Source organism: Oreochromis niloticus, linkage group LG13, assembly GCF_001858045.2.
Source record: "Oreochromis niloticus isolate F11D_XX linkage group LG13, O_niloticus_UMD_NMBU, whole genome shotgun sequence".
NCBI lineage: Eukaryota > Metazoa > Chordata > Actinopteri > Cichliformes > Cichlidae > Oreochromis > Oreochromis niloticus.
Genome location: NC_031978.2, coordinates 8,463,010 through 8,567,665, shown reverse-complemented (window position 1 = coordinate 8,567,665; position 104,656 = coordinate 8,463,010). Strand labels below are relative to the sequence as shown.

At 39.9% G+C, this 104,656-nt stretch overlaps 4 protein-coding genes and 2 long non-coding RNA genes across 18 annotated transcripts; 2 read left to right on the top strand and 4 right to left on the bottom strand.

Moving 5' to 3' along the window:
* Positions 1 to 3,210: 3,210 nt before the first annotated feature.
* Positions 3,211 to 14,068, bottom strand: LOC102079907 (aftiphilin). Of its 4 annotated transcripts, none has more exons than XM_005473654.4 (10): positions 13,783 to 14,068; positions 11,191 to 12,686; positions 10,829 to 10,971; positions 9,751 to 9,877; positions 9,569 to 9,625; positions 9,234 to 9,356; positions 9,078 to 9,138; positions 4,374 to 4,460; positions 3,782 to 3,905; positions 3,211 to 3,683 (listed from the first exon to the last, which is right to left on the bottom strand). In XM_005473654.4, the coding sequence occupies exons 2-10, from the start codon at positions 12,649 to 12,651 to the stop codon at positions 3,530 to 3,532; spliced, it is 2,337 nt and encodes a 778-aa protein (XP_005473711.1). In that variant the 5' UTR covers positions 12,652 to 12,686; positions 13,783 to 14,068; the 3' UTR covers positions 3,211 to 3,529. The 4 variants fall into 4 exon arrangements, with proteins under 4 accessions (XP_005473711.1, XP_013123927.1, XP_019222592.1 ...); XM_013268473.3 differs by having other exon boundaries at positions 3,214 to 3,683; positions 10,829 to 10,995; positions 13,783 to 14,067; XM_019367047.2 differs by lacking the exons at positions 3,211 to 3,683; positions 3,782 to 3,905; positions 4,374 to 4,460 and adding an exon at positions 7,016 to 8,242 and having other exon boundaries at positions 10,829 to 10,995; positions 13,783 to 14,065.
* A 17,362-nt stretch (positions 14,069 to 31,430) lies between these two features.
* lgalslb (lectin, galactoside-binding-like b) lies at positions 31,431 to 37,019 on the bottom strand. The gene is made up of 5 exons (XM_013268462.3): positions 36,552 to 37,019; positions 35,928 to 36,011; positions 35,750 to 35,838; positions 34,792 to 34,978; positions 31,431 to 32,509 (listed from the first exon to the last, which is right to left on the bottom strand). The coding sequence occupies exons 1-5, from the start codon at positions 36,582 to 36,584 to the stop codon at positions 32,366 to 32,368; spliced, it is 537 nt and encodes a 178-aa protein (XP_013123916.1). The 5' UTR covers positions 36,585 to 37,019; the 3' UTR covers positions 31,431 to 32,365.
* Positions 35,931 to 75,968, top strand: LOC100709572 (ABC transporter G family member 20). Of its 9 annotated transcripts, none has more exons than XM_025897783.1 (22): positions 35,931 to 36,068; positions 40,510 to 40,615; positions 41,602 to 41,652; positions 43,281 to 43,429; positions 45,061 to 45,220; positions 46,082 to 46,236; positions 50,012 to 50,119; positions 51,639 to 51,732; positions 56,066 to 56,140; positions 56,392 to 56,572; positions 56,847 to 56,943; positions 57,028 to 57,196; positions 57,662 to 57,762; positions 62,941 to 63,011; positions 63,758 to 63,807; positions 64,584 to 64,640; positions 64,763 to 64,833; positions 65,001 to 65,089; positions 66,008 to 66,111; positions 69,766 to 69,925; positions 71,134 to 71,238; positions 73,093 to 75,968. In XM_025897783.1, the coding sequence occupies exons 1-22, from the start codon at positions 35,962 to 35,964 to the stop codon at positions 73,197 to 73,199; spliced, it is 2,367 nt and encodes a 788-aa protein (XP_025753568.1). In that variant the 5' UTR covers positions 35,931 to 35,961; the 3' UTR covers positions 73,200 to 75,968. The 9 variants fall into 9 exon arrangements, with proteins under 9 accessions (XP_025753568.1, XP_025753569.1, XP_019222128.1 ...); XM_025897786.1 differs by lacking the exon at positions 35,931 to 36,068 and adding an exon at positions 38,572 to 38,779; XM_025897785.1 differs by lacking the exon at positions 35,931 to 36,068 and adding an exon at positions 40,172 to 40,291.
* Positions 75,969 to 85,513: 9,545 nt separating this feature from the next.
* LOC109204791 (uncharacterized) lies at positions 85,514 to 86,679 on the top strand. Of its 2 annotated transcripts, none has more exons than XR_003213611.1 (2): positions 85,514 to 85,816; positions 86,078 to 86,679. It is a non-coding gene; the product is annotated as an uncharacterized LOC109204791 (long non-coding RNA). The 2 variants fall into 2 exon arrangements; XR_002064288.1 differs by having other exon boundaries at positions 85,889 to 86,679.
* A 1,275-nt stretch (positions 86,680 to 87,954) lies between these two features.
* On the bottom strand, positions 87,955 to 95,825 carry LOC102082902 (major histocompatibility complex class I-related gene protein). The gene is made up of 6 exons (XM_025897782.1): positions 95,798 to 95,825; positions 93,682 to 93,951; positions 92,115 to 92,444; positions 89,986 to 90,078; positions 88,812 to 88,829; positions 87,955 to 88,684 (listed from the first exon to the last, which is right to left on the bottom strand). Exons 2-6 carry the CDS (start codon positions 93,893 to 93,895, stop codon positions 88,602 to 88,604), a joined length of 738 nt encoding a protein of 245 aa, XP_025753567.1. The 5' UTR covers positions 93,896 to 93,951; positions 95,798 to 95,825; the 3' UTR covers positions 87,955 to 88,601.
* A 2,939-nt stretch (positions 95,826 to 98,764) lies between these two features.
* On the bottom strand, positions 98,765 to 99,330 carry LOC112842035 (uncharacterized). The gene is made up of 2 exons (XR_003213610.1): positions 99,272 to 99,330; positions 98,765 to 98,936 (listed from the first exon to the last, which is right to left on the bottom strand). It is a non-coding gene; the product is annotated as an uncharacterized LOC112842035 (long non-coding RNA).
* Positions 99,331 to 104,656: the final 5,326 nt, after the last annotated feature.

Here is a 104,656-nt window from a genome sequence, read left to right as displayed (position 1 = left end):
CAGCTGTGTGGCTATCTAGCTTCTGTCTAACTACTGCTACTATCTTTGCAAGAATTTTGAGGTGATCCTCCTCCTTCATTATTCCATCCACTTTCTGCAATGTACCAGAATTGCTGACAGCAAAATAGTGCCAGAGAATGATGCTAGCACCATCATGCTTAAGAGCTGGTACAGTGTTCTTAGGTTTGAAAGTATCATCTTTGCCCCTCCACACATACCCTCTGTTATTGTGACCAAATAGCTCAGTTTCTGACACTGGTCTTCCAGCAGTTTCCAGTTCGTGGCAGGCTTGAGAACCAGGTGGTTCTTGGGTTGTTCGTGTAAACCCTAAACAATTTTTTGTCATCACACAGTGACAATTGGCATCTTCTCCCAGACCTTGGAAAAGTGGTGGTACATAAGATAAGAATAATTTGTACTTGTACTTGTTTGAACTGATGATCTTGTAATCTGCAACTGTTTAAAACTTACTCCAATAGATTCCCAACTTGAGTAAATCTGCAGTCTTAATTAGACTTCACTGAGTTCCTTGGAATTTCTCATTGTTTTGAGTGTTGGCCAATCCAATGAGTGCTGTCAAACAAATTCTTTTTATGCTGGCAAAGAGAAACTACAGTCATAGTCAATCATAATCAATCAAGTTAGTAGGCCTTATCAAGTTAAATGAAATTGCAGAACCTTAACTTTTAAAATATTTGAGTGTATATATATAGTTGAGCATGCATGTGCACTTGTGATCTTGTGTGGATTAGAGAAAATCCCAAATAAATTCAGATTTATGTTTTTTGAACAAAGAAAGATGTATGCTGTACAATCGTTCCATCCTGGGAAATGAACAGTTCAAATAAATCATAACAAAACAAGTCTAAAATTACCAAGAAATTCAGGCCCATGATGAGCGTCCCACTTCTGACCACAATTATATTTATAAATGGCTGCACACAATCCATGTATCTTATACAAACTTATTAATTTAGAATTACCCTCTCACACTTCCAGACATATTTTTATTTAGTAAAGGAAAAAGGAGAGAACAAATTCCTTTTAGCTTATATAATTAGTTTCCGATAATACTTTCCATCCCTCTTTTCACATTATAATAATGGCAAAAAGAAAGTACACCGTCTTTCAATTCTCAGGTTTTATAAATCAGGACATAATAAAAGTAATCTGATCCTTAGGAGGCCTTAAAATTAGGAAAATTAAACCTCTGACAATCAACTAAATGACAAATATGACACATATTGCTAAATGACACATATTACAATGTGTCATTTAGCAAAAACTAAGGCAAAAGCAGAAGCAGTGTGTGTAGGTGTTATGATTTGGATTTGCTTTGCAGCGACAGGCTCTGGGCTTCTTGCAGTTACTGAGTCGACCATGAACTCCTCTGCATACCAAATTATTCTAGAGTTAAATGTAAGGCCATCTGTCTCATAGATAAAGCTTGGTCCAAACTGGTTCATACAACAGGACAGGACCTTATTATAACATGAATCTCAATGGGGTGAAGCAACACTGTAAAGGAGAGTAGGGTAAAATCCCTCTGCAAGAGACTTACAAAGTCATACAGAAAATCATTACTTTAAGTTATTGATGCTAAAGGCGGCTCCATAAACTACTGATTTATGGGATGTAGTTAATTTTTCATAAACTGCTTCTGAAAGAGATGTAAATAGACTCTTCATTAGACAGAACCTATGCAAAACAGCTTGAGCAAACTTGTGTACTTCAGCTGATATCTTCAATACCTCGCTGAAGAAATGTGCCAGCCTGCTTTAAGGCCTCCACCATTTTTCTGTTTCCCCAAAACAATTAAAATTTGCCTTGATGACTACAGTCCTGTTTCTTTGACCTCATTAGTAATGAAAATGTTTGAGGATGTTGTGTCGTCCCATTTCAAACCCATCATCGACCCCCTCCTGGATCCCTTGCACTAAAGTTATGCTTTCAACACCATCATCCCAGCTCTACGTCCCACGCTCCCACCTGCATTGGGATTAGCGACTTCCTGTTTGACAGAAGGCTGCTTGTGAGATCAGGCAGGCCCATTTCAGATTCAAAGAAGGTGTTCTTTCTTTGACTGTCATGACTGTACATAAACCCTTCATTTTATTGTAAAGCAACTACAGGAAGCAGCTGTTTGTTTCTCAGGAATGTGCACAAGTGGACAACAAGCTGGTCACAGCAGTATTTCAGGACAATGTTTTTATACTCCAAAGCACCTCAGTAACATAAAACCATGGGAAACAAACAAATGAACAAAAATAATGCTAAATATTTTCTAAAATAGTCAGGAACATGTAGCCTATTAGTTTGTGGGCATCATAAAACATAAAAACAAAAAATCAGCCAGGAGCAGGAAACAGAAAAAAAATGTTATCATCAAAGAAACCTCAAATACTTTCGTGACTTTTATATGGAAACACATGTATGGCATCCTAATACTAAAACAGACCATAACAGAATACTGTAACTGGCATGAAGCAAAACTTTGTAATAGAGGAAGAAAAAAGAAAAAGTGAAAACAAAGGTGATTTCGCTAAAGCTGAAATTAAACAAACAAAGAAATTGTTTTAAATTTATATTTCTTTAAAAAGGCCACTTTACATAATCACATTCTTTCTGTCTTTTATATGATTTGTCTGTTATAGCCTTACATTAAAATAACCTTGTGTGTCGTTTTTAGGTAGAAATAACAACATACATATAAAAATATCCATTTGGACTGACGTGTTTCCTGTAACAGACTAAATAAATGTGGGTGAAAGGAACGTTAAACCAAACTAAATCACAACACTGCACATTGAGGAGAATAATACTTCTACACACTGTACTGTTGCTGCTGATCTTCCGCAGTGCAGTTTGCAGTTTCGTATGCTTTGAAATTTGAATATCCTTATATATGAGGATATTTTTTTACTCACAACTTTCACCCTAAAAGCAGAGGATAGCCAGCAGGTGGAGTATTTTTACTAAAGCAGGAAAATCAACCTCGTTTCCCAATAAGTCTTTATACCTATGGAGTATTCAAATCCCACAAGGAGGCTTTTCAGTCACTGTGTATACTATGATTTCATGTGACCTCACATGTAGTAGTATACCTATTCCATACCTCTTTAAACAGCCCATGTTGAATCAGCTACATACATGGGAAAGCAGGCCAAGGCCAAGGCCAAGTGAGAGATTAAAGGGTTTTCTCTTTTCTCTAATTTGTGCCTTCTCATGTCGCCTGTTCTTCATCCTGTCTCAGTTCCTAAAATGGATCTGCAGGTCTTGCTACAAGAAGCTACAATCAAGAATGCACAGGTGTGTCCTTTGTCCTCTTTTATACACTGAAGTGTTTCACCTGCAGCGTATAAAAGAGGTTTGCAGTCAGCTGGAATAAACAGTGGAAGGAGAACTCAGAATGTGTTTAAAATGATCAGTTGTGTTATCAAATGTTCTGAACTCTTCCATTTGTGTGTGTTTAACAAAAATATCTCATATTTTCACAATGCAGTTTGTTGTAAATATAAATAATGTGTTGTCATTTTGGAGAACAGCGTGCTTTGGGTAGGAGTATGCTTGGGAACATGAGGACCTTGGCCTTCATGAAAGACAGGTTAGGAAGCACAGCGATCACCCTGGAAGCCTCTTCACTCCTCAGCTCTTCACTCAGCTCTTCACTCGGCAGGAATTTTCTGTCAGAGAGCGCACACAACCAAACAGTAACAGTTAAACTGGCTTTGAATTATTTCAATTTAAAACAAAAAACCGATCATATATCAGATTCACTGACCTCACTGAAATGCTCGTCTTCTCTGCAGAGGACATCAGGCGATTCAAAGTGTCCTCTGGGTGGCTGCTGTTAGTGTTGATTTCCAGCTTGCTGATGGTCAACTCATACAGCTCTGGATCGATTCCTTTACACAAAAGTGTTTCGTTATAACAAGACATACAACATAAGCAGCATTGAAGGCAGGGGTGGGCGATTAATTTTCCCAAGTTTCCAAATGAAACTGGGATTGTTGTGGGTGGATGCATTAAAAAGCTTATAAAGAGATGAGCCCTCCCCCAACCAGTCATGGCAGATGGCTACCCCTCTTTGTGTCTGGTTCTGCTGAAGGTTTCTTCCTGTTAAAATGACATTTTTCCTTTCCACTGTCACTAAAGCGCTTGCTGATAGCATGTCTAATTGTTGGGGTTTCTCCGTATTATTGTAGGGGCTTTACCTTATAACATTTAGCGTTACAAGGAGACTGTTGTTGTGATTTGGCATTATATAAATAAAATTGAATTAAATAAATAAGATTGGTTTGTCCACCCCAGATCTATGCTCATTTCTGTATTGCTCCAAGGTAGTATCACAATTGAGAGGTGTAGTTATTTACCTGGGGTGGGATTCTGGCTTTGTGTGAAACTGCTGGACCTGCTGTCATCCTCAGGACCAAAGTAATCCAGGTTGAGAGCACAACAGTCTGTGCTAGCATAAGGGAGAAAGAAGAAGAGGTCTGAAGCTTTGTCTTTTTATCAGGACAGTCAAAGGAAATGGCTACAATCATTAAGGTAAATAAAAGAACCTTAATGACATGTGGTGTCAGCAGTTTTGTTTGTTAGATGTTATCCACGTGTACACTTGGAAGGCAAGTATATGTATATTAGTATGTTAGTTTTAAAGAGGACTCTTATACCAAAGTGTAAAATAAGTGTTTTGTAGCCTGCTGTGGTGGAAGTCTTCACTTCTGAGAACACCCAGTGGTGTTGTGTACTGTAGTGAAACCTTTTTCACAGAAGACATACTGTGACTTGTCACAACAGGAATGTAACAAGGGCTTAGTTACCGTAAGTCACATTAAATCATGTGCCACAAGAAATCCTCCAGCTTTATACTTGATACTTAATGTGTCCATGATGGTTTATTAGATTTTTCGTGTAAATAAAGAGCAGTGTGTTTTTGGACACACTAAGTTATATGTTAGAGCCATGTTACCAGATGAAGAATAAATATAACCAGCAGTGAAAATTAGAATTTAGACTCAAATTGAGGCATTATTGTTCGGTCATGCTGTCATTTGTAATGCTTGTTAATGTTACAGTAAAACTGTACTGACAAAACCAGTCACAACCAGGAGGCTGCCGCTTCACTGCAATGAAGAAGGTTAAACAGTAGAGGTCAGTAGAAACACACCGCTAAAGTTGGGTTTTATTTTAGTGCGTTTCTCTTTTAAGTTTTATATGTGATTATTGTGTGTAATACTAGTGAATGGTAATGCTAACAGGTTCTACCTTAAAGATGAAATAGAATAATCCAATCAAACTAGTTGTCTTGTGTACTAATTGATGAGGATTGCCTCCTCCTGGAGACTCTGGTGGATTTGTCCTTATAAGGTCATGAAATAAAATCTTGTCATTTGTAGTTCAAAAAAATGTTTGGCCCCATGTTCTGATTTTTTTTCCTTTTTTGTGTGCAACTGAAGTAGTCTTAAAGGTCAATTAATACCAACTGACCTTGTGTAAACACACACACACACACACACACACACAGCTGGACTAGACAACCACACCTACTACCAGTCCTAACTAAAAATAACAGAGATTTTCAGAAGCGCAGAGTCAGTTAAATGACCTTCCAGCAATACAGTAATCCTAAATCCAAAGAAATTCTGAAGAACCTAAGAAGAAAGTGATAAATACATCAGTCTGGGATGGGTTACAAAGCTATTTTTGAGGCCAGTTCATGTAAACCCTTGCAGACACATGGCCTCCAGATCCACAATGAGACATTACCAATAAATAAAGGCTTGAAAAAGTAGTCCCCCTTTCCAGGACGGCTCATCCTGGAAGTCATTAAAAAAAAAATAGAGGTCAGCAGAAACACACATCTAAAGAGAAATGTGTAAGAAACTGTGCACAGTGGGCAAAAATGAGATCCATGGAAGAGTGTAGATGTTATAGCATCTTTTGAGGAAGACTAAGGCTTATACAGACTCTGCTAAAACATACTCTAATGGCCTCAGACATTTTGGGTCAATGTTTTAAAGAATGATTAGAATGAACTTTTTAGTAAAAGAGGATCCTGTCACACCTGGTATAAACCAGACTCAGAATTCCACAAATTGGATGTTTTACGAAGAATCAAGGATGGAAGTGTAGGTGGAATGCTGTTGGAGCCAGCTGGCAGAGAGAAACTTGATATTGACCAAAAATCTTGTAGAACAAAAAGTAGTTGCGGCTGCTCCTAAAGGGTCCCCACAGCAGGTGGATCTGCTTGGATTCTCCTAACGCACACCTCCCATTTATCTGGGTTTAAAACCAGATCGATGATTATGCTAGCATGCCTGGGGGCTCGTGTCAAAAATCCCAGAACCCAGTTTTGGGTGCAAGGGCAACCCTGGTGAGACAATGATCTAAACATAACAATAAACAAAACACTTCCAAGAAGTTCACTTCTAAATGGCTCATAAATTGACTAAAATTCAATTTTAGCATGAGCTAGTTTGAGGTTGGACTAGAACCCCACTGAGATGCCGTGGGAAGATCTGAAAAGAACCATTAGGCCTCAAAACCAGCCCCTAAATGTGGCTGCACCAAAGCACAAAGCATTTGGTTGTACATGTTCTAAAGGTGGCACAATTAGCTATTAAATTTAGAGATGCGATTTCTTATTACTTATAACTAAGTAATAAGAAATCACGTCTCTGAATTATTACAGAATCACAGAATCATTCCCCAAAAGACTCAACACAATCATTTAGTGTTAACTGAATGTTTTTATGTAAAATCTTGTTTGACTATCTGACAGTTTGGAACAGAAAAATGACACAAAATTTAAATTAGATGGGGGTTTAAAAAAGTCTCTGCTCTTTGGACTTTTACATTTGTTGTCTTGCAAAAAATAAATAAATAAACAGAAAAGCCATGCAAATGGTTAAGCTTTGAGTATTGTAACTATAGTCAACCACTGAGAAAAGTGGTTTTATCACAAAGTGATAAAAGAGTGAAAACTTGAAGACAAGAAAAGACAAACCAAGCAGAAAGGATCAACCGATTTATTTCAGTATTTACAACTATTTCCCTCTACTCTGATAGCAGTGCATTAATTCTCAATTTGAGCAGTAAATCTGAATAAATTAAGAGGAAAAAATGGTTTTTGTCACTGTAGGTCCAAACATTATTTCACCATTTGGGAGAGAAAAAAAAAGCACTCATTAGAAAATGCTTAGCAAAAAAGGCACAACTCATTATTTTAAAAAAAAGAAAAAAAAAAAGAAAGAAAAGTGTGGGGTTTTACAGAAATAGTGCAGAAACATGTCTGATTGATAATGAAACACTGAAAAGCACTCAAAACCTGTTTTCTCAAAATAAAGCGAATTGGAATCAAACACTGCCACACTCAGCACGATCATATCTAGAATCAAGTGCAAAAAAAACTAAAAGAAAAACAAAGGATTAAGTATTAACTGACAACATAAAAATCACACCTGCAAGCTTTAACTGTGACTCCTCCTTTGCAGTTGTAATTATGAAAGCTTGCCTTCTATTAGGACAGTAATCCCACAAATTAAATTAACCCCCAAATTGGCTTCATATCTAACAGAAATAAATAAATAATAAATTACAGAACACAGTTACATAAAATGATGTACAATAATAAGATTGCATCCTGCATCCTCTTAGATTTGTTCCTGTAAACTAGTAATGTGTTTTGACTTTCTTTCTGCAATCAGCACCACTTACACCCTGCACACTGCCCTCTGCTGTGCAAGCTTCATTATTACAACTTTATTCTTTGTTCTGCCCTAAGTTTTGTCTTCTATGTGTTGCTGATCTAAAAATAAAATAAAAAATTACAAATAAATAAAAACCATCCTTCGTTATATACGTGTATATCAATAAACACCATCAAAAAAGATGCTACGTTTCATGCTACAAATTAAAAATGGATTTTATATTTTAGTAGTCACAATTCAGATTTTTAAGTTAGTAAGCTATGCTTTCAGCCACGCTGCATGTCAGACATGGAAAACAAACTCTTTGTTAGTTATAATTATTTAGTACACTTTATTTTAGCTTCACCCTCTTAAACATATGCAGCAGCAAAATGAGTTTCGGTATGACTGTTCACAGCTGTTTTCCAGCACTGACACAGCTATATCTTTTTTAGTGTGTTGGTTTGAATCCCTGTCGCATTAAGTTATGAAAGAACCAGATGGGATTTTCCTACCTGCCCTTTTTTTGTTTGCGGTGTCATCAAAAAGTTCTGCAATTCAATTGACAAAAGGCAAATTAACAAAAAACAACACCCCCCCCCAAAAAAAACCCAACAAAAAAACCAAACAAAAACAAACAAACAAAAAAAAACAAAAAAACAACTGTACCCCACCAACACTTGGCTGAAGTCCCCTTCAAGATCATCTCCTTGACCTTTGCTTTCCAAAAGTTTGATGTTCATCATGAAATTAGGCAGTTATGCTTGAAGTGATCCAGATGTACACAGGCGAGATTACACTGAAGGGGAGATTGGCCATATTTTAATCTAATTTGCGTTTTTCTGTGGAGTCTTGGAACATTTTTTTATTTAGAGTGCACGTTATTTTCATGCTCAGTGAGTCAACCACAAAACAGAAAAGAAACAGGTTAGTATGCACATCATGTCTTCAATAGGCTTCTTACACATCAGGTGTGAGTTCATTAGAAATTGTCCATAAATAAATTAGACTGATAAATACTGAGATAAATGTTTTCTCAACAGGACAACAGGTAAATACAACAGGTGAAGAAAAAGAGCAAAAAGGGAGGTCAGCACAGTGTTTCCCCTGTTTTTGGTCATAATTTCAAATTACTGGATGATTGTTATTCTTGAGAGGAAATTATTATTAAAGGAAAATATTATATTTTGAGACATGTTGTGATCCCGTATTACTGCAAAGTGCCTTAAGGGGAAACACAGTAAATTCAAGGAGAAAAAGCACATGCTGTGAAGATAGTGAGAAGCCCATAGTTAAATCTTAACAAAAGGTTTGGTTTGATAATAGAAGCCATGACTGGTAGTCTACTTCCGACCCCAGAAATGTGGGCTCGGCGAGGGGACGTACCGTCCTGAGAGCTGCTAAGGCCACGACCGCTCCAGTCCAGCTGGCTGGAAGGGAGCTCCTCCTGCCACGACACAAAATTGACCTTCTTTAGTGGTATTTTAAGTTATTCCATTCATGTGTAATGCTTTGTGAGTCAAATCAAACAGACAAGTTTACCTGCGCTGAATGTGTTGAGGGGCCCGGTATATCCCGGGGCCCTGGAGGTGCTTGTGCTGTAACAGCTGTGCGTTCTGAAGAGCAGGCAGCTGGCACAGCATCTTTGGTGGGCTCAAGCATTCCCTGAAAGTGACAGAAACTGATATTCCAGCTGGGAAACACTGAATAAAGATACATAAAGAGCAACCGGTCCCACAGGGAAGCGACAAAGCCCAGTATGCTTTAGTACTGCTAAATCTGTCCTCGATTCAGAGACAATCAGTCAAGACACAGTTGGTCTGATCTCCTACCACACAACAGTGAAATTCATTCACATTTACTGCAGCAAGACTCACCAGACTGGATGCAAAAGCAGGCACAGTCACAAACTGCTTATTCCTCCCAGTGAACACCTTGGAATTGGGAATGAGCAAGTGTTAGCAACACTATAACATTGGAAGATACCAACAGAATTTTTGGTCCATTTTAGCAGCAGTTTAAGCCGTGTAAGGGGAAATTCTACTGATGCCTAACTCACAACGTTCCTTGTGTCCACGCCAAGGCAACTGAGCAGAGTCCTGTTAGTATGGGAGCCACCCCACTGAAACTGGAGCCCAACTGCACTGTGGACATCCTGATGTGGCCTCAACATCTCCTGCTGAATCCTGGAAGGTCAGAAGAAAATTACAAAGCAGCAAAGATTTTGAGAAGTTATTACTTTATCTGCTATATCAAGGAATGAAATTCTAAAATGTTAAGGATAACAACAACAAACTGGATATATATGTCCTTAACAGTGCAAACTAATCCTATAGGGTACATCTTCAGACCAGATTTATATTAACCCTTTCATGCATGAATTATGACAACCTCAAACAGGATTTGTATTTTTATTCATCTTTAGGCAAAAAAAAAAAAAAAAAGATTTTTGAACTTCATTTTTTAAACTATTTTTCAAATAGTTTTTTGCATGTCCACTTAGGTGGACAACATCACCTTTGGAGTGGGTGGCAGGGTATGGAGTGACACATCAATGTCCAATGTAGTGGTTTATGTGCAAGTACACCATCAACACTGACACAAACAAGCAAACAGTCTCTGAATAGCTGTCCACTGTAGTGACCACTACGCGTGAAAGGGTTAAAGGAAAACATAAGTTTTAATAAATGATTGTTTAAAACAGAAAAAACTAACCAAAGTAGAAGATGACTGTTTAGTAGAAAAGTGTTAGACATTCAAGAGATTCTCACTCATAATAACTTCTTTCATAATGTAAACTAGGACATGTAGAAAACTTAGTGACAGGATAGGATCATATTTAGTGAAAGATATTTATTAACACTATCTAATTACCAGCAAACTTTTCTGAGTGTTACTGAATGTTTGTAGGCAGTGGGATCTTGGTGGTTGCCTGCATTCTTTGGAATAATCCAAGTATGTAAAATAAATATCACAGGAGAGATTATGAGACCACAAACACTGACAAGGTCCAGTTCACAGACACCGGCTTAGCAGAGATGCAGCTGACGTATGTCAGTATCCACCTGTCACAAAGAGCAAGACTAGCTGATGGCTTTCCAGATTGGTTAAGCCATAGTTCAGGAGGTTCTCCTCACCACTGAGCACTGCTGGTGACTGGTACCTCCTCCCCACCCTCAGAGAGATGCTCAGCTTGAAGCAAAGCACTGAGGCCAATCAGCTCCTTCTCATCTTCCACAGCTGGAACCACTACCTTCGGGAAACTGGCCTGAAGGATTTCCTGGACACGACAGGGCAGTGAATCCTGGTCAGACAGGAATATAAGACTGTTCATTTATAAACTAGAAGTTCAGAAATATGCATTTATATTTTTAAAACATGACCATGCCTATAAATAGCTTACATTCTTCCTAAAAAAAATTGGTAACATTTAATAATAAAAACATACAACTGACAATGTAAGCAGCGGTTTAGGTTTTTAAATAAAATTAACTTCTACCTGAGAGCTGTTCCTTCTTGTTCCTTCCACTCTGTCCTGCTTATTCTTTTCCTCATCATCTACATCAGTCTGCTGGCTGCTGACTGGCACTCTGAACTGTCTCCAACTTTTTCCATCCTCTGCACTCTGGTCACTGAATTCTGCCCACGACACCTCTTCATCCTCCTGCGTGGGCGCTGAGCAGAAATCTGCAAAGCTGTCACTCAGTGGGAGATTTCCCAGGATCTGCACCCCTGCATCAGCTTTTTGAAGATCTTCTTGAGGTCTGTGATGCTCAAAACTGCTGTCAGTAAAGTCAGCAAATCTGTCTTGCAAATTTGTTCCAGATTGTGACTGTTTGGAGGTAGCAGAATTTTCCTGAGTCGGATATTCGCAGTGATGAACGCCCCTCTCTGACTCAATTTGGTTGAGGTTCGTCACATTGCTGTTTCCAAAAGAGTCAGAACGTCTGCAGTTTCCCAGGTCTTCATCCTCTTCATCAAACTGGTCCCAATCTGTTTGATCATCTTGAGAAGCAAGGGATGAAACATTTGGTTCCAAATCTGCAGAAGCAACCTCAAACGACAAATCATCACTGAAGGATGCCAAGTCCTCTGACATAGGCTCATACATACTACATGTTTGAAAGATTTCTTCTGCATCTCCATCATCCTGTACCTCAGAGGTTTGAGGAGAATTAAAGCTATTCCTCCTTTCCCTCTGACTATCCCAAGGCTTATCTAGCTCCTTCTCTTCCGATGGAAAATTCAAATTTCCTGCAGCTTCCTGAGGCTGATGATGGACCTGAGATGGTTGCACAAGTGCTTTATCTCTTTTCTCACTGTCCCTGATCTCAGTGCAGATGTTTTGTTTTTCCTTGTGTGCACAGTGAGATCTGGGCTCAGATTCCATAATACAATCCTCTCCTGATTCATGCATTTGTTCACTAAAGCTGCTGTTTGTCCCTCTTACTCTCGCATCCTTCTGCTCTGCGTTAGCCATTGGAGAGAAGCCACAACACCAGGGGTGTCCCATCTGCTTTGTAAACACAGTGAAATCAGCAAACCCCATTTCCTCCACAGGAGACCGACCACCCGCTACAGAAGAAGTATGGGCCCCAGAGTTATGTTCACTTTCAGCAAATCCATTTGTGAGGTGCAAATAAGGTTCAGCATTAGAATCCTGCTGTCCTACATCCGTCTGAGCCTTACCAGACTCCAGCTTCACTTTGGATGTAGGCTGGGATTGTTCACCTGCGCACTTAGAGCTGCAACTGGGTTGATGAGTGGCTGGTTCTGAGGTTGGAGAAGGAGGTCTGAAACTAGAAGGTGACTCAGTTGCATCAGCAAAATTAAGAGAGGAGCAGGGCATCCCGACAGAAAAGTCCTTAAACTCATCCTCCTCTGATGCCACCTCCCCATCACCATCATCATCCATCAGAGGCAGGGAGGAGGAGTGCAAGGGTATGATGTCGGGTTCCATGGGTTCTCCTTGCAGGACCCAAAGGACTCATGCACCTGGTAGAAGAAAGTGCAAACAATCAGAAAAGAAGGATAAAAAAACAACAGCTTCTGGGAATAATTTCAGTGTTAAAGGTATTTGCTCAATAATTTGGGAGGTTATTGCATTTATTCCTCACTCGGCTCTTTACACCTTGGCCCCTGTGACAATAATCACCCACACCTGGACAACCAAACCACAAACCTTCTGTTGGTGAGGAGCTGCCAATCAGATGAAAAGAAGGGATCTAAAGCGGTTTGTTTTAGACAGCTTGGATTCAGGACAGACACCCGCTCTACTTTTAAGATTATACTTTAAGGTTCCTTTTGGATACAGCTTATAGTTTAGGCTAGATCAGGTGACCCTGAACCCTCCCAGGCCACGTCCCATTTAAATATGAATATTTTTACTTTAAATTTTTTATTTTATTTTATTGTATTAGCCTGGCTCACCTGAGATCAAAATAGCAGGCAGGTGGAACAAAAGACCAACTGAAATAAATTTGGCACAGCCCTGTGATCATTGATTTCCACACTTGTGTGCATGGGACTGCTGGCATTCTGCAGAGTTAAATAATGAGGAACTTGCACATAATGTACACAATGAGCAATCTGATTTCCTCATTTCAAATATCACCTTCTTCTTTCATTTGATCTATAAAACCACCTGCATGACTCGCCACCTGGTTCTGATCCTAAGGTGCAAGAGAGGCCAGCGCTGGCCCCGGACAGTAAGCCGATACGGGAAACAATATCCGCAGCTTTGTGCTACTTAGATAAACAGCACAAACCCGAAGTCTTAGCCTACAGGGTCACAGATAAGCTCTTAACGCAAAAAACAAATGAACTGGAGTCTATTCTGGTTGATTCTATTTAACAAAATGTGATCATGTGAACCCTGTGCTTGTTTCTGTGTTAAACAAGTTAACGCACGCCTTTTGTGGGCGAAAACAAGCACCGCCGTCCTGCCATTTTCTCCAGCCTCTTCATCCTGGACAGACAGACAGGTGTCATCGTGGCATGACGTGAACAGCTGAATGTAGAGTCACGTAAACGCAAACTGTTCACGAAACTCGCTAATGAGGTAGCACTGATGCAAAGAGAGCTTACTCACCAATAAATAATGGGGTTAAAATAAGGTAGTTCCCAAATGGCATTCCGCTGTCCTGTTACCGACACAGAAGCTGATTAGCTGACATGGCCAGCGGCTAGCTCATGTAGCCGCTGTCTGATGCTAGCTGTCCGTCAGAATCAGCCAGACAGTGACAGGCCGTTTAACGAGCAATCCCAGCTCTTTATTTATCACCTCTCGTTCACTTCGCCTGTCTGTCAACGGTGCAGCCCTTCTCCATCCTCTCGCGGTCTCCGTAGGCGTCACCTGGGATGCTAAAAGTACTAAGATGTCACACTCTGCTCCATCCACAGTGAAGGGAGTAACTCAAGGTCAGCGTCACAGACGGGGAAAGTGATGCCTCTTCAAAATAGACGATCTTCGTCGAAGGGCCTGAGGAAGAATATCGCCTCCTACTGGAGGAAATTTATCCCTACACTGCCTTTTTTAACCTCCACTTTGTTACTGTCACTGTAAACAAACGAATAAACAAAACTATGTTTCATGGATCTAAGTTAGCATCCTCAGGTTTGCAACTGTGGGAAATGTATTCTTCCTGGTTTTTATCATGTTTTTTCACCTGTATTCAAGGATTCGAGGAGCTTTATTTCAGAGGTGTGGACTCGAGTCACATGACTTGGACTCGAGTCAGACTCGAGTCATTAATTTTATGACTTTAGACTTGACTTGAAAAAAGGTTGTAAGACTTGTGACTTGACTTGGACTTTTACACCAGTGACTTGGGACTTGAATTGGACTTGAACCTGTTTACTTGAAAAGACTTGATATTTTACCCAAATCTAAAATTTAACATACATATTATATAAAAAGTGCGGACCATTAATTCACTTTATTCATTCATTCATTCTTACCACACTCCGTATGTATGTGGGCTGGGCTGTAGCACAGCCAATCAAATTAACCAGATTTGAAAAAAACAAGAACAAAAACGCTCGAGCCAAAAATGCTTCCAAGAGTAATTTCTTTCGGGTACATAAACTACGAAGTAGTCAACAAAAAACGAAATGCAATATGCAAAACATGCAAGAAGAGAATCACAGACGGAGATGGAACAACTTCCAACTTTGTCCGACATTTGAAGTTGCATAAAGAACGGTAGGTGGTGCTTTTTTTTTCTTTTCTTTTTTTTTTGCTACGATGAGACAGCTGACTTAGCTAACTTCATCTTATTAGCAAATGTTCTTCGGGCTACGTTGATGATACTGTTTGGCTTTAACAGGTATGATATGTTTGTCATGCTATTTTAAATCCGGTCCTGCAAGCGCATCCAAGAATAACATGCAACTTGTTAGCTCAGAATTGTCGGTGAATGGTGAGCAGGGTCCGTTTCAGAAAGTGGGTTCTGTAGCTGTACTCAGTCTCTCTCCGTCTCCTCCCCATCATTAACCCCGTAGATTTAACCCAGTTTAGACTGACAAATATTTATTTTACCATCACATCACAATTCAAAATCACTGTGTTTAATTTGCAATTAGTGTATGGTCGTGTTTAACTTTTGCATGTCTGAGCCAGGGAAAAAAATTTTTTTTGGTTAGAAAATCTGGCCCACCTTAGTGTGTAATTGAGTAGTCCTGCTATACATGGCCTTTTTCTTCTGTCATTTATGTCAATACATCAAATAAAATACTTTGATCTTATATTATTAGCTGTTGTTTATTTGCAAAGGTTATTCTCAACAGGGATGCTAGACAAAAACGGCGTTTTCTACAGACAGCCTAGCATACGCTCTCCACTTGCGAGTGAAAAAAGAAAAAGAAAAAACACCCCTTCCCTATTGGTGTTAGAGTTTACCATGTCAGCCAATCAAAAAAATGATAAGGCAACATGTGACATTTGGTTGTTTAGGGAGAAGGGGAAGTTTTTAGGAGTGACACCCGCGACGGAGAGCGGGCGAGCGAAAGAAAGAGAGAGAGAGAGTTTTCATATGTGAGACATTAGTGACGTTTAGCGTGTTTGGAGGCTATAGTTAGTTTGTTGTGTAGTTATTGTTTTGTATTGTGTGTCGGTTAGACTGCTGAATTTCATATTTGATCTAAAAAAGCTGTCAAAGGCAGATTCCAGTGTAAACGCTGTCTCCACATAGAAAACTGGACTGTTGCACCTCCAGTTGTCAGACCTGCAGGGTTTAGGCCTGTGGTGTTCTCCTCTGTCTTATACTGAACACAAACTACATTTTTTGGACTGGCACAAATAATTTGTGTGCCTTCTTATTTGATGCAGCACACCTGATTGTTCTGTAAATAGATTTAAATGGTTATATAAAAAACGCCTGAGGCCTTGGCTGCATTTTTAGGTAAATAGTACCATATAACTTTGTTGTTTGCAAAACTTGTGCATAATTTTTAGAAATGTACAATTTCTATTTGCATTTCAAGTTATGAAAATGATTCGTTAAACATGTAAAAAAATATAACTTTTTTCTACTCGGATTCTGAATTTTTTGTCTGAATTTAGATCAACTGTGCTAATATAGTATACCAAAATGAAAAAAATAACTCAAATTTCAGATATTTGAGGTTCTGCTGTAAATAATGATACCAAACAAGGCAAGAAAAACATATTTTAAAAGTGAAATATAGAAGTAAAATCAAAAGTAGTCAAGAACGGCCAATTATACCCGGGACCCCAGAGGGTTAAAAAAAAGACTTGAAAGGACTTGAAATTCAAAGTTTCGGACTTGGGACTTGACTTGAAAGTTGTCTGTCTTGACTTGCGACTTGACTCTGACTTGCTTGACTTTACTTGAGACTTGACTTGTGACTTGAGGATAAAGACTTGGGACTTACTTGAGACTTGCAAAACAATGACTTGGTCCCACCTCTGCTTTATTTGTCATTCGCATCACATGTTAACATGAAGTGGAACGAAATTATGTACACACGGTCCGGAGTGAAAAGAAAGCCAAATAATGAGGAAACAGAATTTTTTCCTTAAAGTTATAATAAATAGTTGGGTTTTTTAACAAACAGAAATGACAAGTAATAAGACAATACAGTAAATAATACTATAACTAGAGTGCAACAACCTGAGTACCAGTATGGAGTATGGGTATGGAGTGTGGGTATAAATATAGGTGTAAATAAATACTTTAGCAGCAAAGGGCATGATGACCAGCACTGATAAAGTGACAGTGTCAGTAAGTGTCAAGTAGCGGTTAAGGTGCTACAATAACAGTTCTTGTCCATTTATGCACTGAGAAGTCTCACAGCTTCTGGAATGAAGCTGTTTCTCAGTCTGGTGGTTTTGCATTTAATGCTCCTCAGCCTCCTTCCTGAGGGGAGCGGGACAAAGAGTGTGTGTGCTGGGTGAGTGGGGTCCTTCATGTTACAGGTGGCTCTCTTCCTGCATCTGGAGGTATATATGTCTGTGACGGTTGGGAGGCAGCCTTTACTACCCTCTGTAGAGCTTTCCTCTCTGCCACAGTGCAGTTTCCGGGCCACACGTTGATGCCAGAGCACAGAACACTCTCCACCGCACATCTGTAGAAGGAGATGAGGACTGAGCTCTCCATTCCCACACGCTTCAACTTCCTCAGGAAGTAGAGCCTCTGGTGAGCCTTCCTGATCAGGCTGGAAGTGTTGTTTTTCCAGGTGAGGTTGCTATCCAGGTACGTACCCAGGTACTCGTAGCTGGGTAGTACTTTGACTGCAGATCCTCCAACGTGCAGGGGTGTGTGTGTGTCTTCCCCTCCTGAAGTCCACAATCATCTCCTTAGTCTTCTTCTCATTTAAGCAGTGATCGTTTTGCCTGCACCAGTCCTCCAAGTGTTCCACCTCCTTCCTGTAGCCGGTCTCATCATTGTTTGTGATGCAACCAACCGCAGCTGTGTCGTCCGCAAACTTCACAATATGACAGCCTGGATGGTTGGGTGAGCAGTCATATGTAAGCAGCGTGAACAGAAGGGGACTTAGCACACAGCCCTGGGGGGAGCCAGTGCTGAGGACTATGGAAGATGAGGAGACGTTGTGGATCCTCACAGACTGCGGTCTGTTGGTCAGGAAGTCCAGGACCCAGTTACAAAGAGAGGAGCTCAGTCCCAGGGTCAGTAATTTGTCAACCAGTGTCTGCGGGATAATTGTATTGAAAGCGGATGAGAAGTCCACAAAGAGCAAACGGACATAGGAATTCTTCTGCTCCAGGTGGGTGAGGGTGGTGTGAACCTCTCAAAGCATTTCGTGACGATCGGTGTGAGGGCTAGTGGCCGATGTGGCCGATAGTCATTTAGACCTGTCACAGCAGAACTCTTGGGGACTGGGATGATGGTGGCAGTCTTCATACAGGTATCAGGTTATCTGTCCAGAAGGCAGAACCTGCCCTTACCTCATATCCTACAGTACAAAGGCTTAGATAATTTATGGAAATGTGTGCTTTATCACTGTCTATAATTATTCTTTTTTTCTGTGCAAACATTTAAAGCAAACACATAAAATATCAGAAAATAAACAATAAAACTGGGTCGAACTGTGTGAAGATTGGGCTGACTTTTTCTTTTTTTACTTACTACTTTTTGTTCCTTTTCCTCTTTGCAGTTAGTGTGCCATCATGAGTATTACCTCTATTTGTTTTCAACTCTGTTCAATCTGTCATGTGTGGATGTGTCTTGCTTCTCCCCAAGTAAGCTCATCTGTTTCCTCACCTCTTCTTCCCTGAGTTCCTTCTCGCTTGTGTTTTGAGTGGGAGTTTCTGTTTGTTTTGCCTACTGGACTGTGTGTAACATTAGTTCTTTTTGGATTAAAGGCTTTGTGCATTAAAGGCTTAACTTTTGTTTATTTAACTTGTCTCTGCCTCCCACTGTTGGGTCCAGCATATGCTAACACATGTAACTGAAGTAATGTTACAGCTGATCTGTGTACGATCTGAATATTATTACACAGCTGTTCCACTGATGATTTTCACATCCCTTTTCCATTACTAAGGGTGTATCTGTACACATCATTCATAAAAGATGTCTTATTTTGAAAAAATGCAAACATTCATCAGTAACACCGATTTTTATAGGCACCTTTGAAAACACTCATGGACACCTTACAAATTTAATAACAAACAAAGCAGATCAGCAAATCTGATTTTCATTTCTAAAGTTTATTTTTCCCTTCAAACACCTATAAACAGGATAATTTCTTAAGATGACTAATCATTTAAAATTCTTCCGTGCTTACACGTATGCAGAGTCAGGCATGGAAAGGCTGCAGTTTGTGACAGATGAGTACTGACATACATGAGTGCAGCTGCCAGCTGTCCTCTAGGCTTCACCTCTGCTAAACCTGTGTCTCTGAACTGGACCTCGTCAGTGTTTGTAGTCTTATAATCATAAGCTCTCCTGTGATATTTATTTTGCATACTTGGATTATTCCAAAGAATGATTCATATATTTTGCTAAATCTATGCAGATTTTTCCACTCTGGATATGATAGTGAGAGTTAGTGAACCTTAGTAAAGTCTCCCTCTACAGCCTGTTGTTTCTTAGTTTCAGCAATGAAACTCAATTTAAAACAAAACATAAATGACATTCTGTTGCTTAGACAAGTGGACATGTAAAAACCTCTTTGAAAAGTAGATGTTTAAAAGGTTCAAAAAAGTTTTTTTCATGCCCAAAGCTTAATAAAAATACTTAAGTAAAAAATCCCAATTGAGGTTGTCATAATTCATGCATGAAAGGGTTAAAACTAATCCTTTGTTTCATTTTTTAGTGAAACTCTGGTAGAGTAGCTTTGAAACTGATAATTCAGCATATACTAAAAAATAAAAGCCTTTTCTTACAGTATATTTGTGGGCATTTTATTTTGCAATATTTCTAATCACCACACTTAAAATGAACAGCCTGTAATGCTATCATGACTCATCACAGGCCATGTCCACACTAATACGTTTTCGTTGGAAAACGCACCTTTTTCTCTCCGTGTTGGCCTTCCATCCACACTGAGATGACGTTTTAGGTCAAGGAAAACGCAGTGTTTTGAAAACGCTCTCCAAAGCCTATACATTTGAAAACGCAATTTTCGCGAAGCAGTGTGGAAAGCGAACCCGGAGCCTTTTCGAAAACAATGACACATTGTAGACTACGGCTACGTCCACACGCACCCGGGTATTTTTGAAAATGCAGATTTTTCTATGCGTTTGCACCTTTCGTCCACACGTAAACGGCGTTTTCGGTCACTGAAAACAGAGATTTCTAAAAACGCCTGCCAGGGTGGATATTTTCGAAAACTCCGTTTTTGCATTTACGTGTGGACGAGGAAAACGGAGAAAACGCAGCGTCAAAGGTGTGCGCCTTTTTTGACGTCACACTGTGCGCCACGTTATTGGCGTTGCATATTGTATCCAAAGAAGTCATAGTGAAGTGAGGGAGTGAAATTGACGCTCACACACCCTGAACTGGCTACCTGTCCTCACCTGTGCAGTGCCACCGTCTCCTTCTTCGACTAACCCTCTGCAGAGGAGCCGTGAGAGCCAGGAACTTGTGAGTTTTGTATGTCCACTCAGGCATCATTCATACCTGGTCTGTAGGAAGTTCCTGTGAGAAGGAGGGGGGCACCGCGAGGGCGTCGAGGGGCGGAAGGCGGTGCCTTAGTGCCTCCCTCCTTCTGACATTGTAAAAGAACCCTAACTTTATTTTTTTTTTAATAGTAATATAGATATATATGTATATGTGTGTTTTATGTCCTCAGATGAGGTTTGAAGTGTCTGTGTGGTGCAGCTGGTCTGGTCTGTCTCTATACAGTCGAGGCTGCACCCACCTATAAAAGGTGGAGGCTCACCAGGACATGGGCCGTTTCTCAATTCTCAAGTACGCGAGTACATACTCGCGTTCTCGGTGAGTACGTACTCGCCGAGAATGCACGGGAGTATGTACCCGCCAAGAACGCGAGCACGGACTCGCGATATGTACAATTGGAACACCTGCGTACGTGATGATGTCACAGGTCCGGAGTTTTTACTGCCGTCCCCTCTTAATTTAACTGTGAGTAACATGTTATGAAGCTTAACTTTAATCACAGCCAAACCGGTTTACTCAGGAACAAATAAAACACTGAAATACACCAAACATTAACATTTAGAAGTGATCTAAGTGACTTATATATCATTTTTAACCTCAGTAGTGAAACCTCTATTAATAAAAATAGTGTACATGTACATACGTGTACATACCTTAATAAAAACAAGCAGGTGAGATGTTAGAACGCTTTTATTTCTATTTTAGTGGACACTCAATACTATAGACAGCTGCTGGGGTTTCTTTAACCTGAGTAGTGAGAAGACCGCGAGCGGGGGGGGGTTGAAAACGATGTGCCGGGAGTCCGCTGTTGAGTTTTGGATGAAATGCATTCTGGGATATTTAGCTGTACCAAGTCCACACCGATGCATGCTCGATAAAACGGGCGGAGCGAGAACACATCCGGGACTTTTTCGCGTTCTCGGCTTGATGCGTACTTCGAATTGGAACAGTACTTGGTCTCCGACTGATGACGTATCACGAGTACACGAGAACGCAAGTACGCACAAGTACGCATATTGAGAAACGCCCATGCACACCTCACAAGTTCCTGGCTCTCTCGGCTCGGTTGAAGACGGGTTTCTTCGAGAAGGGGAGGGCAGTGAGGCACAGTCCCCCGGCCCCCGACGCCCCTCGCGATGCCCCTCCTTCTTCGACTAACCCTCTGCAGAGGAGCCGTGAGAGCCAGGAACTTGTGAGTTTTGTATGTCCACTCAGGCATCATTCATACCTGGTCTGTAGGAAGCTCCTGTGAGAAGGAGGGGGGCACCGTGAGGGCGTCGAGGGGCGGAAGGCGGTGCCTTAGTGCCTCCCTCCTTCTGACATTGTAAAAGAACCCTAACTCCTGTTAGAAGGAGGGTGCACAGTGAACAGTTGAACCCCACTCGGCAGCGACAGATGGCCACCCCTTCCTGAGCCTGGTTCTGTCGGAGGTTTCTCCCTGTTAAAAGGGAGTTTTTCCTCCCCACCGTCGCCAAGTGCTTGCTCATAGGGGATTTTTGGGGATTTTTTTAAAACCAACCGCTGATAAGTTCACTGGCATCAATTTTAGGACTCAGCAAGTATTTAAATGGATCATTCGCCATCAAGTAAATGGTAAATGGCCTGTATTTGTATAGCGCTCCCTAAGGACCCCAAAGCGCTTTACACATCCAGTCATCCACCCATTCACGCACACATTCACACACTGGTGATGGCAAGCTATGTTGTAGCTACAGCCACCCTGGGGCCCACTGACAGAGGCGAGGCTGCCGGACACTGGCGCCACCGGGCCCTCTGACCACCACCAGTAGGCAACGGGTGAAGTGTCTTGCCCAAGGACACAACGACTGAGACTGTCCAAGCCGGGGCTCGAACCAGCAACCTTCCGATTACAAGGCGAGCTCCCAACACATTTATTTGTATATAAATATGATTTCTTGGACAATAAGGCCAATCACAGACTAATTTGGAGAATTGGGAAAAATTAAATAAATAAAAAAATTGAAAAAAATGTACGTGTCATTGTTTCATATTGATTTCAAATAACATACCATTTGATGTCAACATATTTTTGTTACACTTGCAGTGGTGTTATTTTGTTATGATCCTGTTCATTTTAAGAGTATATCCTTCTGCCTTGCTTCACATATTTACTGATGCTTGGGTAGCTTTAGTTATGCTAGCATCAGTACAGGTAGAAAAGGATACACATCAGAGAATAAGCCATGCATCAGCCTATCTAAATAGAAATGGAAAACTAGAAAAAATAAAAATATAGCTTTACTAATCTGAAAGTTATCTATCATTGGATCCATCATTCTCACAGTGAAAACACATTATTTCATATTATGTTCAAGTCAGTAGTTTAAAGTATAAAATATAATAACGTCTATTTTTAGTTTGTTAATAAAGACATTTTTTTGTATTTTTAGAAACACTAACATTATACATATCAAAATATGAAGCAATCTTCTAACTCCCATTTACATACAGACCTGTGGCCAACTTTATGAACAATTTTGAATTTTTTCCAGCTGAGGCGTTCAAAATAGATATCCATACTTTTGATTGTCACAGTGTAATGTGGGCAGCTGCCTGCCTAATATAACATAACATCACCACAATATTTTACATTAAATGAGGAAATGTATCTTTGTTTCCTCAGCTAAGACAGCTGGGCTGCTGTAGCTTGTGTTTATGTTGAGAGTGACATCTGATTTAAAAGCAAGGAGCAAAAGCCACTGAGCAGCATCAGTCAGCACAGAAGCAATGCTACAAATTTAAGGAACAAAGGTCGATTCTTTGTGTGTGTACATGCACAGAGCGCATGTGCATACGGTTGTGCACATTAACTCACAGATATATATGAAAACTCACGTTTGTGGCATTGACATTGTTTTCCAATCTTAAAAATGTAATACATACATTTAGGTCATTGACCATAATTCTTGATTTTGCAATGAAGGGACTCAAAGGTCACAAGTTATTAAATAAAATTAATAAAACACACCATTAAAAGAAGTTCATTCTTCACTATTAGCTTAAACATCACAGCTAGCAGCAATTATTTATATTTATGAAAGAGAGAGCTTAATTGTTTGATTAAGCTTGATTGGAATGTCAGCTCCACACTGTGGCTGGTTGATTAAATAAGGTGGGAGAGCAAAAGTAAAATGAGCTACTTGTGTGATACTATTTAACTTGGGTTGGGTTGGGTAAGCTGCTCATTTTACTTTTCAGATGGTCTCAAGCCTGGCAGTTTGGTGTAATTGTTAGCCTAGTAATTCATAGTAATATGGATTGTGTAATAAGGCCGAGGTTTCTCACACACAACCTCAACCTCTGCCTCTCCGTGGTGAGCAGAGACGCAGCAGCATCTTGTTTCTACAGGAAGCCTGATTAAAATGTGAGGCATTTATACAGTGTACAAGATTAATAACAAATATTCACTGTCTGCAAGCCATACCAGGGTGGACTATTCATTTTTCCAGTGGGTCACATGAAAAACTGAGACTGGTTTGGAGGCTCGGACTGATAAGCTAAACTCAGTTCTACTCAGGATTAATTTTATTTCTTCATAAACTGCTACTTGGCATGAGTACATGTTACAACTTCACTGCCACAATATTCCCTATTTTCCTTACACACAGACCTTATAGGAGGTAATTGTGAGAAGGAGAAAGAAGAGGGGAGGATGGAGTGGGTGAGTCATTAGGTGAGGTCATTTGGGATATTTTATGTCCTGACAATGAAGCGGAAAATTATTGAACTTTAAACTGGATACATTTAAAATTGCATTGTTTTTCTGATGCAGCTTGTATTTTATGCAAAATGTGTTAAATCCCGTGGGAATGTTCACTTTCAATACAGTTCAGTTATGCAGTGCTGAGTATCAGACATCCCAAGGCACATGTAATGAAATAACTTGTTTGAGCTTTTGTAAAGAGTTCATTCCTAAATTTTTACACAAATGAGACTTTTCTCCCCTTGGTTACTGTTTCAGCTTCATAGAGGCTTCAGTGTTATAATGAAGAAAAAGAAGCATCACTTCAATACATCAGCCGTGTTGTCAGTGATGTAATTTAAGATTTTTCCTTTCAACACTGTTTAAAGTACAGACTCCCATGTACGGATTGATGTTTTGATCCACCTGCTTCTCTGTAACCTGTGAGTGAATCTCTCCATCTCCTCTGGGTAATTATATTTTTTCCACTTCATTTACACACAGCTGGAAGAAAGAGATGCGAGTAAGGTCTTTATGTTTCTGCTTGGACCTTCTGTCCCTGCAACCCAAACCCAGATAAGCAGCCAGATATGGATAGATGGATGAGTAGATGTCCTTTTGACATAATTATGTCATGAAGAAACATGAAAAAATAGTTTAACCAGTGCAATTTAGGTCTTAAAAACATGAACAGCACCTCTTAAATATATGGATCAATTTTTATCTCAAGTCTCAAGCATTTCCTTAAAACCATATCAACACAACCCAGTGAAGTGAATTAACAGTTTCTCCAAAGACAGCTGCTACATGCACAGGAATCAAAATTCACAATGCCATCTTCTAAATTCTGTTGGAAAAATATGTCCCATATTTTTTTTAAATGGTTAAGAGACAGAACAAATAACCATGTCTAATGTAGCATCTGTGATTTAAACGAAACACAAAACTGTATCAGTTTTCAATTGAGTACGTTGTGTGTGATTTTGCAAATTTTAAAAAATGCACCATGATCTACTTTAAGGAACACAAGCAGGATATTTTGGAGTGACCTGACTTGAAAACTCTGTAGGTGGATATTAAAAATGCTGCATCTTCTGCAAAGCAGCCTAAAAATATCCAACAACATCAAAAGTGCTTCACGGAAAAGTGGGTGAAAACTTTTTAATCACTGATGGAAAGAATGCACAAGTTGTGCATCAGTGATATGAATATCACAAGGTCTGCTAGCTAAGGGTACTGCAAGCTAGAAACACTGTTGTCTCTTCCTCTAACTTAGGTCAGTTATCATCACAGTGCAACTTCACCCTCAGCTCTGAGCAAAACTGCTAAAAAAAATCTGCAAGGTGCAGAAAAGGAGGGAGGCGATGGATGTGTGAGGCAGAAAACAGGATTCAGAAAAATGCTGAGCTCTGCAGGTTTCAGGAATAGACTGAATGCACAACCGCAAATGGTTCTTTCTAGGTGGAGCTCTTTTCCCCTCCAGAATCCCCCTGTAACATACATTACTGAGGTGCTGAACCATGGTTGTGGTCCAGACCTTTTTTAATTGAGCCCTCAGCCCTGGGGACTTAGTGACTGAAAGACTGCTAAACCTCTGCTGGTCACTGTAGATAGTCGCAAAGGAAAGAATGTGAGCTGTTGAGCTGTTTTATCATAACTGAAAAACATGCAGTAGATAGGAAGAAATATTCACCATTAGCATTAATTAAAAAACTGAGCACAATAAGGTCGGTTGTCAGAAGAAGCAGGCACCCTTGGCTCCCTGGCACACCGAGCTGAAGACATGATCTCTCTTCTCATTTGACCTGTGCACAGTGGATCATAAATGAGCTGTTTACTTTTTTATCTCTACAATATCTCAGGTAATATCTTGAATTGCTGCTGTTCTGCTGCTGAAACATTTGCATCAAGTGAGGCAACAGTGCAGTTTCTCTCCTGTATGGATTCTCTGATGAACACACAGGGGCACACTCAGATCAAACACTTATGTCTGTGCCTGAATGTTTTGTCATGTTCGCATGTATTACGAGGTCAACGTCCTCTTTAAAACAAGCACAGCAAACACAGCAGAAGTTTATCTCAGTGTGAGATTGTAAATGATTAGATACTCTTCATGGATGTTGCACATGCTGCCAAGTACTCTTCAGAGACAGCAGCGACCTGACTGGAGGCTCCGTGGCATGCCTTCATCTTCTTATTCTTTATTTACATGTGCAGAAGCAGAGCAGTCTGATGAAGGAGCCTGACAGATGGTAAGTCCTTCTGTTTCAGTATAAAGATTTTGTGCTGGAGGGAAAGGACCCAGCATTAATGTGAGCTCCTCTTCTCCCTCTTTCATGTGCAGAAATAACTGATCTTGCCTCTGCTGAGCCTCTGAGTTGGGACTCTTCTCCTGCTGTGAGATGAAAGAGGAAGAATCATTTCTTCTGAGAATTCAGGTGCTCCTCTTAAACATGAAAGAATCTGTTTTTTTATTTATTAAGGATCAGGAATAGAAATATACCAAATTATCTGTTGATTGTCTGTTTTTGTTCTTGCATTTCTGACTCATTGGGAGAATTCCATTATGAACATACATATCCTAGTGTAAATTTAAAATATATGATGTGAAAAATATGAAGTGAAACTGCAGTGAATGCATCTTGACATGTAGACGTGGCCAAGATGACCTCGTATTCACTTCACATACATATGAACTGTAGCTATAACAACTTCAACTCTTCTGGGAAGGCTTTCCAAAAAGTTTACGAGTGTATCAGAATTTGTGAGGTCAGTCACTGATGTTGGATGAGAAGGCCTGGCTCACAGTCTCCACTCTAATTCATCCCAAAGGCAATTGGTTCGATTGAGGTCAAGACTCCGTGCCGGCTGATCAGATTTTTCCACACCAAACTTGCTCATCCATGACTGGTACGCAGTCATATTGAAACAGGAAGGGGTCTTCACACAACTGTTCCCACAAAGTTGGGATCATGAAATTATCCAAAATGACCTGGTATGCTGAAGCATTAAGAGTTCCTTTCGCTGGATCTAAGGGGCCGAGCCCATCGCCTGAGAAACAACCCCACACCATAATCCCCCCTCCACCAAACTTTACACTAGGCACAATGCAGTCAGACAAGTACTGTTCTCCTTGAAACCACCAAACTCAGACTCAAGGAGAATGTTTTAGAGGAGGAGCAGGGAGGAAGAATTCCCTTTTAACAGAAAGAGACCTCAAGCAAAACCAGAGGAAGACATCTATCTGCCATAACAGGTTTTGGAGTGAGGGGAAAGAGAAAGACAGGTCTAAACACAAAGACAGGAGACGAATATATATCATCAATCTACTTATCGATATGCATCTATAACCTTAAATTATTTAACACAAAAATAGTGACCACAAAAAAAAGCTCAACTTAAGAAGTTTAATAGTTTGCAAAGGAGCTGTTTTTACAAAAGCATAGAGGGAGAAAAACATTTGGAGCATGTATTGTGTTCATCTAAACACTGGCCGTGTGCACATTCTCACAAAGTTTACAGTCAACTCTATTTATTTCGGGAATGTGACATCATGTGGTAATTACAAGTGCTCCTGTTTTAAGCAGATCAAACAGCCAACATGATGCTTCGTGAGATGAAAGACTATCAGGGAGATCAAAGTTACTACAGCCGGCACGCGAGTGATCCTCAGACTCAGTACATCCTTGAAAACAATGACAGGAAACTGTTGTGCAGTTAAAAGAAAAGCATCTGGAAATGGGGAAGGTTGCAGTTTAAGACAATACTCTTTTTCATACAATTTGTAATAATTGTACACATCAGAACCCAGAGCCAAAGAAAACACTTTCATTATTATAAAAGACTCAACTTTTCAACGTGCCTTCATATAAACAGCAAAACGTTAGCTATACAGTCAGGATATCTTTACCACGCACAAAGCTGCTGGTTATGGTGTAATAAATACAAATGGTAACATGATCAACCGCACAAACACATCAGAAACACATCAGCCTACTTCTACTCAATGAACACGATGAAGTCATTTTAGCACCTTTTAGAAAACCGCTCTTTAACCTGGTGAAACTCACGGGGAAATGATTTTAATTCAATACTCGAGTCCACACTCAAGTTTAACTTTTACATATATATACATACACACACATACATATATATATATATATATATGTGTATGTAGATAGATATATATATATATATATATATGTATGTAGATGTATATGCACTAGGCCAAAAAAAACAATACAGCCCAAAAGAACACACAGTGGATAGATGGCAAAAAGAAATAAAACCGCGTGCTTGACTGAAACAGAAACTGGCAATACATAGTTGGTACTTCAATCTGTCTTCTTTCCAAATTGCCAGGTACTAGCTTACATGCACAACAAATGCTTTCATGTGTTTTCTTCAAAAATAAAAACCCTGAGTCCACGTACATCCAAAGTCTGAAAGCAGGGTAACAAACAGACAGACATGGGTAAAAAAAACCAAACAAACACTCCTCTTACATCAGACGTGCTGGATTTTAAAGGTAGGAAGAGTGTAAAGATTTACTTCACAACTGAATGGGTATAAAAGGGCAGGTCCTAAATAACTGGGGTGATTGTGAACAGTGATTCCACCTGGGTATTATCATTAGATTACAATCAGCCAGAAAATGACATTCAGCTTTTCAGTTACATTTTTAAAGTGTTGCAGAGAAAATAAAATAAGAGTTACAAAGAGCAATAAGTTATGATTTCCCAAGGTTGTTCTTCAAAAGATGTGGGATCATTAGGAGATCAGAAAAAGGGACCTGCATATTTAACAGTAAAAATGCTTCAACTGTTTTCTTCTCGCTGTGGTTTTGCAATTTTCTTTTTTAAAGTGCAACAGTACAAAATAGGTAAGTACCCCACAAGGTTTTATCCTGTACCTGCACCACATCTAAAAACCTAGAGGAAAACAAACTGCGCTCAGCTGGGAAAAAAACACAGCAGTTCCAGAAACAATTTGCTAATGGCAGAGTTCAAGTGTACACTATGCTGAGCCAAACAGACTCCCAGCTCAGCTCAGCACACACATAAAGAGCTCCCTGGAATGAGCACAGGAAGTCTTGAATTGTTCCTCTCCCTCCCCCGTACCTCCTGCTGCTGTCAACACAGTCAACTGAAGACCCAAAACATGAACCTGTATCACCCTTCAACACACATCTTGTTTTTACATCACTCAAACATACTTCCATGGACTATATCAACATTATTACAGTAAACTGCTGTGAAATATGGTCACCAGAATAAAAATAGCATCCAACAACATGCCCAATCAGATTAATTACATGTTATCTGGACACATTTGCCCTTGTAATACTGAAGTAAGAATGATTCACACACACCTATCCATCTCAGTCCAATTCTCAGTACCACGCTCATTTGTGTCCAGAATAAATTTGGGGAAAACGAGGAACTCAGGAAGACGCTGTCTGACCAACCAGGCAAAAAGAAGCTTAGAGTCAGCTGTAGGAGCAGCGATGTTATTGCTATGTCAAAGGAACCAGTAAATACTCATGCATGTATAGAAAGCAGCCTTTCTGCATTTTGACAAATGCTGCCCACAGGTAATGAAGAGGTTTACTTAGAGTTTGCCCATAAAGGAAGCCTCATTCATGGCTTACTCCAATTTTACAGCAGCAAAAAATTGATCCGAAAACCATCATTGGCTTATGATAAACACAGAATGTGTGAGGGTGAAAATGTCAAAATGTCTGAGCAGTTTTGTGCAGACAACTGCTGTTCACTTCTTCAGTGTCAAACAGGCTCATGAAACCTGGTTTAGGTTTTACTGTCAAACAGAACCAGCAGCGCCGCTTTCCAACATTTACAAGTTGTGATCATTTATTCTGTGAATTTCTATTGAATAGTTTGATTTCTGACATTATAATAATTGTAGAAAAACAGCGTACGCCATTCCATTTTTCCATTATTGTGATGCATGATACTTCTGTACCTGAAAGACCTTCAAAATGTATTATTTGTATCATGACTTTGGTTTCTGTTACACCCCCTTATGTGTTATAAATGTATTACAAATCACATTTATGAGCAGTTTCAGGAAACATTTCAGAGTTGTGAAAAACCCCCTTGGCTAACCCTTCATGTGAAATGATACGTGCCTTGTTTTTTTTTTTTTTGTCTGGGAAACAGCTGCAGGGCATCTGCACCAGAGTGTATCTATTATTCATGAACAGCTTATCAATGTTTATAATTTTAGCTTTAATGCATCTTTATAAACCCAGGAAACTTTAATGATTTATTAACATTTTTAAAAGTGGGACTCGTAATAGACATTTACCAACATTAATAAATACAATTTTAATTACACACAAAAGGGATTTTTCACAACTTGGCAAATATGTTCAGGCTTATAACTGACCCATAAACATAACTTAAATTTAAATCATTTTTCTTATAAAACCCTTTAAACAGGTCAAAACTTCAGCAACAAAGAGAAACTTTATTGCCGCCCTAAGCCATTTGTCTAGAACAAATCTGGCCATCTTTTTGCAAGAGCTTTGTCTTCTTCAGACTTTTCCTTCTCCTACATGCATATTAGAAATAGGTGAAGTTGTGCCAAAAAACACAAATGCATAAACAGAAAAAAAACAGTACCTTTTAATGTCTGCAGTGAGTTTTTACATCTTTCTAGAGAATGAGAAAAATCTCATAACGCATAGTCAATGTTGATACTGGAAGAGTGTAAACAGAGCACCTTAAGATTTAATACACACAATACTTGTGGGTTTAACTTGAAGATCTCCTCTATTTGTATATGTGTTTTAGAACTTGCTCTCTGCCCCAGTGAAGGAAACTGTCATAAAGACAACAATGCATAAGAGACCAGACATTTGTGTTAGTTAGACTTCTAAAACACAGCCTGCAGCACTAGGAAAGGATGAGACTGCATCAGTGTGGGCAAGATGCCGATGAGGAATGATTCAGGAAAACTGTTCTCTTTTTTTAAAAAGCCATGAGACACACAAGACCTATAATGGACTAAAACAGCACCAGCCATACCACCAAAAACTGTGACATTGAGAAATCAATGTGTGCATCACTATATCTTCTATGCTACTATTTTAAAAAAAAAAAAAAAAAAAAAAAAAAAAAAACCCCACACACAACATCAACCCTATACATTCAAAGTACCCCCAGGATCTGACCCCTGACTCCAAAATGTGTGACTGAACCTGAACTCGGCTGAACCTGTGACCTCTCTGACAGCACGGTTTCTTCTTCATATAAGGAGTAAAACTTCTATCTTATTTTAGTGTTCAACTCTGATGAGGCTTGCAAAAGAAAAAAGGAGCAGAAGTCAATTTTTAAATTCATTTCTCTGCAGCTCTACTGCCTCTATAGCGTAGTCTACCTACAGGAGAGTGGCTGTAATTTTAAAAAAAAAAAAAAAAAAAAAAAAGTGCAAACTATCCAGACACGCTGTGTTAAGCATGGGATGCTACATCTTGTCATGATATAATCCTCATTTTTGGGTATTTAGGTCAATGAGGCTGCAACATGTTACCATGACAACTGGAATAAACCCAAGGGATGCAGAGGAGTGCCAGCAGAGTTAGATATACATCAGCAGAGAGAAAACAGGCCGCTATGCAGCGTTGTGTTGTGCTCAGATGAGTTTTTGAAATAATTACACATCCAGCTGTGCTGAGCTCAATCTAACTGAAGCATAAAATATACACATACATACAGGTATATTTGAATTGAAACCAGTTGCATCTCGCATAGCATCATGTATCCGCCTAATTTGGGAACACTGCTCTGGCCTGTCTGAGTTTTACTGCACATTTGTTCATGTTGCTTGGTCAGCAAAAGATTTAAGAGGACGCTTGTATGTTTAAACAAAGTGAGTTGAATTGACTTTAAGTTTTTGATTTTGTTCTCTACCCATGAACAACACTTAACTTTCACTTTAGCTGCTAAGTGTCAGATATTTTTATCTTAACTGGTTTCTTCAAACCTCCACACCTGCTTCCATCTCAAATTCCCTAAAGGATTCGACATAAAAGTGGAATGTCCTATAAATAAGCTACAAGTTCCCTGATCTAAAAACTGGGGCTACAAGGGAAAAATACCTGAAAAATGGATCAAACACATTCACCCACAAAGCACCATCACATCAGATCCTGGTTCAACAGAAAGAAGAGGAAGAAGAAGAAACAGCGAAGCAGAAAAACTTTGATCCAGTTACTATGCTGATGCAGTGCTGTACGATGGGCTATGGATGATGATGTAACAGGCGCACGTGTGTGTGGTCATCTGTGATCAAGTCCTTGCTTCACACACGACTTGCGGAGCGGGAATTGGTCGGAGGGCAAGTTAACCGAGCTTGGTGATCTGTAGGTCTCCTTGTATTCGTACTGTGTCGATAGAGGGCAAAGATTTTACTTTGTGATAAAAGTCAAAGAGCTGGTGTCCATCCACGAATATCCGGAACCTCTGGTGCTCGCAGTGGATCTCAATCTGCAGAAGGAAGAAAGAGATGGAGAAAAAGACAGTTAGGCAAAAGGTGGAAAGAAAATACTGCACTTTAACCGCTTTTGACTTCATGACACAAGTAGAGACTGAACACACTCATTCGGTTACAGTCACAATAAGCAGAAGAAATTGGGTGGGTGGAAAAAGCTGTGTCAGAGTTACACACAGTCACCTCATGAGCTGAAGGGACACATCTCACTTTATACAACCATTTCTTTCTCTGCTTGTTAGTATAAAAATATTATTAGTGCAGTTTTAATTAAGAGTAAACAATTACAAAATAGATTCAGTAAAGGACTAGATGTTACAATCCCTGATAATGCATTGCTTTAAATGGAGAAAATCTTGAGGGATGGCTGTTATGAGGAAAGGCAGCCCAGAAATTTTACCAGCGGCACACATCGTTGTGTGCCTTAACTTTCTGTCTTTTACCCAAGCTAATCTGTCATTTTTTCTTCCTTGGTTAGGTGCATGATAAAGACATCCACTTGTAAGGAGAAAGACCAAATGACCCATTACACTGAGGATGACTATCAGCTGTTTTAGTTGATGTTAAAACATTTAAAGTTCCCAAAACGTTATTGAATAAGTAGGCTAGACCTGAGCCTCACTCTCATTTTCTTCTCTTGTTTGTACGTGCACACACTGAATCCTAACAAACCGACAACAAAAATGTAACAGCATAAACACCTCCACGTGGTTTATACCAGTGGGGGAAAATTAAAAAAAAAAGAAAGAAAAGAAACCGTCAAACAACTCAAGGCAGAACGTTTTAGATGAAGCAGCAGAAACAAGCCATCCTGCTCTGAGACCGCAGCACATCATGTGTCTCTCCACATGCCCCTGGATTCAGGAGGGAGTTTGTTTTAAACATTCTGCATGGCAGAGTTAATCTCCAGCCTCCAGCTTTCGACAGAGTCATGACTGTGCCGACCTGCTCAGTCACGCTGCAACCACAAACAATGACACTTTATCAGAGAGCTGACATTCAACAACCAGATGCAGGGTTCAATTCTAAAAATAACTTTAGTTGTTGTGTCTGCATATACATGTTACGCATTCTTAAAAAACAGAAAAAGTTTCTCTTTGTAAAAATTCTCATGCATCCATTTAGCAAATGTTAAATGCTGGACAGCTCAGTTTTAAAGATATTACAGACTGGAAAACACACTAAGCAAAAACCCTTGACCCCTGCAATGAGGGGATCCAGTGGCTCTGTTATGATGTTAGAAGAGTTTTGCTCCCATTGTTTGTGTCTCCTTAGAAGTAAGGATCACTGTAAATCCATAAACTTATCATGATGGTGGTCTCTTCCAGGACTATAATGTCCCCCATCAATAGGATAGCAATGGGTTACTAAATTGTTTAAGTTTGAAAAGGAGATTAATCATATGCAATGGTTTTGACAGTGGACCAAACTCAGCTGCAGTGCACACCTGTAAGAGACTTTGGACCTCCTTCTCAAGCAGATCACGTCACAATCACTATGTAAGATAAATAAAAATAGCTCCAGCAATCAGTGCCAAAGTAAATTTTTACTAAATTTGCACATATGCACTAGAGCCCTGAACATTTCGAGACATTACGCAACAGAGATGGTTACAAGTACACAAATTTCTGACCCAGTTGCTTTGGGCATTTGCCATCTTTTATCCTCCAGCTCCTCAAGTATAACCTCTATATGGATTTCACAGAGCTGCCAACACTGCAGCAAATGTTATGGTGCATTTCATGGTGACGTGTGGGTGTCGTGACCTTGGCACTTTAAACAGACCTTTGGCTACATGGGAGAAAGATCAACTTCATTCAGTGTCCCGAAAACATCTCGAGAAACTTCATGCTTTGTTCTTCGCTTCATTGCCACTATCGTATATTTTTAGCCGTACACCATGTGTGTTATTCATGTGCACATTCAGACTTATTGGAGCAGAATATGACATTAAAGAGCTAACAAGTCCTCGGGTGTTATGAGATTACTCATCATGCATATGCCCTGCTGCTCAACCCCCTCCACCCTTCCACTCCAACTCATTCAGCACATCACAACAGCTGATCTGGGCCCTAACGCAATAAACAGGCCACTACATGGGCTACAGGCTGTATTTACATTACAATATGATGAAGCATGGACAACATTTCCCGTTTGTGTTCTATTATCATGCTGCAAAGATAATCTCACATTATAACCAATTCTGAAAATATCTCTACTACAGTCGACTGCTGGGGATTTCCCAGAATTATTTGATGTGAGAAAAGGGATTTTTTACCCTAAAAGGCTGATCAGGGATGAAGGGAAAATAGGCGGTGGACGCCTCCTCCTCTGTCCATTTCCCAGAAACCCGAGCGCTGCGAAGGAACTGACGGTCAGTGAAACGAGCCGTGAGTTTCAGGGCCACATCAAATGGAGGCTCCCCTTTCTCTGAATCACGTCCGCAGGTCAGGCTGACATCAAAGCTGAGGGTATGAAAGAAACGGGGCATCGGGTAGTCATGCAGGATGCAGTGGTAAAGCACACATCAGATAATCTGGGATAAATCAGATGCATAATTCTGCTGCGTAAGAACAATTCTCACCAATTGTGAGTTAATTATGCATAATCCCTGATGCTAGTTCTGTTTATCCACCCTCCCCTGCTACTGCACAGTTATGCGTCTTGGTGTAAGTTTATGGTCACAGTTGCAGGCACCAAGTTTCTAAGTAATGAGACGCAACAAAGAAAGACAGTGTGTTTAGGCCTTGGAGCTGCTCTGTCTGTTGGGACATTCACATGAACTTTGGCATGGAAAATCCTGCCAGCAGCAGGCTCTAAACAAGATGAGGTCATAGAGAGGTTTCTTCCAAGTTTGACACAAGTTTCCATGTAGGGTAAGGACACACCCAAACAAATCTGCTTCACTGGATTTCTCTCTTTTTAAAAAAAAAAAAAAAAAAAAAAAAAAAAATTCCCCCCTTATTCTCCCTGCTGGTGAGGGAACGCCCTGTCTCTGCATACTTAAGGAGCCACTATTCTTTCTGGCTGCCTACGCATTACTCGAGTGGCCTCGAGTGGATGTGCAAGTCTGACTAGCCTCAGAACAAAACCAAAAAAATCCTATCTCTAACATCCTTTAGCAGAGAATGTGTACTGTGCAGACGTAAATCAGAATGTTTTAAATATGCAGAGATAAAAACACGGCTCCAGATAAACGGTGTGTGCTTGCATGCCTTTGTGAGGTGTTATGTTACCTGTCTGGCTCCAGGTCCACGATGCCCATCACTATTATCTTCTTCCCCGGCCGCATGCCGCCCCGGATGCGCCCGCTGAATGGCACCGTCTACGCATTGCACACATTGAATTTATTACGCACAGCCAGGAGCGAGCATCAAACAAGGACACTCAGGAAATCGTTCAAATATTTCATACCAGGAGGCGTGATAAATCCTCCTTGTCAGGTGAGATGAGGCCGGGGTTCCCCAGCGAGTCATTCAGGTGGTCTTCTTCCACATTCTTCAACACCAGTGACAAAAGACACAGGATGCAAAGTATCATTTATCGCTATGTCAGGTAGGATATAAAACTTGCATGGCTGAGGTTAAAGAGGCTGCAGGCCTGTCATTCAATACATGCACAAGAGTGTGGCCTCGTACGCGGCGTGCAACAACAATGACGAGGTGGCAGCAGACCTGTCATGTTGTTATCGGCGTTCCTGCCGGGAGCCATGAGTTATTATAAATGAGCCCCACATTTGGCACCATCTTGCACTACGATGGAAATGCGCACTGGCTGGGCGGCCTAGAGGAGCACACACCGCCGGTACATTTCACCACAACGTATTGGATTTCCCCATTTCCTCCCGGCCACAGATGAAAGAGGAGTCGCCCTGCGCTCTGAATGCGCTGCGCACGGCGCTCCGCATTTACAATAAGCGCCGGATAATCGACCTAACGGTGCGCTTAAATCGCAACCAACAGGCCCCCCATGCACAGAAAATAAATACCAACACACGTAGCCCCCGCTCGGTTCCCCGAAAACCTTCAAAATACTCACTACTCCGTCCTTCTCCGCTGCCTGCACCGCCATCTTGAGCAGAATAGCATAGGATGCTGATTATCGGAGCAGAGGCAGCTCTGCCGGGGAGCGTGGTTTGTCAGCGTCGTGGCACTGACTCAGGAGGATATTCCTGTTCCTGCTCCAGTACTGCTCCTATTCTTGGGTCCTCGCGTCTGACTTGGCCTGACAGATAGCACAGTCACCTCGCAGGATCCCTCTGCTCCACTGAAATGGGTGGATGTCTGCTGACGTATGCTTTATAATAATTACAGACCAAAAGCTTAATCCCCGTCTGTTGGAGAAGGCTAATCAGACAGATTTCCCTCAACCCTTCACCCAATTAGACAACGCATTGTTTGGATTCTTTGGGGGGTTTCTAGGTTGGGATAAAAATCCAGGACACGACTTTTAGCTGGTTTAAATAAGCGGTTAGTTTATGAGACTGCGCTCGCGTGTCGTTTATCCAGTTTGACTGTGACACAGACTGGGGGTTTTGGCCTAATTGGCCAAAGTGGGCACACTCAATACTTTGGAATGATTAAACAATACTGTAGGGCTCAGAAGCGTCAGGGAGTTAAAAATAGCTACAAATGGACCTGTTTCTGCTCACTTGTGAGCCTGGGACATAATTGCTTTTCACTGAATGAAGTGGACAATCCTCTGTTCATTGACTTTTGCAACCCCCTCCGTCCTTTCTGTATGCTCTCTCTCTATTCAACCCCCATCTCTGATCGTTAGACCGACTGTTGTTTAGTTAAATTGGTCCACCCTGCCCCTTTGTGGATATTTAAAGGCATTACACGCTAAGCAAATCGATGCACTATAGCTTCAGTGATGCAGCGACAGTGAAACTGACAGGGTTAAGAAAGATAGATCATGTTTCTTCTATACTAGATTTTCTTCTTTTGTGACAGAGAGACAGAAACAAGATTAGAAATGAGTATATCAGAGGAACAGCTCAGGTTGAGCATTTTGGACACAAAGCTAGAGGCAAGGCTGAGATAGCTTGGACATGTGCAGAGGAGAGATAGTGGATATTTTGAAAAAGGGATTTTGAAGATGGAGCCAGAAGGCACGAGGAAATGAAAAAGATCACAGAGAAGATTCATGGATGTAGGGAAGCAGGGCCTCCTGAATGTATGACAGCTAGGGTTAGGTAGAAATGCAGCTTTGGCGACCCCTAGCGGGAGTATCTGAAAGAAGAAGATTAGTTTATCTTTAGTGGTTCACTGTTAAATCTATCATTGAATTTGAAGTCCTTCTCCTAACGTACAAAGTCTTGAATAATCAGGTCCCATCATATCTTCCAAAGGATTTGTGTCTCCTCCCAGGATCAAACTGGGGACCTTTTGTTTGTTAGCCAAGTACATAAACCCCTGCACTATTGAAACACCCCTTAACAAGTTATTAGTTCCTATTATTGCAGCAGTAACAACACCCAAATATCCTACATATATCTCTATTCAATGCATTACTCGTGCCTGTAGTCCAGGGTTGGGCAACATTTTTTTCTCGAGGGCCTTCCTGCCTTATGCAGGGTCACACATTGATGACACTTGCATGCTGACAACTGAAACAAAACATGGTTTGAAGTTACACTGAAAAATTGTACATTACATAAAAACATAACTCAAGAATCCTATTTATCCTGTTTATTTTTAAATCAGGATGTGTTTACATAGTCTGTCCAGTTAGGAAGCACAAACCATTTTGAATGCTTTACACCTGCTTTGGTGCAAAAGAAAATGACAATGCGTACACTGGAGAGGCAAAACAAGACAAATGGTTTTGCAATTGATGGCAAGAGATTGTTGCTCTCCCTTCATCATTCCTGACTAATTTTGCTCTGCTTTTGCTTTTCATTAGATGCTTGCAGCAGCTTATTCAGTTTTTCCTAAATTAAACACATCCAGGCCTGCCATCACAAACAAGATTTGATGTGTCTCCCAGCACAGTACAAGAGTGTGGAGAATAAACCAGGAGGTGGGCTGTTACATGAAGAGATGGACAGGAACATTGAAAGGTGTCAGCCCAGCAAAAAAGAACAAGAAGAGCACTGCCAGAATCCTGCAAAATGACCTCCAGCAGGCTATTAATGTGCATGTGTTTGGCCAAACAGAATCCAGGAGGGCCACGTAAGGGCTGACTGCCCTTTAGTGGGACCTGTGCTCAAAGACCAGTGCCTTCCAGCTTGACTGGCATTTGCCAGAGAAAAAACAGAACTGGTAGGTCTGCCACTGTTGCCCTGCTCTCATGACAGATGAAGTTACAGGCATCTTAACATTTGGCACAGCCTCTCTAAACTGTCCAGACTCACAGAGGCTCAGTGTGAAGAGAACACTGGTGATAGCATAGAGGTTTAACTGACTTTGTGTTATACTGCGATGATCAAGTGTTCCCTTAGCAGGGAACAGTTTATTTAAACCAGTGCTGTCGAAGTGTAGAATAGCACGCTTCACAATCTGTACACAGTGTCAGTCGTCTGGTTTCATGTCCTGAACTCGTAGTCCCCTCCACTCTTTTTAAACGAGCCACAACATTTTTTCTTAGCTGTCATTAAACATTTCCGTATAATTTTATGATATATAAGACACTAACATGGAGAAGGAGCTGAATCTAAATCTCATTTTTAAATGATTTCAATGCTGAGGTCTTTCTTTAGAGAAGGATAAAGTTGTCTCAATTGCATTAAACCCATCATATGTATTAGGAGTAGCAGGCAGCCACTGTGTAGCACCCAGTGATCAACTCCAAATATAAACCAGTGCCTCAGTCAAAGACACAGTGAAAGAAGAACATGCAATTTTCTGCACAAAGGGGGCCGAAATAACGCCATAGGGCCGCTGCGCCAACATCCAGCCTTGCGGCGCTGTCAGCGCTGAGAAGCATTTTGTTCATGGTTCCTTGAAATGTAGGAACAAATTGGTGTGTTTTTAAAAATTCATTATTTGTGGAAACAGCTATGAGGGGAGATGACATTTCACAGTCATTGATTCATTCTCTAATGTTCAATCAGGGAGAAATTTTTAAACAGCAGCACAAATTTTATGTTTCAAACTGTTTTTATTTCCATTTGATTTTGCATGTATTTTAATGAAGATGCAATGAAGAAAAATCATAACCATAATCAGAAGCATTTCACATGAGTCTGAATTTACAGTGTTTATCCTCCTTCTTGATAATTTGTGCAGTGGAGGGCTCGATATTAGCTTCTGGTCCAAATCCTGATTGGTGATATTAATGTTCAGAGCTGATCACAGTGTGTGGGCTTCTGCTTGTCTATCCTTAACTTATAAAGTGCTTAATGTTGTTTGTCACTACATTATGGATACATGGGAAAATATAATGAAAATAAAAACTGGAATTAGAAACTAAACTGTATAAAACACAAAGTTTGTGCTACTACCAGAAACAAAAACATAAGAGCCAGGGGAAATTTCCCTTCTTCCTTCCGTAACAGTCATTTATGTGTCTGTGTCACATTCAGTTTCATTAATCAGTGATCAAACGCCTGCTTGTCCCCGTTTGAGCTAAAGGTCTCTTGTTTTTGTGCTTCCACCTAGCGGTTATTTGTGGAACGACATCATGACAAGAAGCATCGGTCAGTTTCACTTCCTTTGCTTTTGCAGCAGCAGTGAATGTTAGAAATGCCAAATGAAATGATATTAGCAACCTGGTGAATTCTTTTATTTCTTAGAAAAATATAATATTAATCGAGCCCCTGCAGCTGCTTACAGGTTAGTGCATCTCTGCAGCTCCGCATCAGCTAAAGTTGGCACCAATTTCTGGGCAAATAGATCGGAAAATACTCTCCAAACTGCATTTCTGTGCATCTGTGGAATCGCTGAAAGCAGATCAAACAGATCGCCCGACTTAAATCTAAAAATTCCCACAGCTCATCATCTATCTCTCTCCCTCTCCCCCTCTCTCCCTCCTCATTCTCTGTCTCCTACAGAGACCCAGCCGGTCCGGCTGTCCTCCCTGCTGCCATGGCCGCGGAGGCTGCCGGTAGGAATGATGCCACGCGTGGACCTGCAAACAGCACAGAGATGGAGGTGCGGGTAAGATGCTTTTCAGGTAGTTTGGATCGCGGTCTTTTCGCGGGAAGCCTCCAGGATCGAGGTGGTCCCTCGACCGCAGGCCTTGGTGCGCCGCTGCAGAGACGGAGATGGGATTTCTTTTTTCATTTTGTGTCACATTTCAGGACAGAGCTCCATTTTTCCCCGTAAAGCAGGGAGGGTGGATGAGGGTTATCTTTCAGAAGGGGGCAGAGAGCGGCGCTGCATCGAAGCGCTGCTGCAGCGCTCACGTCCTGCGTGAAAGGGAGAAGTGAAAGCGCAGCAGCTGGTCGGCTGCAGAAGGCTCGGCTTATAAATAGCCCCTCGTTGACTTCTCTTTGACAATTTTTATTGTCAAATGTGTCTTCCTGAATTCGGAGAGATTTAAATACGGCCCTCAAGCCTGTTTTCTTCCACTTGGTAGTGACGCGAATTGGCAACAACTTGGCAGGCAAGGTAGGAAATTCTTCCTGATCAACAGAGCAGAGCCGGTTATGAATGAAAAGAGAGCTTCTGCTGGGCTGATCGAGGTCATTATCACAGTGTACAAGAGGCTACAGGGACGCAATGTGGTGTTTTCATCAAGTATAGGTCTGTCCATCTGGACAGATGGGTGGAAGGGTGGGATTGCTACAAAAAAAAAAACCTGTGCTTGGGTGGGAGGAAAAAATCACGGTCTTAAAATAAGTCATCAGTTTGTTTATTATATTCCCAAGTATTATTTTGGGGACATCAGAATATATATTTATGCTTATGAACAGCTACTGAGGTTATAGCACCTAATAAAGGCTGTGCAGAAGTGTGTGTGTGTGTGTGTGTGTGTGTGTGTGTGTGTGTGCTCCTGCTCTGTTCTTCATGCCTTCTTCAGTTGCTGTCTCTCGAACTGAACCTGTTCTTCCACTTTGCATTCATGCGGATGAGATGTTTGTGTCATCTGATGTTCAAATGCTCTTTACCTGTTGACTTCAGTCTTTGGCCTCACTCCTCAGGTGCTCTTCATCCCTTCCACATCTCCTTTTTTCTCTACATCGTGTCCAATGGTGAGTTTTTGCTCCATCGATCGGTTTGCTCTCCTCTAGATGAGGTTAGCGTTGTCGTTTTTCCAGGCCTTTCTCATATTCAGTGAAGGATAGTCAGCGTTTGTTTGTATTTTAAATCAGTGTGTCATCTGAAGAGGTCACAGTTGTCACACAGAATCAGGGTGACATGTCTGCAAATGTAGGCTAAAGTGCCAAAGGTGAGGCTAACCAAATGCAGCAGATTACTCACTGCAGTCTCTCTAATCTCCTTGCTGGAAAATGAGAGATTCTGGATTAAAGGAGGGAGTTTGGTGGAAACCCGTGAAAGAACGCTGTTATTAGAGATTACTGGACACAGGATTGTTTTACGACCCACATACTTTGTCTGCTGCAGCTTCGTAGTGATGCAGAGAAATTAACAGGAACATGAGAGTATGCTTGGCTGTTTCTGTGTGTTGTTTGGTCAGAAGTGAGATTTGTATTTGGCTTTTGGATGAAAAGGCAGACAACTTTCTCTTCCTGCCTGCATTCTCTGCCTCTTTCAATTGTTTGGTGACTGGCTTATGAAAAATAACAGTTTGTATTTTCAGCTTCTTGCACTAAAGTCTTTCAAATCCAACTTTGCGTCTCCTGCTGAAGGAGCTACAACCTTCTCCAGGGGACTAAAACTCATTCAGGAGTCAAATGTTGTTACTTTAACAGTAATGATGGATATTTTATATATAGAGATGGCTAGGATACACAAAATTATGCTTTTATTTTTAACAAGTTGAAATTTCTATTTTTGAAAAGCATAAAATAGCACGGTACAGTATGGGAACATCATCTAAACTCAATAACCAGAACAGTTATTTCTGGGTCTATAAGTGTTAAATATGTGTAAGTATTGGTTAACTGAGGTTCTGGAGAGAATTACATCAACATGTTATGTTAGCTGTTTAAGTGAAGCACATGTAAAATTTGTGGCAAATTAAGTGGTCGGCTCTTCCTTCCTGTTGTGAATATTTAATGATGGATGCATTTAATTCGAAGCACTTAATCAACAAATAGGAAAACATGTTAGAAATTAAAATGTGGCCACAGAAATCTGTTGTAGGAAACTTTTGATTTTGTTTTTACAAATGGCTGCGGCATGTTTTCTTCAATTATTTGTAGAAAGAGGAAGACTAGACAGTTATACTACTTCCTCTTTGTATTTCAGTAATAGCCTTCACCACACCAAAACCTTCACTTCATGTACAGACACAAAATGCAGTAAGTTAAAACATTTACTTTAGGTTCAGTTCATGGACGCTCTGTGTTTAACACAATAAAAGACTTTGTGTGCCATTGCATAAACGTTGCGAAAGGTTGACTATAACTACAGATTAACTGCAGCATATTTGACATTATTTCACTATCATATTTCCTGCTATAAATCCTTCCTTATTGGAGGAATACAAAAGCAGCAAGCTACACATTCTCCACTAAAGAAAATATTATTTAAAGATATTTGGGAGGTTTATGCAGGTCTCAATATCTATATAGACTACAGCAGGTAACGCGTCTTACGAGACATCATTGTTGTCCTGTTAAGTGTGCCAATACTGAGCATGTTTTTAGACTTGCATCGGGAATGTTGGTGTTTAACAAAATATTCTCTCTTCCAGCTGAAAGAGGCAAAAATGAAGGCTGATCTGGAGGCGCCTCTGCCGGCTGGACAGGAAGACTTTGCGATCCGGTGTCGAGATGTGTGCCGATCATACGGCAAACTGAAGGTCCTCAACAACCTGAACCTGGCTGTGCCACAGGGACAAATGTGAGTAGATAAAACCAACGCAGCCTGTTAATTTAGAGCGTTTTAACTGGACAAGACTATAAATTTTCATAACAAAAGTCAAGTGTAAAACTCAAAATGTAAATACTGACTAATAGTGAAAAGCTGAAGGTGTTTTACTTCCTGTAGGACTAACAGCGACAAATATTTGACCCTTTTTTTTCTTCTTGGTGAGCAGATAAATGCTTAACCTGCAAACAGTGCTGACATTTCTGGGTTAGGTGTTGGGGCCCAACTCAAGCTTCTCATCTTGCCTTCACTTTTGTCATGCATCTACTGACTGATTAGCTGTCACAACCTTAATTTCCTGCAGGATATTCTGGTTTATCTTTTAAACATCTACATTGTTTCTCAATAAAGCCTTAATGGGAAAATTCCACTATCCCACAGGGGAAGGAGAGCTTAGGATGACACTGCAAAGAAACTTTCAACCTGATGTGTCAGTGACAGTTCAGCTCTAAGTGCACACATTTTGTTTCTCGTGTCGCTGTCTGTTAGTTCGTTCCGTTGTCAGTTTCTTATAGATGATTTACATTCATTTTCCTCTTATATGAATCTGCATCCTTGACGACATAGAATGGGACAACCAAAAACATTGACCTAGAAATATGTAACAATGCTTTCATGTGCACACAAAGTATGTAAGAAAACATAAAGTCAAACGAACAACCTGTCAAATTCTAGAAGGTTTCTCATGTTTCTTGCTGGCTGGAAATATGTAAAACATGAATGTGATAAACCAGTAAAACATGCAGACAGAACGAGTGTTACAAAACCCCCACTGTGCATTGATTTCTTCCATATTTTTGTAACTGTGCTACAGTGATAACTGTGTATGTTTATTGTGTGTTCATGGCAACAAAAGAAAAAGAACAAGTTTCTTGGAATATAACTTTTGTTCCATTATGTTATTGTTCATTGTTTTAAACCCAAGGATAAGTATCTCATTGATTGTGGAATAAGTATAGGCACTTTAACTTAATATAGTCTTTTATCAAGTTTTTCAAACTCAAACTAGAAATGTGCTGAACTGTCATTGGCCTGTCTCCCGTCCAGCTAATTAAGCCATTTAAAGCACGCTCTTTAGCCATCAGTATTTCTAGACCTACCTGATGAAAGTGCATATGATAACAGAGTGCAGTGCAAACTCTGTGTGATGTATGTGAGACCATTTGTAGCCTACATCTGAAAAAATAAAATTTTTGATTTATCCCAAAATTATTGTACATGAAAGCAACTTTACACTCAGCAGACATAAGTTGTAAGTTGATATTATGTATGAAAACAGTCAGGAAGCCATTGCAATTTGAATTTTTTAACACTTAGCAGCATTAGTGTCTCAGCGTCTTCAGAGGCTGATATTAGACTGAAACGCCTAAAAGGAAATATCTGTCTCAGATTAGATTCTAGGAACACCTTTTTTCTAGAATGGTGAACTAGTTTCCTTTCAGTTAACTCAATAACCAGAAAGGCTGCAATACTGTATTTGTGGGGTAAAGAGCAGCATTCCCTAGTCACATACTTTTGTACTGTGCCAGTGTTTCCCTCTGCAGGATCACACTTTAAGAGACGCTTTAAGTTTTATCTGAAATTTTTGTGATTGTGTTTTACAGTTATGGCCTTTTGGGGCCCAGTGGATGTGGGAAGACCACACTTCTCAAATGCATTGTGGGAACTCTGAAGATCTCACGAGGTCACATCACTGTGCTGGGGAAGCCGCCTGCGTTTCCTGGCCACGATATTCCGGGGAAGAAAGTCGGATACATGCCACAGGTAAACACCACATGGTATATATTCACATTAAAATGTGTGCTTTTGCTCTTGTTTTAATTTTTCGAAATACTCATGTGCCCAAAGATCCTTACCATATTTGAATAACGCAGCAAATTTGTTGAAGTGACACAAAGGCAACCCTCTCTGGTTTTATTTATTCTCTATCATTTAGTTGTTCTTAAATAGCCTGTAAACCTACAATCAAAGTCCTTGCAGCCATTTATCCGCAGAAGGTTTAAGCTTGTGTGTTCTGTCCAGAAAATTATCACCCCAACATCCACATCAGCTGCTTTAAAGCCATAAAGATTGTATGAAGCCTTGCTCTGGGGCTTCTGTAATTTGGCCTTTGGTGCAGTGAGCCACCTGTACCTGAGTGAGCCCCATTACTGTCATCAGGTATCTGATGAAGTAGATAACACAGCATAGTATTTGTCGTCTTGTGTGTAACCCTGACCATTGGATTCATCCATGCAGGAAGTAATCTGCAACCCAGAGTGGGAGGAATGTGACACCTTAAATGTTTTCTGTTACAGCAATGCGGACAGATGCATCTTTAAACTACTGATATATACTGCTTTCTTGAAGTTGCTGTTGCATAAAAAATGTATATCTGCTGTTATGTACGACTTTAATCCTTCAACAAAAAGTATTATTAAAAAAATATCCCAGCTTTAAGCAAGAAAACAGCAAGAAAACACAAAGTCAAAGCAGTAAGAGTAAAACAGATGCTAACTTTGTACATGTAATAGATTTACATCCACTGGTGCAGTATTTGTCCTGAGGTGTGCTGAAAATGTTGGTGTTTGTGACTCAATCAGAGCACCAAATATGAGTTTCATTTTTTGCTTTTGTGCTGCACAGGAATTGGCGTTGTACAATGAGTTCACCATTAGCGACACTCTGACCTTCTTTGGCCGAATTCATGGCCTGACATCTAAGGAAACCCAGGCACGCATGAACTTTCTCATTGACTTCCTGGATCTACCTCAGAAGACCAGCCTGGTCCGAAATCTTAGGTAAAAACCACATATGATGCAGCAGTTGACCAGATAGAATGATTTCAAAATCCAATGAGTAAAAGCTGATCTTACCCTGTAAGGTTAAAGTTGTAAGAGTGATCATCATAAAAGCGTATACTAATATTGAAAGTGTTTTTTGTGCAAACAGTGATGTGGTTCATGGATGTTAAATTTGATGCAGGGAGATGTGACCTCATGCGGTATTTCCCTAGATACAGCCATTTTATGAAGGGTAGCACTTTTGCACTTTTCCAGATGTCTGTGTGAAGACTTTAAACCCTTAATCTGAAATCTGTATTTATACCACAGGCTGTAAACCCAGGCTCAGTAAAACATTATGACTTTTCTGATAAAGCAGCAGGTGAAACTCAAGGGCAGATGTACAATACATTATATTCCCTTGATTATCACTTTCCATTAGTGGTGCGAGGTTTGACTGATGCCAAGATACCCAATCAAATCTTACCTTGCAAGGCAGCTGGATTCTTGATCACAGTCATGAGATAATCTTATCTTGCCATGTTTAAAACTGTACTCTTATACCAGATCCACAAATGTAACTGTTGTTGTTTAAGGAGCTCCTGGCCAGTCAGGTAGCAGCCATAGACACAGTTTAGCTGTGACAGAAGACAGATGGACAGATGGAGCAATAATCAGCCACTGACACCAACTAGATGGTTTGGTAGACTAAGGAACTGCTAGGTTTTTAAGCGCCATAGACTGCAGCTTGGTTTTCTTCTTAGGCGCATTCTATCCTCCTTGTGCTATTGATTTTACTGGATGCAGTTAGCATATTGCAGTTTCTCCATGACATAATGCTCACATTGCTCAAAAGTTGTCTGGCATACTGGTTGGTAGTAAAAAATGTTTATTCCCTGACTGGTTGGCAGTGGTTGCTGGAGGTTGCTGGCTGTCACTGGATAAAATCAGTTGCAAAGAAGGTGCTGTACAAAACTGCTTTGGTTGCTAGCAGATTGCCTCGGTTGCCTGTAATTATTCAAGTTTGTCTGGATATACTCAGTAACATCTAGCCAAGCGGTAATAAAACTTGAAATAGTACAACGGAAACAGGAAACTGAGAAGATTTGTCTTCATAGTAAAAGTAGTGCCTTTGTGTCATTGCCAACATGTTTCAAGGTGCAACTTTTACTTTGAAGGAAAATTATTTTTTTTAATCACACTTTTCACTACAGTGTGAGAGTTGCTGGAGAGTGTTTCACTTTCATCTAAAATACAGCCAGTTATAAGTAATGACATGGAATCTTTTGCCAGCTGGTCAGGGAATACTCATAGTTGTCAGTGGGTCACTGACCAGTCTGTCAGCCTTTGTGACTGGGCTTTAGCAATCATTTTCCAAGCAACTGCCATCAACATTCAGCAACCAGTCAAAATACTCATATTTCCCCCATACAAATGTCATTGCCAATTGGTCACAGATCAGTCTCTAAGCATGCGTGACCAGGTCCTTATTCACTTGACCCTACATTGTCACCATGATTGCCACACATCCAAAATGGCGGAAAAATGAATGTCGCCTGATTACTTGTAAAGTGTCTACAAAACCTCAACAGTTAGATATTTTGTCCAAATCCAATCATTTTTTGAAGTAGGTCTTAAAAACTTTCAGTTTGGGTTGTTTGAGGAACTGTTGTCCGGTTACTCCACAGCTATGGCTGAATCTTCAATGTAATTGAAGATAAATGGGTCATCTGTCAACGTGCGAACTATACTAGCAAGATATCCTAACTGCTATTTTTTGCTATTTTTCAAGCAGCTCCGACTTCTTTGTTTGATTTGGATTTAAAGGTGTTTTTTAAGTGATTTACCACAAGTGTCTTTTTGCAGAGATTTTCTCACAACAACATAAAGAACTGTCTACTGACATGCTAACTATATAGCTAGCTACACTGACTGCTTGTTAGTTTTTAAAGCCTCTCAGACGGCAGCTTGTTTTCCCTAATTTGTGCTTTCTCCATGTAGTGTTTTGCTGATAGGATTGGTTGTGTAACAGATAGTAGACAGACACTGATAGAGACATGGGTCATCCAATCACATGACACGGTTTTTTGAATGCGCCATATGCTTCAAAATAGTATGAACAAATGACTTTCCAGATGGTTCTTTTTAATAAAGATCAAATCAAATCTGTCAACAATTTTCAAGTTTAAGTATATAATGAAGTAGACCTGTTAGATTACTCAAATTTAGAACCACAGTTAAAGCAATGAGAATTTAGCTTGATAAAATACTTTGGAGCAGTTTGTAGCTCTTGTATAAACTTTAGCATTTTTCTTCTGTGTTTTTCATCAAGGGAAAGTTCCACAAGCCTCCCAAACTATTTTTACTCACAAATTCAAACCAAAAGTAGACGATCTGGCAACACTGGTTTGCATGCTTTTGTGTAGCCATCAAAGCAAAGGCCCCTAGAGTCCTGAATATTATGTAACATTGCCTGCATATTCCAGTCTCCCCGGGTGTTTATAGACTGCGACAAAGTCCCTTTTTTCACTGTAAAGACATCAAAGTTTGTCTTTTTCAATCTTATGTGCCTAATATATAATATGTGCTCCAAAGTAAAGAGCTTCATGTAAGCACGAAAGAATTTCTGATTAGTCAGAAGTTGTCGTTCTGCATTCAGCCTCACCCCTGCTTGCATCACCATCCAGACCAAAAGTCTGAGCACCACTACAGCTGAGCACCTCACTTTGAAACATGCAGCATGTATTTTTTGTTAACAAGTGATCATATCTGCAGAGTCTTTATGACTAGTATGGAGCCAGCTGCAGCTCTGTTTGCTTGTTGTTATCTAATCACAGTTTCATCCTTTGCATGTCAAAAAAAACGAGAGCAAAAAGCCTCATTCTTGAGATGACATTTGCCTTTCTGAGTTCCTGTTTTTCCAATCTATGGCAATAACTCCTGTTCTTGTTTTTTTTATGCTGGGATGTAAACCAAAAAATAAAAGAATAGTATCCTCCTTTCTACCCTCAGAAGCTTAGTTTGCATAAGCTGTAAAACCTCTGGAAATAATTGAGCTGACTCTTTGGTTTAATTTATTTTTAGAAATGTTACTAATTATTCTAACTATAAGAGATATAATTGCTAAAGGACCTGCAGATCAATGCAAGTGGCAGATTACTTTATGGCCCTTTTATAAGAGTAATCACCATCTCACAAGCCTGGTTCAATATAAAGAGCCTTCTGTTGCCCAAGAGGCCCTAACACCAGTTTTCATTAGAAGCTCATTTAATATTCATGGTAAAGTTGGTAAAGATTTTGCAACAGGCGGTTGCCCTTCTAACCTCGGCTTGTTCTGCTGCAGGCTTATGTAACTGACAAGCTGCTGAAACTGTCCACTCCACACATGAACAATACTTCTGGTATGAATCAGCATACTATGCACCATATGTCTCCATGATTGTTTTTTGATGAATATTACGCTTTCTTGTCTCTTAAATAAAATGTAAGATAAACCTACTTATCTGTGGTGTGGTAGAAAATGTTTTTTTACTTTTAGACAACATAAATAAAATCAGGTTAATGTGTGAAAATGTGCCTTCTTCCCAACATCCGTCCCTCAGATGCTGTTGTGTACCTCTGTGCTGTCAGGCAGGTTTGTCCTGTAGGTTTTGTTCTCTGTCACTTTGTCTCCCACCACCTCCCTGTGGAGTGAGTGGCATGCACACAGCCCAGGACAATTACCAGTTACAAAACAAGCACCATCATGGGAGAAGATTCACTCTGTTGCCCTTTGATTGCTTTTGTGTTACAGTGGGGGTCAGCGGCGAAGGGTGTCCCTCGGAGCAGCTCTGCTGCAGAATCCAGAGCTTCTCATCCTGGATGAACCAACAGTGGGAGTAGACCCTGTGCTCAGATCCAAGTATGTATAACCCGTCTGTCTTCTCCTGTATCATGCAGCACACGTGCACAGTTGTTTTCCAGGTGATGTCACCAAATATTTTCCTGCATAAAGAAATTTTTTAAGGTGCCAGAACCAATGGAAGATTACTAGCAATGTAATATAATTATTTTTTGCCACTTTAGTTAATGAGAGATTTTCATAATTCATGTATAATAGATCTTTTCATTTATCACATAATGAGAAATAAAAGAAAAAGTAGTTGATCCCAAAGGGCCAAATAGAAACCCTGCTGTCAAGCACAGCTAGCAAAACATCAGAAACTAAAAAAAGAAGTCAAATTAAGAGATTTATAAGAATGTATCATTTTCACTATCTTTTTAAAATCAATATTAAATAATATGACAAAGTCTATGGCATGTGCACCAGTTCCAATCCCTTCCAAAGTCCTTACAAAGACTTCTTTGTGATTTTTTTTAACATTTATACAATAAATAAAACTATTAATGTTATCTTTAACCAAGCTGAGGACTCTAATGCAGGACACCACTCAGTAAAGATTTGCAGATTTCACTACAAAAGTCAGAGAATATTGCAAGGAGGGAAATGGGGAATCCTGAGGTGGAAGGCTGAGATGCAGTGGTGCTAGAGGCTTGGCAAGTGAGCTGGCGGGCAAGTCCAGGGAACACGGGGCATGTCTGTGAGTCTGTAAGTGGCGGTGAGTGGACAGGCAGAGAGTCCGAGAAGCTGAGGTGATGTGCAATCTTTCGCACAGGGTGACAAACCAAGGTAAGACTAGTGAAAAACATGAACCTAACAAGAGAAGGGGAAGCCTGAGCAATACTAACACACCAGTAGACAGAGCAGTCAGGCAACAAGTGAGAGGACAAGCCTGAGCTCATTTGCAACAGGTGAGTAGTGACTGACTGAGGAAAATGCAGGACCAAAAGGAAACCACACTCCTAAAGACTCAAGACACTCTTGACCAGACACCCACCCACCCTGGGAAAGAGAAGCCAATAGAACGCAAGAAGATGAAGAAGTTCCAAACTTTTGCTTTCAAGGGGCAGCCAATCAGATGAAGATTACTTAAATGGACAGTTGTGTTTTCCTATATTACGGTATCATTAAATATCTTTTTATCCAGTTTCCTCTCTTTTGAGAGCCCACAGTCATCTTTAGATTTTTCTATATAGACATACAAAAGTTAACACTACAGTAAAATTACATTTCCACTAAGATCTCTGTGTGGATTTAACATTCTCTCTCTTGTTTACTCAACAAGATGGCTAATATTTAATAAAGTTTTGATAAAAATGTGATAAAGTCTACACCCATATTCATGCATCGATAAGCAAACACTAGTGAAAGCATACTGTACCCCCTGAATATGTTACTCCAGTGTCATTGTGTAATCACAAAGCCTCTTAAGATCAGACGGCTGGCAGCGAAGCTGTTGCTGGCAAAGCTGCGATTTTGAAGCAAACTCCATTACTGAGTGGGTCAAGTGTTTCAAGGATTTCTTCTGTCTTCTTTCTAGGATCTGGCATCACCTGGTAGAGATTGTGAAGACGGGAAAAGTCTCTGTTATTATCACCACACACTACATAGAAGAGGCCAGGCAAGCCAATGTGGTGAGTTAAAAAGTTGCTGAATAAATGTGAACATGTTAAACACATAAATGCAATGGGAAATTAAATGGGAAAATGCAACTTATTCAATAGAAAATCAGTCGAGGAAAGCGTCACATGCAGACTTGTGAAGTCCTGTTTTACTCCTCATAGAAAAACAAGGAGATTATTGACATTTACTCATGTATAATATCCCATATATATCCTCCCATCCATATATCAAAGTATCCTTGGGCAAGATCCGAGTTGCCCTGATGCATCCGTGTGATCTGTCCATCCATTAGATGCACAGATCATGTTACGCTTAAGCACATGTTATAAAATGTGCTTAACCATAAGTAAAAGTGTTTATGAATGTGTGTGTGATTGGGTGAATGAGCCTTGTAGCAGGAAGAGCTCTGAGTGCTCAGCTTGAGTAAAAAGTACCAGACCAATTACCATTTTATGAAAAGCACTAGAAATAAATAAATAAATGATCACTAAAACACCAAAGTAACCCCCTCTGGAACAAAAACATACTTGATGATGATTTACTGGTGATTGTATTTGCTTAAAAAGCAATAGTAACCTGGAAGTTTCAGAAAGTTTGAGCGCATGCTGGAGATGATGACGGTGTAATACCAGCCATCTCCTGGCATGATGCTTACAGTATGTTTCGTTTAAATTTGGTTACAGTCACAATCCCCCTCTGTTCCTTAGTTTTTTGTTTGTTTTCTTCCTGTCTCTTCCTTCTTTCCTTCTCTCTGCCATATTTTTTAATTTTAGGCAGTGATACTTGTGTATTGCTGCTTCCTGTTTTTGACAGTTTTTCCACATTTCATTGTGGTTTTACTTCCTGCGTTATTTCCTTTCCCTCCTTTGTTACTGTGTCTACTACCTTTCGCACCTGGGTGTGTCTTTACTTTGTCAGTTTTTCTGTTTCTCAAGTTCCTCATGCTCCTTTTGTTAATTCCTGTTTTGTTTTTACTCTATAAATCTTTTGTACTTTTTGTATTTTCTTGAATCCAAAGCTCAGTAAAGGTTCACTTGTAGGTTCTCCTGTCTGTAGGAAAAACATAAAAATATTTTTATTTTAAAGTTAAGATTAAATGGCTGGTTGGCCTTGAAGTTTAACCTTTGCAACAGAAGAATGAAATATGTGCTTAAGACTTTGCATACTCTGAACTCCACCCCGTCAACAAACAAATCCAGGTGCTATAAAGAAAACAGAGAGAACTGAAAGCCAGGCAGGCACACACAGCCATCATCTCTTTGTAAACCATAAGCCTTATAGAGTCGCTCTAAAGGTCAGCAGGGCTTTCCAGACTTTAGCTCCTCATATTTACAACATATTTCACTCATGGTGAAACTAATGCTTGGCTCAGCACAAATCCATTCATTCACTGAGTTCATTCATTGTTTCACCAGTAATCTCCTTTGAATATAAAGTCTGTAAAACCACATTTTTTCAGTATAAAGTTTATACTCTCAATTTTGGCAGAAGCATCATATTCGCTTGTGCATAGCCTATGAAATTTTGTTTGCAAATGCATAAATTTGTGCAATGAATTTGTAAAAATATTGATGCCATTAAGTTTAAATTTAACTTGAAGACTGGAAGCAGCCATCTCCTGGGGACAGACTGTATGGGGACGGTTTTCTAAAGTTGAAGCTGTTTGCAAGGAAATGTAAAACACAAAGAGCAGACAGTGAAAACAGAATATGTGCTGTTTTCACTCTCTCTACCTTTGTGTTATGAATCAATAAATTGCTGAATAGCTGAAGAGGTTTACACAGTAGCTCGTGTAACCACAAGTGTCAAATGAAGAGTCAAACATTAGATAATTGCAGCCTATACTTGTAACAACAGTACAAAACAACCGATTGATTCATTGATTGGTTTTCTATTAGTTGAACGTAACATGTAAGGTCTCTCTTCTCTAAGTATCAGGTAAACATGTAGAAATCTTACTTTTTATAAGATTTTAGAATAACTCTATCAGTCTCTCACAACATTGGCACAATCTTCTTTACGGCATCATTTGCAGTTTTGTGAGGTTTGCAGGAATTCATTTATGGATAGCTCTCTTTATGTCCTGCCACAGTCAGGTTGAGGTCTGGAGTTTTACTGGGCCATTGCAACATCTTTCTTCTTTTCTTTTTCAGCCATTCTGTCGTAGATTGGCTGGTGTTCTTGGGATCACTGTCCCATTGTATGAGTGAATTTTAGCTAGCAGACAAATGGCCTCATGTTCGACTCTAGAATACTTATGCAGAGGAGTTCATGGTCTACTCAGTGACTGCAGGGTTCACAAGTCTTTTGGCTACAAAACAAGTCTAAATCATTGCCCCTCCACCACTGCATTGACAGTATGTATGCTGTATTTGTGCTCATGTGTTGAATGTGGTGTTGTGTGTTTTGCATTATGGCTGAACATCTCCACTTTGGTCTCATCTGTGCAAAGGTCATTGTTCCAGAAGTTTTGTGGTTTGTTCAGATGCAACTTTGAAAACCGAAGGTGTGCTGCCGTGTTATTCTTGGAGAGAATTTCTCCAGGCAACCCTTCCAAACAAGCCATACTTGTTAAGTCTTTTTCTAATTGGACTGTCATGGACTTTAACATTTAACGTGCTAACTGAGCCCTGTAGAGTATGAGATGTACTTCTTGCATTTCTTTGATCACTGTCTTACCTTTGGGCAGAATTTCTGGGATGCCCACTCAAGAATATTCAATTTCAGTTTCAATTCAATTTTATTTCTATAGCGCCAAATCACAACAACAGTCGCCTCAAGGCGCTTATATTGTGGCCATTTGTTAATGCAGGTGTCACCTGTCATAGAAGTGGTCACATTTACTTATCAGTTAATCAAGTTTATTTCTGCACTTGGCTGCTACTTACTCTCTTAATTCCTTTGTTTTTCCAAAGTTTTCATTTTCACATGACTGCAAATTCACCACTGAGGCAAGGGCAATGGAAGGTCAAGTAGAGGTTTTGTAATGGTAGGAATTCCACAGAAATTCCACAGTCAGAAGTGGTTATGGTGGCTTCACACAGGACTCACTCAGGAGTACAGAGTTCCCAATGTTCTGACTCTGAGGTCAACATTACTGTGACCCGATTAAACCTATTGTTATATAACACATATACCTAAACATATTGTGTTAATTATGCTAAAAAAATCTCTGCTATGATAGGACAAAACGATGTAGGGATAACATTTGTACGTCAGAAGGCAACAGTGTGTCAGATATGAATGTAATCTACCCAGCTTGTGGCGGTGGCCTACAATTGCCTCACATTGTAGAGCTGATATTTCATGCACCATTTAGCTGGTGTAATGTTTCACGTTTCGTTGTGCATCTTGATTTTAATTCAGATTGGCCTAAAAATGTAAAAGCTGTTTACAAAGCTTGTAGTCGAGTAAATTCTTCCCACTGAAAGAAAATATCTACATCAGTCTTTTACTGTCACAAAGTTCAAGCACTTTATCTGTGTCACAATCATTATAACCTAGATCCAGAACGTCGCCACTAAAACCAGTCTGCCCACTCAGTCTTCTCAGCCATGTCTCCATTTTCACTTAAAACGATATCTGTGTGAAGGATGGTCACATTCAGTGACTGAGGCAAATGGGCTTATTTGTTTCTCTCTTCGTGATACTTTGACAAACGTATGTCAACTGACGGAGCACCCAGTGCAGCAATGCATCGCTCCACTGCTCAGGAATGAGCTTTTACCATGTCAACATGCTTCTTGCATGCACAGGTCTTATGCCTTCTGGTATAATAAATAAACTCTGATCAGCTGCAGCTGCAGCCTTTGTTTATCCATGTTTGACCCACTAAAAAAAACTAATAGGATAAGAGTACCATTCACACACAACAGAATAAGAAGTAGTTTGCTATTTTGTAGATGGCTAACAAATCCACTGTTTGGCTTATCCTGATTTACCGCTCTTATACAACTTTAGAAGCTTCTTTAAACAGCTGTGTGTTTTGGCTCCCTGACAACAGCTATATGCGATACACTTTGGATTTCCATTAAGACAAGAATACTTTTTAGCATTTCTTTTGCAGAAGATAAAAACCCAACATTTAACATTAATTTAACAACATTCAGTGTGTGTGTGTGTGTGTGTGTGTATGCGTGTGTTCAGTTTTTATTATTTTACAGGGTAAATTAATGTGCATTCACGCTTATCAATTATTTATTTATAAATAATTTATTATATTATTACTCACTTATTTATAACTAAATAAATAATTGCCAAGAAAAAAAAATTAAGTCACTCATTTTATAAAGAGAACCTCTCTTAGTGCTTCAGCATCTCTTCTTTCTTTTTCCCGTCGTACAGGTTGGTCTCATGCGACACGGCCGGTTGCTGGCTGAAGGTCCCCCAGATGCCGTCATGAAGCAGCACTGTGCAACAGTGAGTACTCTCAAATCCCAGCAGATTGTGTGGGTGCCCTGCGGTGCTGGTAGTCAAGGCATGGAGGTTGTTTAGGTTGCTTTTTGCTTTACATCTTATTTTAATATGAATAAAGTTAACAGTGAACTTTTTTCCTCTTGTAATTAAAACTATGGCTGTGGCACGCTGTTGTAGTAAACTCTCCAAATACACTAAAAAAGGTTATATTTTGGTAGTCTTGTGAATTTTAACCCATATTAACTGTCCTGCAGACCCTGGAGCATGCCTTCCTGCAGCTGTGTGAGACGTCAGACCAGGTCGGCTCTAAATGTGATTCCAGGTCTCCAGATGGAACGTTAGAGAAAAGCCAGTCATTTGAGAGTGGGAAAGATGAGAGTCAGCCAATTCTTGGAGTCAGATCTCCACCTGCAGAAGAAAGCCTCAAATGTTCAGGTACTGACATGTAGCGTGTTTTCTTTTTGTACCTATGCATATCATTTAACACTGGGCCAGGAGGTTCTTTAAAATCAGCTGCTTCTGACATCAAAAAGTAAAGGTATGAGGAGTGGATGATAATAATAATATAATTGCAGGTCAGGTAGATAAACAATGAGTTGAAACTCACTAAAGCTTTTTAAAGAGGAGGCACAGATTAAGGTGAACATTTTAACCACTGCTGTTTTAAAAATATAAGTTGCAGTCACTTATATTGCATTTTTGTGTTCAGTGGACTGGAAGGTGCGAGCCAGACATGTGCTGCCAAAGTGGAGGAACATCGCAGCCCTGATGATCAAAACATTGGTGCGGATGAAGAGAATGCCAGGGTATGATGCAGTTAGCAGAAGTTATTTGTCACTGTCTATAAGTAAACAGTTCATGACACTTTATTTTCTACTCTGTGTTGGCAGCTCTTTGTGTTTCCAGTTCCTGCTGCCCGTCATCCAAATCTCCCTCATCTGTCTGTGTGTCGGAGGAGATCCAAAAGGCATCCAGGTTGCTATAGTGAACAATGAGACCTCCCCCTCTGCTTTCAGCCAATCCTTCCTCTCCTTCCTGGACAACTCGAGTGTGCAGCAGGTATTTGTTTTGGCCCTGAGAGAGATGAATCCACATCAACTGTGATGACCTTTGGATTCTGAATTTGTTGACTTTTCCTTTGTTACTGTAAATCTGCTGGTAGGTTGCACATGAGAAAGTGAGTAAGAACAATTTTCAAAGTAGCAGACTTCTTTCTCAGCTGTTAAAATCTATTTTCACTCTAAGCAAATGAGTTTCACAAAGGAACAAACACCAGGACTTCCCATTTCTAGGAAATCATTGAAGAGGAAAGATTGTTTCTCTCTGTAACAGAACCATAGCTGTTCAACAAACTGTAACATACATAATGTGCAGAAACTTTAATTGAGTTAGTCTGACCTTGTGGGGCAGATGGTGAAGTTCAGACTGGTTGAGGAAACGTGGTGTAGAATATGGTCAATCCGCATTTGAAAACGAAACTTAAAACATAGAATGAATTGAACCTGCTTCTTTTTTTATCTGCAGGTAAACTTGTCCCACAAAGAAGCTTTTGAGAGAATCTATAATGGGGAGTACTGGGGTGTAATCGGCTTTGGCAAGAACTTCACCAGCTACCTGACTAAACGGTAAGAGACAGAGCATCACAGACTGAGCTGATATACTGGATCAGCATCTGTAACTGATGTTATGACTGCAAAACATGTCTGCACTCAATGTTCATTGCCCTCATATTACTCTAGAAAAAAATGATTGACATGCCTTTGAAATACAAAGACGTGGGATAAATGGCCACACTGGCATTGGAGGCGTCAGAACAGATGAGTTGAATAAAACTGCATTGTGTTGACCTAAATGTTTGACATTTTTCTTGGTTAGATTAGCCAACATTACAGCAGAAATGTTATTAATCCCAAATATGCTGAGGAGAATGTATGCATGTATGTAAGCACGCTTCTCTGGAATGACCTCAAAGCACGCTTCATTAGAGCTGATAAACTGTTGTCTCCACAAACATCAAATAGACTTACTGTGGTTAATATCAGCATTTGCATGCTGCCAACAACTTCAAAACACAGCAGATACTGTTGTTTTTGCCCTCGTGAAGGGAAAGTTTTCAGTCATACAAGGAAGCAGCAATCAAACTGAGCTGTTGTGACAGTTTTATTGCATGTAATGAAAACACAGGGTTAAAAGATAAATTATTGTGTTGCTGTGGACACAGTGGACACAGTGGAGTGTGGACTTTTGATCTGACTTTTTTTATTTTTACTAGCAAAAACCTGCCCTATGGGAGGCCATCAGCTAACATGGTACAGTTACAGTTGAAAATTTTAAACAAAGAAATTGGAAACGTGTAACTTAAAAGGCCACACTGTGTACGTGGTATCGTTCATATCATTGTATACTATTTATGCTGATTGTTATACATATCTTTTCTGTTATTTGTACATGTTGATCTACTGAAAAGTCATAAGCCTTAATAGCTTAGTTACTGCTAAATTACTAAATATGATTTCAAGCACTGTTGCACTTAAAGAGGAAACGGCATGACTTTCAGCAGGCTTTTTTTTACACATCAGACACTTTACCCTCACAAAAAGGGGTTTTAAATGCAAGAATAGATATTTGGATGTAAATTATTAAAAAGCCAAGGTAACCTCAAGGGAAATGAAAGGCCACACCTGCCGTTCACCCATATTACTTGCAGCTTTTTATGTCGATGGTGGTTCTTTGGATGTAGTATGCGTCAGCATCTCGAAAGATTCCCCTCTCTCTGTCATCGGTTCTGACCATCTTTCACCTCAGTAAATAATGGAGAATGGTAAAGACATGACAGCTAGGAAGGAAAAACTCACCAAGTGTTAAACCTTCCGATGACCATTAAAACACGTGCAAGGTCCATGTGCGCATGCAGAACAATCACTACAGTATGACTGTGTCATTGCTATAAGGAAATACCAGTGCTGCAGAAATTTTTTAAGATATGCACATGCAGCATTTTCAATCAGTTTGGATGTACATGTTATATTTGACCTGTTTGCGACAAGTCTCAGCTTGTGACTGTTGCTTGTTTTCATGTACCTTTCCAAACAAACAACCTGCTGCCTTTTTCTTCCTCATTGCCCTACTTTTAATAGTTCCTTTTCAAGCAGCACATGCTGATGTCATGCACCTACATGTGGGCAGAACAGGCTGTGTACAGACGTTTGTATTTGTCAGAGGGATTCTCAGTAGTCAGACAAATCCCACAGCAAACCAGACCGATTCTGCAAGACCAGTCTGTTTGACACACGGGCAGCATTCCAGCTGACAAACTCTTATTGCAAACATGATAAGTACTGACACGAACAGTCCACACCTCAGGGAATACCATGCACTTACTACCTTAACACTCAGTTCACAAGTTGGTGATTTACTTACTTAGCAATTCTGATTGGAGGATGGTTGTGGAGTCTTTGGAAAATTTGACATGTAGACTGGAAGATTTGCACCAGCCTTCATTATAATTACAAAAATCTTCACAATATATCCAACTAATATTTCCCTTGGTGATAGTGCATAAAATCCAGGAAACCCAGCGTGTGGTTTGCATTAAGAGAAATTATGACCTCAGGTAAATCAGTGCATCTTTCTTGTTGCCAATGAAAACAAACAGCATGACTGACGTGATCAAACACATCAGCCCTGATGTATTAGGCATAAAGGTATTTGTGCAATCATCCGGAGGAAAGTACCAGATGCTTATGGGTCTGAAATACTGAATTAAAATCTTTTTTCCCACCAAATTCAGTCCCAGTAGACAGCTTCCCAAAAATATCCCAATAAGCGTTCTTATATTTGTTTTAATGAGCATTACTGCAAATAATATATCATTTATTTATCTGCTTCTACTTAAAAGGTCCACATGAATGAGCTTAATATCTTGCTTTTCTAAGTGGCTTTAAAACAGTTTTATTAAAAGGTTTTATTTGTTCTTCTGAGGGTGAATTAATCTGAAAGTAAATTTTCACATGCACTCCCTGTTGTTTTGATACACATAAAAGCTCACAGAGGTCACACCACACCAACTCACACCTCAAAATCATGTGAGGGTGAGTCATTGCAGCAGGGTTGTTGTCAGTCACGGCGTGGGACTGCCGGGTAGACAGTCTGGTCCTTCCTGTCCATAACACACCTGAGCAGGTTGCATCTTAGCACCGACCAATAAGATGCTTATTCTTACCGAATCACGTGCTTCTTATGTGACAGACCTGCCTAAGGAAAACAAAAAGCTTCTTCTCCCATGCCTTCTGGTACTCTGGCTGATTCTCAAGCAGACCTTAATGTTCTCACATAAGCATGAAGCAGATTTTTGTTTCCTGTTAATAATTTATGGATGAGGCAGGATGGATAAGGAGCTCATGCAAATGTATTTTTGATATACATGTTTTAATATCTTATGAGAATGAAGATATTCACACCTATCACAATCTGACCCACCATTATGATGTTTTTTTCCTCTTTTTTCTGGATTCATTTCAACTCTGTGATAAATTCCCTACTGAAGTTTATTCTTCATAAACAGCTTTTTTTATGGCAGTTGGTGGCCATATTTTAACTCCTACCTTTCCACAGACTTAATATGGTGGCACATATTTAGATGGAAAATCTAAGTTACAGTCATTTGAAACTTAAAGTACATCCGTACATCCTCTTTCAATTGGGAAGGGCTGGACATGACATGGGGTGAGAGGCAGGGTACACCCTGGACAGGTGGCCTGTTTATCACAGGGCTAACACAGAGAGTCACACTCACATTCACACCTATGGGCAATTTTGAATCATTAATTACCCTAACCCAAATAACTGCATGTCTTTGGACTGTGGGAAGAAGTCAGAGAACCCACGCAAACACACAAAGTCCACACAGAAAGGCTGCGGCCAGATGGTGGAGTTTCTTCTGTGAGGCAACAGTGCTAATCACCGTGCGAGGAAATAATAAAAAAATTCACCAGGACTTTATCAGGTTTTAAGATCATTTAGATATAACCTCAGATGAACAACAACTTGTGATACCGATAAATTGATTGTTACAATGATCACAATAACCTTTATCAGACTTTATCAGTCTTTCACGTTGTTGTGAAGGGATTTTGGCCCAGTTGTCTTTACAGTTTCACTTCAGCTCATCAAGCAGACATTCATTTATGCACAGCTCTTTTATGATCCCTCAACAGCACTTTAGTCAGGCTGAGGTCTGATCTGGACTTTGACTGGACCACTGGAACACCTGCTGGTGTTCTCGGGATCACTGTTGTGTTTCATGACCCACTTTCAACCAAGCTTTAGTTGTGGCACAGATGGACTCACATGTACTCACATTCTTCTGCAACCTCCTGGTTTGTTCAGATCCAACTTTACAAAGCTAAGCTCTGCTCCCACGTTATTTTAGAGAGAAGTGGCTCTTTGGGCAACCTTTCCAAACAAGCCATTCTTAGTAGCCATAGTTAGTTCTTAGAGTTCATTTTCTTTTCTGCATGTCAGTAAGTCTTAACAATAAAAAATGAAGGCATACTTTCCATGCTTTTTTAATAGTTTGCTTTGCTTTTTTATAAAATAAATTGCAAGTATTCTGTCATTGATATTTTATTGGGATTTAAACCTTAATACAAATTTTTTTCTTAACAAAATCTCTTCTTAGCACCCCTGCAGTATCTTCACAGCCCGCTTTGGGGATCGCTGTTGTAAAAGTCACGATTAAAAATAAAACATATATATTACTACATATACATATATCTAACATATAACATAATAAAAAAAATCTAAATACCCTCAATTTGAGGCATTTAGATATTCAGCCATGTATTGGCATCATCATCTCCTGAAAGGATTAAACACAACAACTACCAGTAGATCCAGGATTAACTGTAGTCTAGGTTTATGGGAGTAAGAACAGTATAATTTAATGATACATTGGTTTTGTAAAAGCGTAACTAGGGACAAGGCAGAAAATTTCCAGTAGCTACAAACTCTCTGTGTAGCACATCTGTTTCATACTTTCTACTGGAACTATGTTAAAGTGCAACACCCTAAATCAAAATTTTAATCTATGCACTTACGCAGACAGTAAGTGTTTGTCCAAGTGAGACCATCTGAAATAAATACTTGAAGGAATTCCAGGCTACACATATCTGACACGCACTACTCAGTTCAGTGGTATTTAAGAACAAAGTTACAATTTAGTAATAGTAAATTACACGTAGTTCAGTGCTCCCAGTGGCTCAGCTAGACTTGAGGCATTGCTTCAATTGTGTCAGAGAAATAATAATTAGCCTGGCTGACCTTCTGAGTTTTAAATAGTGCTACCAGCCTGCAGTCACATGCATGCATGACTCTGTTTATTAATTCACTTGGCTGCTTAGTTTTTAAGGTCAGACACTCCTTTCATAAGGTTCCATATCAATAACAGGGTTTTAATTGTATTTAGATTCCTTAGGAAAAAATGAATATTTATGTTCCTATGCACCTTCCTCAGGTTCACCAGGTTTGTAGTGTCCTAATGACCAAATTCTTCACCCTGGTTCACTGAGATTAGATTTCACTATCACATAGATCAGTAATGCTTTATCTGTCTCCATCTGTCTGTCTTGTATGCCGCCCTATCATTTAAACTTGTGCTGCCAGACAAATTTAGAAAACGTGCAGATTCAGCAGATTATCACTCACTTTTCAGCTTGTCATTGCGATATTTACATTTAGTGTTTTGTTAGATAGACTGAGGTTCTACTTTTTTCTGATCATAATTCTGGTTCCTAATTGCACAGGATGCTCCAGCGGCAGGTCTCTCAGGAGATAATCGATGGAGGATCAATACACGTCTGGCTGGACCAGACGAGTAAGATACAAACCATTTTTTCTCTTTTTCTTCTTCTTTTTGGATAATTGTTGTTGAATGAAAGACACTGTGTTCTTTATTTATGTTATACTAATGTATATTGTACATATAGGATTCTCACGTACATCAAATTCCGGCATTACATCAAACTACTGCTTGTCACTAGTGGTAGTATGAAAAAGTACCTGCAGATCATTCGGCCTGCACAAGCAGACTTCTTTGTATTAGATATTAGTACCCTGTCTGCTGTTAGGTAGTTTACTGTCAGACCATAAACTGGTGCAGTGGGTTCCTCCTGGTGGAGGGCAGTGCTGAGCCTCATGTGGCCAAAGTGTACAAGTAATTCCTGAATGGGACCTCACGTACTGGTGCAGTCCAGTACAGCCATAGACTGTCCAGGAGCTCACTGATACTCCAGGTCAGGGAGGAGATCCTCATAGGACACCATAGACCTTCTAATCAGGAGTATGCCCAGATGTCATGTGGGGGCCATGTATACTTCTAAGACATATAACACAAGCTGGCCTCAATCTGTGATTTCAATTTCTGATTTCTGATTCCAACCCTTAAAAGGTCAATAAGTTTGGTTTCTACTGTATGTCAGCAAAGATTTTCAACCTGAATATTTCATTCATCAAGATCTGATGTGTGATTTACACGCTCCCTTTAAATTTTGAACGGTGTACATTAAAAAATGACTCTGACAAGACGAAGATGCTCATGTTTTCCCTTTTTTTCATTCTTAGATCGGCAAATTGCCCTCATGGTGCAGAAGAAACTACATCAGGCCTTTCAGGTACAAATATGATATGAAGTCTATGCTGTATACATAAAATATATAATACACAAGAGCCATCATTGAGCTTTTAGCCACAGCTTAAGAAGCCTGGTTGTTGACTGAGCCCATAAAGTTATCAGGACAGCGTTTAATGAGGTCCTAGGCCAAGAAAGCGCACAAATGTTTTCCACAGTCGCCCCCTGCTGGCCATTGGAAAATAACCTAAGTTTAAAGAGGTCAAAGGAGTTTGCAAAGAAAAGCGTCTGGACTTCTTTAAGTTGCTTGAAGACGTTTCACCTCTCATCCGAGAAGCTTCTTCGGTTCTAAGGTGTGAAAACGGGAACCCGTTTTCACACCTTGGCTCATGTGATTAGAGGATCACCAGGGGGTCCTTTGTCCCTCTTTGGGGGGAAACTCCCACTGGGTTTAAATCTGGGACTCTCGGCCATTTGACCTTAGAACCGAAGAAGCTTCTCGGATGAGAGGTGAAACGTCTTCAAGCAACTTAAAGAAGTCCAGGCGCTTTTCTTTGCAAACTCCTTTGACTACGATGACCTGGATGACTGAGAACCTTCACAGACATAAGTTTAAAGAGCTTCCACATTGTCACTTTTCAAACACATCCCATCTTTTTTAAGCGGTCTGTGGACGAGAGCTGTTGTGAACTAGAATTATGTAAACAACATTAAACTGATTTGAATATTTAATGAAAATACTTAAAGATCATAAAGAGTAGCACTGATTTTTTTCTTAAAAAACAGATGCATCACTTATGTTTTGCCCTCTGTCTGCAGGCCTTTGTGGATTATAAGTTGGGTGGTATGGCATATATGGTTGCCTTACCAATAAAGGTAAGAGAGTTTATGGAAAAAAGCAATTGAATGTAATTAAATACTGTAAATGCTTAAATGTATTTGAGTTTATACATGCTGCGTAATAAAGTAAAATAAACACTCTTGATTTCTTCTACTAGTTTGAGGAGCCAATCTACGGCAGCCAAAACACAGATTTTACTACATTTGTGACCCCTGGAGCTGTGCTCAGGTCAGTACACTGTGTGCTGGTTAAAGTATAGGGTAGTAGACGCGTTACTATACCTGTGTTTATTTTCCTTTTGGTCAATTTTGTGAAATTTTTGGCATCAGCTCATAATAACAACATACCACCTTGTCATTTCACTTCCTCCTTCTCTTCTTCTTTGATCCCTCCAGTATCACCTTCTACCTGGCCGTGGGTCTGACGGCACTCTCCTTCGTGCTCGAGAGGAAAGAGGGGCTTTTGGACAGATGCTGGGTTGCAGGTGAGCCATCAAAGCTCACATTGCTCACACATTCGCACGCGACTACAGAACCACTGTAGTGGTACACATATTGCACCTGTACACATGAATTTTATGCAGGTTTTGAGTGTGCAAGTGCATTTCCATGATGAAGAATGACTAATCTTTCTATACACATGATTTCTAGCTTTAAAACACTCCCTGGGCTCCACTTACCTACACTCAAGTGGGAAAAGGAAAAAAGAAAATTATTCACCCTGCTAAAAAAAATAACATACCTGTGGCTTATTGCCAAACAGCTTCAACAAAATCTGAATGTTAGCTGTACCTGCAAAAAGCATGTTTTTAATTTCTCTTGTCAAGATTTGACAGTCTGATCTAAAAGTCCCATTTTGGATTGTTTGCAGAACTGGTGTGAATCACATAAATGGGAAAACCCATAAAATAAATTGAGTCTGTGTTCAGTATTAACCATATAGTGGTGATAAGAATCCAATCAATGGATTGTTTCAAGTGTAATTCATGACTTGACCACTAGAGGGAGTAAGAAGATCACATTAGGGTTAAGCAGATGTCCTTGAACAAGCAGACACACTGAAAACCTTTTGTTTTTTCTTCTTATAAACTGCTGTTTTTAGCATTAAAATGGATTATGACTTAATAGTAATCTCTTATTGAGTATTTGTAATTATATCAAAAATGTGTTATACTTGCAGATAACACTCAGTGAATTATTTTGTAATAAAAGAAATGTATAATATAGCTGAGCAGTTAAAAATTTTATGTTTATCCTCTGTTATGATTATGATTTGATAGATACTGGGCACCCAGAAATTGATTGCAACATTACATAATTAATTAAATAAATGATGTGAATGTAAAATGTGTATAAATCTTTTAGTGAGTTTATTGAATTTTGTCTCTCTGTGTTTCTATCAGGCGTGAGCTCTCTGGAGACGATGCTGGCTCACCTCTTCTCTCAGCTGTTCGTCATCAGCGTTCAGATCATCCTGCTGCTTCTTATGATACTGCTCGTCCTCAAGGTAGAAGCAAAAAGACCGCAAAATAACACAGAAACTCAAAATACAGACGTGGTCAGATGAATCTTTGATATGAGTCGATTTGAGGATGAACCTTTGCAGCAGTAAAAAATGAAGTCCACAGAGAAGAAAGTATCAGCAGGGGAAATGAATGATAAAAATAGAAGCCTTAAGAACGGTTTGGTTATATAAACAAGGCTGACTGTTATTTTTACCTCACAGTATAACAGATGTCACCTCACTGTTTGCTTCTTTAATTGATTTTCTGTGTTTGCTTTCAGTCAGTGTGATGCCAATAAGTGTTTGGAAAGCCAGACCACAGGGTCAGTCCTGCTTAACCTTTGCTGAGACCACAACACGGTCACTTAATGTTGAACACTTTAGGTTGAAACGTGGTATTTCCTGTGCTCTTTGCAAACTCACTGTGTGAGGGAGATTTTCTTTGCTTTTTAAAACGGCCTCTGATATGGTTTCGTTCAACATGCAGGGAACAGCTCTGACATACTGAAGGTTAATGCCTCACCGACCTTTTACCATCTTCATTTGCATTTTTCCTACATCATCAAAATCAGACTTTACCTGCAGTGGATTCAAGTCGTAATTTTATGATAATTTTATTAACCTCTATTTTTTTCAAGCATATACCTTTTTCGCCACATAAAAATTTGGGTACAGTGCACTCGAGAGGAAATATATCACATAAAGGCCACTTTCTTCTATTGGTCCAAAACTGTTTCATAACATCACTTATGTGGCAAGACAAAGTTCAGCTACTATATATACGCATGGACTTATCAAACAGTGCTGCTTTTCACCATATTATGACTCTAGATTTAATGCAGAATCGCTGATGTCATGAAACATGTGACGAATCTTGCCAGTTTTCATTGGCTATTTGCCATTTTATGACTTGACTATGAGGAAATGAAAACTTGTCTTCACATTTAAAGACATTAAACAGTGGCTCAGTTGTGTATTGGTTTACACTAACTGACTAACAAGCAAAGAAATCCTAAAAGGAGATACAAATCCCTTTGGGATTGGGCCAGGAATTAGGGAAAGTAGCTTCTTCTTTATTTAAAGAATATGAATCCTTCTGACATCCAGTGAGAAAAGTATCTGAACTGTTAAATTATGCTGTTGTTATGTTGTTCCTAAGACGTTTTTGGTATTTTATTTATTTTAGTTATACTTTTTGTAAAGTCTGCTTTTAATTTTTATTACCATTAACTTAAATGTCACAAGTTCGATTAACTTTAATAACTTCGCTGAAATGACCAAACCAGTGGGAACATCAGGATTTCATTCACTACTGATTATTGATAGACATCCATATGAAATCAATACAGAGAAGAAAGAACAGAGTATAAATGTGAGTGTGTGTTTAGTTCATGCAGGGACCTGCTTTTATGCGTGTGCTCCTCTATGTTAGTGTGTGTGTGTGTGTGTGTGTGTGTGTGTGTTAATTAAGGTGCTCAAGTCCACAGAACCCACCGCTCCATAAATCACTTCCCACTCCGGCCGTATCCAAGGATCACTGCGGGATCACCACAACAACAGGCCTTGATTGCTGTGGCAACCGAGTGGTCATGTGGTCTCTTGGTGCAGGTTTATTTTTGCACGTTGTCAGGGGAGACGGGAAGTGTCTTAACACTCCAAGGAGGGCACAGACACACACACACAGTTTAGCTAAGGAGCTTATCACCTGGAATCTTGTGAGGCGAGACTTCCAGTCTCTGTTTCACTGCTTTTATGTGATTTTGAAAAGTTTCATATCTCATTTACACCCCAGACCAAAGTTAATTATCAGTGATATTTCTTTCCATTTCTTGTGGTATTTTTGGCTGAAGATAAGTCCAGAAAATCAAAGTGCTTTATTTGTTTATCTTTTTCCCCCTTTCTCTTCATCTCATCTTCTTGTCTTTTCCTGTGTTCTTTAAAAAAATTTCCACTGATTCAGAGTCCTCATAATCGCCCCAGGTGATTTAGTATTGCACTCTGATATGTTACATGTGGTGGACAGTTAAACTCCTCTCTGCAGTGCCGGATTTTGTACACCACTCTTTAATGCATGATAACTTCCCATATTAACATCACAGGACCATTTCACTGGTGTATATTCAGGGTAAAAACTGTTTGTCCTTGTTATCTGTGGTGAAACTAAATGTTAAAACTCCTTGAAATAGGCTTGAATGTCCAGGGACGGGAAAACAACCTTAACACTTAAAAACGTAATAGTTTATTTCACATTAGGAAAGAGTTCTCCACTGATTAAGGCAGAGATTAGGATCAGCCCTGCAATCTCATTTCTTTCTAACTCCTCACCTCTATTTATTTATTCATTTTCAGACTTCTCTTTCCCCGCAGACGATGCAGATATGATAAAATAGTGGAATTCCCCTTTAACAGCCACACAAGATGATTGTACATCATTTCGGGAGTGAGCATGCAGCAAGCGCTGGTGTAATTTCATGTCCAGCAAACGTCTTTCACAGTTCCTTTTTGAAAATGTATCATATCATGGTTTTCCATGGCTTTAGCTTCATCATTAATTCTGTGACACAAACATAAACCATCACAAACATTTTAAAAAAAACTACTATCATCTTCAAACAGTTTTAGAAACACAACATTTACTCCCAGCAGATAGACAACTGTAATATATTTTACAAGAAAAGCTTACATTGTTTCTAAGTTTAAAAAAATCCGGCTGTAATGCTGCAGTTTCTGTGTGTGTTTATTCAGCTTTTTCTACTTGTGATAAGTAACACTGTGCTTGCTAAAACAATATTGAACACTGGACCATCTTTAGCTTTAATCATAGCGCACATTAGCTGTGGCATCATTTGATGACCTTATGCAATGTTACAACATTTATTTCCAAGCAGAGCAGAACTGATGATGAGACGCAGGCAGTCAGCTCACCTCATTTTTGGGGGACATAATGTTGCTGAACTAGACCTGACAAAATGAAGCAACCACAGATCATAGCATAGCCCCCCAGAGGCTCACAGGGAGTAGACGTAATGGGTGCATCACTTTATCCACCTCTGTTTTTAGTTCCAGTCAGTCTGGAACAACGTAAACATGAGATTATTACCTTTTCCCATTGCTCCAGAGTTCAATCTTTATGCTCCCTAGCAAAGAAGCCATTTTTTCCAATTAGCCTCATTGATAAATGGTTTCCTTAATGCTACACAGCTGTTTAGTCCCAATACCTTGAGTTTTCTTCACACTGTGCAGAAAATTATCTTACTAAGTCGTTGAAGATTTTTCTTTTCCAACCACATGACTTTTAGTAATTCCATTACTCTCTTTAGTTGTTTTCTTTGCAGGCCAATAATTCGACCTTTCTGACCGCAGATATGGTTTCTGACATGGTTGGATAAAAAATAAGAAGCTACTCACTGCATCAGTTAGGGTTAAATGACCTGCCAGCTGAAACATGTTAATCACTGCAGTAATAATCTGATGGAAGGCCCTTACCCATGTTTATGATGCTGGAAGCACTGCCTTGTTCTAGCTTCCCCTCTATTTTTCTCTACTTTTAGGTCTGCTGCAGCTTTGCATTGAAAATACCCACAACTTAATCAAGCTTGTTATCTTTTTCTCACCCCTGCTCTTCATCTCTTTCTCTCTCTCTCTCTGTCTTTGCAGAACCCTAACGAAGGCTCCTTGGTGCTCGTCGTAATTCTGATCGTGCTGCAGGGTGTCACAGGCATCTCATTCGGCCTCGTCATCTCATCTGCAATCGACGACGAGCAGAGCGCCAACCAGGCCGCTCTGGGTATCTTCTACCCCAACCTCATCCTTAGTGGTAAGCAGTGAGATTTACTGTTGTGAGTGCAAAATGCCTTAAAAAGCACAGTAGGTGTGAGTCTGAGCATCACTGAATCAGGGAATTAGGGAATCTGAGTAAATCATCTTTGATGCTGTGAACTGGGTGTAAGCATATGTGTAGGTAGTGCAAATAAATGGTGGTTTTAGTTGGATTAAAAGCTCAAAACTTTAGAAGCTGTAGGAGGATGTGTAATATTTTGTATATATACATTATGGGAAATTTGTTTGTCCTTTGCTGATGCTGATGTGCAAACAAGCTTTTACTAAGACTAAAACCCACTGCCAAACTTACTGATATTTAATAATTTATAGCAGATTTTCTTTAATTTTGGTTTTTCTTATGCACACTAAGTCATCCAGTGTTTTCATATCATATCAGACTTCTTGTTAGCAGCCCTGCAGTTGCACAGAGTGGTTGCTAGTCTTCCCAAGGGCCACGTAAAACAACAACAACAAAATCCAGTGAAAAAACATGCAGACAAGAAAAACATGCCTGAAATATACAATGAAGTGTAAAATGCTCTTATATCAGTGTGAGGCATATAAGATTTGTGATATAATTCTGACATGCTTGTTATTCCTTTGATAAAGTCCCAATTAATGATTCATGAGTAAAGAAACTGATATTCTTTAAGACATTTTTTGGAGGATGTAATACTTACTCTGCATATTTCTCAAATGCGTATCTGTGATGTCAGACCACACAGAATAATAAGAAATTCTTTAAAGGCTTTTTCTTATTTGATGCTGTGGCCTAAAAGGATGGAAACAGCAGTGAATAAAATCTCTCCACCGCAGTGTTCATCCTGTTGCTGTTCTGCTCTGGATCTTCCAGCCATATCACAATATTTCCATCTTTCAACTCTGAGTCCAGACTTCCTTAGAAAAAGATGGAATTCTGACCATCTGCAATTCAAAGCAAAATTTGTGTGCTGATGAAGTGATTGCTGCAGAAGAGCTGCTAAATGCACCGTGAAGTGAGATTAGTTTTTCAGCTGCTCAGACTGAACTTTGAACCTGATTTGGAATGTGAAAAAAACAGAAAAAAACAAGAGAGAGGGGAGATTATTTTAATGCTTCACAGCCTGCTTGTTATCAGAATCCAGACACAAAGCATTCCTGCTGGAGGTGTAAATGATATCTTACCCACATCTGACACATTGTCCTCTCTGTCCTGTGATGTAGGTATCATCTGGCCCGTGGAATGTATCCCGTATCCTCTCCGCTACCTTAGCCTGGTCCTTCCTCAGACCTACGCCTCAGAAGCCCTTCGCTGTATAATGTACAGAGGTAACGCTCATGGACAGAACACATCACACACAACAACAGTGTAACGTCATGTGTTGCTGCTGCGTACCATATGGCATATTGGTAGCGTGTAAGAGTTAGCAGCGTCTGCACGGCTCAGATGATTACGTTGTGCACAACGGAGCCAGTTGTCTAAATCATTAATCAGCTCTGGGTCCAGTGTAACTCATCTCTCAGGAGGTGTAGTGGTTTCACTCTGTCTTCCAATCTTTTCTCCTCCTGTTGACCTCTGAACAATAAGACTTGATGACAGCACGAGCTCCCCTTGTGTTACTTGATACAGAGGAAGTCGGAGTAGCCATTTCCTGTTTGAAGGCCTTATCGTATAGGAGCGGTGGAAAAAATCCCACAGGGACAAGTCCACAATGTCAGAGTTCAATTTAGGAAATGAACTGCCACCTTATTTCTTTTTTTTTAACATGGAAAATGCAGCTTCATCCTGCCACATTTGCTGACTGGACTCGATGACTGTTTAATCTCACACAAAAATTCCCTGTCTATAAACTCAGACCCAGATTTAAGATTAATCTATTATGCATCGTTTTCTTTTCTTTTTTTTTCCAGTGGTCGAAGCTTGTACTAAAACTTTTTTGAGATACTGAGGTCAGCTTATATATGAGAGATCCCTGTGAGATAAAATTTGGGCTTGAGTCTGCTCTAAACTCTTGGGTTCCCCCACCTTCAAAGGGGAGCCCATTATAAGAAAACTGGCATGAAGCAAAATGAGCTACAACAGCTTATTTCAAACCGAGAATAAACTAAGCTGCGCTCTGAGGTCTGTTTTAAAACATGCAAAGCAATTCTAACAGAGTCCAGCAGACATGGAAATTTAACAGTAGGTCAGCTTTAAATGAGTTGAAGCTACATCTGTGGGTCACTTTTTGTTCTTTTCTTTTTGATTGATAATTTTTTAATAGACAGAAAAAAGAAGAGACACAAGTTACAATTTTCTAAATGATCTAGAACTTTTGATAAAATCACATCATGTTGTGTCCACTTTTTTGTAAACCCTTTCTTATTCTTATTGATATAAAGGATTAGTTTACTAAAGTTTTGGAAAACTATGTTGCAATAAAATAATTCAGAGACTGTCGGCTATAAAAAAGCAAAAATTGTCCCTGATTCTTATTAAAGCACTGGGGCCTCTTTCAGCAGTGATTACTCCATGTCCAATCTGACCACTTGCAGGTGTGCGTTTGCTGTCAAGCTGGGTGGGTGATGAGTGATGACGTTGATACAGCAAAAAACTCACAGTTTTTAAAGAGCTGTCACCAGGTGCATGTTGAGGCATATCACAGTTTGGTTGAATTTCATCAGAGGTCACACACAGGTTACATTAGAGCTTCCCACTGGCACTCTAACCCGTGGGATAGTGTCACAGTGCACAACACTATAAATATATCTAAAAAAAATGTAAAAGCGTGCTCCTTTTTTGCACAGTTGATCTGACATGCCTGACACATCTCTGAGTTGCAGCTGGAAACCCAGCTCCCATTGATACTCTTCAACATGATGAGTCAAATGGGCACAGAAGCTGATGCTTGCTCTCTGCACAAATCACAAATAAAAGGATGGTTAGAAAGAAATCTTAAATTATTTTGAGCTCAGGGAGATACGCATAAGTGCATATGGAGACAACTTTGAAGTGAGGGGGTAGAGTTTCTGCTTTCTTATAGGTGCAGTCTCAGAACTTTTTGATCACAGTTTGCATAAATCTGGTGCTGAAATCGTCGACCTTGTCCACATACAGGTTCCGTTTCTGTGTCCACTCTGTGCTGGTTTTTTCTTTTGTTTTTTAATCTATGTAGTAAATGTAAATATAAATCTTCCCATCAGGCTGGGGTCTGTCTCGGATGATGGTGTGGCGAGGCTTCGCTGTTACCTTGGGCTGGAACACTTTTTTCCTCATCCTGGCAACAGTCATCCTGAAGCTGCGGACGTGACAGCCTCACCCCACAGAGCCTCCCTCAGAACGGGGGGGTGGAGCTGTCAGGTGAAGCCCTGAAGTCAACGACTCACTTGGGCCTCCTGCATGTGGATGGACTGGGGCAACAGCAAGAGGGAAAAGAGAGGGGAGGGGTTCACTGTGGTTTAATGGTCTGATGGGTTGAATGCATCAGTCTCTCTCCTCCAAATTATGTCTCTCTCTCACACACACTTACAAACATAGACTCTTGGGGTCCCCTATCCAGCTGCCTGATCCTGCAACAGTTGCCTTTGGCCTGTTTAAATGCAAGTGTGAATGTAGGATTTTGCACACAGAAATACACAAGGTAGAAAATAAACATGCACAATATGTTATCTAAGTATCGTGTGTGGTCCTTTAGTTTGTTTCACTTCTTTCTGTAGCTTCTTTAATTCGACACCGTCTGAACGGCCATGCACCAGCTCAGGGTCACGTTTTATTATTTTTGTTTGGCCTTAGTCTTTAATGCTACTAAAGATTTTTCTGTAATACACTTTATTTTACATCAAGTGGAGCAGCCCATTTGGGGGGGGGGGAGTGAATGTAACTGTAAGACACTGTTTTTTGTCCTTGCAGTATGTACAGTCTATCCTGTGTATATTTGCATTATACAGACAAATCTGTTCAAGTTTATATAAAAAAGAAGAATCTTAGCACAACAGAAGCTTTTTGTCCACAAGAAAATGTGAAAATGTTTTCCAAGCAGAGAACCTGAGTGGAGGATTGTTGCATAATGTCGTGGGACTAGTTTTAAAGTGCTGATTGCATCATGTTGCTCAGAAGGTTCTCACCCATTCAGACTTCCCACAGAAACACCATCTTCTCTATCTGCTCGCTTTTAATGTTTGTGTTCAGCTTTTTGTCCTGTCTGTTTATGACTTGACAGGAAGTGGTTGCATCTCACCGTGTTACCAGGTGCTGCAAAATCGTCACGTAGAGGTGCATTATCGCTGTTGACTGTTCAGCCTGAAGGTTTTCTCATTTTTTGGTGTGCCTGTGTCTCTTTTAGGAGGAGATTGGTGATGGGGAAAGTATTGGTACTGTATCTGTTTTTTAATTATTATTTCTCTCTACTTTGCTGGACAGAGTGGAGGTTCTTGGACAGATTTCCTTTCGCTGGTATATAGCTGTACTAATCCATACAACTATTTTTTACACAGACATTTAATTTGCTCAGACTTTTTATTAATCTTTCTTTAAGAATAATACAGATTAAAAGCACACAGGAGTAATGCTGCTTTGAATTAAACATGTTATGGAAAGTAGGGAGAAAAAAAGGGAAGAAAAATCAAATGAAAATACAGAAATAAGGTGTTTATAGTCAGAAAGCTTGGTTTTCCTTCCTTTTTTATGTAGAGGTAAACTGCAATGAAGAAATTTTAATCTTGAATGGACTTTTGGGGGTGCTTTGACATGCTACAACAGATACCACTCTTTGTTTTGTGGGGTATGTTTCCAATTAGAGGTTAGAATAAACAATGACGAAAACAATTTTAAAACAAGACATGCCTATATCTCACAGGTTGTTTATTTTTCTGTCTTAAATCTACATCATAGGTGCATCATAACCAAAAGCCATGCACAATAACCTGATGTGCACCTCTCCAGCAATGTAATTATATGTCACACTGATGCAGGCACAGGTGTAAATGCTGGCAACCACGTCAGCCACTTGTGTACGCTACATCATAGTGTCTGCATAGATCCACTGCAGAAGAATAACCTAAGTGTAAACCAGTGAGCTGTCTGCCTTTACCCATAACATCATGTCTTCAAAGGAATAGTTTGACTTTCTGGTGGCCTAATAATAGGGCAAGACTAAACAGTTGGCTTAGCTTAGTGCTAATACAGGAAAGGGTAAAACAACCTGCCCAATTTAAAAAATACAAAAATATTTAAAGGTTAGTACATGTTTTGGTTCATCAAAAAATAATAACTAAATAAATGAACTAAAATAAAAATAAGGACATATTCAATCACAAGTATGTTTTTACTGTTCAAGGGGTTTTTAAGAAGTGACATTGGTATAAATTCTTTTATCTATTTTCCCAAAATATCAAAGTGTTTCTTTAAATGTAAAAACCTTTGAGAGACCCACAGTGCTGCAAAAGCACCAAACCAGCATTACATGTCGTGCCAGTAGAAGTGTTTACATTCATTAATGTTTAATAAATCAGATTTTACTTTTTACCCAGTTTTTGTTTCCATTCTGTTGATCTAAAAACACATACTGATGCATAATGTTTTTTTTACCCATGATGCAACAGTGCTGGTAATGGCAGTTATATTATTAATATGTCCATTAACAGGATAAATTATGAATCTAAATGACTGTAAATCCCTCTGCTTGCTTTGTGTTGGCTTACATTATAGCTTAATGATGAAGATGTGCATACACCATGCTGTGTACTGAGATTTTCTTGCACTGTAAATCTGCTCTTGTTGCTCTGCTGTACATTCATCAGTGTTCCTGTCGCACATTTTACGGGACATTGTGTTCTTGATTGGTAGAAATAGGGGAGCGTTGACTTATTCGTCTTATTTAAACAGCTTTCTGTGATGTTCAGAGGACTTCTAAATGGACTTTACTGTATTTTGCCAAACTGTGAGGATATACTGTAGCTCTGTTCATAATCTTACCTCTGTGCCTCAGTTGACTTTCATCACACGGTAATGTGTCTTTATATAAAATCATGTTAAAGTGGTGGTAAATTGTTACAGCTCAAGTAAAATTGTTGCTGATTCTGTGAAGATGCTTTTGTTTGGTTTGGTTTGTTCTTGGAAAGCTGATTTATTGTTGCCAAAAACTCAGTTTGATCTGTGTAAAATGTCTGATTTTTGTTCAAAAGTGCTTTGTATCGATTACTGAGTAATAATCTTGTGTTCAGTACTTACATTTACTTTCCCACACTCCAGTACCTACAAGACCAGCTAAATAATATGTAAAAGCAAACATCTAAACAAAGGTCTGCATGTCTTTGCATCTTATGATTTACATGAACTGCAATGATCCAACTAAAGATCCTGATTTAAATGAGCTATGGGGATTCTCCTGTATTGGTCCTATAATGCTAACGATTTTTCAAGAACAAGCATATCAAATTAAATATTTTGACTTTGGCATGAAGGATGCAGCACAACATCTGCAAAATTGCTTGTTTAGTCATTGATTTTAGACTCAAATAGCTACAACACATATTGGATGCACTGTCATGAACTTTGTGTTGATATTCATGGTTTCAATCTAAAGAAGTTTAATGATTCACTGATGTTTACTTCTGCACCACCAAGAGAACTGCATTTTTCATTGCTTTGTTATTTATTAGTATTACATGTTTTTCTGTGTTATTTGGTATGAAAAATCATGGTGCATGTGGATAAATCAGTGATTTTGAGTCCCTTGCCTTTTATCAAGGCTGTCAGGGTGAAAATAGTCAGCTTTGTGGTTCAGCCTGTTTAACCTGTTGGCATACAGTCTGCATGCCAACAGGCTAAACTAGAACAGAGAACCTGGCAAACATTATACCTTCTTAAGTTTAAAAGTATGTTTCCATGCTATCTTCAGCATTTAGCTCAAAGCAGTCTGTGGAGGTTTGTGATGTACACTTTGAGAGAGCCTGCAGAGAGTAGTGGCCATTATGCCCTTTATGACACATAATCTTTAAATGTCTGACTTCCCTATTCTGGAAATGTGTTTTCTCAGTTAATCTAGATCAGTGAGTTCATCTGTCTCTAATTGTTTTTAGTTGGAAGTGGGCATGAAAAGAGGAAGTGATTGAGCAAATCAGATTTTTGAAATTTTTATGGCTAAATGACTGCACTTGTTGTATTGTTTGTCTGTGTTGCCAAGACACTATCAGTCAAATCAAATGAAGTTCAGGGACGGTACAGTGAATACAAGTCTGAAAGTTTTTCTTCAAATCACCTCCATAGTTGATTATTCAAAGTTATAAAAGATGTGTTTATATTGCAGTTCATGTAAACAATACTATAAAGATTTGTGCTGCCAGGATGAATCCTCTCTGCTCCAAACTCTACCTCCGCTGTCTCTCCCTAAAGGGCATGTAAAGCATTTACACTCCTGTGTTCTGACATTTATGCAGTGTGATAGTGGGCAACCATGTCTGCATTCACTTATTCTCATATCATAAACTCCTTAATGAAATCCTACATTTGTGTCGTTCTTCTGAATCTTGGAGCTGTGCAATTAGTCACACTTTTATTGCTCACAAGTTTATTGCTATTATCCAGTGAATAGTGTTTATGGTGACAATTATTTTATGCAGTGAAATGGGCTGTGATTAGGCAGATTTCCACTACTTTATTTTAACAATATATCCCAACTGAAATCTTTGTAAATATTCTCTGTAGTGAATGCAGACAAAGTAAATGTATAGTAACTAGTGGGGACAATTTATGTTTTCTCATACATTCCAATAATGTATGCTTTGGCCTATGTGTCTGTCACAGAGTACAAGTGAAGCCTTACTTCACTGAACTGAACTTTACAGAACTGAGACTTACCTTTATAAGTCTTAGTTGCAATCAAAAAAACAACAACAAAACATTATCAGGCAAACGGCTGTTAAACAGTGTCTTATACAGAAAATTTCAAAAGATTCCTCAAACGCTTGATTAAGCCTCACTGATTCAGAAACTTATTCCCGTGAACAAAGCAAGACAGAGCTCGATCCATTTTAACTTGCAATGGGAGCCGATCGGATCAGGGTCTTGGAGCTAAGAGCTCCTCACCTGATCCCAGACAACTCCAAATTCCAGCCCCCTGTCAACATGTGTCGTGTGTGTCTGCGACAGTGAACATGATGTGTGTGTGTGTGTGTGTGTGTGTGTGTGTGTGTGTGTGTGTGACTGTATCTGTGAGCATGTGATGTGATCAGTGAAATGTGAGTGTCTGTCTGTGTAGAAAACAGGTGAGCATTCATTGCTAAAGATCTAATCATCTTGCACAATGACAACCATATTGATCCACAATTCTCTAACATTTCCCTTCTGTTTTGTCATTTTCCAAGGCCCTCCAGTGTAATTTATCCTCAGCTATACACCACTTGTACGAAACATTTTCAGTGCATACATCATTTATACACAGGCTTCCGGCATATGAGTCATTTCATGTTACTGCAATAGTACATAGTTAGTACATGTTTTAGCAGTTATCTTACTTATCATTCATCTCATACATGGTAAAATGCATCCTATGAATAGGCCAATCAATACCAACAGTCTATGAACAGGAGTTAACCCTTTCAAAAGCATATGCCACCATAGTCCAGACATCAACCAAGCTATCCCGTCCATCCCTGGGGATCCTAATGGTGTGGGTTCTTCCACATACTTCTGCAATGCTGTCAGGTTCTGTAAGGCTTCATAAATGTCTGATCCAATCGTGTATCCATCATCGCTCTGATGGCCGTCTGCTCTTCTCTAAGGGCTTTTCCTAGGGTCTTGTTCACACTTATTTGTCTCAATAGCGCATACCTGTTGATTTCTACGTGCATCCCAGCTTCCCCGACCTCGATCCACAGGAACAAACTTTGCATGATCTTGGCTCCAGGTCCCCAGATATGAAAACCCGGGGGACGACGCTCGGATCAGTGAGCCCAGTGCTCGCACTCAGTTTGTCCCTCTTTGTCTTTGATCCCGGATGGTGTTCAATTCTCTCTTTAGGTGTTGGTGCAATTACTGAGCATTTGGTCATGTTCTGTCTTCCCTCAGTCATTGCCATCGGGTATGAAGAGTCAAATGGACAGTCTTCTGCCTGCTGAGTTTCATCACTTGCACACCTGGCATCCATCAGACACGTCAGGCACTTAATTCTGTTCAAGCGGGGACAAAAAGAATAGGTGACATTGCACAAATGCCATGGCAAATCCCCAACCTGGACTGACCCATTGACCCTTCACACACATGGGTAACTGGCCTGCTTCCAGTTTGTTTAGCAGTATAATGTCCAGCAATGGGTCTGATACTTGGGGCCAGGCCAGCAGGTCTGTCTTACCAGAACAATTCACCTTTCCAGGTACTGGTAAGTTGACCTTTCCATTCAGGTTCAGGGGAGTCAAGAAGTTGGCGATGTTCCAAGTACTTTTTACTCCTGGGTGTGTGGCTAGGGCGAGCAAACAAACTGTTTTGCTCTCAGTGATGCTATATGGCCACAGTCCGGAAGAATGTGTAGACAGCGGCGTATGTGCACAAACATAACAATTAGTCTTATTGATGATGTGAGCAGTTGTGTTCATGAACTGCCACCAGTAATTTGTTGAGAACCCATGCGGGTAGTGGGTGTGGTTGGCTTTGTCCCAGTGCGCTCCTGCCAGACCACTCAGGGTCAACAGGCCCAAGATGCTGTGCCATGTACCCAATCAGTTCAATTACAAAGTTTGGGTCATTGTCACTATAAATAGTCTGTGGAATCCCGTGCTCTGGGATGATATTTTTACATATTGCTTTGGCAACCGAGATGGCATCTGCTTTTCTAGTTGGGATAATTTCTACCCACTTTGAAAAAGGGCACACCATCACTAGCCAGTACTTAAAGCCATTACAGTTGGACAATTCTACAAAGTCCATGTGAATAACTTGAAATGAGTGACTGGGTCTGGGGAATTTGCCTCTCTTGGGTCTCAAATTACCCTGAGCATTGTGCTTGCAACATATCATACACGACCTACAAAATTGGTATTAAAGGTATTAAATCCTAAAGTATAAAAATGTTGTGCTACTGCTGCCATCATCCCTCCTGTTGTGACATGGCACGGCCCATGGCTCAAAATTTCAGCAGTCTTATATAAGTCCTTATTGTGAAAATGATGACCACAGTGATACAAAGGAAAGGCCCTCTCCAGAATATTAAAATATGCATGGGAAAGTGAAACAGCATTAGGTGGTCATTCATGGGAAATTGCTGTCAGTCATTCCCGGTCACAGCCATGGCTTCTGGTGTCTGTGCTGTTTACAGAGTCATAATTCCATCGCTGATCTCCCTCTGCACCGTCACTCTTGGAGCTTGGCATGCTCCCTTTATCCCTCAGTTTCTGTTCTAACGCAGCTCTAGGTTTAGGGCAGAGTACGTTGTACACCCTAGTCGTCTTCCTCAAGGTCAACGTAGGATCACTTCTCATGACGATCTCTAGGAAGCCAAGTGGTGCAGCCCCTCTGCCTTAGCTCCTCTCTGGGTCGTCAGCTTTGCTAGAAGTGGTCTCTGCTTCCCACTGGTCGTCTTGAAGCCTCTCTCCTGGTCTCAGTCTCCATCTGCACCTCGGTCTCTCTTTCCATATCACTCACATCACGGTCCCTGCAATTTAAAAATGGAAATTCGCCTCTTTTGCCACATGGCCCTCACCATGTGTCAACTACACAAAATTAGAGATGCACAATAAAGTTGTACATGCTCTCTTAAAAATTCCCAGGGCCTCTCCCCTGGAGTAGCTCCACTCCAGGCCTGTAAACCTGTGTTAAGAAACATTAGCCAGTGGTTCTCATGTTAAATCTCTTCAACTCCCAGCTCCGCTTGGAGCTGGCATCCACACCACTATAATTGTTGCCTAGAACACAAAATCTGTAAGTTAAAACAAACTCCATATTTGCAAACAACCGTAGATCATAAGCATAATAAAGCATCAAGCACCACAGAGACAAGCGTCATATGCAGTTTTCCCCCCCAAATCATTAATCACTACTGTAGCCATAATTTGCCCCAAATCATGGATCATCCCATTTATTTATTCAAAACTACTGTAACCAGTGACTTTCCTTAATGTAGTGAAGTAGATTTTGGGTTAGGATGTTACATGATGTCCCTAAACGCACCACTGACATCCACACCTTTCAGCCGGCAATTACCTGGCTATAAGAAACAGCTGCGCTTCACTACTGAGAGAAGGCATTTGGCAGTCTTGACGATCTAAGGTGGCTGCAGCACTAGGCAGTTGAGCTCCACATATCTCTTAAGGAAAGCTACTCAGTTGCCCTTAGAGAGTGGTGTGCATTAGACTGCTGCTGTCTTGTCAGATGCCGTTTTGTTTGTTATGCACTAGTGATGGGTAGATGAGGCCTCGTGAAGCGTTTCAGCACATTCCCCAAACTGTATCGATACTGTGTCGACACAGTGTTGCTGTTTTGCTCCATACTGACACCTGCTGGACATTAAGTATCATTGCAGGCAACTTACTTGAGACTCACAACAGACACTGATTCAAAGATCTAGTCGTACTTGTACACTGTAAGTTATTTTACTTTCCATGGAATCATTTTATATCTTTTACATTTCAAATATTGTAGACATCTATAAAATATATTGTGAATGACACTAAGTGAAAATTAAAATTAAAGTATTGTGAATGTAATATTACCCATTTGACTCAGAGTTTATTATAAAATTCTATTCAGAAAAATAAGTTTATCCAATGTTTTTGCATTCAGTCTATTGCGTTTTTTTGGCACCATTTCCCCAGCTTTGGAAAACTCACAGGCACAGATGAAGCTGGGGTACACAAAAACTGCAAAGCCAGGTGGAAAAGGTTCTGATAAGATGTCTTCCTATTCCCCCAGTACGTTAAAGGATCCTCTGATCTTGGAATGTTTCTCTCCGACACTCTCCACAATACTAAGGGGTTGGCAGTCCTCTATAATAAAATTCAGGACTGCCTGGCCCAGAACAGTCTTCCTAGATGCTGATTTGAAAATAATAAAACACATATTAATTAAAAAAAAATGATGATAAAGCTGTTCAGTGTCAATATAGGCTGACCTGTGTTCATTCTCGGTGTGTTTGTCTCCTCATTTTCATGTTTGGCTCTGTAATGCCTAAACACTGAGGAGGTGCTTTTGTTTGTGTAAGAAAGCTCTGCAGAACAGATGCGACATTTAACCTGCATAAAATGACATAAATAATTTACACTTCAACTCACATTGCTGTTTTTCCTATTCTGATAGATTACACTGAAACAAAGACAAACTATTACGTTATTTGCAGTTAAAAGATCAAAATGATCCCACACAGCAGAAACATTTCTTTTTCTTTCGGGCTCCATTTTGTTATGGAGAGATGTGTATTTTTATTTGTTTTTTTTTTTTTATCTTTGCGAGAGTAATTTCGTGTTTTCTTTTGTTTTGTTTTTTTTGTTTTGTTTTTTTGTAGCGACTCATTCCGTTGGCAGATACGGATGCGGTACTTTTTAAACACAGTTTGGCGCGTTGGCAATGAGCGATACAGCAGCTGTATCGATCACGTGACTTTTTCTTAAAGTGACGCACGCACCGATACAGGCTTCGCTAGGTGAGCTTGATACATGTGTCGGTGCGTCAGTGTTGCAGGACCCATCACTATTATGCACTACTTTTATAAAGTATAGTGATTTGGGATGTGGTTTTATGTAGATCTTTTATTGATTGTTTAATGTTTTATCTTTTCCTTTATTGCTTTAGTGGAGGTGCGGCCGCTTGTTTAGAGGCTAGGCACGTGAGGTGGAATCCCCTCCCCGATGCATGCGAGTGTACACACCGGGCATAGGCAGATTGCACCATTTAGAGTTTAGTGTGAGTGAGGTTTGCTGTGAAATCACACGGGTGAGTAATTGGTGGCACCCTTGGGCACTCCTCCCTGTAGGTTGCCTCCTCAAATGGCCGGTCTCCACCATTTTGTTTAGTTGCTTCTTTTAACATATTGTGCTTGTTTTAGGGTAGCATTGTGGTAGGGAGTATGTCGTTTTAATCATTGTTTGGTAATAAAGTGTTTTAATTAATTATTTTACTCTCTCACCCCTGCTACCCTAGGTGCTTTTTGATCTTAGTTATGTTTTAGTAGTTCCTCTTAATAAACTTTTGAATTATAAACTAACTTTGTCTCACCTCTGCCTTTAAATAACGAGTCTGTGGGCCTTGGTAGCCAATACAATCTTCTCATTGGCTAGAGAAATCTTTCCTGGGGTTGTAGCGCCCTCCCCCAGGTGGCGTTGTCACTACTTTAGTAACCGTCCCCGGTTATCTCATTTTCGCGACACCACATTAAGTAATGTCACTCACTTATTTTAACCCTATGAGCTCAATAGCGGTATAATAATGAGCCCATCAGTAAAATGTTCTGTAATCACTGCAAATCCTGCCTTTTTTGTCACTTATCTCTGTCTCTGTGCTGAATCCTCCACAAGCACTCTTAAAGAGAAACAAAACATCATCAGTGGAACGTCCTGGAAGTCAGGCCTGGGTCAGCATTCCAGAGGTGCTGTAAAAGCTCATAAAGTTAACAATCTGCTGCTGTAAAAGGAGTGACACTGGTTTCAACACAGTATGTGTCTCACATTGTATGCACATTTTCCCCACTGTAACATTCAACATTTTCCCAACAACACAGTGTCATACCATAACCAACACATAGCCAGTAAACACAGTTTCCTTCACACAAAAATCTGTAACCCAGAAAAGTAGCAGCTATAGGGTTAAGTCTGCAGGGCCCACACATTCTCATGTGACCCTAAAATCTCCCCCTCTGGTCTCTGTCATCCTCCTGCTCCTGCAACAAAGAAACACATATACACACATCCACCCTTTTGTCACATCTGGGTAGAAGTAGGTGCAACCTTGCATACTGGTGTTAAGTCAGTCAAGTCAGTCAGCTTTTGTCAGCCCAGTCAGTTCCCCATTTTTTTTATTGGTGATAGCGGAACCTCTCGTCGCATTAAGTTTCTACTGCCAGCAATATGACGTCATTTCAAAAAAAGAAAAAAAAGAATTTAGAATTTACCGGATTACCTCGCTGAATCCTTTTAGAGAAGGACTTACTTTCTGACTGTGTCCCAAATAAGTGGCTTTCTCCAGAGCCCATTGTAATGTGGAGAAGCTCAGTTTGCAACCATTTCCGAACAAAAGGTTGTGTAGCGCTTTCAGTTCCAATCATGCAGTCCTGCTTTAATGAAAGAGATTACCAAACAAAACTTTCAGTGCACTGTGAAAGTAACAAATAAAAAGGCCTTGTTAAGTCATATCCAAGCATGCTCTTCATCTTAGGAGGGTAAATCATACCAAAACTAATTGACAGGTTCAACTTTGCAACAAAAGAAAAATGTATCAGCCAGATTAACACCCATCCATCAGACACACACCACATAGCACAACCCTAATGTCCTATTAGATGCTGAGTTTCTTTCCATGTAACCAGGTGTGTGCCATGGTAAAACTTTCCCCACACATCAAAAACAAGAAACTCAATGATCTATTAGTCTCATTTATTCAAACTCTCTCCAGCATTCTGTTTTCCCCTGCTATAATTCAATCATCCTTCCTAATACTAGTACTTATCACTTCTCATCCCACTAAGTAACCTGGACAAGATGATAAAACAGAAACACATGCTTAACGTGCTGTCTGGTCTTCATGAGCTTCACTGTATGTGTGTATGTGTTAACAGAATTAATGCATTTTCTGTTTGTGTGTGTAATTTTGTGTACCTTTCTCTTAGCGGTGCTTCAGACACCTTCTCAATTCTCCACGTAAAGCAGTCAGGTTTTCCTCAGATTCGCTAACCCAATTTGATTTCCCACACTAACCAACAGCATTCTTCTGTGTCCTCCCCTGCTCCTTCCACTCTGGTCTCCTCTCCCCCTTGCAGCAGTCCAATGGCAGTTCTCCTCTTCAGCTTTGTCCTGTGTAGTCCCACTATCTCTTTCATTGCCATTTCACTCCAAACGTGGCAAATGTCAAACTCAGACAGTCTTCTCAAAGGTCCATGGACACACAGTTAGAAAGTTGCAGTTTGTTGGAAACGCATCTCCATCCATCCAGTCATGATGATGGTGTTTTTCTCTTTTCTTTGCTGAAGCAGTTTCCACATAATGCTGCTGCTGGACCTCTCACTGCTCAGGAGACTGCTGTTATCTCTTGGCCTGCCATGTTGTTTGTTTTTTGGAACTGCATTTCTATCTTCAGGGAGAAGTTAACTTCCTTGGAGCTTGCTTTTCAGGATGAGAAACACGTGGAAGTGAAGCTGTAAAACAATTCAGCCAAAACTCGACCTGAGTGTTTCTAATGATATCAACCTATAATTTTATTCCAACTGCTGCTGGAAAATTGATCCAGGTCTGTTTCCCCACCTGCAATTGAAACACTCTGAGACAATTTCATCATTCTTATCACAGTGTGGCTGGATGGGTTATGTGCGTCTCTCTCGCTGGTTCTTTGCTTGCTCGCTTCACCTTCTCTCCCTCTCTTTCCGCAGCACTCGCTCCTTGTATCATGTGATTGGGCTAATTAGGAACCCACCTGCATATTGATTACAGGGTGGTGTCTGTCTGTATAAAGGGAAGCCGTTTTTTTTGTTGGTTCATTCCTCCTGAGCTTCTGGCGCAACACAGCAGTAAATGCTGGCCTATTGTTTAATTTACCGAGACGATCGGATCGTGTGACTGCTACAGGTAGGCTTCCTTTTGACCTCTGATTTCTCTCAGAAGTAGGTAGGTAACTAGTAGTCATATTTCTGCGGCCCGCTACAGCACGGCTGTTTCTCTTTTCTTTACTCCAGCCATGGTGGAGAGACTTATTTGAGTTGCGTCCACCGTGCAGTATAGCGCCTCCAGTCTTGGGGTAAGCCGCTTATATTATAAGCTGCTAGTAGTTGTAAATCAGAAGATTAAGGTTATCTTTGCCCTTTTGTAGGGTTTGATTGGTGCCGCACCCTCTCAGGGACCAACCGCCTGATTTTAAGCGAAGAGTCGAGACGCCTGCCTAGCTGCTGTCTTGTCTTGTCTTGTTTTGCCTTGTGTTCCGTTCTGCTGGCTGTCCAGTTTTGTTCCTGCTGCTTTGGGTCTCACTCTAAGCCCCTTTTGGATTATTGTTTCACTCCAGCTTTCACGGCTGGCTAGGGCGATCCTCAGCTCCATATCGGCCTGGTGTTACAAAACTGGTACTGCCTCCCCATTTTCTCCCAGTTTGTGGAGAGGTGCACGAGACTGAGTGGGGCTACGGACAATCGGAACCAGCACCAGCTGAGGGCTGGCTCGCAGAGTGCAAGTATTTCCAATCTGTGCTCTGTGGTGTGTATGTGGGTGTGTTTTATTAAAGATTTCAGTTTTTCTTTTAATTCTCTTTTTTTTTTAAGTATATAGAGAGCCCGTTATTTGATGTCCCATGTTTTTATCCCTTTAATGTGTATGTCTTGTGCTTTTATTTCAGCGAACTGAGGATCTACCAGCGGCCGTGGGAGCTCAGGTGGCGGGTCGTTTTCCACACTTCCTTTGTTGTACAGCACCGGGTGAATAGACTATAGTAGGGTTTTTTTTTTTTTGTGTGTGTGTGGTTTTCTTTTGGTCCACCGCTGCTGGTAAGTCCCAGTTGTATGTTTATTTTTTTATTGTAATTTGGGACACAGTTTTAGATGACACTGCATTCAGTGCGCTGTCATTGTTGTTTTATTTTTTACTAATAAATAAAATTGTGTTAATATTTGAGCCGGCCTCAGTGTGCATCCCTGAAACTGTGCAAATGCTGTTTTAGTTGCATTTCATTTCTAAACAATTTTATATTTCCTGGGGGCAAAATTCCCCCCAGGTGCCGTTGTCATTTTTTGGCACGGTGGTTGGCACTGTTGCCGCACAGCAAGAAGGTCCTGAGTTCAATTCCACCATCAGGCCGGGGTCGTTCTGTGTGGAGTTTGCATGTTCTCCCCGTGTTTGCGTGGGTTCCCTCCGGGTACTCCGGCTTCCTCCCACAGTCCAAAGACATGCAGCTTGTGGGGATAGGTTAATTGGATAATCCAAATTGTCACTAGGTGTGAATGGTTGTCCGTCCCTGTGTGTTAGCCCTGCGACAAACTGGCGACCTGTCCAGGGTGTACCCCGCCTCTCGCCCTATGACAGCTGGGATAGGCTCCAGCGCCCCCCGCGACCCTGAAAGGATAAGCGGAAGCGGCTGGATGGGCTTTCTTCAGGCGTCCTGGCTGTCAACAGACTTCGGTGTGTCCTCCCCCCTCCTCGGTGGAAGGCCAATTGTTGTGCTCCGGCTCGAAGGACCAAATAAATGTTAGGTCTGCACTTGCAGGCCTCGCTGATTCAGAGACTTATTCCCGTGAACAAAGCAAGACAGAGGTCGATCCATTTTAACTTGCAAGGGGAGCCAATCGGATCAGGGTCTTGGAGCTAAGAGCTCCTCACCCGATCCCAGACAACTCCAAACTCCGGCCCCCTCTCACAGTCCTTTTATTAACTCAGTGCTTACACAAACATCTCATTAATCATGTGACAGATAAAACACTCACATGTGATCATGTGTCGTGTGTGTCTGCGACAGTGAACATGTGATGTGTGTGAATGTGTCTGTGAGCATGTGATGTGATCAGCGAAATGTGAGTGTGTGTCTGTGTAGGAAACAGAGGTGAGCATTCATTGCTAAAGATCTAATCACCTTACACAATGACAACCATATTGATCCACAATTCTCTAACACATAGGTGTTTACACAGTAAGCAACATATGGACCAATAAGTGAATAATATAAAATACATAGTCTTTAGACTAACTTTTTATAATATTGTAATGGCATATATTCAACAATTCAGCAGTGGTAATGGTACCTGATATACAGGTAACTCCACCACTGCCACTCTTTTTAGTACCGTTTGTAGTGTATAGGTCATAACCTTTATTTGGCTCGTGCTGTTTTGGTCCTCATTTAACCAGGTTTCAGAAATTGCAGCCAAAAAAAAAAGTTCATACAGAGACTTCTGCTATTGAAAATGAATTATGTCTGGCCAAAAATATTTTTAATTCTTCTTCTGTAAAGCATTTACAATCATGGTTTATATTGCGATCAAAGTGATTTTCAGAATAAATACTTACAGCATTGCTGTCTATGCTCAGTGTCTGTGCTCTAAAGTTACAGATAATGAAACAAGAATATAGACGCTAATGTATGATTCAAATATCTGTTGCGAATCTTTGCATCTCTTTACTTTTTAAGAATAGTTTTGGTTTTTTTTTTTTAGCTAAATAGATAAAGTGGAAACACTTGAGTAACAGGAAACAGCTGAAACTAACAAGGACAGGTGGACAGGGGAAGCAAATTTGCAACAAGACACAGAGGACAGCAACCAAAATAAAAGCGATCACTGTTTTACACAGAGGCAACAATGGAAACCCTAACCAGAATACTAATTGAAATAAACATGAAGTGAAATAATAACAAAAGATAAAAACAAAAAAACACACTCAAGAGATTAAGGAACTAGAAAATAAAGTATAAACAACAAATAATAACAAAATAACCAAACACAAAAACAAATAATAAACAATAATTAAGAGTAAAAAAAAAAACTCTGGGTCGAAGATTGAGGACATGCCCCAGTAGGTGTAAAAATAATCACCTCTGCTCTTGTTTAAGTGGTGTCGACAGAGTGTGCAGGGTCCTGTATGGTCTGTGAATTTAGTCTCTCTGAGAGTTCACAATCAGTTTCAGGAGCTGTAAAGTCCAAAACACATTGTTAGACCACTAATATTGAGGTGGATTTTATGTCTAGAAAATAATGACATCTCATACATTATATCAGAGAAAAACAGAAGAAGAAAATAAGTCACAAATAACTTACAAGATGTAAGAGGTTTTTCTGAAACAAAAAGGAAATAAATAGTCTCAGTATTTATGTTCAATACCAGTCTTATTCTCATCAGTTTTCACTATCACTATCACTTTTCATTCTAACATGAAAAGTGATCGACAAACCATAGCTTTGTTATTTGATATACAACTCCAATTCCAAGTTGGAATGCCATGTAGAATGTAAATAAAATCTGAAAATAATTATTTGAAAATCTCTTAAACTCATTTTTTACTGACAGTAGAACATTGAAAACCTATCAAATTTTTAAACTCTTTAATGGTTAATGGATAATTTTGCACTTTAATGGAAACAAATGCATTTGATGGCAAAAACATGTCTTAAAAAAGGATGGACCAGGATAAACAAGAGGTTGGAAAATAAGTGGAACTTGGCTTAGACATGAATTGAGCTACGGTTTGGGGAAAACCTCGAAGGGGACTGGCGGCGGCTCCCAGGCTGGCAGACCCCATGTACTAAATAGAAGAGAAGAAGTTAAAGAATTGAAAAGGGGAGGGAGGGTGGGGCACGTAAACGAGAATGAACAGCTTAGTGAACTGGGGGGACATATATAGATGAGAACTGGAAGGAGCGTGTTTGGAGGCGTGGTCCTGCTCCTGAAATTCAGATATTTATCTCCAATAAAAATTATTTAACTTTGTAGTTTTAAGGTGAAAAAATGTGTAAAGGTTCAAGGGGTATCAATACTTTTTCAAAGCACTGTACTGTCTGCTTTGTTCTGTGTCTCTTCTTTTTTGGAACCTAGACTTTTAATGGAGACATCCAAAAGTCTCTGTTTACTCAGCTCAGCTAGGATGGTTGGCACCTGGACCAAACGATATCTCGAAATAAGGAGTGGAAGGCAGTGGCTGACTGGATTTTTATCATCTTTTGCTAAAAACAAAACTAATGCAATTCTTTTATGGTGATAGGTGATAGGTTAAGGTTAATAATATTTTTTTTTTTTTAAACTCCCAAAACAACTCATGTTCTACTATTTTCGGGGGCCCCTGTCAGTCATTGTCACTTTGTGGCATGGGTAGATAGTTTTACTGAGACTTTTACTGTTGCTGTTTGTTGCTTCAGATTCTAATGTTGTACTAAATTTAGCTTCAGTTTAGCAGTATGAATAGGTGCTTCAGTTCTGCTCATTTGAGCCTCTTACCTTTCTTCTTTTTGTAAACAGTAAATCCAATGGCACCAATGACGATGAGAACAAGGAGAACAACAACTGCAACAACGATGGGAGTGGTATTCACTTCAATAAACAAACAAAGACAACAGATGAAGCAGGTTAAAACTGAAATACATCTTTCCTGTTATCACATGTAGAGTATTGAACTTCTACAAATCATACTTATAATGGAATTGCAAATATAGTATAATCTATATAAGAGTGCCCTGTTGTGTGCATATATAACAATATTAACAGTAATGTTCAGAAGTCTTGTATTACCCCTTATGTCTTTATATTTTGCTAGTAAAATGGGAAATTGTTGCACGTATATATGAAAATGCAAAAACAGAGTCTGTGTATCCTAACATGGTTGAAAGTCAATATTTACTATGACAACGTTTAATTTTCAACACAGACTGAACTCTCTAAAGCAAGCATTCTTGTGATTTTTTTGGTGTCAAAAGGTTCAGGGAGTGGCGGCCATTAGCTGTGACTGGTTGGGAGTGAAAGGAGGAAGACGAGATAAAGACATCCTGTGGAAAAGAGTCAGACATTAATAATAACAAGTGCTGCCAGAGTTAATCTCGTAAAAATGACGTTAATGCCATAACCGCATTAACATGGCAAATCTCCATTAGCGAGTTGCCGCGGAGCGCCCAGTGCATGGGGCGGCACGGGATCAACGCGTTAGCGTGGTTAGCTGGTTAATACGTTGACGCCGTGCAGCCCCCCTCCTGTCCGTGAGTCCTGCTTTTGGGTCCTATCCTGCCTGCCATACAGCACTTGCCATAACAAATATTCTTTGATTTAGTGTTATTTATGGGTTTGGTTCCCCTTATTCTTCCACATGTGTGTTATGTCCTTAGTTTCTATTCTTTAGGTTTCTGTTACTATACCTTCCTGTGTTCCATGTTTTCATATCTAGTCACCCCTGTCTCTGTGTTCTTGCATCTCCTGTCTCTCTCTAATCAGTCATGTCTCCATGTCTCAGTGTCAAGTCTGTTGCCGTTTCTCAATACTTGCGTTCTCGTGTACTCGTGATACGTCATCAGTCGGAGACCAAGTACTGTTCCAATTCGAAGTACGCATCAAACCAAGAACGCGAAAAAGTCCCGGATGTGTTCTCGCTCCGCCCGTTTTATCGAGCATGCATCGGTGGTGACTTGTGTGGACTTGGTACAGCTAAATATCCCAGAATGCATTTCGTCCGAAACTCAGACAAAGGCCGTTTCTCAATTCTCAAGTACGTGAGTACGTACTCGCGTTCTCGGCGAGTCCGTACTCCCATGCGTTCTCGGCCAGTGCGTACTCGCCGAGAATGCGAGTACGTACTCACGTACTTGAGAATTGAGAAACGGCATGTGTTTCTGTTCCTGTCTCATGTTTCCTGTTTTACTTTGACAGTCTCGTGTCCTATGTAGTGTTTTCAGTTTTGCTTCCTCCCATTCTCGTTGTGTGTGAATACTCTCAATTGTGCTCTCCTCCGGTGTCTCATTCCCTTGTTAATCCTCTGTTTAAACCCTTTGTCTTCCTCTGTTGCCAGATCGTCTGCGTATCACCCACTGCGATTCCATGTTCCAGGTCTCAGGTCTTTAGTTTCTTTGTACTTGTTTTTCAAGTTCTTCCCAGTTTAGGTTTTGCTAGTTTAGTCATCATCTCCTTTTGCTTTTGTTTGTATTTTGCTCGGCCATAATAAAGGCTCACTTTCAGTAAGCTGGTCACCAGTGTCTACATTTGGATCCTATCTCTCTCCGCTCCACACATCTGCCCCAGCAGACGTGACATTAAGACCACTTTTAAAAAAATTACAAATCTTTCTCATTAGAAAAAAACTAGAGACATGAGTGGTGGTTCAAGACTCCTCATGGTCTATGGATTATTTTTTCCACCTGAAAAACATCCACAGGTCTATTCATTAACAGCTTTGGAACCATAACACCCTTCCTTCATCAGCTAAATGCAAAAGCCAGAGATTGATATATTTTAAATACAGTAATTCTTAATGATCCCTTTACCAGGCCAGAGTAAAACTTGAAAAATCCACACTTTTACTTTGGTCCTACTTCATAACAAGAGAATGAAATACAACAACACTGCCACCATGCTGCGTTTCTCACCTTCATTATTTTTCATTTTAGATTTGCCCCAGTTGGTACTGATCAGTGATTTCTTCAGTCCAATAACCACTTCCTCCTTGTTACCAGAGAGCTGAAACACACAGTCATACCTCCTCCAGTCTTCAGGTGTGACTGATGAAATGTTCAAGTCAATGTGGAATTGGAAGCTTCCATCTTGGTTCAGAAGCATATCTCTGTGGACCACACCTTCATGAATCTCCTCTCCATCTTTCCTCCAGAACATCATGGCTTTGTTGGGATAGAAACCTGTGGCATGGCAGCTGACTGGAGAGGAAGGAGTTGTCTGGAGGAGAGACACTGAGGGAAGAACTGAGGAGGACAATTGCTGTAATTTTAGGTTCGGAAATATTTTTTTAAATGTTTCTTTTTTATGTCTCTTTTTTCACATTTTTATTTGAAAACTATTAATACATCTTTAAATTGTATCTAAAGTCCCACACATATAAAGAAAAAAATTGTGCAAAGCCTTATTAATTGCGATAAAGAATGTAACTGAATCGTGAGTGAAGTAAGCTACTAGCCACTCACGGGCCTGTGATAATGAGTAGAAGCCAGATTTTGTTTTGTTGTAAAAGGTTAAAAAAAATAACACAAGTACAAGAAATGTATTTTGACATGTGCTTTGATTTGCAATTACCTATGAATGATAATGTTTACAGGCGGGGGGGTTTTGACAATTATGAAGCTATCTAGCTTCTTTAAAATGATTCTGGCAGTAGTTTGATATCGGCTTCTTTCCCATAATCATATTTATTATGTTTTTATTTGCTTTTTAAAAGTTTTACCACTTTTCCTACCCAGAGGAAACTCAAGATTTTACGATTCTGACATTTTCCTACTTCTTAACATATGTAAAGTAAGAGTAATCTTGGGCTACGTCCACACGTACCCGGGTATTTTTGAAATCGCATATTTTTCTATGCGTTCGCACCTTTCGTCCACACGTAAACGGCGTTTTCGGTCACTGAAAACGGAGATTTCTAAAAACGCCTGCCAGGGTGGATATTTTCGAAAACTCTGTTTTTGCATTTACGTGTGGACGAGAAAAACGGAGAAAACGCAGCGTCAAAGGTGTGCGCCTTTTTTGACGTTACACTGTGCGCCACGTTATTGTTTCGGTGAAATGAATTTCTACAATACTGTTACTGTTAATTGTACTCTCTGCAGTGTTTAAATGCTTACATATACACACACAGTTACTGTCCCTCCACACATACCACTCGGTTCTGCTGCTATGCCCCATCTTTGTTTACTATTTCCTACCGAGGCTTCTAGACTTCTGATTGGCCAACATTTCTACACGGTTAGGAATATATCGCCACCTGTTGCTTTGGCATGTTCCTAGCAGCGTTTTCCTTCATTTCTGCATTTACGTGTGGACGGGATTATTTTTTAAAACGAAAACGGAAAATCTCCGTTTTCAAAAATACCCGTGTACGTGTGGACGTAGCCTTAGATTATTTTGCAAAAATTGTTATTGAAAAGTTAATATTACAGCAAAGAAAACATATACTTTCTGCAAAGATGAATAAAAATGTAAACCTACCTTTTCTGTTCAGAAAACTCTCTGCATGTTTCAAACAGTTCTTTAAAATACTAGGACAAGTCACAGTGTGAAACAACTTATACTCCTCAGTTCTTGTTTTTAAATCTTGTTTGGCGAGTTCAGCTTCTGGGGTTAAGGCAATCCATGTTTCTGAGTCTTTGTCAAATGCAATGAAGTCTTCTCCATTGTATCCAAAGGTAGTGAAACCATTCATTTTTTCCGTCTCATCATCCCATTCACAGCCTGTAATCTGCTGGATAACATGAACACCTGGGAGAGAGAGAAACAGAGACCCTTATTTCCAATTGAACCTATTTCTCAGTGTAGAAAAACACTTAATTACTTGATTTATCTGAACATTTTATAATGGTTGCTTTGAAATTTCAGCTTCATATATCAAATGCTTTTCAACATACATATTTTTCTGACAAATGATCCATCAACCAACTTTCAGTTTAAACATGAATATGTCAAATACTATTACAGATAAAAACCTGGAATCTTTACTGATCTTTCTCATCATTAAATGAATCAGAATCTGTAATTTGAGACAGATGCTTCAAAAAATGTCTGAGCATTGGCTAGTTAAAATATTTTTAAATAGTCCAGCACTCATGTAAAGTCCCATATTTGAGCACATGCTGCGGAGCCCACTGGCTCAGGCTCTGGAACAGACAAACCAGGTTCAGACATAGCAGCCAGTCTCCGCTGAGGTCAGAGACTGTAACCGCATTGACTTGGTACCCTCGGGATTGGCAGGGCAATCGGCCATCTCCTCCGACAACCAGGGCTGCGCAATGCTCACAGCCATCTCCAGTTCCTGAGGCTGGAGCTGTGCAGGGCTGCCTCTTCAGATTGCTGAAGCTACGAAGGACATTCCATACTGTGGGCACCCACAGCCCTCTCCTTTGATATTCTCTGGGGCTGATAGCGAGGCCTAGCTATTCTCATCCTTGGAATGGGTAAGGGTGCAGGGACTGGCTGGGTCTAAGGCCAGCGGTCCCCAACCTTTTTTGCGCCACGGACCGGTTTATGCCCGACAATATTTTCACGGACCGGCCTTTAAGGTGTCGCGGATAAATACAACAAAATAAAACTAGTACCGGTACCGAAAATAAACAGAAACAGAATAACGCTGAAAACCGATAAAAACCCTGAAAACCATACATTTCACACCTCAGCCTCAACTCTCGCGGCCCGGTACCAAACGACTCACGGACCGATACCGGTCCGAGGCCCGGGGCTTGGGGACCGCTGGTCTAGGCTACCCTTCCCATGGGATGGATGCCGGATTAGGTAGTCTCCAGTGAGGCCACAGTCTCAAAACAAGCAGGCTGGGGAGCAAAACAGTCTTTGTGCAGGGGCCCTGGTAAAGCAGCACAATACAAAGTCTCTGGAGAAGTTGGCTCATGAACTTGACAGTTTGATTCCGAGGGAGCCAAACTGGCAAAGCAAACAATCTCTGAATAAGGAGCACAAATAGCCCCTTCATACTCTCAACCCTAAGGAACAAAAAAATCAGTTCTTAAATTTACCGGCTCAAAAACACAGCAAAGGTTTATTATCTGCTGACTCAGAAATAGAACAAATGGGTTCATTTTTTGCTGGCACATTAATACAATGACAGAAAGGAGGAGGAAACAATGACAGAAAATAAAGCTAACAAGCCTTTCTGACTGCTCTAGTTTTCTCTTTTTTGAAATGGAACTGAAAGCAAAGGAAGAAGGGTGGAAAAAAGAAAAGGCTTCAGGGACAAGAGGGGAGGAGTGGGGGCAGAATGAGACAAGTTAGTTAAGGAAACTATCACGGACAAACAGGATCCCACAATTATTTATGTTTTTGAACCCATTTTGCACAGAGAGGCTTTTTTTGAAAATGTATTGATAGCAATGTTGAATATTATTACACAGGAAAAAAACAACTACACGTAAAATAATTACACCATGACGCCTCTGCATTTCTAAATGGCGCAACAGTAACTACCTGTGTATATGTAAGCGTGTAAAAACTGCAGATAGTAAGATTAACAGTATTTTGTCTCTATCCGTCATTGTAGAAATTCATCTCATGTAAACAATAAATTGGCGCACAGCGTGACATGAAAAAAGGCACATACCTTTGACATTGCGTGACGAACTCCGTATTCCTCGTCCACACGTAAACGCAAAAACTGAGTTTTTGAAAATCTCCAACCTGACAGGAAATTAATAAAAAATCTCCGTTTTCAGTGATTCGAAACGCCGTTTATGTGTGGACGAAAGGCCCAAACGCATAGAAAAAGCAGCATTTTCCAAAATACCAGTCTAGGTGTGGACGAAGCTGTATAGGAATTTCTTTTATTTATGTATTATTCACATAATTTTATTGTATAATGCCTTGGTGCCACTGGATTTTAACATGTCTCACACTCATACAGTTAGACAGATGGTGGGTATGGAGGACCACAAGAGCCACGCGCATCGAAATAAAAAATTCTGTGCTTAATTTTAATAAACTGCATTTCAAAATCCTTTTTCGAATTCCACTTTAATAAAAACATTTTCGAATTGCACTTTAATAAACTGCATTTCAAAAAACATTTTCGAATTGCACTTTAATAAACTGCATTTCAAAAACATTTTCGAATTCCACTTTAATAAACTGCATTTCAAAAACCTTTTTCGAATTCCACTTTAATAAAAACATTTTCGAATTGCACTTTAATAAACTGCATTTCAAAAAACATTTTCGAATTCCACTTTAATAAACTGCATTTCAAAAAACATTTTCGAATTCCACTTTAATAAACTGCATTTCAAAAACCTTTTTTGAATTCCACTTTAATAAACTGCATTTCAAAAACCTTTTTCGAATTCCACTTTAATAAAAACATTTTCGAATTCCACTTTAATAAACTGCATTTCAAAATCCATTTCCCTTTCCTGTTCGCTCAGGGATTAACATGTGGATTAGCAGTTGGATTAACAACTTCATTTTAAAAATCCTGCTGCTATTCAAATTAGCCACACCGTGGGATGTAAGGAGCTCTCTGATTGGCTGGTCAGACAGGCTGTCTGCCAGCCTGGATTTTTCTAGCTCATAGCTTCGCCCTGCTACGAAGCGTGTGTGCTTGTACAAAGGCCGTTCAGCCTCGGGATTTACACTCGGCTCGACACGGATATGTGAAGAATGAAGGGAGCCTGCAGCGAAACGGAGAGCTAACCTCTGACTGAGTGCCCGTTTACTCAGTCTGACCACCTGTTGAAGGTAACGTGCTAACATGGCTAACGCTAGCATCACCCCACGTAGCCCCGTTATTTTAAGGTCATTTTAGCTTATGAAAATTTTACGTCGCAGCTGTACGAGCTAGCTACGTGTTTTGTAAGCTGCTGTGCTCTTCACAAATAAAGCTGGAAGCAGCTCAGACTGTTAGAACCAGCACTGAGGCCTGTTACATTTATACAGTGTTAGAGCAATGGCTGCAACCTACAGCCTTTAAACTAGCGATTAAAATGCTGACAGTAAACTCGTCAGTCCAGATGTTACCACATTACTTTGTGATACTTAGAGTTAAAACAACTGAGACAGGCTGATTAAAATAACAGCTGTCAGTTCTCTCATTCCTTATGTCAAGACTGGAGATCACACTACTGATTTCAGTTCATTTAATATGTGAGTGCACAGATTCATTCTCAGCTAGACATAAATGATGATCAAAGGTTGTATATATGATGAATTCATCAAATCCCAGCCTCTAACACAGTGCGCTGAATCTTAGCTTTGAATGTCCAGTATATTCTAATCAGTGCAATTTAAGCATTCACTGAACCTACAATATCTACACCTGTGTGGCAAGTATGTGGTAAAGATACAGATAATGAAGTTTAATTATTAATACAATATACATCATGAGAAACGAAAGCTGAAATTGATTCAGTTTAGTACTTTTCTCTGTATGTTCTGTGATTATAAAGGCCTTAAATTCTGTGATATATACTGTAAATGATTTTCACAGAGGTCTTAAAGTACTTAAATCACTGCTGATACTCTGGTTGTTTATATTTTCACGTTTTTGTGTCTGTAGGGCTGTTTGATGACGATTTGGACTCCTCTGGGAGATGAGGACACACCCACATCTGTTCCATACTGCAGCCATGGATGGTGTTACAGCTCTGAGTCAGCTTTGGGCCATCAGATGCACACACTGGAAAACCAGCGCCTGTACTTCATGCAGGAGAGATGACCTCAGTGATGATTGACTCTGCATCCTCTACTTTACCTCCTAATCTCTTTCTCTTTAACACACAATTAAAATCACTCCAAAAGAGTGTAAACTTACTGAGGAAGTCTCTAACTTGTACACATTTGTACTTTTACTTGTTTTATGAGTTATTTTTAAGAAGAGTAAAGTTATTCACATAAAGTTTTTATTCTTCTGTATTTATTCTTTTGTATCATGTACCACAGTCATACTGAACTTTACAGACCTGGTGAATTGGGGGGAAAAAAAGTCATATATATACATGAATGAATCATTCAGCTTCAGCAGTATTTCTATTCATCTTATGAATTCCAGTCTAATGTCAATTCACTGTTTGAGTTCAGTTTTGGTCTTAAACTCCAGAGAATACCACCTAGTTCAACAATCTTTTTATCTGATTATTTGCAAAACGGTTTTCTTCTGAGAGATGCTGCTAGAGCTGAAATTGAGCCCAAAGAAACAACAACAAAGTTTAGTTCCTCTGGGTTTTCCATGGAAAATTGCTTTATCACTCACTCAGGTGACTTCTCCAGTGTCACGGATGAGTGATGAATGTATCTCCCACTGGAAACCATTGTGTCCAGTTAAAGTCAATCGACTTTTTTAAGGAGAGTTGTTAGATGCTGTGCTCATGAGGACAATGAGTTTTAACTTGGAGCACAATAAAGCTGCCATATTGGATCAACGAACAAAACACTTAATTGAGCAGAATTAAGTTAAAATGTAATATCCTCATATAATGACACATCACACATGACCCAGCATTGTTCTAAGAATGCAAACTTTCTTATTGGAAGTTTCCACAGCTGCCAGAAAGGGACAGATTTCTGTCTGGTCTTAATGTGTGGTCGTTGCTCTCTCGTTTTCTCTGGAATTGCTGCGCAGAGGATGTAACACCCATGATAAGCGCTGAGGTGTGTGTCCTTGTCAGGAATTAGCCATCCTCAGCTTCCAGGTTAAGAAAAGTGGAACCAGAAGATATTCAAATACATCTCTTCACAGCTGCTGATGAATTCTACAAAAAACAAAGTTTGTTAAAAACATTTGCAGGTGAATCACCACTGATTTATCAGTGACATCCATTTACTCAAAAATTACTGACAAGTGGATAACTAGAATATATAGTTTATAATTTCAACAATGTACTGTACAAAATGGAACTGTATATGACAAATGTGGTGTGGTGCTTGTGGAATTTTTAACAAGGGCCCTACAAAACTTTACAGTACTCATGCTGCCAAACTTCTGATGGCTAGGTGTGCAGTTCCTGCTTTAAATGCATTCACTTTTAAGATTAAGAAATCTAAGTGATAAGAGGCCAGAAATGTTTGAACTTGCTTATGAACCTACATCACTGAGGTCATCTCTCCTGCATGAAGTACAGGCGCTGGTTTTCCAGTGTGTGCATCTGATGGCCCAAAGCGGACTCAGAGCTGTAACACCATCCATGGCTGCAGTATGGAACAGATGTGGGTGTGTCCTCATCACCCAGAGGAGTCCAAATCGTCATCAAACAGCCCTACAGACACAAAAACATGAAAATATAAACAACCAGAGTATCAGCAGTGATTTAAGTACTTTAAGACCTCTGTGAAAATCATTTACAGTATATATCACAGAATTTAAGGCCTTTATAATCACAGAACATACAGAGAAAAGTACTAAACTGAATCAATTTCAGCTTTCGTTTCTCATGATGTATATTGTATTAATAATTAAACTTCATTATCTGTATCTTTACCACATACTTGCCACACAGGTGTAGATATTGTAGGTTCAGTGAATGCTTAAATTGCACTGATTAGAATATACTGGACATTCAAAGCTAAGATTCAGCGCACTGTGTTAGAGGCTGGGATTTGATGAATTCATCATATATACAACCTTTGATCATCATTTATGTCTAGCTGAGAATGAATCTGTGCACTCACATATTAAATGAACTGAAATCAGTAGTGTGATCTCCAGTCTTGACATAAGGAATGAGAGAACTGACAGCTGTTATTTTAATCAGCCTGTCTCAGTTGTTTTAACTCTAAGTATCACAAAGTAATGTGGTAACATCTGGACTGACGAGTTTACTGTCAGCATTTTAATCGCTAGTTTAAAGGCTGTAGGTTGCAGCCATTGCTCTAACACTGTATAAATGTAACAGGCCTCAGTGCTGGTTCTAACAGTCTGAGCTGCTTCCAGCTTTATTTGTGAAGAGCACAGCAGCTTACAAAACACGTAGCTAGCTCGTACAGCTGCGACGTAAAATTTTCATAAGCTAAAATGACCTTAAAATAACGGGGCTACGTGGGGTGATGCTAGCGTTAGCCATGTTAGCACGTTACCTTCAACAGGTGGTCAGACTGAGTAAACGGGCACTCAGTCAGAGGTTAGCTCTCCGTTTCGCTGCAGGCTCCCTTCATTCTTCACATATCCGTGTCGAGCCGAGTGTAAATCCCGAGGCTGAACGGCCTTTGTACAAGCACACACACTTCGTAGCAGGGCGAAGCTATGAGCTAGAAAAATCCAGGCTGGCAGACAGCCTGTCTGACCAGCCAATCAGAGAGCTCCTTACATCCCACGGTGTGGCTAATTTGAATAGCAGCAGGATTTTTAAAATGAAGTTGTTAATCCAACTGCTAATCCACATGTTAATCCCTGAGCGAACAGGAAAGGGAAATGGATTTTGAAATGCAGTTTATTAAAGTGCAATTCGAAAAAGGTTTTTGAAATGCAGTTTATTAAAGTGGAATTCAAAAAAGGTTTTTGAAATGCAGTTTATTAAAGTGCAATTCGAAAATGTTTTTATTAAAGTGGAATTCGAAAAAGGTTTTTGAAATGCAGTTTATTAAAGTGGAATTCAAAAAAGGTTTTTGAAATGCAGTTTATTAAAGTGGAATTCGAAAATGTTTTTTGAAATGCAGTTTATTAAAGTGCAATTCGAAAATGTTTTTTGAAATGCAGTTTATTAAAGTGCAATTCGAAAATGTTTTTATTAAAGTGGAATTCGAAAAAGGTTTTTGAAATGCAGTTTATTAAAGTGGAATTCGAAAATGTTTTTTGAAATGCAGTTTATTAAAGTGCAATTCGAAAATGTTTTTATTAAAGTGGAATTCGAAAAAGGATTTTGAAATGCAGTTTATTAAAATTAAGCACAGAATTTTTTATTTCGATGCGCGTGGCTCTTGTGGTCCTCCATACGTGGGGGCCTGGTAAGGAAGTTGAGGGGAGGCAGACAACTCCACAGGAAGAATCTTTTGTCTCTTCGACGACTCTGGGAGGTAGCAACGGAGTAGTGATGTGTCGGTCACGAATGAAACGGTTTCATTCATCTTTGAAGTGAACGACGCGAGCCAGCAACTTATTGGGAGCCGTGGGGTTTTTTTTCTTTCTCTCCCCCTCTCTCTCTCGCACTTTTTTTCCGCTTCACTCTGCACGCGAGCCTTGTGCTTTGCGCTGGGAAGGGGGGGGGAGGGGCGGTAGTTACACTCGCAGTAGCACAGGAACAGAGTAGTGATGGGATTTCCGGCTCTTTTTAGAGAACCGGTTCTTTCGGCTTGGCTCACTAAAAAGAGCCGGCTCCTTTGGCTCCCAACCGGCTCTTCAGGTTGTTTTGTTGTTTTAAGTAATTCATTATTAACAATAATATAAAATTATGCACAAAAGGAATTACTAATGTAAAAAAAAAGTGGTTTTATTTATATATGTTTATATATAAATATATGCTGTGGCCCCTAGAGACAAAGCACGTACAAACTCCAAAAACCACGTACAAATTCCAAAGCACGTACAAACTCCAAAACACATTTCTAGCGTTAACTGAACTTCCAAAACAGAGCTACGTAGATCACTTAATTACACAATTGAAAGCATATGTGTATTGTTTGTGTATTTATACACAAGCACTCATATATATTCAAATAATTTTTTTAAAAAAAAGTTCATTTACCTGTTACTACCACACACCAAACCCGGTCGTTGGTACTTCCTGGCTTGTGTAGCCACTAGGTAACAAAAGCTCAACACTGCGCCTAGCATTCTGGAGCACTTCTGTTGTCTTTTGTACGTGTTTTGGAGTTTGTACATGCTTCGGAGTTTGTACGTGCTTCTGAGTTTTTACGTGTGTTGGAGTTTTTACGTGCTTTGGGGCTTGTACGTGCTTCGGAGTTTGTACGTGTTTTGGAGTTCGTATGTGTTTTGGAGTTTGTACGTGCTTTGTCTCTAGGGGCCACCGTAAATATACTTTTATTCATTCACTCCACATAAAATATAATAAATAAATCATATAATACAAAAACCAACTATTCACATTTCAACTTTTAACTATTTAAATTTTCAGCTTTTTCGTTTTAAACAAGATTAAAGTGAAACAACACAAAACACTGCAAACCACAACACAATTAAATATAAATTAAAATATGAAAACAAAAAGAAGATGCACATTCTCTGTCATATGGGGCTGCATGAATAAACTTTCTGAATCCTTTATCATCCGCAACTGAAAATAGTTGTGGATGATTACTATACCTTTCTAATGTGACGTTGTTGTCCCTGGCTCTCTTTCTCTCTTTCCCTCCTGCTCTGTTCCTGTGCTACTGTGAGTGTAACTACCGCCCCTCCCCCCCTCTTCCCAGCGCAAAGCACAAGGCTCGCGTGCAGAGTGAAGCGGAAAAAAGTGCGAGAGAGAGGGTGAGAGAAAGAAAAAAAAAAACCCCACGGCTCCCAATAAGGGTCGGCTCGCGTCGTTCACTTCAACGACCAGCTCTAAGAGCCGTTTCGTTCGCGACCGACACATCACTACTCCGTTGCTACCTCCCAGAGTCGTCGAAGAGACAAAAGATTCTTCCTGTGGAGTTGTCTGCCTCCCCCCAACTTCCAGAACAGAGCAGGAGGGAAAGAGAGAGAAAGAGAGCCAGGGACAACAACGTCACATTAGAAAGGTATATTAATCATCCACAACTATTTTCAGTTGCAGATGATAAAGGATTCAGAAAGTTTATTATTTAATTTATATTTAATTGTGTTGTGGTTTGCAGTGTTTTGTGTTGTTTCACTTTAAATTTATTTAAAAGGAGAAAGCTGAAAATTTAAATAGTTAAAAGTTGAAATGTAAATAGTTGGTTTTTGTATTATCTGATTTATTTATTACATTTTATGTGGAGTGAATAAATAAAAGTATATTTACGGTGGCCCCTAGAGACAAAGCACATACAAACTTGAAAACATGTACAAACTCCGAAGCACCTACAAACCCTGAAGCACGTACAAACTCCAAAACACGTACAAAACACAAACAGAAGTGCTCTAGGATGCTAGGGGCAGTATTGAGCTTTTGTTACCTAGTGGCTACACAAGCCAGGAAGTACCAACGATCGGGTTTGGTGTGTGGTAGTAACAGGTAAATGAACATTTTTTTAAATTATTTGAATATATATGAGTGCTTGTGTATAAATACACAAACAATACACATATGCTTTCAATTGTATAATTTAAGTGATCTAGGTAGCTCTGTTTTGGAAGTTCAGTTAACGCTAGATATGTGTTTTGGAGTTTGTACATTCTTTGGAGTTTGTACGTGCTTTGGAGTTTGTATGTGCTTTGGAATTTGTACATGCTTTTTGGAGTTTGTATGTGCTTTGTCTGTAGGGGCCACCGCATATATTTATATATAAACATATATAAATAAAACCACGTTTTTTTTTACATTAGTAATTCCTTTTGTGCATAATTTTATATTGTTGTTAATAATAAATTAATTAAAGCAACAAAACAACCTGAAGAGCCAGTTGGGAGCCGAAAGAGCCGGCTCTTTTTAGTGAGCCAAGCCGAAAGAGCCGGTTCTCTAAAAAGAGCCAGAAATCCCATCACTACAAGAGAGTGTGAACCTTAAGGTGTGAAACAGCTGTGTACTGCCTTTTGTTCCTGAAGAAGGTATTTAACTGAGAGCCATGCTAGGCTCAGAGTGAGACTCTGTTGACCGTCTGCCCCGCGATCATGCAAGTTCTCCACCAAGCTTGGTTTTCTGTTCTTTGTCTTGATTAAAGAATGTTAGCTACCGCTCACCGCTTGTCTGCAGGCTTTATTTAATGGAAAACTTCCACAACAAAGCGTAAAAGAGTTAGTAGTTTATTTTATTGCTGCCAGTAATTTATTGCAGTTTACTTTTATTTGTTTAATTGTTTACTAAATGTTTGAGGTGTGAAAAAAACTGCAGTGGAATTTGAAAACAAAATATGGGTGTGTGTGGTTGGAGCTAAAAAACCTTGGGAACCAGTGGTTTAAGTAAACCTTAGAAAAGAACACACGGTCGTTGGACCATCCAACTCACAGAAAAATCACAGAAGCACTCAGCACCAGCAATGTTATGCCACTAATGGGGCTGTGATAACCTGTTTGGCCATTGCACAAAAATGAGCTGCTCTCAGTCGTTTTGGTATAATGAGACCTATCAGTATTTGACTTCCATCAAGCTACCCTTCACTTCAAGAAGATAGAATGTTTAAACACTCAGCTTTCATTTGAGGGAATCCACATTCAAACTGGATAAAGGGTTTAGGAGTTTCAGCACCTTAACATATTCAATTCAGTTCATTTCACTTTTATTTATACAGCGCCAAATCACAACAACAATCACCTCAAGACACTTTATATTGTTCGGTAGACCCTACAATAGTACATACGTGTTCTAAACTCTTTTTAAAGGAAGCAAAACAATTGAAAATTGACTCAAAAGCTATTTCATGT

Bases quoted from the DNA above. Each gene is read 5' to 3' on its own strand.
- LOC102082902 (XM_025897782.1), bottom strand. From the start codon at position 93,895: ATGAATGGTTTCACTACCTTTGGATACAATGGAGAAGACTTCATTGCA. The intron at 92,445-93,681 runs GTAGGTTTACAT...TGTCCTCCTCAG, and splicing joins GAGTTTTCTGAACAGAAAAG to TTCTTCCCTCAGTGTCTCTC. The intron at 90,079-92,114 runs GTGAGAAACGCA...TGTTTATTGAAG, and splicing joins TAAAATGAAAAATAATGAAG to TGAATACCACTCCCATCGTT.
- LOC100709572 (XM_025897783.1), top strand. From the start codon at position 35,962: ATGAGGCCGGGGTTCCCCAGCGAGTCATTCAGGTGGTCTTCTTCCACA. The intron at 40,616-41,601 runs GTAAGATGCTTT...CTCACTCCTCAG, and splicing joins GCACAGAGATGGAGGTGCGG to GTGCTCTTCATCCCTTCCAC. The intron at 69,926-71,133 runs GTAAGCAGTGAG...CCTGTGATGTAG, and splicing joins CCCCAACCTCATCCTTAGTG to GTATCATCTGGCCCGTGGAA.
- LOC102079907 (XM_013268473.3), bottom strand. From the start codon at position 12,651: ATGGAACCCGACATCATACCCTTGCACTCCTCCTCCCTGCCTCTGATG. The intron at 9,626-9,750 runs GTGAGTTAGGCA...CCCAATTCCAAG, and splicing joins GCGTGGACACAAGGAACGTT to GTGTTCACTGGGAGGAATAA. The intron at 3,906-4,373 runs GTAAATAACTAC...TTTTGTGTAAAG, and splicing joins AAGCCAGAATCCCACCCCAG to GAATCGATCCAGAGCTGTAT.
- lgalslb (XM_013268462.3), bottom strand. From the start codon at position 36,584: ATGGCGGTGCAGGCAGCGGAGAAGGACGGAGTA. The intron at 35,839-35,927 runs GTATGAAATATT...TGCAATGCGTAG, and splicing joins AGGATTTATCACGCCTCCTG to ACGGTGCCATTCAGCGGGCG. The intron at 32,510-34,791 runs GTAAAAAATCCC...TTCCTTCTGCAG, and splicing joins TCCCTGATCAGCCTTTTAGG to ATTGAGATCCACTGCGAGCA.